Raw genomic sequence first — 139,045 nt, 5'->3', positions numbered from 1 at the left:
ACTTTCTTTCCGTCTCCTCCCCCTTTTTAAGCGCAAGTGGTGTAACTCATTCATTCATTTATACTGCCATTCCTCGCACACATTTTGATCACAGAGACCATCTCAGTGACGTATATCTCATATGTGCTTTTATAGAGAATTCATGAAGAGGCTGCATTAATTCATTGGGATGTAATCTAATTTCAGGAGAGCAATTTAGGAACTGAGTGAAATTTTGTCGTATCCCTGTGCATTTTTATTAACACTGTACCGTTTTTCTTTACAGTGAATTAGATATATCTCATCCATCCTTACATCAATAACATCAGCCCCTGTGTATTACATCAGAGCATAATTTTCTATGGACAATGAGAAATGACTTAATAAATTGTATAAATAAAGTGCACGAATAAAGAAATGAGATACAGACAGACATGCATAAATGAAGATATAAAGGTAACAAACAAGTAATTTTGACGTGCAGTTATTCCAACTCAAATCTGCTGAGAGGAGGGATCGAACCGACAATTAGTCTAACTTTGAACGAAAGTCTGATGTCCTACAGGTGTCTTATACACAATGACGTGTCATTTGCGTAACTAGAGTAAATCCTTTTTTTCTGTTGTTTCATTCATTTAATGATTAATTCATTTATCCATTTCTTAATTTAAAAGTTAGTCATTTTTAGAATATCACTAAAATATCCACTGTATGCAGAGCGGAAAGTGTGCATCACTCTCAAGTGCTTTCTGGGACCATGTTGCTTTTTTTGGTGCCGTTTCTATGGTGAATCATAATATCGGAGCTCCATTGATGATGGCTTTTTATAGTCGTGGTGTACGTGCTTAACCCAGGGTAAGCCTACTCAGAGTAAATTTAACTCAAATCAGCTGTTCTAAAACCAAAAACTCAAGGTTTCTAATTTCTAAGTAAACCAACTCTGAGTTCAAGGTTTAACCTAGAGTTGGTTGAAACTCCTTATTGAAACGGGTCCCAGATAAATCCATTTTACTGCACTGCAAAAAAAATTTGTCTGAGAAATTCTACACTCAAAATCTGAAAACCAAGAAACATCATGACAAAATGAATAGGAAACAGTCAGCACAATGCCAGGAATTTATCAAATATAGGCAAATTTGAGACAAGTCAAATGTCATTGCTTCCAGCTGAGCACTTTTTGAATGAGTCTCAAAACATGCAGAAAAATCATCCCGTTAATTTCATACGCAGTGCAGACAACTGGAATTAAATACAATAGAATAAAATATAATTTGTATTTACATTTTTATATACTATTAAACAATACAGAACATGTTCACTATGGGTCTAGGGCTTTCAGACTAAGTTAATTGGTGGAGCTGCACCTTACCTAAAACCAAATTTGTCCATGGACACTGAAAGGTGGCGCGGCTGGCTGGAGCACATGTATGTATTGCGGTCATCCATTGGGACGATGTCTACGTCACTGAAGACGAAACAGTTCCAATCGTATTCCTTTACTGCTTCTGCATATCCCACATTCAGCAGTTTCGCCCTGTTGAATGTGCTCTGCCCGTCCTGAATAAGCAGTACAACAAAACGTTTAATGGGTTGATATCATGAGTTGAATGGCTCACAGTTTCAATGCAAATAGATGTAATTTATTTCTACTATAAAAACAGTAATTTGCTATAAACAAATCAGTGTTAGTCTGTGATAGCTTTCAATGAACATTCAAATATTTAGTTTGAATACTTAAAAAAAGGTGCTATTAAAGAAATAGTTCAGCCAAAAATGAAAATTCTGTCATCATTTACTCACCCTTTTGTCATTTCATACCTGTATTACTTTCTTTCTTTGGCAAAACATAAAAGAAGATCTTTTGAAGAATGTTGATAACTGAAACATGCTGCTACCATTCACTTCTACTGTATGACAAAACCAATGCAAGTCAATGGGTGCAGCCGCTGTTTGTGTACCAACATTCTTCAGAAAAATCGTATTTTGTGTTCTCTGACGAAGAAACAAAGTCGTTCACAGCAATGCCATTGAAGAAATAATTTTGGTTTCGGTTTATGGTTCAACCGACGATGGCCATCAATCAGACAGGAACGAGAAATTGTGTAGGCGGATGAGGTGAAGTTTTATAAATGTTTGATTTACAAGTATTTGGATATTTACAAGTACTCAGCTGAGCAAATTATATAATACTAGCCTAGTGGTTTATGGATATTTTATTGCAAAATTGTTCAAACAGCACCTTTAAATGTGCCTTATGCAACCAAATGGTCCAACAAAAAACCTCAATTCAATTTTTAGGAATGCAAGTAAAAAATGAATAAAATGAAATCTATTTATTATAGGTTAAAGAGATGTCTCAGCGAAAATATTTTCTTTTGTGTTCTGCAGAAGCAAATCACTCACACAACACCCACAAAGAAAATAAACAAATATGCGACAGTCTACGTCTTGTTAGTCAAGAGAATTTGCATACAGATTCTACATACAACATGGTATACAAACAGTGAAAGCAGGGGTGAAGGGCGCAAGAGACAAGCAGAAAGATGGCTATCGACATGCAACAGAAATAGACACAGATTGAAAACTAAGCATAGGCATACATCAACATTTTTTTGATTAATCCTACATTAAGAGAGTAAATAGGTTCCACGAACAAAGAAACGGCACTGAAGATGATAGGCTACTAAAGTTAAAAAAACTCCAGTGTATCAAACTACATTACATAAATGGCTTTCAAAAACACACACACAAAAACAAACTTGAAGAAACGGGTGTTATATTATAAAGTATGTCCTTTATTTGGTGATGCATTTCTCCTTTTCTTTCTAAATGTCAGTTGGCTGCCAAATAGTGCCTATGCAAAGTGAAAGTGCATTTACATGTCACGTTTGTCTCGTCATGCTTACCATCTGATAAATCTTTCTCTCTAACTTTTGCTTTAGTTACGTATCTAGTTGCAAAGCATTCTGGGAACCAGAAATCCTCATCAACCTTTTTATGTTTTTTGATAATTTTGGTTCCTAGAATGCTTTGCATGCGGCTGTTATTCTATAGTTTTTGTCTTTAAAGATAAAGACTAGTTAATATTTAATGTTCATTTATCTTTGAACAAACTGTTGCAAGTAAATAACATAAATGTTAATCTACAGTAAATTACTGGCAAACTCCTGCCAGTAATACTGTAATTGCTACAGAATTTTTTAGTGTAATCTTAATCTGTATAGATCTACTGTTCGCGTGTGAATGCCGAATTGCTTTATGGGTCTGTATGTAAACTGTGTAACAGACGCTGTCATTTAATTACATGAGAAAATAGTAAATGAGTGTTTTACCTGTTGTATGATATAAATCCCATAATCGATTTGCTGTCTCTGTAGGATAGGATGGAGATAGTGGAGCCAATACTTTAGGTGTTCCTCTCTGTTTCTGAATGGGATGATTATGGCCACTTTTTGAACGGCCACACAGTTGCTCGGTGCATAACGGCCGCCCAAATCAAGTTGTGGATTTTCCGTACGCACCTGATCCAAAGTCATGGGTTGAGAAAATTCAACCTGCATGGGACCCACTGTGAGAGGAACGGGGAGAAGAAAACTGTGAGAGTTGTGGCTCACATGACAAAGACCCATTTCTCATCCGTTTCTTTTCTTTGATTTATTAGAATGCAAGATCTTAGTTATAATGATAATAAAAGTATTTTTAAATCCACCCCAGTCCAGCTCTGTCATCAGGCTCTCCAGTTATAAGCAGATGTGATGGCATTTGTTTGAAAAAAATCCCATGTAGTCATATTTTAAAGTTGACTTCTAAATATGTATGACGTCTTTTGATATCCGGTTATAAATATATAAAGACACAGTCAGTGACACGAAAAGAAAGACGGCTGAGTGACAGAAGGTCGTGCTCACTGACCCTTTATGTTTTTCTATGGCTTTTTTGTATATTTAAATAAGCTGTAGTTTGCCTATTTGTGTATTCGTCCAATGTGTAGTGGTTTGTCCATTACCACAAATATTGTACAAAAACATATCACATATGTGACCCTGGATCAAAAAACCAGTCTCAAGTAGATCGGTAACATTTTTAGTAAAAGACAAAAAGACATTGTGTGGGGTCAAAATTATTGATTTTTCTTAAGAGATCATGTTCCATGAAGATATTTTGTAAATATCCTTCCTTAAATATATAAAAAACTTTTGTGAGTGGATGGCCTGCCACAGTGCCTCCAATTAAAAACTTCAAAGGCAATTTTCTCAATATTTAGATTTTTTTGCACTCCCGAGTTTAAACGGTTGTATCTCAACCAAATATTGTCATATTCTAACAACTCATACATCCATAAAAGCTTATTTATTCAGCTTCCAGATTATGTAAAAATCTCAATAAAAAAATGACCCATAAGACTTGTTTTGTTGTCCAGGTTCACATATAAGACAATGTTAACAATACATTCAATTTAATCAATTTTACTACAATTACACTTCATATTTCAAGAAACAACACACTTTACAAACATGAACCATGGTTTTATTATGGTAAAAGTCACCTACTGGTAAGTTACAAATGTTAAACTACAAGAATATCATGTTTATGGGACTAAACTGAGACCATTGTGTATGAAACTGAGTGAATAAAGTACTGATAAATAGGTAAGAGGAAAAACTTACCTAAAAGTGGAGACGTCTGGGGACATGGCTCTAGAGCTTTGTGCGTAAATATGAGTTCACTTTTGTCTGCTGTTTCATCGCTGTAATATTGTAACAGGTCTAGTGCGGTTATTCCTTTCGTAAAATTTAATGTCAGTGAATTGTTTAAATCTAAAAACAAATGCTTGTGATGGTAGTTTAAGTACTCATTGGTTTCAGAGTCTGAAGTTAAGAATATTGTTATGGTTATGTACAGCCCGCAGATGAAAGTAGCCGCCGCGCACGCTTTAGAGAGAAATCCCACATGCCACACAGACTCCAGCATCCTTTCCAAGTTCTCACAATCTCTGAAAAAGGTATCCGTTTAAAACGACACACCAAGCTGTCGGTATGGCTTCTCGCTAACGTGTATCCCCTGTTTTTTTTTTGTCAGGTAGTGAGTAGCAGTGTGAGAGGGAAAGAGGTGGGCGTGGAACAGTGGAATAGTCGGTGTTTCTGAGAAACTTACGACAAGCGCGTCATTTTCAGTGTTGGCAGCGCGCCAGACAGCAGTTCATCCTGTTAGTGACTGAAAGAAACCCGCTGAAGCCGTCAGGTAACATAACATTTATCAAACTGCTCACGTTCAGTCAAAGATGCTTTAAAGTGGTCTTGCAGGAAGTGGCTTCTCTTCTTTCCCGGATCAAGAGAGATTGACACTGAGTTAACAGGTTCTCTTGCGCTGCTTTATCCCTTTATGATATTGCGATGCATTCACTAATCTTTAATATCTAACGTCACCACTACTTTTGAGTGTAGTGTGTATTCTGTACCAACTAAAAAATATTGTATTGTGATGAACATAGACCTGTTTTTTCCAATGAACTTGAGCAAAGAATTATGCAATTTGGGGATATTTAACTGCAATAAATGTCATGTTACTATAAAAAACACACACACTGACGTCTGTGCTTTTGGCTATTTTGGGTCGGGGGTAGTGAGTAAAGTAGACACCACTTTTTTTGTCAGGACTACACCACTGGCGTGGGAGTGCACGAGATACGTTTACGTGTGTTCGTTCACGTTTCGTCCCACAGCAAACTAAAAATGATCATGTTACATTAAAGAAAATATTGATGAATGTTAAATTATGGAATTAAATGAAAATCAACAGTAGGCCTACTGCCTATTGAAATAAGTGTTTTAGTGAAATTTGCGTTTGTTAACACAGCAAACAAACTTAAACAAACAGAGAAATATATTCTAAGTAATAAGATTCAAAATATGACAATTAGAAAGTATGTTTTGACAGATATTGAAAAAGTTATATATCATTTGAATATATTTTATACTTTCATATTATTTGTTCTGAACACAAAGCTTAATTTCTTTAAAACTAATATAATATAATTAATATAATTCGCACCTTTTGCTGTTCCCTGATCAATCCCTAAGAGGCTCTTCACATCTCGTCAACAGCGCCCCCGTGTGTTGGCTATAATGTTCAGCATGTATCATGCTGCCACGTACCAGTCTTCCATCTGCAGCCATTACAATCAGATACAATCAGATAAAACCAGATACGACAGATTTGCTGCAGTGCATGTGACCTGAGTTCATCCAAAGTAACTTCATATAGTGTTATTTGTTTCTTATGAATCAAACGTATGACATTGATGTTAGGACTGTGCTTTACAACTAACCCTTTAGAAAAACCCACAATCTGCTCTACCTAATCTTCTCTAGTTTAAGAGCAGATCTTATCTGTGTTTGGATTTAGAGTAACCGTTCAGTTAATAAAACAAACAGCCACATGTCACCGTGAGAGGGTTACACTAGTGTGTGGCCAAAATCAAAGGTTGTCCTGTCATGTGACCACATTTTCATATCCTCGTTCATGCAGTGAAAGCTTTAGCACATTGGAACAAGTGTATATTATAATGGAGAGCTACTTTAATGTTTAACTAGTTTTTGTCTATAAACGACAGAATCGGTGTGCTACACCTAAGGAAGATACACTGAACCTCAACGATGTAAGTTATTTCTGCTTATAAAACATATTTCAGAGCATATTTGACTCTTAAAGTAGGCCTACTTACAGTAGATGATGTGGCTGATGTTGTACTGGATATGCACGGATATACTAAATACTGTATCTTTTTGTTTTACAAAGAAAGAGATATTTGCTTAAAACATGAAAAAAATTCTAATGTTACCTAATGCCTTTACAAAAAATATATAGATAACTAAAAATTACACGAGAGAAAGACCGACGAATGTAAATTACATAAAACATTGAAATTCATTATGATTTTTATAATAACAATGAATAATAGATATTGATACAGACAAAGCTTTTATAGTAATGTTAAAACCTGATACGCCAAAATAAATTTGGACAATTTGATAAAGCAAATTGTTTTTAGGTCACTGCTGGGAATCTTATCTGTCATTTTTTTATAGATCATGTTTTTGGGACACTTAAAACAATTAACCAAACAGTGACTTGATCTGTGCTTGACACTATGTTTTCATCACACTAAATACAGAATTTCATTACCAAAGCGTCATATAATAATTTGTTTATGTTAACATTTATGCTATGATCTTGCCCCTCCTTTTTACTTTCTTATTTATCTTTCTTCTCTCAGGGATGAATGTGTGAATGGCTTTTCTGTGGATTTGTTTCTGCATTGTTCTCTCGTCCCCGCCGTGAGTAATGAGTTCTATACATTTATCCAAAGAAAACACTGTGACTCCACCCTGAATAAACAGTGCACTTCTCTTTAGAGGAAGGGACGCTCTTATATCAGATAATGTCTGACAGTTTGTCCACAACATTGTTGATATAATAGTTTAGATAAAGTAATGTTTACCTATGACAAAGCCTTTGTGGAGGCTTCCGATTTCCACAACAAACTTGGATTTAAAGGTAAGGTGGTTGATTTGGAAAAGTGCTAACCTTAGCCTGCTTAAACTGAAATTATAATCCCACCCTCTATGTTATTCGCCGTCCAAAGCCACTCCTCCTCCAAACAAATTTCGTAAATCCACGTAACGAATGACAATCTAAATCCATAAAATTCTTCTCAAAGCATGTACATACCTGTCAGAAAGAAACAGACCAACCTTGGTAACGTCTTTCAGACCCTTTGCCTGCCTGGGCTGTTTCCATCGTGTAAAACCTGAACCGATGTTAATTTGAGTTTATGAATTCCTTTTTCATGATCCAGACGTTTTTTCTGCACTGCTTTTACAAAAACAGACTTTTGTTTTGTAGATTTAAGTTACTTGTCGGTTTCGCAGGAAAGTTTGATCGTTGCTGATTGTCCGCCATTCTTTCTAGATTGACACAGCGTACGTGAGCGCGCTGCGACGCTGATGACGTATGACTTCTGCGTTAACAGGGTGCGCAGTGGTGTGTCAAATATTTTGGCTGAAAATGTACACATGACCAGTCACAGCGTTCGGCCAGAACGTTTTGATTGGGCGAACGTTTTTTGGTCCTACGCCTTTCACAGATGATATAAAACTATAAAAATATTATTTGACCACTATAATTCTTGATTGCTATCAGGATGTAAAGAGATTTCCAGCCAACATGGCAAAAATAATTCTGGACATTATCACCCACCCTGCTTTTAAAGGTGCAATGTGTGATGTTTAGGAGGATCTATTGACAGAAATGCACTATATCAGGGGTATTCAATTAAAGTTCCAAGAGGTCTGGTCTTTATATTTTCTTCCAAACGGAGGTCCGGACAATATGTTTTTTGAAAATAAATAAATATTTCATCTATTTAGCCCAGTTGGATAAAGTGTATAAAAAATATGATCTTTTCTCAGGCCATTATATTTTGATAAATGAATTATACCAAAATCTTAGTGAAATGAATGCTTAAAAATTCATCTTTGATGCCTTTTGTCTAATAATTAATTCGATTCTGAGACTTTAGCTTGGGTTTTCACCAATGTTTACATGCTGACCAATAATGCCAATGCTGAATGTAGATAAAAGCATTGTGGTTAATAAAATATCACAAATCTGGTTGAAAGGTTTGAGACATAGCAAACATTAAACATACTGACGGATACAAATGCTTAATATTTACTGCATTTTGTTTACTGTTGTGTGTCCATTTACCTGCTCTGCGTGTCCATAGTGCTTCGAAAGGGAGGGGTGAGGAGTGGAGTGAACCGTTAGTTGCAGTTCACAACCTCAACACTAAATGCTGCTAAATTTCAAAAACTGGACCTTTAAGTCTAAGCAAACACCTGTCTTATGTTGTAGTCTCCTCTTGCTTTGCTTGAAATGTGGATCTTTTCTGTGTTTCAGGTTTTCATTGTGCTTTTGCTGTCATTTGTGCAAATTCGATCAAAGGCCCAGCCTTTTGAGGAGCGCTTTCCATACCTTAGGGGTCGATTCGGCATTGTTGTGTAAGTGATCTCTCACTTTTGCACTATAGTTTCTTAGTATTCGGCTTTATTCAACACTCAAACAAATTGTCACTTAACGTTATTTATTTTGTGTCTGTCTTATTTTTTGTCAGGCCTTTGGACTTCATTGGCAATCTAAGTAATCGATGGTCTTTTGGCTTTGCATTTGGCGCTATTGCTCCCAGTGTGCTTCAGCTATTTTCAGAGTCTTACACACCAATGAAAGTTCCAAACTGGGCTAAAGGTAAACTTCATAGTAGAAATACTGGATTGCAGACTTTCCTATAGGGCAAATGATAGAATAGAGCCAAATTAATTTTATTCAGGTAATGCATCCATGTACTGCCTTAATAGTGCATTGCCTATATTCACTTTAGGGGATATGCATTGATGTCACTTTCCCACGTGAACACGTCGGGACACGACCCCTTGACTGCCAGGACACGTTCTGTTGAGTGGTAAAACACGCTGTAAAATCGCTTCTTTTAATAGGAGAAACAAAGGACTTAATAAGCAATTATTTGCTAAAATTAGAAGTTGGACTCGACGGTGATCTTTACGACTTCAAAGGAAAACCGGTGTGCTTGGACACTGATACCTTGCACAGAATTGCTTTCGTGATGTGGTAACTAGCTTGTTTTGCTGAGTGTTTTCCCACTCAAGGGAGCGTGTTTTGGCGTGTTCACGTGGGAAGGTGACGTCACGTGCACACCCTTTATAAGTCACTTTAGATACGCATCTGCCAATTTACACCGATGCATTATGAATATAGACACAAAAATGTAAAGTATGTGCGTTATAATAAAATAAATCTTACGGTGTGAATTGTCTTTCAGCCTTTGTGTACCTGCTAGGAGCTCTAGAAGTGGGCGTGGCTTATTTCCCCTTTTTTGCTTGCCTCTCAACTCCCCACCGAGCGCTTGGAGGGGTTTTAGGTCTTCTGTACACACTCATGTGGTACATATAGACAAAGAACATACTTGAAATACCATTCATTAACTACAGGTATTTGGACACTGTATATTGATTCTGTGTGTTGATTTCAGGCTCACTGCTAGACTGTATGACACAGCAAGCTGTCCATCTGGAAAGGTTTGTAATTATTAACCTTCATTTATTAATTTTTACCTTATGTTTTGAGGTTTATGTTTGCATGTTAAGATTAGATATGGCTCATTGTTTCAAAGGTGCGATCATTTTGCTAAATAAATATAATTTGCACACTGCAACAAAACACAGCATTCATTCATCTCAGGGCACGATCTGAGATGTATTGAAAGAATGTTTCTTCTGATGAATTTTAATAAAAGAAATGACCGTCTTCTGAGATAATGCAACATCTGAACATATACAGTAGTTCCTAATCAAATATTAGACTTAATCTGTGAATATATAAAATTATTACATCAATGCAAACAAGTGGACAAAAAAACATCACAATGCTGCAACAGTATTCCGGTCTTAAAAGATACTGTGGAAGTTTCTCTTTTCACTTTATAACATAACATAATTTATTTGCAGATTTTGGGCCATTATGAAAAATTGATCATCCTGTGGCCGTTCTTCTTATGTCTGTGTTTTCTGCTGGGTCGGTTTGTGTATATTATTGTGAAGGCAGTAAGAATCCACCTGCATTTCCAAGATGAGGAGGTAGACAATTTTCTTGAATTTGATGTAACTGTCGTTCTTTAAGTAATTCAAATTTCTGTATTGGCAGCTGCTGCAATTGACAAATAGTGTTTGTGACAAATAGAATGAAGAGGATTTACAATTCCATCAGTTCAGATATGTAAAGACTCTACTGAAACGCCCACCTGAGCCGTAAATACAGATTCAACATTAGCACGTATTTTGAATGTATTCTAGCCAATGAACGAAGACTTATTGTTCTATATTTATTTCAGGTCAGAACCGAAGAGTTGGTTTCGGAGAAAAGTGTATGACTGGGACCCGTATTTTAAATTCCCAAACAGAATGATTGGCACCTCCATTATTTCATTGATTGGCTTGTACACGGTAAATACGCACTTTATTGTCCCATACATATTTTTCGGTGTACTTTATTAAGTATACATACTATTATCAATGTACTATACTAGTTCCCTTTAGTTTCTGTAAAAAAATACATGTGAACTTGATTGTTCACCCAAAAATGAATATTCCTTTACTCACCCTCTTGTCATTTCAAACCTGTATGACTTTATTTCCTCCCCAGAACACAAAAGAAGATACTTTTATATTTTAAAAATGTTGTTTAACTGGCCCCCGTCCACTCCATACAATAGAAGTGAATGGGGGCCAGTGCTGTTCAGTTACCAACTTTCTGTTATGCTAACATTGTCAAATCCAAATCTGTCTATATGCTCAAATGCTTCCTTCACTTTTTAATGCAACATTCATACTGTGTCTTTATTCATGTAGATGACACTTGTAGACTACAGTTTAAGCGACTTCACCTTCGATAAGCTAGATGCATTGAAGGATTCAATTGCAGAGATAGCATCCACCTGTAACCATACAGACAACATGTTAACATCACTTGTGCCTGGGCTGAAGGAGTTCAGCTATGTTGCACGTAGTAAGATCACATTTCTTTACACAGATCAAAAGACAAACAGACATAGAAATGGATAGAATAAAGAATGCATGTGAATTTAAATCTCCTTTTTTCCAGTGTCTTGGTTGGCGACAACTATTTTTGCCACTCTGACATCTGTTACTTACACTTTTCACGTGCTGGTATGTTACAGGTACGAACACTTATATATTTACGTTCAATACTGTTGTCTGTCATGTCAGCAATTTGACAAGGCAGTGTATTTAAACACTTTTCTAAACCTGAGCTTCATTTTTGACTGTAGGAAACATATCAAACGATTGTGGAGAGGGGAGAAAAGCTTTCTTCCAGTGAAGTTTCATAAACCAAGCCCTGCTGTCAGTGTGGTGAGTAAAAATTGTAAAGGTTTGTCGATTTATCCACTTATATTTATGTCAAAGTTCATTCGCACTGGATTTTATGTGCAGATGCATGTATCCAAAAAGAAAATTCTTTAAGGTTAACAATAATAATCAAAGAAAATGTAAAAAAAGGAAATATTACTGATCATAAAAACGTATTTTCTTTGTCAGGCAGCTATAACAAGATACTCGGGATGGCAGATTGCCTTCACTCTTTGGGGTATGCAAAACTTTAATACTTTTTCAGCTGTTCCGTTCCATGTAATGGTTTTCACTGTGACTCATCATATCCTGCTCTCAGAAAACATGGCGAGGTCATTTTGCAAAGTACATTCTCAGTTCAGAGAGATCACTACCTTCACGTGCATTGATCCCTTGCATACTTTGCTCTAAAAACAGCATAGTGAATCTGAAAAATACACAGACATTTGATGACTCAATGATTTATTTGTTTTTCCGGCAGGTTTTGTGATAGTTCACTTCATACAGTTTCTTTTTGCCTTGATATTTGCCTATGGAGTTGTTCTGCCAATCCAGAACGGAAAGTTTCTACACTGGCTTTCTAGTGTATCCATCATTCTGTGAGTTCCATTAAAGACATCTCATAGCCAAAAGCACTTCGATTATGTGTATTTTTGGTGCTTGTATGCCATCATAAGATTAATATTTTATATTTCTGCATTTATTTTGAATTGCAGACTAACAGTGTTCATCGTGATAGCCATAGTAATAGTGCAGATTATTCTGGTTCAGATATTCTTCCTCCAGAGCAAACTCTCACCTGAGGACAAACAAAAACCTCTTGCACTCAACAACAGGTTCAGTAGCACAACATCAAAGCACCATTTAAGCTATATTGGACTAAGAATTTTTAGATTTCAAATAAAATACTGGTTGCAATACTGGTGTAAACAATTAAATATAAAAACACACACATTTTGACTCTACAGTAACCATGTCTCTCTCTTCTCCCACAGAAAAGCGTTCCACTGCTTTAACTATTTTTTCTTCTTCTATAATGTGATAATGGGGTTGAGCAACTGCATTTTGCGCCTGTTAGTAAGCTGCATTTTGGGAACGTGGTTGGTATCGCGCATTGATCGGACCATCATGCAGCGGGGCTATGAGTCCATGGATCCAGGTATACAATGGTGTAGTCATGTGCAGTGCTGTGCAGACAAACAGGAACATGATTATCAAGCTGTTTATAATTATGAAAATAAAATATGGCACAATGAGTCTAATTTGAATTTTGCATCTAAAATAGTGTGACTGTTTTGTGCAGGATATAGTACCTGGATAGGGATGATATTCGCTGACCATTATCATAGCAACCCAGTTATGCTGTCTTTCTGCCACCTACTGCTTGGAAATACACTGGATCTGAGACCCGCAGAACCTCCTTACGATACCTTTAGCAATACCACAGGTATACTAAACACACACACACACACACACACAATGTTTGTAACCAAATAGTTCTTCGCCACCATTTGCTACCATAATAGGAAAAATTGCGCTATATGTTTCTTTGTCCAGTTGAACACAAAATATGATATTTTGAAGAATGTAGGAAAGCAAACAGTTCTTGGGCACTTTTGACCACCATTGTTATTTTTCCTACTATGGTAGTCAATGGTGGCCAAGAACTGTTGGTTACAATCATTCTTCCAAATATTTTTCTTTATGTTCATCAGAACAAAGAAATGTATGCATATTTAGAATAACTCGAGGTCAGTGAAAGAGTTAGTAAATATTTTTGGGTGAACTGTCCCTTTAAATAAGTGTTCATCTCTTGCTCCTACCAGGATGTTCAGTAGGGGGCAGAGTACGTGTGCGCTGGCTGCTGCTCTACACTCTGCTGAGGAATCCCAAACTCATTTTGCTCAGAAAGAGAAAACCACAGGACTATCAAGACAACCAAGACCCGCTATTCGTAGCCCGAACAATCACCTCACAAGCTCAACAAGCAAACGGACTGGTCAGCAACTGATGAAACATGGACTGTGAAATAAGGACTGGATTTGATCAGGGATCTGAAAGGAGAGAAATGTGACTCAAATGAAGTGAATTAGAATTATTGGTGAAATAAGTATTATTGGTCAATCATTTTGTAATAAAAGCTGTTTAGGTGAACTCACCACACAGGTTCTTTGTCAAGAGAAAAACCCAGGGCTGGAAATGGGGGCAGTGCAAGAGGAGTGAAGAGTCAAGGAAGTGAATTTCACCCTCAAAGTGTAGAGGATTTCCATCTTCTATCCATGGAAAAGACTCCAAATGCTATGCATATTTCATACATGCTTAAAGTGGCATTGTCGGTGTCTGTGGTTTATAAATATAATGTCCCTACCTAGAGTCCCCCGGCCTCCATTGAATCAGCCATCATCAGCACTGGGAAAACTATTCCGTTACTAAAAAGTACTGTTGCGTTACCATGGTCCAGTAATGTCATTAGCTGCTTATATTCGGGTTCTTTAAATGTATGGTATTGTACCTTTGATATGTTTTACCATAATATGTATGTAAAATTCACGTTCAAATAATTTAACATGGTATTTTAGTCTATATAAAGTTTTAAACTACACTCTAAAAAAAGGCTGGATTAAACAAGCGTTGGGTTATTTTAACCCAGCCATTTGGGTTAAATCTTTGACCCAACATGCTGGGTTGTTTTATTTATCAACTATTACATTGCTGGTTTAAAACAAACCCAAAATGTTTGAAAATAATAATAATAAAATCACATAATTACTTGAGGCACTAGTAAGAATCAAAAGTTGAAGTTTTATTAAGGATCGAAATGCAAGACAACAGGAATTCATAAAAACTTGCAATATTTTAATGCTCAATGAACAAAAAAACGGCATATAAAACACTTTAATGCAATTTATGTTTATATGTATTACGAAAAATAAACATCAATAAATTACATAAGTTTAGATTTTAACATATAAATAAAGTCGCACAAGAAAATATAAATAGTTCGACAACTTTCCACTTCGAAACTCATAACTGTTTACAAAATAAAATTAACAAAGTTGCACAAGTAAAATACTTTAGGGCAATTCCAGCATTATGGATGTGACAAAAACACTCAAGAGAATGTATTTGTTAACAATATACTGAACCATTTATTTTTATTTTACTAAACCCTTGTCGATAGACCTGCACTAATATGATAAAATACCAGTCTATGCACAAGTTTTCTATTTTAAAGAAAGGAAATAAACAAGCGTTATGGATGCGAAAAAGGGGACAACGTATTCGGGAGGCAACAAACTTTGTAGGATTTCTGTGAACTAAAATGTACAAACCTGAAGCAATAATACGTTTACTTGAAGAGAGACCTCACACAGGTAATTGAACCACCAAATGTAGATAAGGTGCAGTTAGTGCAGTAAAACCTTTGGTAAAAACTATTTTCATGGTATTGGTTGACATTTGCCAGTAATGTAGTCCGAGAACTTTCCTCTTCATATAAACACACCATTTTTTAGCTTTAGTTCTTTTGGTTCCAGTACTGCTAAACTTGACATATCCACAGAGCAGTCTTACTGAAGAGGATTCTTTTCCTGGGAGTTTGTAGACAACAGTGTGGTGTGCACTTTTGGAAGTGGATGTCCAGCAGGAGGGTTTCTTTATCAATTTGTTCATCTATAAAGAGACAAGAAAAGAGACAAGAGAAGAATGTAAGGAAACTGTCCTACCCAGAGCACAATGGATTATAATAAACATTTAAAGAAGTACATTAACATTTTACCTAAATAAAGTTTACCTTTAAGTTTGGTATCAGGACATCCAAGTTCCAGTCCACTTTCGTCTGAATGGAATGATCCATTGATATTAGCTGTTATTCTGCAACCTGTCGGGGGGGGGGAGGGGGTGGGTAGGAGAAGAGTGGGATCTAGCACAGAAAGTGAAATACAGTCTTAAAAATTAATATTATAAACATTAACACAACTCTTAACTAATTCTAAACACTCGGGAATACATAGAAGAATAAAAAGACCAACAATTGTTCGTCTCATATCCAAAATTAATTATATCGCACTGTTAACCACTAACGTTATAAAAGCCAGCGACTATTCCGGAAGCAATAGAGCTGCTCTCAGCGGAGCCACGACCGCTGATAGCCGGAAGCTACCACCTCCGACAGCGTCTTAACAAAATCGCAAAGAGGCGTTATGTTTATATATAAATCACGTATTTGAGTTCTTAACAACTACATTCTTGTCTAAAAGACTCTTAAAAACACGTTCCGTGACCGAAAATTAGTGGTATTTAAAAAAAATGAGCTGTATGTTTGCTTTTTACACGACGCTCTCTCGTGTCGACTCTAAACTAATTTACGTTAATCTAAGTTGTGTAAATTACTGAAATAAATGACTCGCACGAATAAGAAATTTCAAAGGGAAATGTTGCCCAAAAAGGAAGTTTAAATTATTAAAAAGCTGTAAATTAGAACAACGTGGGCAGAACGTTACAGACTAGCTAACGAAGCTAGATTGTAACGTTACTTTTCAAACCTAATGCGAACAGCCAAATTGTGCATACTTTTACTTTTTTTTTGATGTACAGTAATAGTTTTATACATTAAAAACTCGTAAAACATAACTTTTATTCTCCGAATAACAGGTGGATCAAAATGCCCGCGAATGTAAGTTTGTCTGATGCGTCGAGGGGTGGGAGGGGTTTACTCACTCAACTGTCACTCATTTGGTCCCGATTGAAAAAATGACCCAACAAAATGACCCAACACTAAGAAAATAACCCAACAAAATGACCCAACACTAAGAAAATAATCCAACAAAATGACCCTACACTAAGAAAATAACCCAACAAAATGACCCAACACTAAGAAAATAACCCAACAAAATGACCCAACACTAAGAAAATAATCCAACAAAATGACCCTACACTAAGAAAATAACCCAACAAAATGACCCAACACTAAGAAAATAAAATAATCACAAAAAATAATCCCAAAATGACCCTACACTAAGAAAATAACCCAACAAAATGACCTAACAGGCTCAACCCAGCTGTTTAGTTAAACAAATAACCCAGCATTTTTTAGATTGTAACCTGTTTAGCAAAACAACACCATTATTTAAATTAGATCCTTTGTAAATTAAAAAAAATGGTATTTTTGTACAATTGTTAAAAAACTTATCATGGCATAGTGATGTAATTTTCACTGCTTAGACAATTTGCAATCTCCTTTCTAAGTTTTTTTGGATAAAAGTATTGTATGAATGAATAAAGGTATGTATCAGATTGTAATATCATTGTGTTTTGAAATAGCAGGGCTTCAAAATGAAAAGATTTTTGTTTCTGTGTCACAAGCCCAATCTCCTGAGAGACTAACTTTACATTAGTGCACATATAAGCTTTTAGTTATCAAAGACTATCAGTTTAGATGTTTGTTTAATGGGTGTTTGCCATTTGTCAAGTACAGTGGGGTTTAATGTGTGGGATCAATGTTATCAGGTTGGGTTTCACCTCATGGTCAAAGTAAGAATAAAAGAAAAAGAGATTCTGGGGCTTTTTTCCTCAGCTCTTCTTGGACTCTGTTTGCATCTTTACGTGAGATTGGTACATTCTATTAGGCTGTATTCCTCATTCATACTGGGTTTTGTAAATTGTCCCTGTAGCCTATAATTTTGCTTATTGGAAAAAACATGTTAACAAACAGTTTGTCTACCAGAAACGTACATTATCTGTCATAGAACTGTGAATATTTCATCCAAAAGTATTTCACCAAAAAAATGTCTTAAATGGGCGGATGTTTGATTTCTATGAGTTGTTCTGTAAATGAATATGTCATTCATTAGGTTCTCATATATCTTTTCTTTATTTAAACCCTTTTAGCAAGTTTAAGTTGTTATCGTTCATATTAATTGATCAAAAACATGACATTATACATAAATTCAACAAATAAATAGTATTTTACAACTGTCCCCATAACTAGAATGTGTGGAATATGGTTGGTTTTGAAATTACATCATTGAATGCAGGTGAAGGTGATACTGATCAAGTGTGAATTCTGTCATTGAATTGTATGATTTTAAGCTTGTTTTCCTATGTTTTTTTTTTTTGAGGAGGATGAGCAAAAGTGTCAGGCCCTGTCACAGTAAATGTACGTTTCTGGTAGAATGTCCCTGTTGTTAATTTTTTTAATAGGCCTAATGTTGTCATTTCTAAAGCAGTAGACAATAATGCACTCTTGCAATGTATAAATACCTCAAGGAATTTTATATTCATGTTCCACAGTATTTATACACCTATTCAAGGTTCTTCAAAAGAATATTATGTCTACAAGGACTTCATTTATTCCTGGTATCTGTTTTATAAGTGGTGTTTCTAGGCGTGACTTACAATGTAAGGTAAGGATAGCATAATTCAACATTTTCTCCAGGTCTTGCTTACTGAAAGGCTTAAATATTAAGTTTATATGAGTTTTGTGCAAGCGCATGACTGCCATCCACCCGGATTCTTGCAGCATAAGGAGGATCCATTTTTACGTCGTTTGCCCTTAGCAGCATCTTACCGGAGCAAGATCAGATTATTAATTTTTTTTTTTATAATTTCTTATTTATTGCTAGCCTATACATAATAATTTATTTGGTAAACATGACAGTCAACTACATGGATTCTGATTAATAAAGTTTTTATTAATTTTTCATTGTGCGACATTTGACCTTTAGGTGACGTATGACGTCGTTGGCGTGATAGCAGTACACGTGCGCACGCCCGATGTTCTTCGCGAATTAGTAAGATACAGAAAAAACAGGTGAGTTTTACAAACTAGTTTACACAAACTAATGTTTAACTGACAAATATGACGAGATATATTTTTGGTTTCTTAATTAAATGGTTATGAACCGTTTAAAGAAGTAATGATGAAGAATTTAAATGATGCGGATGTTTAACGGTAATGACATTACTGAGACCCTACCCACCTGTTAGACGGCCTTAGGTAATTTACTTATTTATTACAATATTTCACTATACAAGATTTTATAAGTGAATTGTTTAAACGTGTAACGTTATTTCTTCTTTTTTTGAAAACTGAACAGCATACATTGAAAATTATTAAACCATAATTAAACGTAAATGTTGGTTTAGCACACTTGTATCAAAACAAACATAATGTTCATATGAAGTTATTAAGTCTTTCTGTAAATTGGTTGTAATAGGTGGCATTAAATGACTTGCAATTTGGAGTGCACATTTTGGTTATTTTAAAATGTATTTGTAGTGGATCACTTTTGTAGCTGCATTTTGGGCATTGGCGGTCAACTATGATTGGTGCCTGTGATCCCCAAAATGCCATCTAGGTAGGCAGCACACTAGGAATGCATCAGTGGATTATAAAAAACTGTTCTCAAACACGTTTACATAAAACGTACAAACCGAATGTCTTGTAAATGCAGCCATAGTGTCTCCATTATACTAAATGTGGCTTTGCATGCAGGATGAGTGACCTTGAGTTGGTGAAGAAGATGCTGCGTGCTGTTCTTCAGAGCAGTAAACGCGGCGTGGCCATGGCCCGTCTCCAGGGAGATTACCGTGCGCTGACTGGCGAAGTGATTCCTCACTGGAAGTTTGGACATGCCTCTCTGGAAAGATTTCTATGCAGTATTCCCGGTGTGGTGCGACTGGAACGCTCTAATACTGGAGAGGTGATGCATTCAGTTCATCTGATTATAAAGCACTCATGCTACTGTAGGTCACACCTGACAACCCCCAATTTATAGGTGTTTGAATAGGAATAACTCTATAGATATGCTACATTTGTAATTTAACAAAAAAACGTAATATTTGGTTACGTTCATTGCATGTAAAAGTAATCTCTAAATGTTATAGAGTGTGTGTGTGTGTGTTTGTAGGTCATGTGCTTTGCTGGTGTGTGTGAGGAGACCGCACATATCGCACAGCTGGTTGCCAGGCAGAAAGATGCAAAGAAGTCCAGCTGTTCTAAATTACTGAACTACCAAATAAGAACAAAGTCTTCCTCTCTGTTTTCACATAATGGTACATGCATATATATAAAGAAAACAACTGTAGACAGAGAGAAATGTTTTGATGATGTGATTCGGTTTTAACTGTTTGTGTCTTCGTAGTTAAACCTCGCTCATCTCTGCGGCAGCCGAGCAACACGAGTCATCCCTATCGTTGCCCCGCCTCCAAATCTAATTTTTACTCTAACCAGCGGCAGGTTTACAGTACCAACCTACCCTCCACCCGAGTTGCTCCTCGCCACCAGCTGAGCCGGAAGTCACCTGGGTGAGCGACATGAGGCTTAACTCGTAAAATTACTTTCATTTAACCAACTGTTTGCCCAAAAATTTAAATTCTATCTTTATTTTCTCACCCTCAAGTTGTTCCAAATCTGTGTGAATTTCTTTGTTCTGATGAACACAGAGAAAGATATTTGGAAGAATGCTTGTAGCCAAATAGGTATTGGCCACTATTGACTACCAAAGTAGGAAAAATTGCTTTATAAAGTTCTTAAGAAGATATTTTGATGAATGTAGGAAAGCAAACCGTTCTGGGGCACTTTTGACTACTACCATTGTCTTTTTCTTACTAGTAGTCAATTGTGGACCAGAAACGGTTAAGTTACAAGTATTATTCCAAATACCCTTTTCTGTGTTAATCAGAACATACAATAATTCAATCTTTATTGGAACTCTGTTGATATAGGTCAATGGGCACTGGGACTGTATCCAACAGGTTTCAAACAGATATGAAAATTCATCAGTATCAACCCAGTCGGACACCAGGTTAGGCTTGCATCTTATACTAGAAAATCTACTTAACATATGGGTTTAACTTTGGTTTGAGAAATGGGGGAAAATGTTTTTGATTTGAATCCCATTTCCTGCATTAACATAGGTTTAGGCGCTATGGTAATGGTATGCACTAAGTAATGGCTTTTCTGCATGAAGTGAGCGAAGTACGGATGGAGGGCAGCACGTGATTTTCACATTCACTATCACAAACTCAAAATACCTATGTTTTGCATCGTTTTTGATTGTTTAAATGGATTAAACCATGAAACAACACTGTGTTTGTATTGTGTAGCAAAAGTTGATGTTTATGGAGGGGTAAAACGTGAGAATTGACAGAGAATCGGAGGACAAAATGGTTTGTAAACCTAATTCTGCGGTCGGGAGGAGACGAACCGGATGACTTTCTAAAATGCTTAACGAGGTTTAACGTACCATAACAACAACAAGGGACGCCAACATTTCTGACACGCCTTGTCATAAACACTAGGTGCTGTTAAAGAAAGAGTCCTATCGTCCATTATAAGAAAACGGCTTCATTAACATAGCCTACCGAAACTCAACTACGCAAAACCAAATTACTATCAAACTTTAATTGTAATAAACACTAGCTACTGTTAAAAGGACAAGCACTTATTCCAGGGTTGACAATAGTCTCACATTAAGATTGGTCATTTTGAAGAAACTACATAACTAGGCTCAAGGCAGCGACTAACTGAGAACATAAAACTTTTATTTTATCATGTTTATGTTTGATATCAGTGATAAACAAAATGTATTTAATTTGGTTTTCCGTGGTTGTTGTTTTGGTACGTTGAGCTGTTTGCTTATAATGGATTTTGGGAAATAAATGCTTAGTGTGAGATTTTCTTTTACTTTACCTGTTTAAATAGGGTTCATTCTTTAACAGAAGCTATTGTTTATTACAGGTAAGGTTTGACAGAAATTTGGGCTTAGCTGGTCCTTGTTCAGGTCGTTAAGCATTAAGTACTTTGAGTTTGTCATAGTGAATACCTCTAGAGAAAATCACTTAAAAACCATAACAAACTTATTTGATAGTGATGGGAAGACAACCAGGATTTTGTAAAGTAGAGGGGACTTGTCCCCAGTGGAAATTACGTCCCTGACTTAAAATAATATTTGAATGTTTGCATACTGAATTGCATTTGTTGCAATTTCAATAAATTCAAGCATTGTAAGTGATTTTGTTCCTACGCTGTTTTATTCAGCTCAGAATAAGCCTGTAAACCTTGTTGAGGTTGAGATGGTTCAGAGTCGCATCAAACAGCTCTTGCTGAAATACCCTAGTGGGGTCTGGCTGTCAAAAATCTCTCAGCTTTACAAAGAGATGTTCAAGGAAGAGCTGCACATGCTCCAAGATCTGGAGACCTGGACCCACATCTGCACTGTGAGAAAACTGAAAAATACACACAAACCCGTGTCCCTAAACCACTTACCGCTAACTGAAATATTGTTAGTAATGGTGCTTTCAAAGAGTGATAATTTTTCGTTTTCTTTCTCTTTGCTGTTCTTAGGTTGAGAAACCGGGCAGCAATAACATAGTTGACCGGCTGGTGTATCCTGTCCTGAAACCTCTCCCAAAAGCCAGCGCTCCGCTTAAAGTAAAAAATCTGACACCTGCACAGCAAACAACTCGCAGGCTTAAGACTCTTTCCATTGACATTCCTCCATTAGCTCAGAAACCCCACCCTCCCTTGAGCCCAACATCTCCCAACTCCAGCAGGCTTGAAATTTCTCTTCTTGAAACATCTTGCACTTCCATGCACTCGCTCATAACTCCTCCCACGACCCCGCCACCTCACCAACCTCTTGCTCCAGAGATCAAGCAAAAACTACGACAGCTGCTCATAAAATACAGCCAGGGCTTGTGGGCTCATGGAGTACCTCAGCTGTTCCTGGATGCATTTGGGTAAGAATGGAGTATTGAAATGGAGCAGCTTTTATTTGCATTATATATTAGAACAGCACAGTAAATCTTTAATCTCTCAGGTGTGAGTTTCCACAGTACGCTTTGGAGAATCTGTCTTTGGTGGCAGATACATGCATGGTTGAATACCCCATGCCAGATAATCGGAAAAGAGCAATACTGTATGCGCTGCCATCTTGTGTTGACACGCAGCCCCGCCCACGGCCACGCCCTCTGCTTCTAACACGCTCCGGCAACCCACACGTGCCTCCTCTGACCATGCCAACAGGAGAGTTTCTGTCAGTTTTGGTGATGGAGATCAATAGCACTGACAATGTTGTTTTCCGGTAATGGTCACACAAGCAGCACACAAATGCCTTCTTCTGTTTAAAATGTGACTTTATTCATTAAATGATTTGGTCATTCATTCATTGATCCTTTATCCAAAAGTATCAATATTCAACGTCTTGTTGTACACATTTTGTGATATTCTGTGTTGCTTTAAGATTACAGTTGTGGATTGAATATGTGTGTTTTTATTAAGGTTTGTGGGCGAGGGCTACTCCAAAGCTCTGGAAAAGTTGGAAGAGGCCATGCTACAGTTTTACAATAGCATCGGTGCCTGGACTTTGTATCCTTTCTCCTGAAATTGGACAACTGGTGGCAGTTGCTGTAGAGGAGGATGCAATACTGAGAGCTCAGATCCACCAAGTCACAGAAGACAGCGTGAAGGTACTCTCTGTTCTTTTGGGTAATCTTCTTATGGTACAAATCTGGGACTAGATACAAATGAGGCAAAATGTATGATAAGCTTGTGTTTAATTGAACCCTTGAAAGGCAAGTGGCCAAATGTGGAGTTTAATTATTATTGATAAAAAATCACAAACTCAATCTTGTTTGTTCATCATAGGTGTACTGTCTGGATCACGGGTTCTCTGAGGTGGTCAGCCGTAAAAAGCTACTACAGCCAAGAGACCAGTTTCTCACTCTTCCCTTCCAGGCAACCATTTGCCAACTTGCTGGTAAAGTTCGCCTTTGTGCATTTGTTTGGTTGTTTAAAAGTGATGTTAATACATTTTTGGAGCATTTATTTACAGAAGTACAATGTATTAAACATAACTTTGTCTTCAGAGGAGTATAAAGACCTTACACAATAAAGCGTTACATTTTTATTACCTTAGAACCGGCTATTTCTATCCACATACACCCCAGGTCCACTTACATGGACTTACATTTCGCTATGTTGTTTCTACAGTAGCCATAAACGGACAAACTGCTCTACAGAGCATGTTTCTTAAATAAAATCTCCTTCAGCGAAAAAGCGAAAATGTGACTACATCTAAGTTCTGTGTCAGTCTCAGTAGTGATTCGAAAGGGAGGGGAAGGGGTGGAGTGAGCCGTTGGTTGCAATTTGTAGCCTCATGGCTAGATGCCGCTAAATTTCATACCTGCCCTTAAATGTCAAAACCAAAGAGAAGTGCATTTATGTTTGTTAGGTCTGGAGCCATTTAGTACTGATGTGGTCGTTCTGAAGACTCTGGAGTCAACAGCTGTCGGTCGTACACTTTTAGCCGAGATTGTGGAGCGGGAGGACACGCCCCTCATTGTGCTGTATGACACGTCTGAAAATGAAGATATAAATGTGAATGCTGTCTGTTTGAAGGCTCTGCATGATAAATCGATGGAGAATCCTCTACAGGTTGGTGCCCCAGTGCCATCTTGTTACTACAGCACTCTTTTCAATTGAAAGTACCAATTTATTGCTCTACATCTTACTGGAGCTGTTAAAAAATGGTGGTTATACATCCACAGAGTGAATGAATAAATGTAAAGTGAAATGAGTTTCCTGTATGTTTCTAGGTAAACAGCGTGTACACAAATGTGTGTGTGACAAACGTGTGCTCGGACGGCAGTATTTATTGTCAGTTGCCGTCGCGGGGTCAGGCCAAACTCAAAGACATCATGGACAAGATTGAGGCGCATTTCATCTCTCAGGTAACAAATTAATTCACATTAAAGTATTCAGTCTTTTAATTTGTGTGTATTGTGAGTGGATGAAAGACCCTTATTACTGTGTTTAAGCTTACATGGGAGCTGCTGGTGTCAAAGCCGTTTTGCGGGAAGGTGTGTTTGGCTAAAAACAAAGGCAAATGGGCGAGAGCAGAGGTGAGCAGAGCTTGATCCTATTGTCGTGTCACATTAACTCTCTGCATGGTTTTAAAATGACATTGAGTTGAATGAGTAAATCTGTTTAATTTATGTGTAGATCACTAACCTTCATGGGAGTCAAGTGTTGGACATCATTTTCTTGGACTTGGGACTTCCTGCTTCGCTGGAGGTTAGCGAACTTCGAGAGATCCCGCCCATCTTCCTCAGAGAGCTCATCACCATACCACCACAGGTACTCACAGTTTGCACACTAAGGCTGTGTTCACATTTTTACTTTTTTTACAAGAAAAGTTGACAATGGCTCTCACAGCATTATGGGTAACAGCAGCCGGCAATGTTCAAAGATAGCATTTGTGCACGAAGGCACCATAGAGAGACAGGCTTCATAGTAGGGCTGTAGCTTTCAATTATTTTAGTAATAGAGTATTCTACCAATCTATGAAAACTAAACCAATTTAGTACATTCCATTTCCATATTAAATAAAAATGCAATGTAATTTAAATATAGAAATAAAAAGAATAAATTAAACTGTAAACAACTAACTTCAGTGTATACATGATGCATTTAGTTTACCTAAATTAGTTTTCATTCTTTTTTACTATTAAAAAGCAATATATTTGTCCACATAAAACTACTGTAGTTAACCAGACTTTTATATTGGCAGGTCAGATGTAAACATTATGGAACGTGCACTACTCAGAAAGGATAAACTTTGCCGGCTGAAGTTCTAAAAGTTTGGTTTAAAGATAAGGAATGTACCAATCACAATGTTCTCTCACCATTCACAAACACGCACAGTTTGTCTCAGTCTCGGGGTTGTCAGAGCAAAAATGAAAACCACTGCACTATATTTTTCTGTAATTTATACTGCAACGGAATTATATTTGAATTATTAACGGAGAACGTCTTTGCAATAACCAATCACATATTTAAATACTACAACACTATTTTCTTGCTTGAAATGCAATCATAACTTATAGAACGTTTATACAAAACAATGCTCCAAAGGGCGTTTCGGCGGCCATTTTATTTTTCTATCTTGAGCCTTCTTCGCATGTTGTTATCAAAATGACAGGTCTCGTCATTCGTTAGCTGTGAAAATGGAGCTTGACGTAGGTTGTTAAACTTTTTTCGACCTCAAAAGACGCTCTGAGCTGCAGAAAAAGACGCTGGAATTTAAAAAAGCTCTCAGGTCGGAGCCAATGGTCGAGATGTTCGTGCTCCGAGATATGACACCTGTGCGTCCCGGGCGACCCGAGTTCGAATCCTGGCTCGTGGTCCTTTTCCCAACCCCACCCCCTCTCTCTCATCCACTTCGCTTCCTGTCCTCTCTAAAATAACTGTCTATCCAATAAAGGCCAAATCGCCCAAAATAAATCTTTTAAAAAACACTCCAAACTTTTTTTAAACAGGGTTTACTCGGAAGGACTATAATGTAAAACAGACACTAGAAGCTTCAAAAAAGAAGTCAAGTCTGAAGATGGCCTAAGGTTACACTGGATGTATTTCTGTCTCTGTAGGCCATCAAGTGTTTTCTGGCAGATCTGAACGCAGATGGGAATGTCTGGCCTCCTGAAGCTGTTTTGTGGTTGAGAGAGACGGTCCTCAACAAAGCCCCCTGCTGCATGAAGGTCAGATGCATAATTTTATAAGTTAAGGAGCTTATAACATTATTTTGCTTGGTGAATGTGTTAGCCACCTCTGAGCAGCATAAGTATATGTAAATACGCATTTTAATCTAATATGACTTTGTGTGTTTATGATTGACTCAAAGCTGATGTGCATTGTGAAAAGTGCTATACAAGTTTCCTTTATTATTTACTTGTATTCTTTAATCGTGGTTTTGTTACTCTAAATCTGTTTAGTTTGTTAAGCTTGATGAGAGCAGAACAGTGCACATCTACCTGTTCAGTGGTGACGGAGCCCATGACCTTCCAAGCAGCATTAACCGTCAGCTGGCCTCCTGTCCATTCTGGCATCAGAATTTCTACCTTAACCGGTTCTCTAAGGCTCCTGAGCCTTCCTTGGTTGAGATGTGGGATCCACCCTGTTTGCCGTCTAAGGCCCTCACAATGCCCTCTAAGCTGGAGCTACCCCAGGTGGGGCAAAACATGGATGTGTTTGTGTCGGTCGCTTGCCATCCCGGACACTTTGTGCTGCAGCCGTGGCAGGATCTGTACAAGCTGGTGGTGCTTATGGGAGAGATGATCCTGTACTACAACAAACAGGAAGTGACCAAAATCAACATCCAGAAAAACTGTGTCTATGCTGCCAAGATCGACAACAAGTGAGGGGAAGAATGGGTCATGAGCCAAATTTATTGTGTGTGAATGTTGCTTCCTTCTGTACAATGTGAAAGGGTCTGTTTTCTCAGATTCAAACTCTTTTTCTTGTTGTCTGTAGTTGGCATCGTGTTTTGGTAAAGGGCATCCTAGCCAATGGCTTGGTGTCTGTGTACGAGCTGGATTATGGGAAGTACGAGTTGATAAACTATTCTCATATCCAGCCACTCATCGATGAGTTTAGACAACTTCCATTCCAGGGCATATGTGCTCAGCTGGCAGGTAAGACATTTCATCCTCATTCAAGCTTTTCCCTAAAAGGTGCTCATCCCCTGCACCCTTATCAATACTTTTTCCCTGAGGTTTAAATTTAAGGTGCTATTAAAATATCTCTCACAATTTTATACTCTTTGCAAGGAGCAAGTGCAAAGCTTAAATACTTGGTGATTATTTCAGGTGTGAAGCAGGGGGTCTGGTGCGAGGAAGCTGCTATGGTGTTCCGAAACCATGTGGAGAAGAAACCGCTGGTGGCCCAGATAGAGTCGGTCGAACAGGGCGAGTGGCCCTGGGAGTGCAAAATCTCTGTGTTCCTTGTCGACACCACACAGGAAAATAATGACGTCTGGATCCATAATATCATGGTGGAGTTTGTAGAAGAGCTCATCAGATCTCCTTGACTCACTTCCTTGAGATGAGTGCTGTAGAGCAAAAGACTAAAGAAATCACTACATCTCGAAATGTTTTATGTTTATTTGCGATAAAGGTATTTCTAAATTGCCTTTTCTGAATACGTGCATTTGTTTTTTATGTTTGTTCAAAAAAACTGATTTCAATTTCATATATTGTTCCAAGTGCCATCGGAAAGGATTGTTTTACCATTTTTCTGTTATGATCAGATTAATATCAATATTACAGTGCTCGGATTAACTCCATAATGCCCGAACAACTTTTGGGTCTTTGCAATAAGGTCATTTGTCTTACGTTTATATTTTGGGGATTTGTTTGGTTTTTATGTGTTTGTGAAACACTTTTTTGCATATCTTATTTTGCACCTTAGTTTGTTTGCGTTGTGTGTTTTTTACAAGAGGAAATGACCAAATTGCACAGGAACATTTGTGTTTAAATGTTCAGGTTTGTTTTATTTTGTTAAGATTGTTTCAGACTATTAAAACAGAAAAGACAACAGGACACGCTGTGTGGTTGTCATTTGTCTCTGCCGACAACGAAAACCGCTAGTTGGTGGGCTTTCAGCGTGACGTAATTTGACAGGCAGGTCGTCGATGGAGGCGGGGCGAAGCTCACAGCTGCTCCGCGTTTGTGGAAACTCTTTGATCGCGACCGACAGCTGGACTTCACAAGTTGAAAGAAGGAGAGAGAAGTTAAGAGTTTTAATGTCTGGGCTTTCCTCTGCCGTGTCAAGCGTCGATCGTATATGAACCGTGAACTCGACGATTCATTGTCTGAAGCTGAGGCACTTTTGTGTGAATTACCGACTCCGAAAAGAAACCATATCTGGTCAAAGTATTCAGCTGTCACATGCGCTATAAATAGTCCGGGATAAGCGCTGACTGAAGTAAGTGAGAATTATGTCCCACCAGTAGGCTACTAACACGCTTTATTTTCCTCATCACTATATAGACCCGCACCAAATGCAAAGATTGTGTTTTAACTGCACTGAAAACTTTAGATAAAGTTATATGAGTAGTTTTCACAGTATAACGTTAATGGTATTTTAATGTTGTTTTAAATAAATTTTACTGATTTCTCTGATCTTGGTCTGAAGAGCTTTGTAACAAAACTTGCAAGATTTCCAAAATGCAAAATAAGTTCTTAGGTTTAAAGTTTGCTGGTCCTTATCTGAAGTCGTCGTCAAGGACAATAGAAATCATCACTGATCTCAGGCTTCAGTTTGTCCATCTGTCAGGGTTTTGATATTTTCTTTCTTTGTTATATGGTTGTATATTGTAGAATTAAACCTCTTAACAAAAAGTTGTCAAAAGTTATTTGTTGGCTATAGTAAAAAAAGCTCTTAGCAAAGTTTTTTACGTTACATCTTTTACAAAGGCTACATTTTAATAGTAATGATAAAAAAAATGCAATAACAAAGCAATTGAATTTCAATCTAATGAAATGCTAAGCAAATGTTTCATGTCTTCAAATAGGTCCTGTGAACAGGGGCTCATCTGTTCCTGCCGGTCAGTCCTTTGTTTCTTTTCGTCTGTCCCCTCCCTTTTATCTCGGTCATCATGTACCGTAAGGAGATGGAGAAGTATCGGGATGTGGATGAGGACGAGCTCTTGCAGAATCTCAGTGAGGAAGAACTCCGAAGACTTGAAGATGAACTCGAAGAACTTGATCCTGATGCAAGTATCCTTAAAATATAAAGCGTTTTATATTGTATAGTCTCAAACAAACCCTAAAGTCATAAGTTTGCTCCAGGTTCCACTTAAATTCTGTGTAATTTGGAAATATTTTTACATTCCTCATGAAAGCTATGATTAACTTATTTGAATTTAATATTTATTTACTTTAGTCTGTAAGTGTTCATTGACACCAAAATAGGCTTGTAAATGCAATTTACAGTTTTATGTGTCATTAAAAAATGATAGAAGTTGACAAGCACTTTTTTTATTTAATATGGTGCTTGACTGGATTTTGTTCGTTTGCTTTCAGGATAATATTTTTACCAATAATAAAGTAAACAAAATAAAGTTATTTCCAAAGCAATTTCCAGTTACATTTTTGCTGTACAAAAAACTTAATCATTCAATGTACAATTGATCTATATGTATGCAAATTAATACAATTTTAACATTTAAAACTAAAACTGAATGTTGACATACAATTAAAATGATCAAAGCTAAAGAAAAAAAAAAAAAAATTGGATAAAACCAGGCACTCGTCCTATCATAATAAACACTATAGATGCACCTAGTTTGATACACCTAGTTTGTTTATGGATGGTGATATATTGTGTCATGCTGTACCATTACATACACCTTTATTTGTTTATGTGACTGGACTGTGTTGTTTAGCATTGTGGTATTTGTTTCATTGGGATATTTTATATTATTGTTTGTTTGAGTGGATTGTGTTGTATTGTGTATGGTGTTTGTTTAGTCTTGAGCTGCTTATCAGTTTTGTTTGTTTGACTGTATTCTGTCCTGGTGGAGTCCATTCAAGAAGGTTTTGTTGTTTTACACTTATGTTTCTTCAGTGTTGTATCTTAAGGCAATAGCACAAGCTGTTTTTGCACGTACGTTCAGTATTTGTTTCAAGGAATCTGTTTAGCTCCAGCTCCAAGCACTTCTTGACAGATTCAAGACCACAAGCAGAATAAATGTCCAGAAACAGACAGGAGAGGAGAGAGAATTTCCAGAATTCCTGCTCCCAAACTGAGATGTTGTGCCAGAGGTGCAGATGGAGTTTACCATGAATAAAGATCTTTACCCAAACGTTAATCAAACGAATTTTTCCTGAAAGACTAAGCGTTGCTGAATATTTAGCTGAATACATTCTCTGTTTAAATGTGACTTACGAATCCGAGTGTCCTTTAACTCTGTGTTATCTGCACTAAGAATAAACGTTACTCAGGTGTCTGATAATGTGCTATTTGAAGTGCTGTGTGTTCTGGATTCTGTCACCATAAACAATGTAATGTATATGGCCTATATGCATAAAAGAAAGTTAATATTGTATATTTTTCATAATGATCCATGTACACAGTTCATTATAAAAGCGTGGTTATGGTATCAAAGTAACACAACATTGTGGTTAAAATATTATAAAGTTAACAAACATTATATACATAGTTGTCAGTGTTATTTCTTATTTATTTATTTTACAACTTATTTTAATTTATTTCATGATTATATTAAAATAAAATCTTATTTGGGAAAACGGCCGTTATAACAAATTAAATATTCTATTGCTTGATTTGATGCTGTAGTAAAATAATGATTTGGTTTCCAGAACGCCCTGTTGCCTGCAGGATTCAGACAGAAAGATCAAACAAAGAAAGCTCCAACCGGAATGTTCCAGAGAGATAACCTGGTCGCACACCTGGAGAAACAGGCCAAAGAACATCCAGACCGCGATGATCTTGTTCCCTACACTGGCGAGAAGAGAGGTGAGGGTGAATCTCTCTAATGACAAAGATTATATTTTGTTAGGGAAAAGTTGAATGGATATGATTTTACAAAGTTGTTTTCTCTTTCTCTCACTCCGTGTATATGTGAGTATAGGAAAAACATGGGTGCCTAAGACAAAAGTTGTTGATCCTATCCTGGAAGATGTCACACTGGAGCCTGAACTAGAAGAGGCGTTATCTAATGCTACTGACGCAGAACTTTGTGATATAGCAGGTACAATACAAACAACCACTCATCACCAATAAACAAGGTGTTTATGATGTACAGTACTGTTACTTTGAATGTTGTATGTAATGCAATTTTAAGATATCTTTTGACCCTGATACTTGTTCCTTCCCTCATAACCTCACTTTTTTTAATGCAAAATACAGCACCCTTCCTAATTTTAATAATACTTCATATTAAGCGAATCATAATTTCATTTATAATACCAATGACTAAAACATTCTTCTCGCTTTGTGTGTTTATGTGTGTCTCACTGTATGTCTGTCTCTTTAGTCATTTCCACTCAGTTTTTACACCCTTCATACTTCATTCTGTCTCTCCATCCTTTCTAAGCCACGGATCAATCCAGTAGGTTTACTCTGTTTGCAACATTGCATGCATTGCATTCAGTATTGACGGGGTTTGTTCGCCATGTTCTGTTTATTATGTTCAGTATGTCTGCATGATGGTTTAAAGGGCTAGTTCACCTAAATATTAAAACACATTTGGAACAACACAGGGGTGTCCCAAAGCAGTTTTATTTTTGGGTGAACTGTCCCTTTAAATGTAAACTGCCTGTGCGAGTTGTTGAGTCTCATTTTACAACAATGACTCATCATCATGTACTTTAAAGACGCATGGCTACCAAAAAAGGGGAACCAAGGGGCTAAAAAAAACATTCAGCCCTCAGCCACTTACATACGCTCATTTAGCATGATTGAAAGATTTCTTTAAAAATGAGGTCAGTTGTTTTTTTGTCTTCTGGATCATGTTGCAAGATTATCGGAGTCGGATCTGAACAGTCCGTGCTTTAGCACACAGGCTGATGGGAATGAGGTTACTTAAGTTGTCGTTGGTCCCAGGTCAACAATCAGATACAGCAAACGAGCAAGACCCATAAATTGAGCTGTTAGCTCCTGCATATGTTTGGTGTCCTTTTTCATCTTTTAAAAAGATTTTCTTCTTTTTTCCCAAGTTTGCAATTCTTGGAAGTTCACAACACCTTACTTTGCCAAAAATTTGCCTTTGACATTTTATTAGAACTCAACCATTAAGACAAGTTGTTCAAAAGCTATCATACAGGGTTTAGTCACATAAATAAATGTCTAACTTACATTATGCATGGACCTCAGGGAAAAATTGAATGCTATAGAAGTCTTGAAGATGGCTTTTCTCTAATTACGTTTTTATACAAATTCTTCTTATTCTCTGTCTAATTATTCAAATATGTTTCTCATTTTGTAGCTATTTTGGGCATGCATACATTGATGAGTAATCAGCAGTATTATGAAGCATTGGCCAGCAGCAACATTGTCAACAAACAAGGCTTAAACAGTAAGTAAAAACTCTTTACATTCATACTAGGGGTGTCGCAATATACCAGTAGTGACAATAACCGAATATTAAGGACAATGATTATCGATGTTGTGTTAATGCTACATATACGGTTTGGTAATATGGTAATTAGTCAGGCACAACTTTTGTTTTAGGAGCCACAATGGTCTACAATCTCTCACTGTACTGTTATACCTAGGTATAAAGTCCACGGTTCGGTATTTGTTGTTGTATTTAAAGTGACAAATGATGACATGGAAACATGCCATAAGCATCCTCTTTTCTTTATCCTTTAATCATAAATGTTCCTTAGTGGTATGAGTTATGAGATAGGTGAAATGACCTAAAAATCCTTTTATAAAAGAAAATAATTGCACCAGATGGACCTTGGCAAATGTAATATACATTATTCTTTCTAACATTCTCTGTTAGGCCCGAAAGTCCTATGGTTTCATATAGTCATATGACCCCGATAATATTGAGACAACTTTGCTATTGCGATAACATGATATCGATAATATTGTTACATCCCTGATATTAGGCCATGCAAAAAGGGCAATTTAAACAGCAAGAAAATAAAAAATATCATAGGGTCTGCAATGATTTAAAGACGGTGTTCTGTATTTGTTAAATCTAGAATTTTGATCAAATCGAATTTGAGCAAATCCAGCAGATACCGTCAAATATTGTCAAATATTTGGGCACGATAACCTTGTAGTGAAAACCGGATATTGTGACGGCCTAAATTCCATCACAACTGTTGGTCTTTTTATATTCATGCTTTAATTTCAATGTATTTTTTCAATGTGTTATATTATAATATGATGTAGTTATATTGTGTAATCCATATTAATTTGTTTATGGTCAGCCTGATTCTTGATATTATTCTATTATATTAGATGTATACACTGAGGTGGATTCTCTGCTGCAATTCAGTGTTGTGTTATATACACAGGTGTAATTCAGTGTGCTCAGTATAAACCAGTTCCAGATGAACAGCCCAATGACACAGATGTGGAGGAAACACTGCAGAGGATCAAGAGCAATGATCCAGATCTGACAGAGGTCAACTTAAACAACATTAAGGTGCTCTCTCTCTCTCTCTCTCTCTCTCTCTCTCTCTCATTCGTATTCACCCTCCTTTTATTGATTTCATTGCCTGGCCAGAAGTCCCACTCGAATGTATGTGTCTTTTTCGGATGATCTACAGAATATTCCAATCCCAACTTTGAAAGCGTATGCTGAAGCTCTTAAAGGCAACATAGTCGTGGAGCGCCTGAGCATCGTTGGTACCAGAAGTAATGATCCTGTTGCCTATGTGAGTTGTGCAGACTGACTCCTTCTTAAAATGCTTATGCAAATGTTCACATTTCATGTAAGTGTTATTGGGTGGGTAATTCTAGCAAAGCTTTTAGAGAACATGTGAAGGTTAGATTTCACTACAATTAAAGGAAAAGAAATGTGAAATATTGTTCTGTAAGAAGAAAATGAAGCCTATTTGAAGAACATCTGCATCGTTGCGTTATGCTCATGGCAACAAAGTATGTTTCCTCCCAATTGTTATTACAGTAATGTGAAAGAATCGGTTTATAAATAGCACGCTTGTCATACTTTGATTTGATTTATTACATCATTACAGTAACGACAGTCATCATTGAGAATGAGAATCGCAAACAAATAAAACATCCGGGCACATTACAGTAATGACAGTCATCGTAAGAATGAAAATAGCAAACAAATAAACCCTCCGAGCACATTACGGTAATGACAGTCATCATCGAGAATGAGAATTACAAACAAATAAAACATCCAGGCACATTACGGTAATGACAGTTGGTGGGAGAGAACGTGCAAAAATTGTGCCAAAAGAAGCTTATGTTACTATATGAAAAGTATATATATTCAACCAACATTTTTTTTGTTTATGATTGATCATTTTAATTATTTTTTCCTAATATTCATTTGATTTTGGGGTGATGAGCTGGACATAATCAGGGATTAATTACCATGTGATGTTGTCCTGTTCTCCAGGCCCTTGCAGACATGTTGAAAGTGAACGCCACTCTGAAGAGCCTTAACGTTGAGTCAAACTTCATCACCGGAGCTGGAATCTTGGCGCTCGTAGAATCCTTAAAAAGCAACTCTACACTACAGGAACTCAAGATCGACAATCAGGTAAAGTCACACACTGGGGTGTGAGTTGATAGCCGTGAGGTTGTGGGTGCTATCTGAAGGTGCAAACAAGGCTGTTTGATATCTAGGGTTCACACTGGTTCTCTCAGACATCTGTCGGAATAGAATGGTTTAAAATAATGAGTAAATGCAAGAAATAAACCAGCAGCTGTCACCCTGTAGGTCTCGACAGTTTCGCACCGCAGCATTTCTTTGGACCCTCCAATAATGTCTGCTGACAATTAAAGGAGTAGTTCACTTTAAAATTAGACGCCATTGACTTCCCATAGTAATTTTTATTCTGAAGTGAACTACTCCTTTAAATACTTCTTATTTCTATTAAATTATGATTTGTCAATTTAATCACAGAATGTAAAATTTGTGCAAAGTGCAAAGAATTGCTTGATTTATATCTTTATATTGGCTTGTGTATGTGTTACAGAGCCAGCCTCTGGGTAACAAGGTGGAAATGGAGATAGCTAACATGTTGGAGAAGAACAGTACGCTGCTAAAGTTCGGGTACCACTTCACCCAACAGGGCCCACGCTTGCGCGGATCCAATGCCATGATGAACAACAACGACCTGGGTAAGAACTGCAAAAACACACAATAAGACACCGAGAGTTGTCATGTGATGGTTGGGTGTTTATTAAAAAGTGTGTGTCTGTGTGCATGAGTTCAGAGTGATTCTGAAACAAACAAATTGTGTGTTGATGGCATGTATGATTTTACAGCGCGCGTAGTTCGGTCGGACTCAGATGGCGCGATCATGTTTACTCTGTCAGTTCCCGAGCTGGAAAGAGCCTTCTGTAGAAAGTTCAAGTTCTCGACAAAACCCAAGTAAACCCAAACCTTGCCATCCATCTGTCACTCTTAGTTCCTCCTGCTGGCTTTTCAGTCTAATTCAAGTCTCACGCAGCACTTGACGCCTAAATGAGATATGATCATTTGCTTTTTGCAACAGCTTTGGATATTTTTGAGCTTGTAGAATGCTCCACCTTGCTATTTCTCCACTCCAGCATTTTCCTCTTTCTTGGTTGTCAGTCTGTTGTTTCTTTCGAATGGCTGTTGGATGTGTTGTCTCCTGGTTTTATGTTTCTTCACTAAGAACTCTTCTATGCATTTCCAAATTATTTTCAGACAATAAACACACAAAAAAGTGGATAGTGTGACTCATGCACTTTATTCTCATTATCCTGAATGCTTTCAGACTTTGTAGTTTCAACTTGATGAACTATTCCTTTTAATGCATTTTTCTTGTGTTCAAATATTGAATTACTTTATAAACGTTTCATTCTGTTTAAAAAAAATAAGCATCTTCTATTGTACTTTATATAGTGATAGATTTTTTGTTTTTGTGTGTAGTAAGAAAGAGAAGGCTTGAAGGAGGACCCATCTTCCCTAAGTGTCGGACAAACATGTAGCCGCAGCAGCAGGAAGCCCTCTATGGCATGGGACCTGCGCCAGCCTACATCCCATCCCATCACATCTCATCCCATATCCTCCACCCGTTTCTGTCTCTTTCAGGGATACAGTAAAACAGGGCTTCACTGTTTCTCCGCTGACATCTATCCCACATAGTCAAATACACTGTCTTAGACCTTCTTCACCAATCTATAGGAACCTTTAACCATTGGAAACATGTAAGGTACCACCATATGGTCACCGTTCACACAGTTACTCATGGTGGAGTGCTTTTAAAAAAAATCAACCACCTGCCATAACATTAGCAGAGAAAAATCACTTACCAGTATCGACGAAAATGAATCTCCATTATTCAAATGGTACCCGGCTAACCAGTTTTTCTTACTGTAAACAGTTTGATCCCAAAGCCAGGTGATGTCTTTGTGTGTTGGTTTTTACAGCATTGTCTAGCCATAGACCTGACCGAACTGCCTTTTCTGGGGTAGTTTGAATTCACCTAAGTGGTTGTACTCACACAAACACACACCTTGCATAGAAGCATGTTGTTTATGTGTGATTTTACGTTATTAAGTATCTGTGACATGTTCTGGTGTGTAACTTTTATAAGTACAAACTACATTTTGTTACAGTGATGCCTAAAGGTTGCATTTACGTGTTTTGATTAGGCGTTTATACCGATCACTTGACCTTCACTGTCTGCACTCCCATTGGTAGTTGCACATTTGGATGAAGAACCGTTTCCTCACTTGGGGTCTCGGTTGTCTCACCAGTTCTCATCAAAAATAAATAACTTTCAGTTGCAGGTCGAGTTTTTTTTAAACACACAGTCCTATTCATTTGCACCACTACCATATATTTATTCGATAATTTATTATAGTTCATTTGTTGTTGTTTGTTTTAGGAGGAATAGCATTTTTTTTAAAGTGAGGTCAAGCTCATGTCTTTCAGTTCGCACAGTTAGCCATAACTATTTCTGTGTGTCTGATGTTTTGTGTACTAACTGTCTTGCAGTTTAATGGCTTATAAAAAAATGAATGTAATAGATGTACTGTACAACATCTTCACCATGGACTCCAACCCCCCCCATACAAATGTTCTATTTTGGAGTGCTAATCAAAACACATCAAATCAGAAAACTGAATGCATTGTATGCCAATTCTCACAAAGATGTCTCTGACTTGGATGCTTATAGAAAATCACAGCAATTTAGTTTGTTGTCCAAGATTTTTGATCAGACCTTGCACTTCCAGCTCAGTTAGGAATAGTGAGTATGTTTGATGGATGACAATACAACATTCTGCTGGCGAGAGTAAAGGACGTTTTTAGATGTTTTTCCATCTAAAACCAAAAAGGGAAAATTGTTGATTGTCTTTCTCTGTGGATTGGAAGCAGGCCCATAGAGTGCCGAGGCGTATATTTTGCAACTTACTGTGTTTCATGGAGTAAATAAAGATTGAAACGTTTGTGTGGAAACTGCTGCGTTACCACATTGATACACACTGATACAATTCGAGTATTCATACATCATATTCATGCATTGTATTATGAGATGCTTAACTATATATTTTAATTTTGTGCAAAATGTTCATTTTTTTTACAGTTTAATTTTATAATAGTCCTTATTAAAAACATATTTGTTTTAAATGTTTATAAAACCACTATGATTACAAGCATAGTAAAATGCTGTTTGAAATTGTTTAAGATTGACTACACCAACTAGACGTTTTCAGCGGCAACAACATAAAAGTTATGTGGTCCAAACCTAGTTTCCAGTAGACCTCCGTAATAATAAATAACTGTTGAGCATTTTCAACTTAATGTATTACAATTATAATCGTTCAAATTAATTATTGAGATAAATGTAATATACATTTATATATGTTAATTATAATTAAAACATTTAATTAATTAATATAATTGTAATAAATGAAAAGTTCAGATTTTTTATTTATTTAATATGAAGGTAAATTATGCTGTATTATCATCATTCCGGAAAACAGGAAGTTAACTTCAGGCAAGGCACGTGTGTCGGCTGAAACCATCAAAACATTTCTTTTTAATTACTACACATTCACTTTGGCATACAATAGTGTATATAAACTGTTGCATTAGAAACATTCTGTCCTCAACAGATTCTGTTAGTTTTAACCTTGAGTTGTACATTTTATTTATTTAATGCACAATTAACATAAAATGACACATTAGGGATTAGTTTAAACCAGGACTAGGCCTTAGTTAAATTAGGACCTTTAAGTAATTTTTTACAAACATGCTTTACAAAATATAACATTTTAAAACAAAACAATCGTACCAATGTATTTTAAAAATGTCAGAGCAAGCTTTTTTCAATTTAGACAGCACTATCCTTTATTTTGGCCTTGTACTAGTTTTAAACCCTTTATGGGAAGCCCACCCATAGTGTACTATTAATGACATATGTGTTAAAACTTCATAACACAAAAGGTGTTGAAAAGGAACAGAGAGTGTACTGTATTTACAATAAAAAAGCACAGATTTTAGATGTGAGATTGGTTTATTACAGTGCCATACTCATCAGCTCTTGAGACAGATCACATTTCATCCCTTCTTAAACCATCCCATCCATTCATACGCTAATGATTTTATTTCTGGTTTTACTGCAAGCCAAGCAAACAGAATGTGTTTTTATTGCTGAATGTTCTGGATCACTCACAATTCCCCATGAGTCTAGCCCAAAGAAATGACAGTCCCGTCAAACGCGCCAAGCGCCTCCGTCCCTGTGAAACTGAGCTTGATCTTCAAATTGAAAATTGCACGTTCCCTCTTTATACTTCCGATAAATTCAGAATCGGTTTTAAAGCACAAAAACAGAGGCGTGAGAATGCGTCTCTCTCAGCGACACTGTTAAACTGAATTGAGGCATTAAATGTTCCAGGCTGACGCTATTATAGTGCATGAAACGTGACAAGAGTCGCCCAGAATCAACTAAGAAATGTACAAAGGTAGCTGTCAGTTAGCTTACAGCATGGGAAAATGTTATTGCCTTCTTTTAAATGATTGCAATCTTTCCAACGACGAAACACGATGAGCACATAAACACTATGGAGACATGCAATGTGTTCAACAAGGTTAACAGTGCATTTTTTCTTCACATCGAATGCAGAATGAACGTGGAAAACCGTATCGACCAATGATACAAAACAGTGGAATAGACACACGACAGACACAATTCATGCATATATATTGCTGTTTAAGTATTGATTAAGAAACTGCAGATGATGTGATTCAGGTTTCCCAGTAAAGTTAAAATATGGCTTATATTCTGATATTTAACCCCTCTCACTTGATTGATCTGTCACTAATATCTAAAGCTCTCCACGAATCAAAATGTGTGAAAGGTGAATGGACTAGTCAGGTGTACCGTAATTTGCTCCCTTTCTCTCGGTCGGTACACACTAAAATAATATCTAGCGACATGTGCTCAAGATCGGAGTATTACTTCCTCAGCATGTCCTGCAATGGGCCGGGTAGATACTTCATCACCGTATCCATAATGTTTTCTTCCTCGTCCTCGTCGCCGCAGCCGGACGGTACCGCCTTCTTTGGACGAGTCAGACTGCCTTCGCTGGCTTGCTCCATAGCTGCCTGTGCCTCGGCTTCTGCCTCCTCTCGTTTCTTAATGCCGTACTGATGCGAGAGACCAAAACATAGAGAACACCATCAATAACTGAAAAAGCCATACAAATTCGAATGGTTTCAACAGAAGCCATCAGCTGTTTTCAGTACAACCATTACAAATTTTCTTTATGTGTTTTGGGCCTTATTTCCATTAAGATTTAACGGTGTTCCATTAGTTCCCATCCACCAGATAACAAACCGCTCAAAGAAATCCAACACATTATCCGAGACCCACAGAGACCAGTAGGCTGTAGTTTCCATAAAAAACAATACAATTACCATTATAATGTGAGCGTTGCTGTAGTTTAAGCAGTGCAATAGCAATAGTATCATGTTTATGTGCTCTAACTTTTTTGTACATACCACAAGAATTTAAACTGTTGCTTAAAGAAATTGGTAATGTTTGTCAGGTCACGTTTACAAACGTGATGCAAACCATGTTTCAATGACGATGACTTACCTTATCTCTGATGCCCTGTCTTATGTTTTCCCGCTCTGCCTCCATCTTGGCGTGTTTGGCCTTCCTCTCATCCTCCTCCTGTCGCAAAGCTTCCTGCCTCTGTTCTTCTTTCTCTTTTTCTGCTTCAGGGTCTTTGTCATCTTTATCATCTCCCCCCATCATTTTACCGACGTCGGGGGGACCTCCTTCGGACAGAAAAGACACATACATTATACATTACAAACAAATATGTTCCTTAAACTGGAAATGAGAAATTCAGGGCACATCCACCTACGCAGTGTTGTGTTTGGTTTTGAAATTATATAGATATTAAATTTAGACATAAAATACTCATTGTTTTAAAATTGCATTTCAATTGTTCATTTTTGCATTAGTTATAGTAAACAAGCAATAATGTGTATATTCCTTTTTTTAATTATTTAAGAATAGTGACTTATTGGGCCTGTAGCACAGTCTGGAAAATCTATGTAAAACCAGTTTCTGAATGTTTATGGTTTAATAAGGTTTATTCCGAGCATAGTGATTCGCTGGTCCAGACTGGTCAAAGTTATTGAAACATCAGCTATGAGGTCAACATAACCTGGCAGAATGTCTTTGTCAAACATGATGTTCTAATCAAACATGACCACCTTAAAAAATTAACAATTTTAAACATGCGTACAATAATATAATAAATCTCACACCGTGTCTACACCGGGCGGGGCGCGATGCGACACACGGCTTTGTTCTAATCAGATTATGGCGTTGGGCCGCATAAAGTGTGGACAAAATGTAAAATGATAATGGGTTCTAATACGTTCTTTTGTCTCCTTTCGCATCATGCCGTGTCCGGTGTGGACACGGTGTGAATGATGTATTTGTTGGGTAGTACTTTTAAATATTGGTCCAAATATTTGCAAGAAAGTGACCAAAAAACAAGAGAAGTCTGATAATATTAGAAAATGCACAACCGACTCATAAAATTGTAGAAATAATACATTCAGGGCCAGACTGGCAGCTTCAACTGAGCAGATCAAGTGACCTAGAGGCATACAGACAAATCCCAGAACATCAGCGGAAAATGGGTAAAAATGTCAGTGAAGAATTTATCCAACCGCAGCAAGAAATCCAAACCCAGGGATTAAGAATCTTCGCAGGAACAGGCATACGTTACTGACTGGTCAAAAAGCTTTTTCTGGAAAGACGCGCCTTAACTGGCTTCCGATAAGACACAAGGGTGAATTTTTGGCATTCTGTCGCCAAAAGCATCAACCTTTGGATAATACAAACTCACAAATGTCATGAAGAAGGTTACATTCTAAAACCTCTTTCTGTGAAAAGTGAAGTGAAAAGAGAATGTGGATGATAGGTAAATGTGATTTCACCATCATGTTCCTAGATCAACACTGGTCGTGGAACAACATTTGTGCCAGAACCATTGTAGGATTAGAAAAACAATACATTTTCTATAGACCTATTGAGAGGGGGGAAACCTGTTTATTTTGTATACCTGAGACCTTCATGTTTTTGATTCCAGAGAGTGAATCTTATTTAACACCAGCACAATAAACAAAGTAAGTCTATTTTATATTTATCCTATTCTGTCCTTGACTTTAAACATTTTTTGCTTAAATTTCAGTACCACGGACAGCGCTATGAAAAAAGCACCATATTCAAACAACAGTGACAGTGACGGACAAAATTTGCCAGTGTAGTTTACTTCAAAACGGGAACATATGGCGCTAACTTCATTTCATTTCTGGTATCGAATATCTACCCAGATGGCATCAAGAGGTTTTCTTTTAAAAGGTTAAAACAAAGCTGCCATTTCACATAATGTTTTCACATAATGTTTTTTCCCATAAAAGTCTTTGATCATTGACTATTGATCTGCTCTGAGGTTTGTGTGTAAAATATTTAATCTGAGGAAGGTCAGGGCAGATGGTGCTCTTAATGCTGCTCTCTGCTGCAGTCAGCTGCTTTGTGGTGCTGCTCCACAGCCAAAAACACTCTGACTTGAGTATGAAAGCACATATATGAACAGCACAGCTTTTGGGTTACAGTATTAACCCCAGATCACTTCGCACACAGAAGATGAATAAAATAAAATAATATCACACAAAAGTACTACTATTTATAGGTATGGGTTTAGGTAAAATAATCTTTTTTCATTCATTCTGTGAACTACTAACGATATTTTTACCAAATTTCAAATATAAATAATGTTTGTATAAATAACGGATAACTGGAGAAACAGGCCAAAATAACAGAAAAGATGCACTGTTTTTTCGGACGTCAAAGTTCAAAGAAAACAAGTTCATGTACACTTTTAAGCAACACAACACATATATTAGTACTTGAATTAAGGGAAAGTTCAAAAATATTTTTTTATGTGATAACCTTGATTTTCATTACATGTTTCCATGTGTCTTGTCATGCTGTCAGTCTTTCACATTGCTGTTTGATGACATTTACTTGAAATTCAATAAACACTGGACTGGAATGACCACAATATATCTAACAAATGTGATTTGACATGAAAATGTGGAAAGGTCTCTTAATTTTTTCTCTGGCTGTTTGTATAATATATTATCACTAAATGATGACTAAACAGTGAAAAAAAGGTCTAAAAAGTTGTATTCCTAAACTTGCGTGTTTTTGGTGATACCAAAACCACTTAAAGGAAGGTCAACTGGTAGCAGCCCTATGGTACTACCACCAAGGTTACCAGTGAATGCACATAATTTTTTTTGCATTTCTTAAATACACTACACATTACGTTGGATTATAGACTCTGCGTAATGCATCAATGTAAATAAATGTCCTAAAAAAAACCACTTCCCTAATTCTGTGAAAAATTACACTTGTCTGTGCAGCCAATCCGAAAACTCGCCAATGGCAATTGGTCTGTGGTGTTTTAAATTGGTTTCTTTTTTCTTTAGTTCTGCTAGTGGCGCAGAAATCACTCAAACAGATTTAATGACTTTAATGTGAACATCATCGTTCGGTAGCCTATAGAGCGCCTTTGATGAATAACGTGGATGAATGTCATAAAACATTCGGGGCAGCAGCAGCACTGCGCTGAGAGCGCCTTCCTCAGATGAATAATAATGTCTCCGGTACGATCTGCTGCACACTGGAGTTGCCAAACGCCGTCTAGTGTTGCTTTTAGACAGTAGCAAGCCGTTCTCTTCGGTGCATAAAGTTTAACACCCAACGATCCCAGAGAGCGCGCACACGTGACCGCTGCTGCAGCACTGGAGCTGCCTCTGGCTCAAGTCTTTCATTGTAACTTCTATTCCGTATATACTGTATATGCACTTACCTCCCATAGCTGCCTTTAGCAAGAAATTCATGATGGCTTTTCAAAGGTTCTCCTCTTTATACTCTGAACTTCCGATTTATGCGAGCAGAGATCTTCTACAGCCAGATCTGTAAAGAAATAAACCTTAGTTAATGAAAATGTACTGACTTTATATCTAAATGATAAACATACAATAAATATAAAGCAACGATGATAAAAAAACGGATTAGATTAGCTTCGTAGACCATGCATAACTTCATCATAACGCTTTGTCCTTCAACGCTCACAAGGTCCAATGTGAAAGCACGTTTTGCATATGCAATGCCCTTCAACGTTCTTCCCCTTCGCGATCGAGAATAACGAGACAAAATGCACATCTTACACAGCGACAATTTCACCAAATCCTTCCGTGCAACTGATATCGACCATCAGCTCTCTCACTAGCAATCGAAATGTGCTGATCTCATTCGTTTGCTTTGCGTAACTGCCCGTCACCGTAGTAAGACGCGTATTGTACATTGAAAATATACCTTTCAACTTCCGGAGGTCAGAGATCCGAACTTTGCACCGTTGACTTCTCTATTAATGGGTCTGTTTGACCTACCCTCTCCCGTCGGTCCAAGCTTGCTACAAGGGTCCCTAAAAAATGTTTTTATGAGAGAAATCGTTCGACCCCGGTAGTCTTGGTGCATTACCTTAGTTGAACCCCCGTCGCAAAAGGCTCGTCAGTACGCAAGCCAATTTCAGCACCACCTTCAACGGACAGCGGCGTAAAACGAAATGATGTTCACGTACCTGCTCGAGCGAGCCGGATGAGCGAACGTGGCGAGGAATCGTGCGGATATGGAAGTTGACGTGGGCCGGTTGTTACGGATATTTGTTAGTAGCCCGCTACGAGCATCCCCGAATCTCCGAGTGTCTCTTCCTGCTCGCCCAGCGCCTGTCAGTGTGTCGATCTGGGGAACTGCAACCGGAACGCAAGACGCTCAAAGTCCAGCGCATAACACGCAACCTTTTTCCATCAAAAACATCCCACGTATACAGCCAAAGAGAGCAGCGATTGATTGGAGGCGCCGGTGGCTCTTTCAGGTCTTACCAGGGGATCGCTACACGATTCTGTTGTAGGCTTCATGTAACAGATGCTGTCAGACCTGGAGAATGAAGGATGGAAGGACCTTCACCCTCACGTGTCATGGTATTTTAATGAAAGTGCTAAATCAGGATTTATGACTCAGACTGGGTTTGCCATCGACAGGTACAACTCATGCACAATAGCAATGACCACAAATAGGGTCCGAAAATGTTTCTGTTTAAAATATTAAACACGTTTTTTAAGGTATAGCATATTCTTCTAAATTAATGTGTTCATGAATATGTTATGTTTCTGTTCAAAATGAAGACAGCTTGCTTATCGAACTTAATTCGATTTTAAGGGTAACTATACCTGGTTATTCTTACCTGTGGGCTTTCTGAATTATTGTTAGACTAGTCAGCATAATGTGATTGAAACAAATGGCAAAAAAGCGAAAGTTATTTTGCAGATACAACCTAGTGTGACATTTTGTTGGTCTACTCAATGAAACACAGAAACACTGTATATGGTCATATAAAAATAAAGATTTTCATTGTTTATTTCAATTTGTTTGAGAAATGTCGATTATTGAACTCTGTAAGTGATTTAAGTTGGTCACAGAAATATAAGTCATATTTTACATCCGTAAAATCTAAGTAGAAACATACATTTTCATAAAATCAGATTTTTATTAATTTATTGTCCAAATACTTTTCAGAGCCACTCCCTTGCCTTACCTTTTTCAATGTGACAGTGCAGAAAAACACATTTCCAGTTTTATAATCAAATGTTTTCACTACATAATGATTATAATTTGTTACATTTATATAGTGCTTTTCTGGACACTCAAATCACTTTACATGGAAAGTGGGGATCTCCTCAACCAACACCAATTACCCATATTCTAAAATGGCCAAAAACAATAAGTGTCCAGCATTGACAAATTAAATTACCCTTCCACCCACAAAAAAATAGAAAAAGGACACAATGAGGTGATATTTGGCAAGTGCTTTTTTCACCGGATACTTCACCCAAAAATAAAATTTCTGACATAATTTACTCACCCTCAAGTTGTTCCAAACCTTAATAAATTATTTTCTTCTGATGAACACAAAGAAAGATATAGGGTATTTGGAAAAATGTTAGCAATTTTCAGTTCTGTGACATCATCCACTACCATTAAAGTATGTGTATTGCCTATTTTTTATCTATTGAACACAAAATAAGATATTTGAAAGAATTTAGGAAAACAAACAGTTGGGGCACCTTTGACGAGATGGTTCTTTAAAGAACGTGTGACTAAATGGTTCTTTGTGGAACCAAAGTGGTTCTTCTATGGCATCGGTTTGAAGAACCTTTCAAGAACCTTTATTTTTAAAGTCCCAGTAAATCGGTAGTTGCGATAGTTTTTACTTCCGTTTTTAAAAGAGAATGACATTATTTCATGAAAAATAGGCATTGTTATTTTTTATTTCACTGGGACTTTAAGAGTGTATTCAATTTTTTTCACTATGGTAGTCAATGATGTCCCAGAACTGAAGATTGCTAACATTCTTCCAAATATCTTCCAAAATATCAAATTTATACAGGTATGAAATTAATTTTAATTTCTGGGTAAACTATCTCTTTAAAGTGCTGACATTCACAGTTAAAAACATGACCAGCATTTTCAGTTCAGCACTGGTTGCATTTCCTGGCAGAATGAGATTAAGAATTGTACATAAATGGCATAATTAGAGCATATTGAAACAAATGTTATAAATTTATGCTGAAATCTGACTAGTAAGAATCAACACTCAGTGGCATTCTGAAGACATGGCCACTGAGGACACATCACATGATTCACATGCTCTCTCACGCTCAGGGTAACGCTGCACTGCGCCAAGGTTCTCTTCCCACAGACATAACACCTTCCTGTTGATGTAGTGCCTTTAAAAACAGGGCGGATGCAACTGGAGTCCACTGAGACATAAAACAGGATTGATCTTCCCCTACTCTCTCTCTCTCTCTCTTAGAGAAAATGCTGAAGAAATGTTTTGCAGAATAATATATACAAAGTAGTGTTTTATTTTTTGATAAGCACCCCTCCTCATCTCTTCAATTCCATATTCACCAACTATATTCATCTCTCTTTATTTTCATTACATCATCCATGAACAGAAAGGCCCTTAGAAATGATCACTTGTATTGATTATGAGAGCAGATCAATATCGGAGGACCACGAGGAGAGAGAGTGAGCAATAGCGAGTAAGAAGGAGAGAAAATGTTTTATGACCCATCTGTTTCTGCTGAACTTTTGTTCTGCGAGCATTTATCTTTCATGGACCGCAGCCAAATGGGAAACACTGATTTATTCCCTCTCAGCACTGTGAGAGAGCTGAGTAGACGAAAAGTGTGGAGGGGGAGAGCAGAGCAGAGCTTAAGAGAAGAGAAAAGCAGAGAAAAGAGAAGACGGGAGGAGATATGAAAAAATGAAACAAAAATGAAACCTTTAAATAACTAAAAAAATGAAACCGCATTTTTACTTTTTTAAGACATGTTTGACTTGCTTTCTTTCATAAAAAACAATCAGATTCTAGTCACTGCTATCTGTATCTGACAGCCTCAGTACCATTCATTTTCATTGTTTGAAAAAGGATCATCGTCATTCCACATAATTTCTCCTCTTTAGTTCCACAGAGGAAAGAACGTCACTTGACTTTGGAGCAAGATGAGGGTGAGAAAATGACAACAGAATTTATGAGTTCATTAAATGAAGGCCACAAATATGAAACCACGAGAGTGTGTATTTAAACAGAATTGAAGAGTCGTGAGAAGTCGTGTCCTTCTCCTTTGCACTGTATAGAAGATCTCTTAAAAGCTTCAACTGGCATTTCTCATGCGCACTTGTCAGAACAGTTTTAACAGGTTGTGACTGCAACAGATCTCAGCAAAGGAAGGAGGGGTGACAGACATTTTGCAGCACTGTGAACTCTAGCACCGAAACGTGATAAAGCGGAAAAAAACAGCAGACAGCCTGTTCTGGTTTCTTCAAACCTAGTTGGGGTGCACCTAGGGGACAACTTCCCTAGCCATCTATTGTGTTGTGAGTAGTATAGCATAGTAAGTGATGGGTATTGCAAGTCTGTTAGATGAAAAGGCTGAAAGTTTCCACATGGTTCTCTCTAGTGGAAAAAGGTTCTACCCTGGTGCCCACCAAAAGTGCAAATGTGAAACCGCCCTTAGGTTCCAAAATGCTTCTTACATCCCTGCATACAACGCTTTATAGCACCTATTTGTATAGCCTGTGTGCGTTGGCTTGTTTGGAATAAATAAATTGCTCCTTCTCTCATGTTTCACTGCGACGGGTTGGGTCCAAATCCTCCGATATACCCCCACCACACCCCTCCCATTCTTTCCCATCGACGCATCGGGTTTCACAAGCCGCAGTTTGCGGACCGAGGCGCAGCAGTCCCGCATCGCTTATGCAATCTGGTCCACTTTTCACGCACATCATGTCAGTGCCACTGCAATGCAGTATCGAGCGAGCACGCGGCCACCAGCCGCACTGCTGCTGTAGTATTAGCACGCGACGCGCGCGGGATATTGATAAGGCGCGATGCCCTGTTATAATCCCCCGCTCGACAAAACCATTTCTCTCAGGTCTGTTAGGGATAGGAAAAGACAAACTGTCACAATGCGTTTGTTGGTATGAGCGTTTGTGTGATTTATATGATAGAAAGTCCCATTTGCCATGTTTGGATCGATAACAGAGAGCGTGTCCTTGACACAAAGCAGGGGGGCATTTCGATCTACTTTAATTAAAACATTTTCATCCCACATTTTTCTCCTCGAGTTATTTCACCCCAGTATATAAATAAATACAAACAATACAACCCCACAGTATAAGGATCAATGACAAATAAGATTTTCAAGAAGAAAAAAAAATGTTTTAAGCAAAACAGTTTGAAAATGTATTTTTATGTCCAAAAAAATGTATTGTGTTGATTTATATTGGTTTTACAGCATTTTAGGGAGCATTAATTCATTATTAAACAAGATTTCTGATTTTACCACCCAGAAAATGTCAGGTGGTGCGACCATATATTAATTTAAAATAATATACATTAAATGTATTTAGCACTGAGTGTTTTTCCCCTCATATATAAGAAATTTAACATAAAATCATGCCAAAATATTTTATTAAGAATTTTATTGAGAAAATTAACATTTATTTCTCAGTTTTGTTCTCTGTTTGTATGTTCGGACGGTCGCACCACCTGACATTTTTGGTCTTTCAAACACCAAAACTCAAAAAATCTATTGAATTTCAATAAAATGAAAAGGGTTTCTTATAAAGGACATATTGTAGATCCATTTGATATATGACATGTATTTATTCAAATTCTTTTTAGGAAAATAATTAATTTGGACACAAAAAATACATGTCACGTCATTGACCCATAAACAGCATACATAGATAATGCAATTAATACATTCACATCCCAGTATATCAATAACATAGGTGAGATGTACAGAAATAACAAAAGGTTGAAATTGTAGTTTATAGTTGAGAAAGTTTAGATTGAATTACTTTATTTTTTCTTTGTGATTTATAAACTTCCATACAAAGATTTAAAATCTCCCTCAATGCAGATTGACAGTAGATGGCAGCAGCGAGCTTTCACGCATCCTATATTCCATGATTAAACACAGAAGAAGAAGAGTCTCAGATGCAATGTTGCCAAGTCCTGAAAATGTTGCTGCATATTTTTCTTTCTTTCATGGCATAAATGTAGAATAGTTTGATCATCAGCTGTAGTATTTAATTTATTTATGAAAAAACGGTGTTTATGATTACAACATTATAGACTAATTTTATTTGCTATTGCGCTCGTTTTGTTATGACTATCTGGCAACACGGTTTCTCAAAAGCGCTGGGCTCGAGTTGGATTGATACCTGGCTAATCTTTGACCGTCTTTGATCTGTTAAGGATTTCAACAAATCAACATTGGGTGGTTTGGAGTCTATTTGCTTTAGTTTGTTATCAACTAAGGTAATTTACTACAGATAACGTGTCAAACGTAAGTGATTTGATAATTCTCTTTGGGCCATGACACACACACACACCGCTAGCATAACTTTTGGTCAACTTGTCATTCCTCAGTAAATTAAGTTCATTTCTAAGCACTCATTTCGGTTTCATTACAGTCAATGTTACAATAAAAGTGTTGAATTTGTTGTATGTTTAAGTATATAAGCTAGTTCAAAGAATACAATGATATTATCGCGCGGCATGCACAAAATGTCATGATGATGATAATATCACGCAGCCGTGTTTTATTTACCTTTCTACGGTTTACTATTAATAAACAAGTTGTTTCCTAAGTAATAATCTCCTTAACTGAACTCTTTACTATGTATATATTTAACATTATGTCGTTGGTTTAAACCAGCAGTGATATGTTATTATGAAATCAACATGTTAAATTTAAACTTTGCCTTGAAAAGACATCGTTGATAAGACAAAATGTTTTTAAGAGGAGTGTCAGGCAGAAATGTACATTGCTTATAAGTACTCGGTCTCATTCATCCACTGTGTCTCTTTGTACTTACGTGTCCTTGCTCTTTTGTTTTTCTCTCGTTCTACCAGTAGATGGCGCCACTTGTCTTTTCACACAGCGTAAAGATGTGCTTGTTTCAAATTCTCTCTAAATTATTTTTATTTCTCACACTATAAGTGATACATTAGAGAATAGAGCACTTATGTCGTGGAAGAATATTTAGTCAAAGATAGCAGAAGAAGATCCAAACCACTAATATGGACTTTCTTTATATACACTACATTTTTTATTAGTATGTAATAAAGCAATCATATAATGCATATCGCTGTCAACATTTCCTTAATCACACTTGTCATTTGCTTTGAAATGCTAACAGTGACAAATCCTATCCTATCCTGTTTGTCTTGCCACGTAAGTCTCTGCACACAACAAGCAACACGCCCTTGCATATTAAAATGACATGCATGATGGAGAGTTGCATGTTTTACCTGTTGCTAGCAAGTATCAGGTTTTGCATACGTGGCTCTTTTTGACCTTTTTTTGGCAAAAAAGAAAAAGATAATCACATCACAGACAAATTTGTTATATTGTTGGATTGTGGACAGTGATGTTGGATTGTTTCACATTTTTTAGATATTGAAAGGTTTTATAGTCTGGAATAAAATGTGTGAACACTTAATTATTTAGTTGTTTGATGGGGTTATTTTGTTTATTCAGAATTAGTTTTAATTCAGTGGCAGAACTATTCAGAACTCAGAATTATAAAGTGTTTTGCAGTTTTATAGTATTATAAAGCAAACAGAAAAATGCTAATGTATAACCACTTCCTTCTCATTAATTTACCATAAGGAACTTAAAGCATTAACGCAAGTTAGTTCTTACATACACACAACGGTGTGTCCCCCTCCACTCATCCGTCCATTACATCCATCTCATTCAGCCAACCGGTACTGTTTTGACCCCGCCCCCTGGGCGGCCCTTTCAGAGCTGCTTTGTGTGAAGCTTTTGGTTATGGCTGTCAGAGACACAGAAAAGAGGGAGAGCAGTGAAAAAGGAGCTTCCTTTGAATCAGAGAACGATAGAAACAGACAGCGCTGCGCGAACTATGCTACCCGAACAGGCTAGGAACCCACACGTGAGTCTGGTGCCATTTTGAGGTTTTCTTTTCCTCCTTCACTATGGCTCTTTCATTCCCTCCCCCTGTTGTAGTCATGAGGGATGTTTCATGAGTCTTGTGATGCTGTAGAGATGATGTGTCTGTGTGTTGGAAACATTGAGGTTTTCTCAGTCTGTATATGTTTGGAGTGTATATGTAGTCAGCATGACATGTTGATTTCTGGTATTTTTAATCCAAGGTAGAGAAAGAAGAAAAAATGTCAGGTTGGACAGATACACAGCACAGTAACAGTGAGAAAGGTGGAGGTTATCCCAAATTCTGCCGTATCTTGTCCTAACCTTGATTCTTGTGGGCCTGTAGGAATCGTCCCTGATGGTGTTCAGTAGACATCGCAAGCTCAGATGTATTGTCGGAGAACAATCATGTCATATAAAGGAATAGCAGCGGTGTGGGTGTAATCTTGAGGTTTGTCAACTTTTCGTTGAATGCCCTTAAGATGTAATGCTCTTAACCAATACAATAGCAAAGCTATATGCATTGCAAACATGCCAGAGCTTCTGTAAACCTGTTTAACCAGCTTGCTCCACCTTGATAATCAGTGTGACACGTCAAACACGAAAATGAGACGTATTGTTGGAAAAATTTGCCACAGTGGCACATGCATATTGATAATTTAACTGAAAGTATCATCTGCATGTGCTTTTCCAGACTTGCTAAAAACAGATAAAAAAAATGAGAAAATGTAAAATTATGCACACCAATATTAAGTTTTCTAGTTTTCTTAGAGTTTTTAGAAAATTATGAGTGCATATTTTTAGATAATTGTAACACACCTAGTACAAAACCTTGTTCAGCAGGATTTCATTTATTTAAAGGTACCCTTGTGTCATATTATTTTATCATATTTTAATTAGCGCTGTAAAACGATTAATCAAATTCCAGAATAAAAGTTTGTATTTGATTCTGCACTGTACTGTGCATATTCATTTTGTATTTATTAATACAATTGAACATATTTAAGGAAAATACAGGACATAACTAGACATGTGCCTGGTTAACCGCGATTACCACTAAATCCTGCTGAAACTGAGCTGGCTGCGATAATGCATGGTTTTGATTATTTTATTGATGCGAAGCTTGTCTGTGAAGCACGGCTCTTGGATCAGTAGGAAATACAGTTTGATCTAAAAGCAGTGCGAGTTTGAGTCGCTTATAACGTACATTTAAAAATGCAACACCCGTCAAATATGATCATTATAAATTTACTTTATTATCATGAAAATACCCGAGGGGGCTTGAGGAACAGTGATAAAAACATGGCATTAGGCATTTCCTAGATTCTTGAACATGTTATGGTCTTCTTCTGCTGTGCGTGTTTGGAGTTTCTGTACGAGAGTGCCCTCTGGATTTCTGATGCAGCTGCATTTTAGCGTACTTCACTCACAAGTTGTGCATATATCACGTGATGTATACTTTCGGTTAACCGGGCAGATGACTAGACATAACAATTAATAAATGTTTATATATAATTCAATCATAAATACATTTCTCAAAATAAATGCATCAAAATAATTAAAGCATGTGCGCACCAGTTACGCAGTAAGTGAAGCTGAGTCATATGTCTGTTTTATTGGTGGTTCTTGTCCGGCATCTTTTAGCGCTGGGACTGTTCCATCTTATCAGTTTCAAACGATATCCAAATCCAGCGTTATATACACCGTTTATATAACATTCCTCTATAAGTCAAACTAAGTCATACGTCTGTGTTTTGTTGGCAATCAACGTGTACGTGCATAATGTACAAAACAGGAAGGGATTAATGTGATGATGTGTAGTTTGGTCCCACCTCTAGCAGCTCGTGTTTTTCTGTGAAGAATCATATAGCGGTTTATCTCTTTTATGAATTTGATCAAACTAAATACTCTTCGAAGATATGATGTACGCAATACTACTGTATAAGCACTCAAGATTAATATGAGATTGGCAGAAACTGCCTGTGATACGCAATCTTTAAATGTTTGATCGCACAGATTTTAATTTTAACATAAATTAAGAAGAAATTAAAAATGTACTAAACTGTATATGCTAGATTTTACAGAATTTCCAGTTCCAGATGAAGAAATGTGCATGTAATGCGACACAACATGTTTCAAGTGTATTTGCAAATGTCACGCCACTGGCAGTATACATTTGTGTAGTAAATCTCATTGAAATCGCCTTACACTCTGTCCATTATTTTCCGTCAGGTCAGTTTAGAAAATAAGTTTTGTAGTAATTTAAAAAAATATATTTTCTGTGCAAAGTCACTGTTGCATAATTGACATTTAAGTAAAAGATTTTAATCAAGTCGGAACAATGATTATTATTTCCAACTGTAGGAGAAAAGTCTTTTGAATCCTTCTGAACCCATCCAAATAACTCCGCATTTTGGCCTAAAACAATGCAGCATAGGTTAATTTCTAACCCAATGATTGAGTTTGTCCCTTTTTGGCTCAACTATGGGTTAAAAATATATAGTGCTGTAAATCATTAAAAAAATTATCTAATTAATTGCACATAACATTGATGTTTTGGTAGCACAATCTCATATTGTTTTCCGAGCTAAAATAATTGTTAGATTTAAAGCTCCAAGTTCAGTTCAGTTCCACTCTAGGTGTTTTTTGCTGATTTAACTTTGACAAGCTTTAGTCGGTGTCTGCTTATGCTGTTTGCTCTTCTTTATAAACAGACTCTGAGTATTTGAGTAGTCAATGATTGTCCAAATAATCCACAGCAACAAGTGTCCTGTGGCTGTCAAAGAGCTTTTTTCCAAATGTGTGCCATGATAATGAACTAGCCAGAGACGTTGCTGTTTGATGGTATATATAGTTTTATTGTACTGTTTTAAGTGAAGTAGCTCTGTCTACCCCTTCTTCTCCTCTTTATTCTGTTCATGCCTCAGAGTGTTCAGTTCAGGAATATTCATGTAAGTACAATTCCTTTTAATCTGGCAATCCTGGCATGAAAGTCTTGCTCTGATTTACCGCAGTTCTAGTTATTTATATATATATATATATATATATATATATATATATATATATATATATAGTTTTTTTTATTAAAAAGGAATAGGTCTGCAAAATTTTGGTCTCGAAAACTTATTGGTCATTGGAGGATTTCAGCCATGATTAAATGCGCTATTGGTCAATCAAAGCTTTGAAATAAATATTTATTCACCTATCTAGTAACGTCTGTGTATATCACTGCATAGCATAGGTCATCTGTTACGTGCCAGGGACTATATTGTAGGAAAAGTGCTTCTTTATTCGCATACAACAGAATTTTTTTGATAGAAAATTGCTTCCTTAATGTTAGAATCATAATTTTATACATAATTGTCATGCTTAAGGTTAACTCAATAATCAAAATGTACTCACCATAGGACTTTTTTAAATGATTATTCGCATCCAGAATAAACGTGTTTATATAATATTTGTATGTGCACTCACTGTGCATATTTCTGTTGTAACTATAAACACATACACATACTTATATACATATACATTTTTTGCTTTTTCTTTCTTAAATATATACATGTATTACTATGTTTTTATAAATACAAAATTAATATGCACAGTTTACAGACGTATATTATGTAAGCACAAACGTTTATTCTGGATGCGATTAATCGCGAGTAATAGTTAAACAGCCTGTTTTGTCTTCCCAAGTATTTACATAATTTATGAAGATGAAATTTTAAGTGAGAATGAGTAAGCTATGGTTGACTTTTCTTTTTTTTAGGTGATCTAGTTTCTTACTTTAACAGCAGCGTTTACTTGTCCTGTGATAGTATAGGTTTTTTATTGCTAAAGTAGATTGTCAGCAGACAGTCGTATTGCAACATCATCAAATATTACTATGATATATTGTTTTATATAAATGGCACATTTTATTGATTAAGTCTCATTTCCTGATTGGATATGTAAGCTTTGACATATTCTGACCTTGGACTTCACGATAATTTATCGCGATACCACTAAATCCTATTGAAATCAAGCTGGCTGCGATATGCAATGTGTTTATATATTTTTTTATGCTTCGCTTCTCTGTGAAGCACGGCTCTGGGATCAATAAGAAATGCTATTCGATCTAAAAGCAGTGCGAGTTTGAGTTGCTTACGATGTGCATTTGAAAAAGCAACACCAATTAAACAGGATCATAATAAATATTCTTTATTATCATTAAAATACCTGATGAGGCTTGAGTAACAGTGATAAAAAGATGTCCATAGGTCTTTCCTAGATTCTTGAACGTGTTATGGAGTTCTTCTGCAGTGCGTATTTGGAGATTCCGCACGAGAGCGCCCTAATGCAGCAGCATTTTCCCGTACTTCACTGCATAAATCACTTGATATTTATCGTTGGTTTATCGCGACAGCCCTATTCTGACCTCTCCTAAAGAATGTTGTTTTTTGTATGTGTGAGAAATAAGAGGCAAGCAGGAGGCGACACAATAAATGCTAGAAAGAAAGTCTGTTCTATAAAAGTTCCAAATTCAATAAAAGTATGTTCTTTGTGTAGGAACTGTATTATTTGAAGACCCAGCAAGCGAAAGTGCAAATGGACCACCCGGAGAAGGAAATGGAGCATCGCCTTCGCGTTTGCGTGGCAACCTGTAACAGAGCGGACTACTCCAAACTCGCTCCCATCATGTTTGGGATAAAAGCTCTTCCTGACATCTTTGACCTAGAGGTGGTGGTGCTGGGTTCACATCTCATTGACGATTATGGGTAAGAAATTAACTCGAATTCTCTGAAATGTAGTCATAAAGGAAGAGTTCTCCCAGAAATGAAAATTCTGTCAATTAATCACCCTCATGTTGTTTCAATTCTGTATAAATGTTTTTGTTCTGATGAACACAGAGAAAGATATTTGGAAGAATGCTTGTAACCAAACAATTTTTGGCCACCATTGACTATCATAGTAGGCAAAAATTATTTGTTCTGTTGAACACAAAATATGTATTTTGTTATTAGATATTTTGGAGAATGTAGAAAAGAAAACGATTCCGGGGCAATGTTGACTACCATTGTCATTTTTTCCTACTATGGTAGTCAGTGGTGGACAAGAACTTGTTTCTAGTAACAATAAATCTTCATCTGGACTTGAGAGGTCGAGCACATGAACCAGCACTGTATCTAGCTGTTACCATGGGTATGTTGGAATGTAGCTCTTGCCCCTGGGAGTTTGACCCTCACAGTGGGCTGCAGGTGCTGGCTGGAAGCCATTGGCTGCTATCAAGAAGCCAAGCCAGAGTTGGCTTTGCTATAGCTCGTTCACACATGACTTAGCCAACAGGAAGCAAAGAGATCTTGCGTTTTTAAGTTGACATCTTTTATGCCAAACACACTCCTTATCTTTCCCAAGGGATCTGGTGACACTAAATAACTGATACAGCAAATAATCCTATTGCTCAATTGGTAGAGCACTGCGTCAGATCATGGGTTCAATCTTAAAGGGATACTTCACCCAAAAATGAAATTCTGTTTCCATTCACTCACCCTCAGTGTGTTCCTAACCTGTATAAATACTTCTGAACACACAGGAAGGTTTTCGGAAGAATGTCAGATCTCCTCCTCCATTTACCGCCATGGTAGGGAAAATAAATACTATGGGAGTCAATGGGGTATAAGATCTGACATTCTTCCAAATATCTTGCCGTGTGTTCAGCAGAACAAAGTAATTTATACAGGTTGAGAACATGCTGAGGTGAGTACATGAAGAAAGGATTCTCTTTTTTGGGTGAAGTATACCTGTAAGGAACAGGAACACACAAATTGATATGAATAAAAAACGACATATTAAAAGCAAAAGCATCTTTTAAATGTAATCATTTATAAACGTAAATATGTCTTTCTCTGCAGAAACACCTTCCGTATGATCGAGCAGGATGAGTTTGATATTGGCTCTAAACTGCACACCATCGTTCGTGGTGAAGACGAAGCCGCCATGGTGGAGTCTGTTGGTCTGGCGCTTGTAAAGCTCCCTGACGTGCTCCAGCGTCTCGCTCCCGACATTCTGCTGGTCCACGGCGACCGTTTCGATGCCCTCGCCTTGGCCACAGCAGCCGCTCTCATGAACATTCGCATTTTGCACCTGGAGGGCGGAGAAGTCAGTGGGACGATCGACGATTCCATCCGCCACGCCATCTCCAAACTGGCGCACTACCACGCTGTCTGCACGCTCTCGGCCGAGAGACACCTCATCTCAATGTGCGAAGATCACTCTCACATCTTATTGGCTGGCTGCCCATCGTACGACAAGCTGCTGACCGCCCACCAGCGAGACGATTACCCCGATATCATCAAGTCCTGGCTCGGTGAGTATTTCTGTAGTAGTTTTAACTCTGAACATTACATTGAAGCATCCAAAATGCAAGTCATTTACTGTTTTTGTGAATGTGATTCTTTCCCGAACAGGCGATGTGCAGGAGCAGGATTATATCGTAGCTTTACAGCATCCTGTGACCACAGACATCAAGAATTCCGTTAAGATCTATGAGTTAATGCTGGACGCTCTCATCTCATTCAACAAGAAGGCTCTCATACTCTTCCCCAATATAGACGCAGGTCAGGTCTTTCTGTCATCGTTTCTGTTCTTCTTTATCAGACCACGATTACACCTGGTATTGAAGGGATAGTTTACTCATTTACTCACGCTCTATTCAATTTAAACCTGAAAAGAAGGAATTTTAAAGAATTTTGGTAACCAAACCCATTAACTTAAATGGGTTTTGTGTTCATGCAATAGAAGCGAATGGTTACCGCCATTGTTTGGTTACCAACATTCATTCATATCTTCTTTTGTGTTAGAGTGTGGTTGGAACACCCTATTATTGCTTTCTGAAGAATCCCATTTACAATAAAGGCATTTGTGACCATTAATGGCTTCATCGGCATTGAATGAAATCTTGGAAGGACACCTAGCACAGACAGAACAGTCAGGGTTTGTTTTGTACATGATATCAATGAAAAGCAGATACTACTTTTCTATAGTCAAAACAGAAATGCTTTTGCGTGGAACATAAAACTTGTTTACAGAAACTCAAGGAGTCTGAACAGTAGAAAGGACACAAAACAGCAAATCACAGAAAAGAGTATCAAGGAGGTCAAGAACTCTTCTCTTTAAAGCTACAGTAGCAACAGCAGCCTGTTTTATTCTTGTTTAGGATTTGGTGCAGAAAAATAACTTCATAAGTGGAAAAAACTGTAGAACATTGTCCCTATAATTCCATACCGTTGTGTTTGTCTCCTGTAGGAAGTAAAGAAATGGTTCGTGTCATGAGGAAGAAAGGAGTCGAACAGCACCCAAACTTCAAAGCGGTCAAGCACGTTCCATTCGATCAGTTCATCCAACTGGTGGCTCACGCTGGCTGTATGATCGGGAACAGCAGCTGCGGTGTACGAGAGGCTGGAGCATTCGGGACACCTGTAATTAACCTGGGAACTCGCCAGACTGGTCGAGAGACAGGTGGGATGAGAAACAAACGCAACTTGTCCGTTGGCGTCATATGATGAAAGTTTCGCAGCTCTCTGTTGTTTGTTTATTGATGTGGATACTTTTATAAATAGTGGAGGGGGGAGGGCATGTGCTTAGAACTAGCTGTTTGAAAACCAGTTTTAAAAATTCTTCTAATATTGCTGAAAGTTACACACCTTAAATTACCTAACATTACACATAATTGCTGACTAGACTTTTATTGTAGTTTTGATGGGATCATAGACTTTTTCTGGAAAGGATGCACAGTAGATACATTTGTGTCCCGTGGAATAGACATTACACATTTATTGTTCTGATTGTTATTTGTCGTTTATTGTTATTGTTTTGATGAACCAGTTTTGCTAATTTATGGTATTGTGACAACAGGCGAAAATGTTCTTCATGTACGAGACGCAGACACGCATAACAAAATCTTCCATGCCCTGGAACTACAGTTTGGAAAGCGCTACCCATGGTAATGAGCTCTCTTTGTTCAAGGATTAGTTCAGGCTTAAATTTCCTGTTCTCATGTTGTTTGACAGAAGTAGTTTTTTCCTTTGCGTTTTAAAAAAAATTCACGTACACAAGACCGTGTTATCAAAACGATCTGCATTTCAATGGATCTGGGAAAAGCGAATAAAAATGAACTATCAAAACGGATCATAAGTTATTTGGTTTTTAACGGTTTAAAACGTTCTAGTGTAAACCGCGTCTAAGAAATTATTATTAAAAAATTGTTATTAACAAAAACAATGTGAAATTTTAGTAGATTATTACTCTGTATCTTCCACAGAAGAATGTCAGTCATACTTTATTTTTTATAGTGGTGTTTCGATTGAATTTTAGGGCTGTCAACGTTAATATATTTAACGCAATTAACGCAGCACTTCATGTTAAAGCCTTATTCCAAAATGGATTAAAAAAATGTTTTCCTTAAAATTCCAAAAACAATACCTCAAGACAACGTGAAAGAATTTTTGTTTGAAATCTTTGCAAATTTATTAAAAATTTAAAAAAAGAATATGTACATAAGTATTCACAGCCTTTGGTCAATACTTTGTTGAAACACCTTAGGAACCAATTTCAGCCTCACGTCTTTTTGAGTATGATGCTACAAGTTTGTCATACCTATTTGTGGGCAGTTTCTCACATTCTACTTTGCAGGACCTCTCAAGCTCCATCAGGTTTAATGGGGAGCATCGGTGCGCAATTCAGATCTTTCCAGAGATGTTAAATCGGGTTTAAGTCTGGGCTCTGGCTGGGCCAGTCAAGTACAGTCACAGAGTTGTCCTGTAGCCACTCCTTTGTTATCTTTGCTGTGCTTAAGGTCATTGTTCTGTTTCAAGATGAACCTTTGCCCCAGTCGGAGTTCCAGAGCGCTCTGGAGCAGGTTTTCATCGAGAATGTTTCTGTACATTGCTGCATTCATCTTTCCCTCGATCCTGACTAGTCTCCCAGTTCCTGCTGCTGAAAAACATCCCCACAGCATGATGCTGCCTCCACCACGTTTCACTGTAGGGGTGGTATTGGCCAGGTGATGAGCGGTGCCAGGTTTCCTACAGACAAAGAGTTCAATCTTTGTTTCATCAGACCAGAGAATTTTGTTTCTCATGGTCTAAGATTTCTTCCGTTGCCTTTTGGCAAACTCCAGACGGGCTGTCATGTGCCTTTTACTGAGGAGTGTCTTCCGTCTGGCCACTCTGCGATACAGGCCTGATTGGTGGAGTGCTGCAGAGATGGTTATTCTTCTGGAAGGTTCTCCTCTCGCCACAATGACATGCTGGAGCTCTGTCAGAGTGACCATCGGGTTCTTGGTCACCTCCCTGACTAGGGCCCTTCTCCCCTGATCGTTCAGTTTGGCCGGACAGCCAGCTCTAGGAAGAGTCCTGGTGGTTCCAAACTTCTTCCATTTTCGGATAATGGAGGCCACTGAGCTCATTGGGACCTTAAATGCTGCAGAATTTTTTCTGTACCCTTCCACAGATATGTGCCTCGATACAATCCTGTCTCGGCCGTCTACAGACAGTTTCTTGGACTTCATGGGTTGGTTTGTGCTCTGACAAGCACTGTTAGCTGTGGGACCTTATATAGACAGGTGTGAGCCTTTCCAAATCATGTCCAATCAACTGAATTTACCACAGGTGGACTCCAATCAAGTTGTAGAAACATCTCAAGGAAGATCAGTGGAAACAGGATGCTCCTGAGCTCAATTTTAGAGTGTCATGGCAAAGGCTGTGAATACTTGAGTACATGTGCATTTTTTGTTTTTTTATTTTGAACAAATTTGCAAAGATCTCAAACAAACTTCTTTCATGTTGTCATTATGGCGTATTGTTTGTAGAATGTTGAGGAAAATAATGAATTTAGGCTGTAAAATAACAAAATGTGGAAAAAGTGAAGCGCTGTGAATACTTTACGGATGCACTGTATTAATGATAATAATTAATGATATAACACGACAGAATTGTACAATAACTATAAAAAGATCAGGCGAAACTAAAAACTGTTACTCTGTGACATTAACATGACCCATTGAGGCAATATCTGGACAAATGGTATGTAACGTGTACTCTGTGTTCTGTCAACTAGCTCCAAGATCTACGGTGATGGAAATGCAGTCCAACGCATTTTGAAGTTCATGCAGGCTATTAACCTCTCTGAGCCGCTTCAGAAGAAGTTTTGTTTCCCGCCAGTGAAGGACTGCATCTCTCAAGACATCGACCACATTCTGGAGACTCAAAGCGCTCTTGCTGTCGACCTAGGTGGAACCAACCTGCGTGTGGCGATCGTTAGTATGAAGGTACACTGAGGCTTCTTTAGGACATGACGTTAGCCATGAAGTGCATTGTGAGATTATAAAACCGGAAGATTTCATTTTACACCTGTATTTAGTTGCAACACTGTGTGTGTAGGTGTGTGTGCTTGTTGAATGATTTACTTTATGATGTAGGATATGCCATTTTGTCTGTCATTTTGTTTAATCTAAAATAAAACTCAGTTTGTTAATCAAACAGAAGTAGGTTTGATCAGAAGGGGTGTGTAATCTGTTCTGGAAGTTAGTTCACTTTACACTTTTGTTATGTAACAACAACACTTTGTAATGTCTAATTTTAAGGTTGATAGAATTGGTTTTTGAACACACAATTTATAAATTAAAAAAATTAAATGTGTTTATTCATGTATGTCTGACTGTGTTGGTTTCTCCAGGGTAAATTGGTCAAGAAGTATATCCAGTTGAATCCAAAGACATTTGAGGAGAGGATAGAGCTCATTCTCACCATGTGCAAGCAGGCCTTGGCTGACGCTGTTCACCTCAACTGCAGGATTCTGGGAGTCGGTGCGTCTGCGTTTCTCTTCGTTACTACTGTTTTACCTCCTAATATATTTGTTTATTCATTTTATCGTGTTTGTTTCAGGCGTGAGCACAGGTGGCCGTGTCAACCCGCAGGACGGCGTGGTCCTTCACTCCACCAAGCTGATAAATGAGTGGACTTCTGTGAACATCCGTACACCGCTCTCCAGCGCCCTCCACCTGCCCGTATGGGTCGACAATGACGGGAACTGCGCAGCCCTGGCTGAGAGGAAATTTGGTCACGGGAATGGTGTGGAGAACTTTGTCACCATTATTACTGGAACCGGTCAGTTTCCTTTTTTAAAAGAATTGTACTATTTCTAAGGTGACAATGAAGTGGGATGTGCCTTTATTTTAAAAAGAGCTGTATGACAGGAAATACCGGTAAAGCGGGTTAGTGCATAGTCTTTAACTTGTTATACAGCTGCCTTACGTAGGAGGGTTTTTTAAGGAAAGTTTTGGTTTAAAACACGTACTTCCGGCAAATGACTCCTTTAATATAAGAAGTACATTGCAGAAGTTTATGGAAAATACTTTTAATTCTGAGACCATAGCTTGTATAACCAGAGTGCAGGTTAGGAATTCAATTCACCAAATTCACTTCTTTTTTTCTTGTTACTAAACCTTTAACTATTTCTCCAATCCTATATGTGTAGTAAGCGCTTTATAACAGAGTTTTTATAGTTTTGTTGTAGTTTTACTAATATTTTGAATTAGTTTTTTTTTCTTCATATTTTCATGTTCATTTTAGTTTTATTCCTTACAATTTTGTATAGGGCTCTTATTTTATTATTTTATTTGATTGTTTTATAGAGACAGACGATATGTGGCCCAAACTTAATTTCCTGGAGAACTGTTGAATAGTTTTCATTTTATTTAATACAATTTATATACTATAAACTGTGAGAATGAATTATAATAATATATAAATACGTATATATATATATATGTAAATATAATTCCGAATGAAATTGTCATATTATAACAAAACTCAGAGCGGAAGTTAACTTCGAGCCAAGCACTTGCTTCCGATGAAATGGTCTTTAAGTTACATTTATTTTTTATATAAATATTATGTAATAAATATTTTAATAAACAGAAATATATAAAATTATACACTAATGGAAAGATTCTACATTCCTTTTAGATGAGACACATCGAATGTGTAGCAGTATGCTACAACATTCATTTATGATATTTGAAAAACCTGTTTGTAATTAAGTTTATAATTATTTTCTATCTCTGTGTGAGTAGGAATCGGAGGTGGCATTATCCAGCACAACGAACTGATTCACGGCAGCACGTTTTGCGCGGCAGAACTGGGGCACATTGTGGTCTCTCTTGAAGGACCTGAATGCACATGTGGCAGCCACGGCTGTATAGAAGCCTATTCGTCAGGTCATGCCCTGCAGAGAGAGGCTAAGAAACTGCACGACGGTAAGACAAGCAGACGCATTCTCATACAATAAACCTTGCCAACCCTGACATTCCTGTTTCGCAAACGTTTTATTACAGCTGATACCAAATAAGCTCAGAAAGTCGTTTGTAAAAGGTCATGTTTAACAATGAAGTAAAACACTTGTGGAATTTTCCATGTGCTTGCTTAATCTCTGTCATTGTTAACATACCAAACCTCAAAATTAAAAAACTTGAAAATTCTCTGAAATCTCATATTTAACACAAGCGTTTATCTATTCAGTCTTTAAATGCCAAACACACCTTACCCTGAGGAAGGGATCAGATGGCATACTTGTTAGATGAGTTGTAGTTTTAATTACACAACAACCCTAAGCCACATTTTTCAATAGGATAGCTTGCAAATAGTATTGCTATTTTTTAGAAACTATGTTTGTTAACACTTTTACTTGTTATAAAAAAAGTATTTTCAGCCCTTAGGAGAAGCAGTCAAGTTCTATAATGAACAAAAAAAGTTGTCGTAGTGTAGCTTTGTGTTTAACTTTCTTCTCAAAGAACACTGGATCTCTATCAGAATCGTTTTACAATAGAAATGTCTTGGTGTATCTGAAGAAATGTGTTTTTTAAAAGCTTGTGTTGTATTTACAAGTTTCTTGCGTGTTTAATGACAGAGGACCTGCTGTTGGTGGAGGGAATGTCTTTGAACAACAAAGAACAGGTGAACGCTAGTCATCTTATTAATGCTGCCCAAAACGGCAACTCCGAAGCTGAGAGCATCCTTCGCACAGGTACGAAAGACTGTTTCGATTAAAACAAGCACATATTTGACAAGATATATTTAGTTACTTTGACCCAGAAACCTACTTTAGATTTGGTTTACTAAAGGAAAAATGTACTTAATTGTTTGTCCTCCTGACTGTTACTGGAGATTGTGTAAATGTTGCCTCTCTTAAACATTTCCTTTAGAGAAATGGACTCTAAAGCAGAGTTATTATAGTTTTGTTTTCAGATTTAAAATACTTTTATAAATATTTAAATTTTTTGATTAGTCTTTTTTTTACTTTTTAAGAATATTGTAAAGTCTTTTTTATTTTTACGATAAAAAATATTTTTTCGAAACTTATCTCAGTTTATTCCTGAGGCAACATTTCTTATTTTCATTTGGGTTTAAAAATTTTAGCACAATATTTACTTTTAAATAAACAGTACTATTTTAATAGTTTTGGTTGTAGTGAACTATAATAGCCTTGCTACAAACGATTTTTTTGACGATTTTTTGACGGACAATTGCTACATTTAATGGCATTATATAATTTTTGGTTTCAATAATTTCTTATAATTTTATTATAACACTACATTGTGTAATAGCCAAATGCACTGATAGTCCTTCTCTTCTTTTCCATATCAGCTGGAACTGCCCTTGGTCTGGGCATTGTAAACATCCTGCACATGGTCAACCCATCTCTGGTGGTCCTGTCTGGCGTTTTGGCAAAGCACTACGAAAATCAAGTTCGACAAGTCATTAGTCAACGCTCCCTTCTCTCGGTGAAGGAGACAAAGGTTATGGTATCCAGCCTTGAGGACCCCGCTCTACTTGGTGCTGCAAGCATGGTGCTGGACTACACCACTCGCCGTACCTGCTGAGAGAAACCAAGAACCAAGACTTTTGACTTTTGGGACTGAGGGCCAATCACATGTTGTGTCATTTGTTACGCCCGTTATGACTTTTTAAAGGCTAATGTTGGTTTTTATTTGTCTTGTTTCATGTTTGTGATAGAACTGAGTTGTCTGTCTTCCTACAGTGACAAGCAGGTGGTGTTATATATTCTATTTTTGGGATCAGACACCTAATGAAAGGTGTGTCGTTTTAAAGATTTAATTATGAAGAATTGGTAAAGAAAGGTTGGATTTAGTATTTGTATTTAATGTGGACTTTACCATAGGTACTTGGTACTGGGGTGATCTCTTTATTGCTTTCAGTCTTGTTTATTTCTCCCCCACACAGATGCAGTGCATGTCTTCTTTCTTTGCGCCTTATGCTGTCGCCAAATCTGTCTTTTGTCAGCATCATGTTTTGAAAATGTTTACTTGTTTATCCAGCTGAAGGAATGAAAACACATTGCTGTTTGTTCAGTATGTTTACTCTAATTTAATATTAAATTTTCGTCTCAAGAAAGCTTCAAAATGAAACCCTTATTAAAGACTGTGGTCTTATAACTTTAAATGCTGCTAGGGTCCCTCATATAAGATCTAAGCTTTATATCTCCTATAGAAGAGGGACTGTAGGATGGTTGCATTCGGTCTTGCCATAAGTGGAAGTATAAACTTATGTTTAAGTTGATCTATAAAACAATTACTGACTGTTTTGCTTTACCTGTACATTGTGTACATTATGAAATAACCACTACAAGCATTCATAGATATTAATATAAAAAGGTTTTGTTGCACGTTTTTATTTGTTTATTGGTCATTTCTTTATAACATTTTTTTCTGTTTCTCTGAATTTTTTTTATTTTTAAATAAACTCATTTAGATACTATAAAGTTAAGTTGTATTGATTAAAACGATTACACGATATACTTCCTCCAAATGAACATATACTCACCTTCGTGTTGTTCCAAATCTGTATAAATTTCTTTGTTCTGATGAACACAGAGAACGATATTTGGAAGAATGCTTATAACCAAACAGATCTTGTCTCCCCATTGACTCCCATAGTAGGAGTTGAACACAAAAGAAGATATTTTGAAGAATGTAGGACAGCAAACATTTCTGGTGCACGTTTGACTACCATTGTATTTTTTCCTTCTATTGTATTCAATGGGGGACAAAATCTGTCTGGTTATAAGAATTCTTCCAAATATCTTTCTCTGTGTTCATCAGAGAAAGAACAAATGAATTTATGCAGATTTGGAACAACTCGAAGGTGAGTAAAAGATGACAGAATTTTCATTTTTGGGTGAAGTTTACCATTAAGCATGTAGAAATTACACCTGTTCGTTTTTGTGTATTGTAATAGAGCCATCTAGAGGCCAAAGTTGTCCACACAGCTGTTTGTAGGTGTTAAATTGGCCATGGTGACAATACACGTAAAAAATATCTTACTTTTAAAGGTACCTATGCGTTAAATGTTTTATGCAGACGTTTTTTGATCAAGAAATAGACACTTTAACCACATACCGGGATGCCATAAAACACAGTAAACTCCAAATTTGAGAAAATGTCTGAAGGTATGTTAAAATAAATGCTGAAATATTTTTTACTTGTACCCTTAAGCTTCGTTAATGAACCCCAGTAAAAAATCAACCTCCATTAAAAGGCAGACTTCAAAAATAAATCAAGCCTTTTATTTTGAAGCGCATGGGCGTGTAGGCAGAATTAAACCCGGAAGTCCTCTGCGCTCTTACGTCTCTGCATTTGACGCGTGTAACCAAAGCAGTGAGAACTTGTGCGGGACAAACTCACTACCTGTCATAGTCTCTCAACACGTCTGTCTGTTACCCTGCACTCGAAGTAAATATGCCTCTTGAATTTGAGTTGTGTCCCGGTCGAAAGATCGGCGGGAACAACCCGTGTTTCATTATCGCAGAAATCGGACAGAATCATCAGGGAGACATCGAAATTGCCAAGAAAATGATCAAGATGACAAAGGTAAGATTTCATCTAATTTGATCAACATTGATTAGAATTGAATCATGGTTGTAAACCTACATATTAAAAAACAAAACATTTAAGTAGAGCTTTTAGCGTGTAAAATAGTTAATCTGGTTTTCAAGTACTAGTTTATTATGTAACGTTAGTGGGTTTTAAAAGGTTTTTCACAGCAGTCAGTGGAGCAGAAGACGACAGGTGTCATGGACTGCTTAATATGAAACTGGACACAAAATAGTTCATTCATAACTCTCAAATCACTTCCTTCCTTGTGCACATAAAATGTTTATATAGAGTGAAGAATAACATGGAATAATCTCTCTCTCTTATTATATCTTATTTTAAGCATGTGAATTCGTATGCAATAATTCAGCATCTCTCTGAACGATAAATGAAATACCATAAGCACCTTATTTTCAGAGTGACGTCAGATAGTCTTGTTGTCATTTAATTTAAAATAAGATACAGTAGCCAAAATTATTGTGTTTTAAAATGATGTACATTTCCCCATTTTTTACTTGAAATCTTGCTGTTAAACGCAAAACGTCATTTAAATCCACGTTTGACGTCATCCATCCACAGTTCTAAAAGTTGAACCGGTTCCAGTATGTGAATGTTCTTTGTAATCCACTCTTTTGTTTGTAGTGTCGTCATTCGACATTCTTTCAGTTAGTGTTTATAGAATGTGTAACGTCTTTGTAGGACTGCGGGGCGGACTGCGCGAAGTTTCAGAAGAGCGAGCTGGAATATAAATTCAATAAGAAAGCGCTGGAGAGGCCGTACACCTCCAAACAGTCGTGGGGAAAAACTTACGGAGAGCACAAGCGCCATCTAGAGTTCAGCCATGAGCAGTACAAGGAGCTGCAGCAGTACGCCAAAGAAGTTGGCATCTTCTTTACTGCGTCAGGAATGGATGAGGTGAGCAGGTTACTGTCTAACAGATTTAACTTTTATGCAGCTGACTTTAATATATAATTAGATGTTAATATGTTGTTTCAATATTTTTTGGCATTTTGTACTGTTCCCTGCAAAAAGTTAGTTCAAAGTTCATTTTAAACAATTATGTGATTGCTTTTCAAGATGGCTTATATATTTTTATTTTGTCATACTTTTATGCATCACATTTTTTTTAAATTGCAACAGCAATAATAATAAAAATTATAATAATAAATACAGCATAATGTGCACTTCTAATACAAATAGAATATTAAAAGGATTTACCTGGCTGTTTGTATGAAAATGTAATGTGTATCAAAACTTTTTGTATGTACAAAACAACCTATAATGGTGCTGTTGTACAGTAAAAAAAGTTTAAATGTTGCTTTTCTCTTATAACTCTGCTTAAAGATGGCTGTGGAATTCCTTCATGAACTCAATGTGCCTTTCTTCAAAGTTGGATCAGGAGACACTAACAACTTTCCCTACCTCAAGAAAACTGCCCAAAAAGGTTTCTGTAAAGCTTATATGTTGATTATACAAAGCTAATAAAAGCTATTTGTACTTTGAGTGCATTTTGCTAGCATGTCTTAAGTACAATAAGATATTCCAATTAAACTCCATTATAAAAAGGCAAAACTCTGTAAACTCTTGTGTGTAACAGGACGTCCCATGGTGGTGTCCAGCGGCATGCAGTCCATGGAGACCATGCGCCGTGTTTACGCGACTGTTAAAGAGCACAACCAAAACTTTTGCATTCTGCAGTGCACGAGTGCATACCCACTGGAACCCGAGAACGTAAACCTGCGCGTCATCGCGGTAAATCCACAAGAGAAAAATGTATTCTGTATTATTAAACAACAGTTAGAATTCTCTTTACACATCTCTTTGCCCATGCCCCAAATGACAGGAATACCAAAAGGAATTCCCAGACATTCCCATTGGGTATTCAGGCCATGAGAGCGGCATCAGCATCACTGTAGGGGCAGTTGCACTTGGGGCGAAGGTTGTGGAGCGCCACGTAACCCTGGACAAGACCTGGAAGGGCAGCGATCACTCAGCATCCCTGGTGCCCGAGGAACTGAAGGAATTGGTGCAATCTATCCGCACGGTCGAGAGAGCTTTGGGCACCGGGGTAAAACTCATGCTGCCCTGCGAGGTGCCGTGCCACGATAAGGTTAGAACAAACCATTCTCTTACATTTCTATCTTCATCCACATTTCCTTCTAAAACTTTCTTACCTTAATTAAGAGTCTAAATGTATGTTTTTATCTGCCCGTTACTTATGTAAGGACTGCTTTCTCCAGCATGCTTTTTTCTCAGTGGGTTGTTATCTTTTCGACCTTGTCTTTTAAGAAATCTGCTTAGTCGGAACATTCCTGAAAGTATTTTCCTGTCTTTCACTTCTCTAAAGCTGGGGAAGTCTGTAGTCGCAAAGACGGCCATCCCAAAAGATACAAAACTAACCCTTGACATGCTGACCGTGAAAGTAGCAGAACCAATGGGTGTAGCTCCAGAAGACATCTTCCAGCTGGTGGGGAAGAAAGTGACGATAGACATCGAGGAAGATGAGAGCGTCACTGCGGAAGCCGTCGAAAACTATAGCAAGAAAGTAAAAGCCTAGGGAATGCTAAATGTCTCTTCATTGCAGTCAGACTGGCAAGAAGTCTTCACACATTTGTGCATTTATGCCAAATATGCATTATGGTTGAACAGCTGTTAAAAAAGGCACTGAATTATTGTCTGTCTGGCAGAAAAACACACCTTGAACAATACAATAATGCATTTTATTATTTTACCCCTATTCATGATGTTGTATGGGTCATAATTTGCCAAATACTTTTGAATAAATTAAGGGAAACAAATCTCTATGATTTCTTTGACTACTGTGTGGTCCAATTTTTGATTCCGAATAAATAAACACAATTCTAGATGATTTTTTTTCTATAACCGTAACTTTACTTAAAATGTAATGGCTAAACATGGTTACTATAGTAAAACCATTGTAAAATTTTGGAAGGTAAACCTTAAAAATGAATGTAAATAGAGATTCAATTCAGTTTCGTTGCATTGTTTACTTTTTATTAGGTTATTAAAGTATGGATAATTTTATGCAGTATATAGTATGCATACTTTTTGAAGTACCAATTTAATGCCATGGTTCATAAAGGGAGCATCAGTATCTTTTAATACTAGTATTGTTACTAATGTGTAAGTCCTAATATTTTCACGTAAAAAACGACCTTGAGGTATAAAGTATGTTTTGGGCAGTTCACAATTTATTAAAAAGCTTGTTTATATTCATAATGATACGTATGCGGTCGCGTTTAACTGCTGCAACGCCCTATCAGGGCACGCTGGGGATCACGGGACTCGCTCAGCCACGGTTCAGTCATTTCATTGGCCGACGACTCAACTCTCGCTCGTATGTATGGAAAATATAACGGTCCTTCAAAAATACACTCAACTGATTGGCCGAGCGTCGTTTTTCTCTCAATTGAGCTTGCTTAAGCACCTCCCCCACTGACATTGTACAGGAGCCGTCGACGAGTAAGACACCAGGACGATTTGTGTTTTCAACCGTTCCCATTCTCGACACAGTTAGCTAGCCATGGACGATTTTGATATGCTCGGTGGCCCCCAGGTTAGCGCGGGGAACGGCGTGGGAGCGGACGAGGACCCGGCGGCGGCGTTCCTGGCCCAGCAAGAGAGCGAGATCGCGGGCATCGAGAATGACGAGGGCTTCAGCATCCTGGACAGCGGAGATGTGCCTTCATCCCTGATCCAAGACCAAGACGGTGGGTTTACACCGCCGATCGGAGCCTTTTTAGGCGGAATCGTCGGCGAATAAACGCTTTTTAATGTCGCTGTCGGTTTGCTAAATGAGCGAGAGGTCAAAGCTCTGTGTTATTCGGTGGTTAGCCGTTAGCCTTCATCTGTCCTGTATGAATCAACGCAGTGTTTGCGGTTGTGTTGTACGCACATCAGATCGTTTATGCAGATCACGAAAAGGTCTTCAGCTGTCCGGATAGACAGTTTAGATGTCTCGATGGTTAACGAACTAACAGTAAAAGGAAACAGGAAACCCGATGTTATCTTTAACGTTAGTCGACTCCGCTATTTGGGTAGATCTGTTGTTTAACTGTCTAATCCCCAAAATATTCGTTTGAAAGAAATGAATTCCTGTGTTGAACCACTTTTTGACGATTGTAATACTATAGATCATTGGAGTGGAATGCTTTTATTATATAGTGACCTTTGGACTGGAGGCTGTATGTACTGTAGGTGTTTGTATGTGCAGTTCCCTTACTGGAGATACTAGAGACTTGTTTATGAGCAACCTATGATTCGCAAAATATTTGATTCGCGTAAAATTCCTAAAATATTTGACTAGAACGCAACGCACAGATGATGCCCAAATTGTTTAATTCAAACACACTTAACGTGACCATTCCCAAAATATTCCGACTGATATATTTGATTCGAGTGCTCTTGTGACTCCCATTCTGTTTCCATCTATTCAACCATCTATTCTAGTTTGGTTCTTTCCAATGTATTGAGAACCATCGTATCCGGTCCCAGCAAAATGAACAGTTTCAAACGCAAATGTGACCTCTACTGCTTTCCTTTCTGTTATTAATGCACAATGCAGATTACTTCAAATGCTGACATCGACAAAGGTGTATTTTGGTGACCTTTACTGTAAAAATTACATTCTGGTTTGATAACATGGTTAAATATTCTCCTGTGATGTCAATGATTATATAGTTTAATGCCACCCATGAATGTCGCCAAGGCGTCCTCTCGTTGGGGGCTATTGGCTCGAATGCTCGTCTGACCGAATGGGTTTGAATAAATAATGGAGGAGATTTTGTTTCAGGAGCACAAAGGCATACTCCGATTTAGGAGGACACGTTAGATCTAGGGAGGTGAGAGACAATGGTCTTGCATGCATTGCATGTAGTCGAATGAATACTGTGCATTAGTGAAGGCGAAATAATTATTCGTTGGGTTTCGGTGAAAATCCTTTAGTCGACTGAAAATCTTAAAATGTTGCTGATGACAACATCTCTACAAAAGATGTTGCGTAAGGTTTCCACTTATCCAGGAAGAAAGTCAGCAGAACCGTGGACGGGGGGGAAAGACCCTATATCCTGTTCACCAGTAACCGCACAGCCTTTGTCCGACACGAATTTATGTTAACATCAACTGACCCGAGGACTGTTTATGATGCTGAGTGACAGAACAGTTGGAGAATTTGACCATAAATGCAGTTTTTACACTTCTGTTTCTTTTGTCTTTTCAGGAGCGATTAATGGAGATCTGCATGGGGTAAGACCTTAAAGGCTATTTGCCTCTATTCCATCATGCACAAAATATATTTTTATTGGTTCACGCATATCACACATTAGCTGCCTGTGATGTGTATTTTGCTGAAGGAACGTTTGGTATAACCCTTAAGGACTCACTAAACAACTGAATTAAATTATTTTGTATTTTTGCTTGAATCAGTCCGAAAGATAATTTGTATGTTCTGTAAATAATAGGTAAAGAGTGATGATGTTAGAGTTGGTGCAAATAATGTTTTAAATCTGCTTGTCAGCAGTTGATGTTTAGTTTTTAGAACATGGCTTTAGAAAGCCATTTCAAGCCTATATTTCAAACTGATGAAAAATAGGTTGATCATTTATTTCTGAGTGCTTTTGCTTAGTCCTGGCAGTAGCATTGTTCGGCGCCTTGACTTTTTTGCCCTTCTGTAGGAGAGTAACGGGCCTTCAGATGTGTACGCGGCCATCTCCAGTGTAGACCGATTACAGGCCGAGCCGGAGAGCTTGAGGAAGTGGAGAGAGGAGCAGCGCGAGAGACTTGAGGAACTCGGTGAGGAACCACGAACTTGACAAATCCGTCGTGATCATTGAAGCTTAAATGCAGATATGCCAAACCATGAAAAAACGGACACATTTTCTCTTTGTTTGCAGATGCCAACTCGCGAATGCAGGAGGTGGAGTGGAAAGAGAAGGCAATGTTGGAGCTGGAAGAGTGGCACACCAGGCAGAACGAACAGCTGGAGAAAACCAAAGTCAACAACAGGTACACGACACAAACGATTTAGTTTTAATCTATAGGAGGAGATTAAAACTGGGAAGATGGAATCTTATAGGAGAAGCTAAAATCTACAGGAGTTTTTTTTTCTTTTATATGAGAATAGACACGCAATGGTTCTTCTATAGATGCTGGAATATATAGAATCTCTTATCAGCTTTTTATTTCAGTTCTCTCAATTATACTCCGTCAAAGTATCTGTTATGGCTAAAGAGTAATCCAAAGGTAAAAAACGTGTTTGTGTTTTAATTAAATGATGTATAATTAGTCATTTTTGGGTGCATGAAATTCAAATCGTTATTGTAAAAGGATTACAAGTGTTACTTATTCAGAGAGGAAACCGATTAGAAGCTTAACAGATTTGACACACTGACCTTGGAATGGTCATGTGATCTTCCCCCAGACGCCTGCTGTTTTGTAGTCACATGTCCTGAAGCAATTACGCTCTAGTAAGATGTTTTGGTTGCACTTTGTTTTACAGTACGTGTACTTACAGTGTACTTTCCTTATAAAGTACTGGGTAGAATAAGGTAACTACATGGTGTACGTTTATGTTTAGGGTTAATACCTAGTTATTCTATTTACTGTAATAAGTACACGGTATGTACGTGAGAAACAGGACTTCCGATGTTTTTTGCTATAAGAAACACATTAAAAGCTTTTTTCAATCCAGTGAATGGACAGAGTAGTCCGATATCGTATGACATCAACTTACAATCGCAGTAAACATTACATCACACTCTGAAATGTATTGATTCTTTTGCACTGCCGATAGAAAATCGGATTCCAGCTGACATTGTATCTGCAGTGTTTAATACACCTCTGCATTTTGCAAAGATCCAAAACCTTTCGAGCGCCTCAGACTGTCTCAAATCTCTCTGAGTGTCTAAATTGTTTCAATTCCTTATGTCTCGTCTGTCTCTCGCGTTCTGTGCGCGTGTGTATATCCATCTGTCAGCTCGTTCACTTTAATGTACTTTGCTTGGATGCTAACTGCGCTACGGTAACAGCGTGTTTTGCCTCTGTATGAGTGTTTTCTCCATTTTACCTCTCTCTGTTCTCTCCTGCTTCACTGCTCTCCTCTGGGACTCCCAGGGTGCTGGATGAGGATTTCTACAAACAACCCTTCGCTGATCTGATTGGTTATGTGTATGTTGCTAAACTAACATCCCTTCTTTTCTCATGCATTTCTCATTAACACTCATTCCCCTGCATCTTTTTCATCAACCGTCACACATTTGTAACCAAACTCTTGATTAAACTCATCCTTAAAATACAAGTGGTTATCATAATAAAAATACAAGCCTTCACATTCATGATAAATGAGTGTTCACACTTTGCATGCCTTCCATTTACTCCCTTATATGTTCAAAAAAATACATAGCAGACCTTACATCAGTCTTACTCATGCCAGTTATATATTTTTCTTAACCCTTTTTTCATTTTTTGAATTCCAAATTGCCATCTGTTTAACCCATTATTGGTCATACGGTCATGTTGTGCATTTGTCACAATGTCTGAATTTTGTTTAAGATGATTGACATCTAAAAGATTGTGTAAATTGTGAGATAAGTCAATGTTACTTATTGTCTAGGATTGATATTAGAGATTTTTAATATTTTAGTGATATTTAGTGCAGTAGTTAACTTCAAAGCAACTATGTGTCTACATTTGGTGTTGAAGCCAGTCAAAATGTAGTCAAGCATATATAATACATTTCAACTGCTAAATTTATTACCAATTTTACCTTAAAATTTTTTAAAGCATGTAGATTAATGTCAAATTTGTTTATACTCAAAGGTGCATTAAGTCACTTGTTTTCAGGCTAATTCAACAGCGGTCGTTGGCTAAATATCAGTTCATAATGGTGTGAATGTTGCATCGAGAGTTTCTTTCTCAAAATACCCTATTTTCAACTGTATTTGTCACTCAATAAATGTTCTACCCCAAAGTGGCCGAAATTAAGTAAGTGGTATCTGAGCAGCCATGTGATCTCAACTTGGGAGCCACCATGAGGGCCGACCCAAAAGAACTCTGTTTCTTTACATGTAAAACTTAGCTACTTGGTGCACCTTTAACCCCCGGCTGGCCATTTTGCCGGACACCTAGTTGCTTCTAATGCCGGTGTTAGATTTGAGGTATTTATAAAGTATTGTGTGAGCAAAGTCCCAGACTAGAACTGTCCTCTTAGTTCTGCAGCCCTCATGTTGACCATGGAGCTCTTAGCGCTTCTGCCTATTCCGCAGAACTATTGTAAACGTTAGCCGCTTTCTTTTGCTTGGTCTCTCAACTGAAGCGCCGGTTGAGACCGCCGAACTTCAATGACGGCTGCAAGCTAAGCGCACTTAGAACCTCTCCTAAGATGACTTGGGTTTTTGAAAAAGTGCATGCCTGCTTTGGTCATCTGCATAAATCTCATTTCTTTTGGTTTTCTATATATCTGACTTGTGATCTGTTTCTCCTTGTTTTTTCTTTTCTCTACGCACCTTAAGCACTCACATTAACCATCCTTGCTACCGCCTAGACCAGTTAAGTAAAAAAAGACAAGAAAATCAAATATGCTCAGGGAACAAATAACACATTTTGCAAATCATTACACCAATGAATTTCTGTCTTTATCAACATGTTTCTGCTATAAAAAAAGAAAGCAAAACATAAGATTCTGGATGTCCTTTTGTGGTGATGTGTTGGTGCACTAGTCTTGTGCGTTGATGTAGTTGACTGTGACAGTGATTACCTCATTGGCTTTTCATACCCATTTTGCTGTGTATATTGTGTTATTAGTGGAGCGTTTCGCAAAGTCCACGGCAGAGGAAAGATTTTTTTTTAGAGGGCCCGGGTGAAACGGGGATAGTTTACAATTTCCTTACTGGACGTCAAGAGCTAAATCAAATATTTGTATTTTTATCATGTTTGGCTGGTTTAGGGCCCCGCTTTTGGTCACTGCCAGCGCATGGCACGTTCAGCCTCTGCACGATGATTCGGTGGTTAAAATAAGCTAATTTGCCTGTCAATCGCTACATTGAAGGCTCATTAGCGTAAAACAAATTATTTTAACCAATTGAATCGCTGCGAAATTGGATTGACTCTCCTGGAACCTTTTCCTGCCTTCAAGGTCAAGTCACTAGTTCTGATAATGGTGGGGCATGATGCTACCATCTGTTTTGGATGTGGTCACCTAAAGAATGTCTCTTTATGAATGTATTATCGTTGGATGGAAAAACCCATTGTTTTCCACCCTGACGCAATGCTGCTTTGGTACGTTTGCCTCTTTCCTCCTGACAAAACCCTCACAAACCATTTCAACCTTTGTAGATCAAAATGAATAACACGCATTTGTAAAAGCATCATTTGATCAGTAAGTCAAATTCAGTCAAGACTTTTTGTGTGGCGTGAAGGAGGTCAGCGGTTGTGTACTTCAGTGCAAAGCGTCCGAGCGCGTTTCCTGTTATTGTGCGATGCTGATTGTTCTCTGTTGTCGACAGGGCGGCCGAGGAAGCCATGGTGTCGGAGCTGGATGAGAACAGCCCTGGCACGGAATGGGAGCGCGTGGCACGTCTCTGCGACTTCAACCCCAAGTCTAGCAAGCAGGCCAAGGACGTCTCCCGCATGCGCTCCGTCCTCATCTCTCTCAAACAGTCCCCCCTCGTCCGCTAAGCTCCGCCTCTCATCAAACCACAGCTCCTGGCAGCCATAGTGGTCTCGCGACATCTACTTGTCTGTGGATTCCTTTGGCTGTAGTTCCATCCCCATGGTTTTGAGATCCAATTCCATATATAAATAATCTATATTATATTATTACATAATATGAAATAGGTGTATCTATATATGTTTATATTCCATCTATAAATATATACATATATGACCATGTTTTATTTTTGCCGTCTGTTTTATGGACCAAACTCCACAATGTGTTCAGTTTTTCATTTAGAGACAGTGTGTGGTATTGTGACACCATCAATCTATGCATTTCCCTTCTACAGTGTTGGGGAATAAAGTACTAACCGTCTTATGTTGTATACAGATGGTGGATATATCCTATGTGTGTGTGAGTATGTACATAAAGACCTGTCCTCTGTACACTTCGGTGTGTGAGATAATGGCACAAGTTTTCAAAGAACAGCTGTATTGCAGTAAACGTGGCCCCGTGTTGTCCATTCTGTTTCAATATGATTAAACACATGTGAAGTGTAAGCCGTGTTTGCGTGTCAATCCCAGTACAATAAAAAATACACCTGCAGTAAATTTGAGTTCTATAGTGTTTTAAAAATAAAAGGACATTCAAATACAGCAAAGATAGTCGAATGACCAATTTAACATTCAGCATAATTGTAATTGCTATCTGATTACAAAAAGTAATCAATTCATTTTATATGTAAAAGTGACATCCATCCAAAACTTTTTAAATTGCTTTCACACTAAATGAAATCATTCACTCATGTAATTTATATTCTGACCAAAACTACAAAGATCACACACAAAAAATAAGACAGCAACTGAGTTTCGTTGGGATTCTACTGATTTAAAAATGTGTGAAAGAAGTGCTCACACGGGACATTTTGTGTTGTTTTTTAAACAATTTTTAAAGCAGTTTGTGATATTTTTTGAGACATTTTATGTTGATATTAAACACATTTCGTGTTAATATTTTTTTTGTTATTATTATTATTAACACCTTTTGTGTTTACTTATTTTAAACATTTTTTTATTTTTAACACGTGTTTTTTTGTCATTTTTTTAACACATCTTGTGTTGAATTCCAACACTTATTGTCTTGATTTTTTTTTGCAAAGGTTGTGTTAAAAAATTTGTGAAGGTCTTCAGAGCATTTGATTCTTGGCACTTGTACTCAACAGTACGAAATGTATTACAATTTCTCCTTACACAATCATTTTTTATTGATGGCTGGTGGTGATCTCATCAAAAGTCTTCAGAGCAACAATACAACTCTTCTATAAATTCATGAAAAATCATTTAAAGTAACAAACTCATGAGTCTGACAATGAACAAAATGGAAACCTCACAGAATCTTGAAGTATAACCATCAGATAACAAACAGCTTATCAGACAGCTTGTTCTTTATGTCACTAGTAAGACGACAAAGATGTGGTTTTGGTCTATGACAAAGTATCAAGATCCATCATGGACACCGCTTTTCTCCGCTGTGACATCACACTCAGCTGAAAAAAAGCAGAAAAATATAAGATTCAGTACAACCTCAGTGCAGTTGCTATGGTCAGTAGTGTATAAGATTATTATTCTTATATAATTCTCATTCTTACCTGCTGTGATGCGCTGGCTGCCCGTTGCTCCGCCTGTGTGAGACGCCTTTGTAGACGTGTGTTTTTCTCCTGGTGCTCTGAAACCTGCCTCTCGTACTTAGGGAAGCAATTGCATAACATAACAATTATTACATAATAATTATGACCAACAAAGCTTAATAGCTGCAGATGCACTTTGTGTACACACCTCCAATATCTTCTGATGGTCGGCTTCCAGCTGGATCTCCAGTTCCTGAGCACGCTGCTTCTGTCTGTTTAACTCTGACCTGCAGCCACCACACGTGTTAGCTAAACCTTTATTTTTATTTATTGGCACAAAGGTCATGGGTGTTCACCTTAGGCTGCTCAGCTTCTGCTGGAATGCCTCCGTGTGCTGCTTGACCTCATCTTTATACCGGCTGATGGTTTTCTGTTGAGCGAGGAGCAGTCTGCTCAAACCGGCGCTGGAGTTTTTACTGCTCTCCTCCATCTCCCGTAGCCTGGACTCTAAACCCAGCTCCTTCACGCACAGCTCCTGTTGCATCGATGATACCTGCACACATGAGAAAAATCATTATTTTACTCTTACCTAGCATTTGAAAATATGAATCTAAAAAATGTAAAAGCGTCTGCCAATTGTGTGAAGATTTGTGTTGTTGTAAACCTGTTGTTTGGCACGTCTCTGAGCCTGCGAGCACTCTTTCCGCAGCGTCTCCATGTCTCTGAGAAGGTTCTGGTTCTCCTGCTGCAGTGTGACTCTCTCCTCGCTGATGGACGTGCTCTCCTGTCTCACGCTGGTCAGGGCCGACTGCAGCCTCCGCACCTCCTCCTGACAGCGCGACAGCTCCTCCGAATACCTGCATTATAGGAAGTAGATGACTACTGTGGACATGTCCCAATGTTTGTTTTCTTCAATTCATGAGGTTGCGTATTCTTACTCCATCTCCATCTTCTTCATCTTGTTTATCGTGCTGTTGAGCGTGAGTTGCGCTTCATCCTTCAATCGTTCGCTATTCAGACATCTCTGGTGAAGAGCCTCCATCTTCCTCAGCTCAGGCTCTCCAACACGGCCCTCTTTATACAACTACACCACACACACAATTTAACAGATTTAACAGTGTGTACTTAATCCAGATCATCTATATGTTTGTATGGAAATTGTTTTGTCTGAAATTCAAAAATCCTTTTAGAAAATACAGCCATGGAAGGAAATAACTATTTTGCCTCTTTTGGCTACTTGCTAAATTGAATTCAGTGTAAGTGTGAATGTGCATTTATTTTCACTTTTTCCAACTCCTCCTCAACGGCTTTTCTCTCCCGATGGGCTCGTTCAATCTGCATCTCTTTATCGGCACATTCCTACAGACACAAGCAGATGACACATTCAAGTCACACACTTGTAGTAAGCATATGCTAAGTGTGCTAAGATGCCCACCAATTGCAAGCCAGACAGCTCCTCAGCCATGTGTTGAATCTGAACATTGCACTGCTTACGGACATTATCCACCTATAGAGAAATACAAAACCAATGGGCCATTTACATTTGACACAAATGTTTTAATAGGGCATTTATGGATGTTAAAGGGATTCTCTGAAAATTCTGTCATGAATTATTCACCCTCAAGTTGTTCTAATATTGTTTATAATTTTGTATTCCTTTTAACACAAATGAAAGGTGTTAGGAAGAGTGTCAGCAATTGACAGTTCTGGGACACTATTGACTACATAGTAGGAAAAATTAAAATGGTAATCCAAATGGTACCCTTTTCTTTCCTAAATTTCTCAAAATATCTTCATTTGTTTTCAACAGAATAAAAAACATTCAATAATGGTTCCACTATGATAGTCAATGATGACCCAGAACTGTCAGTTGCAAACATTCTTTTAAATATCTTTCTTTGTGTTCAACAGAACAAAACAATTTATACAGATTTGGAACATCTTGAGGGTAAGTAGAATTTTTTATTTCTCGTGGAGGTTCCCTTTAAAATCACATGAACATTTATCTCCAAGTTATCTTACCTTACCTATTAATGTTCGTTTCTAGATTTTATATTGCACAAATGATGCCCTGATAATTTTTTTAATACAAAAATACTTCCAACGTTTAATTAAGATAAAAAGATTTGTAAGGATATGAGAAACATTTCAATCAAGTGATACTAAACGTTGGAGCCGTAGTGTATCTTGTGGTTTTCAATAAGTTCCTTGTCAGACTAGACTTAAATAAAGACATCAAATCAAATAACAGGGCTAAAAATAGCCATGCTGTGCTTTTCTGGTTCTAACAGTCAAGTTATTTCTAGCTGTGGAACTTCATAGCAGAACTACATTACATTCATCATCAGTGACAATAAACACATGCCTCTTTCCTAGTGCGCACAACAGCGTCCTGTACGAGCTGTTTCATGGCGTTCTTCATCTTTCCAGTTCTTCTGCTCTCTGCTTTTCTCTGAGCTGAGCCTACAGTACCACACAAACACGTATACAGGAGTCAGAACAGGCAGGTTAAAACATCTCAGAGTTTGGGTTGGGTTTGTATGATGAGTTTAATGGAAGGAGTGAGACCTGCTCTTTCTGAAGCGAGGCCTCCTCGGCTAACTGGATGGAGCTCCTGAGGCGGCTGAGTGCTTCAAATTTCTCCTCCTCTAGAGAAGCACAGCGACCCTGCAGTTCTCCCACCTGCCTCTCCCACTCGGTCTGTTTCCTGCGTACTGACTCAGAATCCTGTGTCGCAGCTTTAAGCCTGACAACAAAACATGAAATATAAGTAATAGTAGTAGTATATAAACACAGACACTGTAACTGTTAATGAGCACCTGGCCTCCAGCTGTGTCAGTGCAGTCTGCATTTGCTGTAGTCTTCGGTCAGATGATTCTTCTCTGCCCTGAGCTTCCGCTGCGTCTTCTTCCTTTACAATTACACACAAAACAACATTATAAAAACACTTTTTAATCGTGGGTTTACAAGAACATGCATGCAAGTATAACAATGGCAGCGTCCAAGGCATGTGTGTGGCCCGTATCTCACCGTTCTCTGCATTTGATCCTGGACGTTCTGGAGGAGTTTGGTCATCTCTTCTACTTTAGCTGCGGCTGATCTCTGCTCAAGCTTGGCTTGTCTAAAAAGATTTCTGTTTTTGAATTTTTGACACTTTTTGTACTGATAGTAATAGAGAGAGGCTAAAAGCTGGGCAACAGCGTTAAAGACTGGAATATGTTGCGAGCCAAAATCAAACGCATACTGACCACATGAGCACCATGGCTTAATGTGTCAAAATGTGCTAAGGTCACAGCTTAGAGAAAAATAGACATCGCTTTAAATAACAAGAAAAAGTAGCCATAGTTTGCTGTTAAACACACTTTAAAGAGATAGTTTACCCCAAAATATTTTTTTGTCATCATCTATTCACCCTCCTATTCACCCAGGTCATTTTAAACCTGTATGACTTTCTTCAGGAGAACACGAAAGAAGATATTTTGAAAAATGTAGGTAAAACGGAAGTTCCAATTCACTTCCTCTGGTTTTTTGTCTATACAGTAAAAGTCAATGGGTACTGCCTTTGTTCGGTTACCAACATTCTTCCAAATATCTTCTTTTGTGTTCTGCAGAAGACAGAAAGTCATACAGATTTTGAAATGACAAGAGGGCGAGTAAATAATTACACACTTTTCATTATTGGAGGAACTATCCCTTTAAATAAACAAAGGAAATGTGACTGTGCCACAGTTAAACAAGGAATAAAACACTAAAAGTGACTGAAGGTCAGATAGACAGTTGACCATCTGGAACACTACCTGAGTTGGCTACGTAATTCTTCTAGTTCGCTGCTCTGTTCCGCCACTGTCTTCAGGAACTGCTGGTTTGTCTGAGTGTGACAGGAGAGACATGAACGCCGGCCGGGCATAATACCATACACACATGCGTCCAAAAAACCCACCGGTCAAAGTGAAAGATAGAGATGACGGAAGAGTGTTTGGAGGTAGAGATGAGACAGGTGTGAAAAAGGTGGGTGTGCTGTACTGCTCATTAAAAATGCAACAATAGAATAGTATTTCTCTACAAGCGCTACAGTGTAGAGCACACACACACACACAGATACAGTGCTGAACAATGAACAACACTCACTCAAAGAGGTGGCGTTCTGACTACTGAGAGACTAAGAAAAGCACAAAGATTATACATTTAAAGCCATTATGTAACAACTGACACCACAAAGAGTCCTCTAACAGCACCAATATCAACTTAAATTAATATTAAAGTGATAGTTCATGCAAAAATGAAAATTCTGTCATCATTTACTCAACATCTCGTCATTTCAATCCTGTATGACTTTCTTTTTTTCCACAGAACACTAAACAGATATTTTCAAGAAACAGGCCCCATTGACTTATATTGTATGGGCACAAAACCAATGCAAGTGAATGGGGGCTGGTTAACAACATTTCTCAAAATATCTTCTTTTGTGTCTTACAGAAAGAAATACAGATTTAACTGAAGACAGAATTTTAATTTTGGGTGAAGTATTTCTTCAATCACTTCCGAAGTGTAACATATTAATAAATGGGACTTCATCCATATGCATTGACATTTGATTGGATCATAAAATTAGGTCTGTGTCTATTTTAATGGTTGATATATTTCCAATTCCACATCAAATATTTGGTTTTAAAAAATCTAAAAACAAACATGACGAACATAGACATTTTATTTTTACAATGTCATATATTTAACGTTCCATACAGAATTGTATTGTGAAAAGTGGGCATTTCATAATACAATGGATCCGGATATCTTACCGATTCCACCTTCTGATTGGTCAGCTGGAGTTTTTGAGCGTGTTGTTGAACCTGTGCCAGCTGATTCTAAGACACAAAACAAACAGTTTTAAGTTAGATCTGACAGAAGACAATTTGTTTCAATTATTTATAAGTATTGTATTTTATAATGAGGCACTAGTATGTCAAAGCCAAATACTAATACTGAATTCCAAAAATAATTTATAAACAGCCTGGCATGCCTTGTGATATATAAGTATTTGTATGGCAGTGCTTGGGGTCTGTTTGTTCAGCTGTGCATGCATGAATATATAAAGCTAAATACTGTCCTCTAGTGTTCAATAGTATTTACTAACATTTTAGAAACAGGCCTTGAAAAAATGTGAAAAAAGTATTAAAATATTAATAAAACAAAATAAAACTATAAAGAATATACTATAATTACTTTTTTCATTATTCAAAATAAAAAATATATATATACATGTGTGGAGAAAATTTAAATTATTTTATTAAGATGGTAATAAACCCTTCAAATAAACATGTTTGTTAAGTCACCTGAATGTGTTGTCGTTCAACTGCGTATATCTGTCTGTCACTCACAGTGCTCTGGTATTCATTCTGCAGTCGATCTAACTCCTGCGCAGCCGCATGACACATCTTCAGTGCCTGTTCTTTTTCCTGAAGAGACACAAACAGAACAAAGTGTGGTTTTTAGGTATAATCATTTTACAATCATCTTGGAATAATTATCAGATCAATGGGATTGGCAGCTCAAATCTATAAAAAAATTATAAAGTGTCATCTTACATAGTAGAGGAGGAGAGAATAATTTATTAAAAGAACCATGTCCGAAATAAATGCATGCTACTTATAGCTTATTTTCAGGGCGTATGCTAGCAGACAAACATACATTTTCTGTAAAGCAGCTTGCACTTTGAAAAGCGCCATACAAACATATGAATTGAATCAAAATGATAAAAATATCACAAATTTACATATCACAATATAAATATTGCAATGGTTTGCAAAACATGCATGTTGGTTATATAATTTTCAAATTGTTTATATTTTAATATAGGGCAAATTGATTCAATATGATGCAGCCCTACTATCGGTACAGCTCCCTCTATGGCCAGAAACAGGACCTCATTCTATTTCTCAATATGTTCAATTTACAACAAAATTTTTCATTCTCCTGTCATAAATTAGGACCCTTTGCTTTGAGAACACCATTATTGATACAGCGAGAAGTCACTGAACTTTCAAATAATTCACTTGAGCCGTGTCTTCACCTGACACAGGGGTAGAAAAACATCCCTCGCCAGCTCTAGAGGTTTAAATGTGATTTGCGACATAACATTCTGGTGATCTGTTCCGTAAAAGAGGGCATAGGCGGGCTGAAAGTGGAACGCTTGATGAGTGATGCACTAATATCTCATTACTCCGTAATGTCAAGTGTTGATATGTAATTCACAGGAGCACCTGGAGCTACTCCTCACTGATTAAAACCAGTTCCCTCACCCCACAGAGACCTGCACCGTCTCATCATGTATTAACTAAAGAACATCACTTTAAATCCCGAATAACCCCAGACCCCCTCTCTGTCCCTCTTGTGTGTCAAAGGACACTCGGGATACAGTGGCCGGTAAACACCTGCGGCCACACAGATCCACTTGTGGGGGTTTAGAGCTGGTTTCGGTGTGGGTCGGGATATTCACCTCCACGGCGCACTTGACCTGTTCCTCCAGGTTGCTGATGGCGATTGTGTCAGCTGCCGCACTTCCTTCTGCTCCAGTGGAGAAAGACTGCAGCTGCTTCTCAATAGATATTCTCTGCTCTGCATGAAGCCTGAAAAGAAGAATATACGTTTGAGAATTCTCTATGGACTTCTTTATTTGTTTTGAAATATTTGCTTAGCTATTTCATTCATTAACAAAGTTAATTTAGTTTACTAAAATTATAACTTTTAATACATTTCGGTTTATAGAAATCAAATCAAATACTATCCTTAAAATTATTGGAAAAACCTACACTAAATGCAAAATTGAAATGTTGCCTCAGAAAAAAAACTAAATAACTTTAATTCACAAAAATGATCATAAAGCACTAAAATTATCATTATAAACAAAAACTAAAATAAATTAATCTTACATAACAACATAAAAAATTACAAAGAAACATTAAAATCACAAAAGCATTTAACAAAATTGCTAAAAATGTTAAAAAAAATCTAAGAAAATAAGCTTATTTTAAATATTAATAAAACTATAATAAATATATTATAAGAAGTTTTTTCTTTATTCAAAAGAATATAATATATATATATATATATATATATATATATTTATATAGATGTGTGAAGAAAATTTAAATTCTCCTATTAAGATGTTTATGCCGATCTGTCTTAAAAACATAAAGGTGTATGAATCGTGTCGTTATTATTTTCTTATCATAAAATGTACTGAAATAATACAGTATATTACTAAAAAGGCCATCCTTGCAGGCCAAACAAAGCAACGCTTACAAGTTTTCTCCCAGCATCCAAATGAGTTCTTGTGAAAGATGTGAATGACTCCGATAATAACCGAGCGACAGGGTGCAGAGATCAGCAGGAGATGCATTCAAAAGCTCTTACCTCTCGTTCTCTTTTACCACCTGCTCCAGACTGGCTTTGACGTCTGTCATCTGCCTCTGCAAATGGGAAAGACAAACAAGTGTGAGTGCGTGTTTGAGTTGGGATAATTGACAGAAAATGCTCTCTTAACTGCAAATTTATTACATCACAAATTTACCTAAACTCTAATTAAATTTTAATTTACAGCTGACAGCATGAAATCTGTTTCCTCAAATTTTAGCAGCATTGTGTAGTACAGTGTGTGCATTTATGCATATTGTGTACCTGATAGAACTTTAGCTGCATCTCCATCTGTTGTATATGTCTGTCGTACTCTTCTATTAGAGGAGCCATTAGACTGAACATCAGGCACAGGATTATTACATTAGTTTATTATAACATTATTTTGGATTATAGTTTATTAACATATTGAATCAGTGTAAGGTCAGTCACAACAACATAAAATATATTTATGCAGTATTATGTCAAAGGCTGTTATGGAGTGAAGCTCTCTGCTTGGCTTGACGGACTCACCCTCTATCTGACAGCCAGGGGGCTGCAGACTCCAGAACGACATCTTCAGCCTAAACAGAACAAAAAAGGATGGGGTCAAATTATTCAAGCTTTTACGTCTCTAGGTTTAAACAGTTCTATGTATGGATATTTCTTTGGTAAATAATAATTCAAAGCAATATAACATGACACATAAACACAAAACATCGAATCAAACAACTAACCTGTGACACTGAGGAAGGAGGAGGAAACTCATCCTGATATCGACCCAGGAAGGAGTTTAACCGGTTCACTGATAAGATGCAAAACAATGTGAGGATACACATAAATGACTGAACATCTACCTGCACATCATTCTTTTTCAATTTAGCACCAGCTTGTTTCTCACCTTGGTCTCTAAGAAACTCGACCTCTGTTGTCATTTTGCTATCTGTAATAAAGAATGACGAACCATTCGGTTTAAAAAAATGACACCACTTAACAAGTGTCGCTTATAATAAAACAGTTATAAAGAACTGAGTCTGAATCAACCAGCATGTTCACAACCGCCGCAAATAATCCCTGGAGACTGTCTTTGTGTAGCAACATGAATTTGCCACATAATTTACTTGACGTTACTCTATAACGCATTATTTTACGAGTAAACCTTCATTATGAAAGTTCACTTGTGTGTTGGATCACCTTAAAGAGACGAAAAATAAAAAAGCTTATTCGGCACCGGTGTGAAATCTCAGCAAAGCATCAAGCTTCACTGGAAACCAGGGGGCGATTTTAAGTGCATACACAATAAAATCCTAACGGACGGAGATATTTACATTTGCTAAATTGTAATAACGCGTATTATAAATGTTTAGTATTGCACCGCTTGATATGTAAAACATTGAAGAATCGTGAATCAAATCAAATAAATATAATACTGTACTTCTGCAAATCCTTCCGCCTTGTGGTTTGAAGAACCTTTAAACCAATCAGATTTATTTTTGAGGACGCGGTGCAACTTACTAAAACGCTCCCGGGAAACTTCAAGTTATTTTCGTTCCGGTCACTTTTTTAGTTCCGATTTGTCAGAGTTCCTCCCTCCCTCCCTGTTCGTGAGAGTTTAGGGACTTTAAAATGATTGGGACCCTCGGTCGGGTAAGACCTTTGATCCCTTTTATTACACTTTTTGATTTGCCGCCGAGTATCTGCGTTTCTAGACTATAAAACTGATATGGGGTGTTTGGGAGATATGTTCCATCCAGGAAGTGTCATAGATCAGTTGTTATATTTATGATATGTCTCTGTATTACTTATCTATGATTGTTGAAAGCTATCACATATCAGACAGACTTGAGCCTTCAGTTGTGCATTTCAAAGGTAAGATAGGGAACAAGTGATATTTGCAAGTTTATAAGTAGACTTAAAGGTGTAAGCAGCGTAACATCAAAAACTGAGAGTTAATAGGTTTTTTTTATCGCTTCAGGTCCTCCTTGAAGTTCAGAAGAGTATTCAGAATGCTTAACATTTTCTGTGTCGGCTGTATACTTTTAACGGCAATGGAGTTTTGCATCAAAACCACCTGGGACAGCTTACCCGTGGATCATAAACCGGTCAAAATACGGTTTTCGCCAGGTGAGGGTGGCTTGATAATGCAGGTAACTGCTCCTTTCTTCAATGACCCCCCAGCACCAGCTGGACCCCCTGGACAACCATTTCCTGGTCTCTGGGATTATGAAGGTTTGTTCATCTGCACCTCCTACCATACCTATTATTTATTTTAGGACATTTATTTTAATTTAATGTTTTTAAAGTTTTAATGACAAGTTTTAAAGAGTGAGGTCAGTTGATCTTTCATAGACACATGCAACCCTTGATCCATGGATTATCTAGATGATAGATAACTGATTCAATGTCTTTGGGAATTAAAATTAGATTGGTTTACATCACTCAGTCTATAAATAAATTTTTTGATTTTAACTGATTGTCTGATGTTCATTTTTGATTGATTTGCAGTGGTTGAATCCTTCTTCCTGAACAGCAACACTGAGCAGTATCTGGAGGTCGAACTTTGCCCGTAAATTAAGCCTACAGTTATTTTCAGACACAGATTTTCAAACATTATTATGAATGTTATTACATTTGTCTTGGTTTTGCAGACATGGACAACACCTTGTTCTGCTGCTGAATGGAAAGCATAACGCTTTTATGGTAAGTTTATTTAAACATTTAAAAAGTTATTTATTAGATATTATGTGTGTGTCATAAAAATACATAATAAAATGACAATTTACAAGTGCCACTGCACCACTACCGTTTTTATGTGCAAAAATGATAAAAAAAAACGTCAAACAACATAGACAAGGCATGCAACATAGACAAGATCTTAACATTGAAACACGAGACTCCAGCTTTAACGCAAATAAATAAACATTATTGACATAATAATCTATATGAAATATTCCTTGATGTGACTTGACCATTCATTTAAGGACTATCCTTTCTAACCTATTATAGCAACAGCTTCCTCTTTCATTCATGGCCAGTATAGAGGACCAGACCTGGAAGGGAGAAGCCCTGTTGCCTTGGAGGTTTTTCCCTCCGGGCGTTAACAAGATGAACTCCTACGCCATCCATGGTTCTGGTGCTGGAAGGACATACGAGGCCCTTTATCCTGTGCCAAGAGAAGACCTTCAGGAAGGACAAGGACCAGATTTGTAAGTTTAGATCTCAATGTACTATATGAGTTCTTTCCTAAAACACCACCAGTCTTAGAATGTGAGTATCTTTTCATTTCATGTCTCTTCTCCCAACAGCCATCGTCTTGAGTATTTCCAGAACTTCAAGTTGCAAGGCATCATGGGAGAAGGCTGGGTCCAGCCAGAGTCCGATTTGTGGGAAAATGCAACCCAATATGTGCGAAAAAGCACAAATTAATTCAAACCTGTTTCATAATCGGCTTTTTTGAAATCTTTTTAACACCGTAATGACTCGTAATTTGCTTTCATGGCTATGTAGGAGCACAAAGTCCACAGCCGCCTAATCAGAGTTAATGATGTGGCTTTTTTTAATGTGGGTATAATGGCATTATAATGGGTTTTATTATCACAATTTAATAAATCTTGAATCAGTAATGCAGCACTAATCTCAGCTCCAAGTAGTACGACAAGCACCAAATATCTCTTGAATCGATGGGCAACAAATGGAAACTGTGTTAATTTTCACTGAAATAAAATTAACCATTTAAATATGGAGATGTAAATGAGTTCCAAGCACATTAAGTAAAATAAACAAAAAAAATGTAAACGTATAATCAGATATTTCCCCAAGCCTTACAACTGATTTCTTAAATCCTTAAAGTTTATTGAATGTGTAAATGAGACATTCCAAAATGTATAATAAACTGTGTGAGTATTATCTCTCAACAAAAGCTTGCATAATCAATAGACGCTACTTAAACTACAAATTAGCATCTAATAAGATGGAACACAAGTTTATAATTACGGCCGCTGTCCTTTAAATGAGAATTAACAGATACTAATTACTGAGCGGTTGCTCTTTAGCTGCTGAAAATCTGACACAAGTGACAAAAGACTGGAACGTGCTCTGCTAGGTGCAAGAGTCACAGCTAACAAGACAAAGGCTCCAATATACGTATGGAAGATGAAAAATGACATCATTATAAACAAATACAAGAATAAATAAAATAATGCAGACATAAATAAACATTGAAATGTCGAAATAAACATATAAACACATATAGGCTTTCCAAATAGTTCCATACATTGCCAGTTATTTGTACGATTTCTACCTGCATTTATTTACTTGTAGTATTGAGTCCAGTTTTTGCACAAGTTTGCTGTTTTAAAAGAGAGAAAAATTCATGCGTTATGAGTGTGACAAAAAAGGATGCACGTTTTTGAGAAACAACATACTTTTATAGAATTTCTGTGAATTCAAATGTGCAAACCTAATAAATCCCAACAAATGGAGAAGGGATGGCTCTTTATAGAACAGAAAAAGATTAGAAATATAGACCACTATGGATGTGACAATTCACTGATCTGACTATTGAAAATGATGCTTAAAACAACAACAACAACAACAACAAAAAACCTTTCAAAACTTGCGACGCTTCACATTTAAACCACCAAACATTGATCAGTATGGTGATTAGTTTTACAGCAAAAATGTGACCATTTATCAATTATATTTTATATGTCTTATATATATTCATGTCACGTTGACCATGGTACCCAAAAATAAGTGTTGTAAATCGAATAACGCATGCTAGGACACTAAAATACACTGATACCTTTAGGCTAAATAAAAAGAAACCGAAAGAAATACCCACATCCAGACCGTCACTCAAATTACACAGAGACTCACAGTAATCACATTTGTTCTCTCCACATGTAATCTATTCACTTGGGAAATAGCCGAGTACAAATTGCTTCTTGTTAGGAGCGGAGCGAAGTCAATCAGATGGCCTTCCACTCATGTTTTTTAAATCAGGGATAATTTATGCACTGACATTTGGTAATTGATAGGACGCCTGTTCAAAAACGACTGGGTGGACTGGACACTGATATGTTTTCAATTGTACCTCTGCTAGTTGTACACACAAAAACACAATTGATTTCATTGACTTTGCATTAGCAACAAACCTGAAAGCTGATGGGGGCTGGGGAGATTATTGTCACTGCTTTTCAAAACAACAACAACAACAAAGAACAGAGAATGAATCATGTTTGATATTTAATTCCATTATGTACCTAATGGACCTGTTTGCTTGTCTCTTTTGCCCATTTTATCTATTTGTCACAGGCAGGTAATATCTGTACTAAAATACAGATTTTCATCTGTTGAAAAACACATTAACAATCAAATGTTTCGAACACTGAGACATGCAAAAGTGTTAAGTGACAGTTTACAAAGCATCGTATATCACGATTATTTTGATATTTTTAGAGCTGTTTGCGAGGGCAAATATCATGGTGATGGGAATGGGCTCTTTTGACGCCATAGTTTTGCACCAGCAAGCATCACCATGTAGTGTTTAATGCTGTTTATCATAAAAATCTCAATAATTTTGCTCTGAGCTCCAACGATGTCTTTAAAGGGGTTTCCATGGCAACACAAGCTTTTTGACTAAAAAGAGCTCTCAGGGAGAATATTTTCCTTCATAACTTTGTCATCATCATAAACATTAGTATTATACACTCTTGTGCGCACGCACAGACACATCAGTGGAGCCCATTAAAGACAGCTATAAGAGACGGGGCCTAACGGTAAAGGATGATAAAAACCTCCCTCACAAAGCGGAGGTTATTTTTACAGATTTTAAAGGGAGGGGAGATGATAAATCTGAGTTGGGAGGCAGTAATAAGAGACTGTGGCAGGCAACACAACATTATCGGGCTGTTTGTGCTGTGTGGAAGTGCTAGAGGGAGCGGGGTTACCGAGCAGAGCCTTTAACCGCGCGACACTCTCTGATTGATAGCAGAATAAAGGTCGTTCCGTGTGATGAATGAATATTTCGATATAACCCAATCACGGCGCACGGGAAAACAGATGACTGGGTGAGACTGAGATGAGAGGGTCCACCCGGGGCACGGCACGCGGGGCCGACAGAAACACTAAATCACCAAGTAACAGAATTGAACTTATTGTGGGCATAAAGGTGGACAGACGGGGTTGAAAATGTTAGCTGGATACTCTCAGATGTCCTGTCAATACTAAGCCTATTAGAAAGATAGGGAGGCTGGGAGAAGCTTGAGATGGTGCCAATGGTCTTTATACGAGACATTTAGAGGTCATGTTCAAAAGTGAACTAAGGTCATGTTGGAGTTTGTTGTTTGTGAACATGATGAAATATTGTGTGCGTCCAAACGCTATATAAGCTCAAGTTGACAAATAGAGCCAAATCTTTTATTTAGCTTAACTGGAAGAATGCTGGAAACGCTAAGGTCCTGTCCCACAGGGAAAGCACATTCTTGTAAAATGTATTAAATGCCTAAAACTTTGAGGTTAAAATTTTCACATTTATTTCTATGACATAAATCACAAGACTTTTAAAACTGCTCGTGATTTTTGTTTGCTTTATCGCGTCTTAAAAACAGTTGTTGGGTGGGGACATTTAACGTCATCACACAAATAATGCAACATGGCCTCAAATCTCAAAAAATATTGTCGGGGATTAATTCACAGAGTAAATACTTACCAGGTAACATGTTGATAAAGTTGAAAAGGTTGTCGGAAGCTTGGTGGTGGTGACATTGTTATCGAGCGATCATAGTGTAGTCTGTTTATAGCATCATGTTAGCTTTTAACCTGTGGTGATTGTATGTAGGCTTTGAAAATATGAAATGTTTTGTCAATCCGTAAGATTATCTTGATAGGCAAAATGTTCAAAACATAATGAACCGTTGGTAATCACAGATCTTATTTATCTCCAAAAAGATTTAGACTGTGGGAAAAATCCATAGGCTTTCGATCGAAGGAACCAGTGGGGCACTAACTTGTGGGTCGGCCTTCAAAAATATGTCATCTCTGTGGTGCTTTTCAATTTTTCATAATTTTTTCCAAATAATCGTTTGTTTTTGTACAATTTAAAATAAGTTACAAAATGGATGTACTCATTTTCATCCATTGACAAGACTATTTTCACTGTTATACAGAGTAGGGGGTGCTGCCTTCTGAAAGAGAACCGCATTTAGGGATCCAAAAACAATCTGGATGAAGTATTTGACAAAAACAATTCTAAACTTTTTTGTTCAGAATGTTGGATTTTTTTAAGAAAACTTCCCAGGTTCAGGAAGAGAAAAGAACATACGAAACCAGAATAATATGTTTGTGCGTGTGTATTTAAAAGCAGAGGCTGTGTTTTCTGATTTCTGTCCTATCACGACTCCTGTACCCCTCTCTCTCTCATATCATCATTTCCTGTCTCTAAACTCTCCTCTCTAGAAAACTGTAAAAATACCAAAAAACGCTGTCAAGAGTTAAGTAAGCCAGTAAATTGTCTAAAGGGGCTTTATTTATTTAATCTGTTTTACGTAAGAGGTTTTTCACAATATCTGATAAGCTTTCAGATTCTATTACTCAATATCTGATGAGCTGATACATTATTTTACAAAATTGCTCTGTTACAAAATGTAACAAGTTGCTTTGTTGTCCTTCTAGCCTACACAGACTGCTGCTTGTCAACAGCGTGACTAATTCTCAGCAGGATACTCCTCGACTATTATGCCTTCATGATAATAAAAACAAAACAGCTGCAGAAAAAGATGGATTTTGCGAGTCCCTTTATAACATCCCTTATATCAAACATACTGAAGATGTGCACTTATTCGCTTCATCACGAATTGCATTCTGACGCATTCTGCAACACAACGATGTGTGAAATTAAGCTTTTGCAATTTGGGTAGTTTGTTTCTGAGCTTCATATGTATGGCAGTCGATAGGCTGTTAAATTCTATTACACATGTTCTCGTTCGGTAAAATGCATACAAAACTCATATTTCACTGCAGGAGAGTCTCTGGTTTCTAATGTATGTCTATAGCCATTTAAAAAGACTTAGGAGAAATTGCAAAGGCTTAATTGATTCTACTACACACTAATTACCACACAAAACATCAAATAGCCATTTAGTAAAACATCACAGAAGTCAATGGAAAATCATCAATTGGTTAATCAAGTCGTCTTGGTTAATGAAGAGAAAATGGCAGATGCATCATGGCCTCTTCTCAATTAAAGAGCTCCACGCACACATTAAAGGCCTGCCATCGTATTAACCATCGTTGCATTTCATAAGCCATTATAATGCATGAACCTGAATGAGAATTTTATTATTGCTTCGGCTGACTCATTTGATCCTTTATCGCTACGGCTGCGGCAATATATGGGATGCCACAGCGCACATGTAGAAGACAACAGATAAAACTGACACGTCTCACTCCAGTTAACTGTGTTTCTCTTTCTGCCCACGGAAACGTTCATCTGCATGTCCAATAGGATCAAGTCTCGCACTCAGATTAAAGTCTAAGAAGCTCAGTCCTATCCATTTTTATTTCTCTTGCCTTCTTATATGACTTTCTCCTTTTGGAACCTCCTAGAACCATCTCATGTTTTTTTTATATTATTTATTAGGTGAGGCATGCTCAGGTTGCAACCTTGACAAAGCTGATAAAACTCATAACGTCTGCTGACTGGTGAATGTATTCTGGTAAGTCGAACAAAACTGTTGTCTTATCACACTTTAAGGTCCGTTTGGCACATCCTGTGGGATGCTTTTTATTCCGGCGCCAACGTTAACAGGTTACAGCATCCGCACCGCACGAGTTTGCAGGCCCAGAAGAGCCGCTGAAAGCAGTTTCCGCGCCGTGCCTATTTTTGCCACGTCACATGCTGAACTCTGCAGAAATGTTTAGAAAATGCTTTGTTAACCTTTTCATGAAGTATAACTTTTGCAATAAAGGCTTTTATGAAGGGACATAAAATAATGCAAACTAGTCAACTGTTGTTTTAAAGACTATATGCCCGTACAAGGTGCAGGAATGATCCAGATGTTTTTGTAGCAATGTATTTGGAGTTTCGAGTACATTCTGTTTCCTTTGGAATTGAAACGTGATCCTGCTCCTCCTGTAAATTGGATTTCATAATATTAAAATGTGTATTAATCCTCATAAATTAAAGGGACAGTTCACCCTAAAAAGAAAATTCTGTCATGCAATACTCACCTTTATACTACTGGGCTGTTGAATGCTTCAATCTGATTGGTTGAGAAACGTTTTTTGGGTATGCATTAAGTTCCACATCACTTCGGCAAGTTTAAATAACTGAAAGATTATAGTCTTGCCTATAGACCATCACCTCACGCATAACCCTGGTCTTGATCTGACATTTATAATGTCAAACTTTACTGTTAATGAAACCGTGTGCAGAGTTTTGTTTCAATAAACAAAGCATTTCAAACGCAATATAGAAATACATACACTGAAATCGAATAAACAAAATAACAAAATAGAAAAATGTAATTAATAAATAAACACGGATAGCTTACTGGTTCATTTTCCCCTTCATGCTGCTTATAACTGATGAGAAATATATTTTGATAGACCTACTCTTTCAAAAGTTGGCGTGATCTTTTTTACTGCTGTGATACAAAAAATATGAGGAATAAATAATATTATTATCACTGTCTTTTCTGTCACATTACTGCAAACACGCAGATGTGCTTGTGGTCTCTCGCTGGCTCTCAATCACTAACTCACCACGTGGCTCAAACTTCCGAGTCTGTTCGCACTAATGGATGCTTGAAATGAGATGCGCAAGGAAGCAATGCTACCATGAGCAGCATTTAAAAGACGATAACATGACAAACATTGAACATTTAAACAATGTCCTGTGGTGCGGTAACGTGGTATATGCGGAACATTTGACTCCAGTCCATTTAATTATTCAAAAGTTAATGCACATCCCGAGGTGGATATGCGGCCACAGCGTGAAGAGTCGTCGTCAATTATTTCTTACGTATACATTTCTGTGTTCGGATGAACACAAAGATATTTGGAAGAATGTTACAGTAGCATTTCTGGGGCACCATTGACAACCATGTTGGAAATATTTAAATGGCAGTCAAAGGTGCCCCAAACTGTTTGCTTTCCTATATTTCTCAAAATATCTTCTTTTGTGTACATTTAAACGGGTTATTAAAGGAAATGTAGTGACCCAGAAGTCACACTTTCCTTTAAAAGCGTGACATAAAATACAGAAGATTGCAGTGCTGGACAGAAAGGACAAATGAAAACAGAGAATCTCTGGACCACGGAGTGGAATTGTGTTCAGTGAATCAAAGCAAACAAGGTTAGCTTCCATATAGTACACTGCAATGGATCAGTCCTACGAACACAAAAGACAGAAAACAGGAAGTATAGGGGTATCACAGGAAGCAGTGTCCATTTTTTAGGGCCTGTACAGAGGGTGGAAAACAAGTTTTGACTTATATAATTTACACACACACACAAGTTATGAACAAAAGCTCTGATTCCTAAATTCCAAGAAACAAGCTGAAATGTGATGAGAGGTATCCTTTGATGCCTCCACTGCTATCATGCAGTGTAAAATCTTATTTTCATATTTATCTGTCTGAATTCTGGATCCTCTCTCTTTGCTCTGTCTTATCCACCCTGATTTTCTCTCATCGTTCCTACGCTTCATTCGCCTCGGGGAAATATTTCCTCCCACACCGTAATTCTGACTGTTGCTCATGTATTTATTTATTTTATTTACTTGTTTATTTATAAAACTCATCTAGCTTCTGAAGTTCCTGACTTTAAATGCTAGATTCCAAACTATTAAACTGGAGCCCCTGGAGTTGGCAACATTTCTGAAAGCAATACAACTGTGAGACTCAATCAACAAAAGTCTCATTTGACCAAACAGCTATAGTAAGATATTTAATTTAAAAGCCTGCAAAAATATATATATCATATACCGTAGTGTACCGTACCGTATCACATATCGTATCATTTCACACAGCAGCATATCATATCCTATCAGACCGTATACCATATCCTTTAATATATAATATTATATCATATATCGTATAATTTGGCCATGGATAAAGCTGAAATTTTCCAAAATTGTCAAAATATAGTTTTTAAATTAAATTCCCTTCAGATTTCGAACTCTTTCAATTTCCAAACATGACATTCTGAAAACATGAGCTTTAGAATAGACCCTGCCTTTACAACTACTTCATAAGGAAACATAGGCCTACACGTTTTTAAAGGAATTAAAACCTCTAGCTTTATAACAGACTTTATAAGGATCATCATTCGCTCATTGGTTCAGGGCATTTACCTGATTTTGATATATTCCAGCGGCCATGAGACATCTAGATGCATGTGATGTCATTCGGAATTAATTACAATTAATTTTACTTTGACAGTGCAGAGTGCAACAGCTAATCAGGACTTCAAGTGCTTGTACGTCTCACAGAAATTACACTAAAAATAAAGACACACGTGCCAAGATCAGAGGGCCATCACCACTGAGAATCATCTAATGTGTCATTTAATATCAAGAGCCCTCCATTTGGGATCATCAGGACTTCAACAAGAATTTAAAATACTTCTGGATCTCACTCCAGGAGAAGGAATTTATTGGCAGAAAATTCCCAAGGGGTGAATCTGCGAATCCGTATACCAGTGTGACAAATGATTTTAAACATCTCATGTGAGGCAGTAGAAACACCTCTCTAATATATATTAATGTATGTAAAATGGTTTCATCGGATGCACACGCGTGTCCCGAAGTCAACTTTCGGTCTATGTTTGGTTATAATGTTACAATTGATTTTATATTTGATTTATCATATTGTTAATTGTTTATTTGTATATGAATTGTATTAAAATACATTAAAATTACGAAACAGTGATTCTTTGATGAGGTCTACCGGAAGTAAAGACAGATTTATAGATAGGCCTAGTCGGTTTTTATTTTCCAAGTTATGTACATCAACATTTATGTATTGTGTTCAAAACATGATTTGTGAAAATGACATTTTTGGAATAAAATGTGTTTCTTATCATTTTCTTAGTTAGTGTGCCCGAAATAAATATGAAATGGAATAAATAATATGTTTACGTTAAATATATACCTTGATTTTTCTTATCAAGAAGGCTCAAGCAATGCATTGGAAATAGATGCCACGATATCAGATTTTCACAACATGATTATCGTGGCCAAATAAATAATGATGACGATATTATCACAATATCTGTTGGAAAATAATTGGTACTATCAGTCACCTTTAATTTGTTTTATTTTGTTTAATTTAAGCCAATGAATTACACAGAAAATATGAGTGTGGTGATGTGAAAAGAAAGAGTGTGTAACCTTTGTGTCTCTTAAGGCAAAAGTTTAAACATGTGCTGAATCATTTATATTATTTTATGTGTAAAATAAGAACGGTATCTATAACCGTGGTTTAAATATCATGGTTACTGGTATCACTGGAATATTGTGACACCTTGAAGTGTATGATTATTTTTATATTTGAATGATATATTTTATAATTAAAGATACATAGAAATACACACTGTATATTAAATATAATGTACAGAAAAAATGGGTTTTCAATACAGGATTTTTGGTACTGAAGATCCTCAGACCTTTACCCTCTGTAACATAAACAAACACATAAAGATATGAAGATATGATAAGAGTATAAGAAAGTGAAGTGCAAAGTCTTTCCCCACAGACATTTCGAATCAAGGCAGAATGGAAAATGGCAAATCCACAGAGGGGGTTAGATTTAGAGCGAGGAGATCCTCTGTGTGTGTGTTTGTCCGGGTGAAGTGGTCTCTCTGAGGTACACTCTAGACTTCTGTCATGGGTAGATAAGAAGGGGTGAATGGAGTAAGCACTTGGGGTTTGAAGGAAAAAGGACATGATAGAACCCGACAGCAGTAAGGATGACCACACACTGAACATTACTAGCCACTAAACGGACGGCAATCCTTAGCAGCTACTTCATCTCTGCGGTGACAGCTCAGGGCCTTTAAATCACACGGACCATGGACGTGACCTTCATGCTCTCATTTAAGGGACTCTTCCTTTCTAATGCCACCATCATAAAAATTAGGAATTTAAATAAATATGTATAGCTGTATGTGACTTTTATGTAGTGGCCTAGATTGAGTGCACATCTTGTGTATCCCGTTTTCAAATTTACGGTTTCTTTTTCACAGGAAACCAAAAATATTGAAGACTCATTTTGCACTACATATTTTTGTGCAATGAAATATGTGAATTAATCTCCTACTTTTATATCCATTCACTACGGTCACTATAACGTCTATTCGATCTGGATTGGAAGGATCCATATGGCAACCATTTGGAGATCCGTTCTGCTGAGCCCACACATTAAGGACATTAAGTCTTCAGGGTATTATTACACGCCATTAGATGGTGTGACGTGTATGGCATGATGTAGGACCCTAAAGTGGACTGGCTGTGGTAAACGGTCATCTTTCTTTTTCCCATCTCTGCCTATCCATCTCTCGAATCATCTCTCTCTTGGGTGCAGGCATGGCTATATAAAAGGCTAAATGGATCCACTCACGGTTCTGATGGTCTCTCGATAACCAAAATGGATAAGGGGCCTAACCTTGACTTGGTTATCTACGGTTGCCTTGGGAGCATCCTAGTGTTAAAACATGAGTGTGCATTAACTGGGGGAAAAGAATCTGTTTTTGTACAGAGTGATTTTTGGAGTCTGTACAGCACTTGCTAGATTCTTTTATGGCAAGATGTGAATAAGAATGTTGAGGGTTTCTTTTGGCTGATGCCCCCGATCTTGACCTCTGACAGCAGCAACTATAGAACTGTCTGTGTTCCCTAGAACATGTGTTATGTTTATTTAAAACGGACGAGTCATTCCTCCTACACTTCCTCCTATTTTTAAATAAAAAACTGTGCACGTATCACCACTAGTTCAAATCTATGCATATATACAGTAACGTTATGTATGGAATCTTCCATTCTTAATAACACAACAGTTTGTTCTAGGCCATTATTTGGATCAAAGGGTGATGATATACATCAAATAACAGCACATTCTGGTTTCTTTTTCGACTATTTAAGCAAAATAAATAAATTACTCAATTATTAGCTTGCCCAACCAGTCTCACGGGAATTCACACAATTAATTCACGAATTCGCACAATGTAAATCATACAAAAATGTACAGTTACTAGAACAATATTAAAGCCCCACTCCTAACCTTACTGCAACTGGCGCAAAAGTAAACATACAAATTTGTACGAATCTTAAAATAGTTAAGAATTCTATGAGATTGGGTTGGCTTGCCATGTTGTGTCTAAAAAATAGCTTTAACAAAAAAGCTGTAATACATACTTTTCTTCATTAAATGTAACGAATATTAATTAACCAAGGACATAAAAAATCACTTACCGTACCTTCAATTTGAAACGCTAAGCTTATAATAACATCTTTAAAATTAGAGCGTGTCTGGTACAATTTTATGTTTCAAACAGAGATAGTGATATAAAAGCTAAAGTTATGAAATGCAAATTTAGCTTCTTATTGAAAGATCTGTCATATAAAGAAAACGTCAAACATGTATGCTTATGTTTCTTAAAGGGATGGTTCTGTCATAATTTACTCGCCCTCTTGTCATTTCAAAACTGTGTAAATATCTTTGTTCTATTGAACACAAAAGAAGATATTTTACAGAATGTGGGAAACTAAATAGTTCTGGAGCACCATTGACTACCATAGTAGTTGTCACTACTATGGAAGTCTATAGTACCCCAAAACTATTTCAAACCTTCTTCCAAATATCTCACCAGAACAACAAAATTTGCACAGGTTTGGAAAAACTAAACAGTGAGTCAATGAGGACAGAATTAATTGTTTTGCGGAGGAACTATCCCTTTAAAGGTGGAGTGGTTGATTTGTAAAGGCGCTAATTTTAGCCTGCTAGCACTGAAATTATAATTCCCCCCATCTATGCGATTCACCATCCAAAGCTACGCCTCCTCCAAACACATGAATGTATTTCGTAAATCCACGTAAAGAATGACAATCTAAATCCATTAAATTCTTCTCGAAGCATGTACATACCTGTCCAAAAGAAAGAGAGCAACCATGGTATCGTCTTTCAGACGCTTTACCTGCCGAAGCTGTTTCAATTGTGTAAAAGCTTAACTGATGTTATTGTGTTTTTCCTCTTTCATGATCCATATGTTATTTCGCTTTTTTTGGTCCTACACCTTTCACAGACGATATATAATTATACAAATATGATTTGACCACTATACTTCTTGATTGCTATCAGGATGTAAAGAGATTTCCAACCAGCATGACAAAAAACATGGACATGATCACCTATTCTGCCTTTAAGTAGCTCATTTAAAGTCAATTTAAACATACCTTTCTGTTGAAGTAAATGGGATAACAAAGAAATGCATTAATTTTACTGCTGCTGAAGCCTAACCTCAGGCTCATCTGACTGGTTCTTTGTTACCGAACACTCTGCAGCTTAAACAATCTTAGCGTAGACAGCCCGAAAATGTTGAGAATCTAAGAGTTAGAAAGAAAAGAAGACAGAGAGAGGGTATTTTGTCCCGTCTATCTTCCAAAATTTATCCAGCGTGACACATCCAAACATATTTATTTGAGATATTTGAGAAGTCCGGGGCCTCTGCTTCCAAAATGCTGAAACATTCACTCACTCACTTTCTCAGTGTTTTCCCAGCCATATGCCCTCTTGTCTCCACACACACATAGACTCACAACAACACAAACAAGCTCCCTCTGCAAAGTAGCACTGCTTTGTCTCCCCGTTATTGATACGAAAGGAACATGATGGAAGAGCCTGTCTCTGCACCCTACACCCAGAGAGAGAGAGAGAGAGAGAGAGCACAGGCTGTCTGATCAATAGATGGCACTGTGGCTCTTTCTTGCCTAAGCGCATGTGCATATATGTGTGCGTGCATATGCATGGAGCAAGGACCCGGGCTGCACTTAATTATACTGAAGCAAAATCATCAAGATATAATGAAGCTCAGGGGTTTAAACATGAGCACCTTACTCACGTACGCACACACAACCTGCCCTGACACTTTTGCTACTTCTTCACGAACTCTCGTTTTGTATTTCGTCTTGTCCAAAGTGGCCATTTTCAATAAATCATAAGCGCAACAGAAACGTTGCAATTAAAGCTCAAAGCTCAATAACACAGCACATAAATTCGATTAAGCTTGCCCGGCCTCATGAAAGACTGCACTGGAAAAAAACAAATTTGGGGCTTTTTATTAACAATTATCTCAACATTCTTAAAACGAAATCACCTGAAGTAATTATTAAATATGTTTATTTATTGAATAATTACATAACCATTAACACAGGTTATGTAGTAGGCACAGAGTACATCTCATTTAAACATCCGTCTTAGTTGCCAACATAGCATTTGAATAACAGTCAAATATGCAATAAGAACAAAAACCCAAAATTATCCTAGAAATGTTTTGCCTCCCAACACACAGCATATTGATAAACTGCCTTTGATCAAAACGTCTTAAAGGGATGGTTAACTCAAAAATGAATATTCTCACCCTCGTGTCAATCCAAGCCTATATTTTTTTTCTAGTGTGTATGGGCACAAAACCACTGAGACATTTCTCAAAATATCTTCTTTTGTGTCTCACAGAATAGAGACATGTATAGGTTTTGCTGACATCATTTTATTTTTGTGTCGACCATCCCTTTATGTGTGCATGAATGTTTGTTGACATCGAACTCTGGGCGGGTTTCACCTCGCGTGTCTCGAACTCAGACAGAGACCAAGTTTAGTGTGTGTCCCAGTGAGACAGTAAGATGGAGCGTTTATTGCACCATAACCATCTAATGACCGGGCAACAGAGTGACAGGAGAACATGGGCACGGGCCTTTGTTAAGCTTTTGGGATTGATAGGGGACGCGTTCTGTTGGTGAATTTCACACGTATGCCTCGGATTGTAATGACACTGCCGTTGACAGGCTCATGACCGGCATGCCAACACCTCCCACAGACACGACATGCTCACGGTTCATTTTGCCGCCACGGGAGACCATATCTAATGGGTAAACAAACGCAGCTATTACCAGGTCAGAGTCGGAAAGTAAATATATAAATAGCTGCGTCGAAAAGGCACCAAAAATACAAACACAAGCAATTTTGCATTAGACACAATACGTGAGAGACCAAAGGCGCTTATTCTCAGGTAATTAATTACAAAGAGAAAAGGTCGGCAAGTGCGTGTTTGCGGGTGTAAAGAGGGAGATAGTGTTGGGATCTGTGAATGACAGAGGATTTGAAGGGAGGAACTTTGTGCTGAATTCAATTCGGGTTGCGGCGCCTGGGAAACAATTAAGAGTGACGCACACAGGACGGCAGAGGTAAGGAATAATTACAAGACACACGCACGCACGCGCACACACACACACACACACACACACTTACAGTCACACAGAGAAAGAGGGAAGTTGAAACATAGAAGGTGGGATGGACTCATGTGGCGAGACAGAGGGGGAAGCACCGATGTGTGACGGCCTCTTGCACACACCTGTCAGTAACACACACACACACATACGCACACACTCAGCCAGATTCCACACACAAGGGTTAGACAAAAAAAATTTGCATGACCATTTCAAACAAAATTATTTAAGGTTTTTTAGATTTTAAACTTCTACTGAAATAAGAGCTCACGAATATTAAAGTAAAAAGTCACTTTAAGGACTTTGTAGACAATACATCCTACAATACTCCCAAAGCAAAATCCCTTCCCAGGTCACCTAACTGTAGATTGTTCATGAAAACAAACTGTGTTCGAAACAAGCGCTATGTGACGAAGGATTTGACATGTATGAGACACGTAATTTGTTCAACGTAGAAATTCAGCGAGACACAACACATTCACAGCCAATCAAAACATATTTGATGTTCATGCAACAATTCATTTCTGTCTTCTAATCTGATTGGACAAGAAGTTTACAAGATGATGTTTCAGACAGGCTGTCAGTACGTGTGATGTTTTGTGACACATTATGATTGATCTGTCTTTTGTTTGGTTGAAAAGTATTTCTTTCAGCGCCGCAAAAAGAGACAAATTAACTTGCTGTTTTGTGTCTGAAGGTATTTATAAATAGTCTTTAAGGTCCAATGTGTCATTTTTTGGAGGATCTATTGACAGAAATGTAATATAATATACATAACTATGTCTTCAGAGGTGTATAAAGACCTTACATAATGAAGCGCTAGGTTTTTATTACCTTAGAATGAGCTATTTCTGTCCACATACACCTCGGGTTCCCTATTGTGGCTAGAAGGGATACAGCTACGGCCGGAAGTGATGCAAAATCTCGCCATAAAATTACAATAAAATTGTATTAGCTAACGCAGGGCTGTACGTTTACTTTTTTTGCACATTGCACTGGTGCTGCAGAGGTTTAAAATGTTGTCGCACAGGCCAAACAGTTGTAGCACAAGTACAACTACTGTTGTCATCTTTAAAAAAACACAGTGCAGTTTATCACACAAATAGTGCAGGTAACTGACAAGTGAAATTAACGTTACATACAGATGGATAAATAAGGGCCGTTAAATTTTTATAAGTTCTATCTATAATATACAAAAGTATAAAATAATATATTATTTAAAAAGAAAAAATGTATACATTAGTATACAATACTATAGTATTTAACATAGAAACTGCTGTAAACTGAAGTCCTAGATACTATAGTATTTTTTTTATTTACCACAGTTAATCAATTGACTACAAGGGCACTACAATTATCTATAGCAAATACCATAGTATACTAAAGATTTTTTAAATCTGAGTGTTCAGGTTAGCGGGACTTTTCTTTTGACCGGTCCCCACAAAGACGTTTGAGTTACAGTGTGGTTCACTGTAGTTTTACTCAAAATGTGAGTCCTGGGGAGTAAATCAGGACAATTCTGTCCTGATTTACTCCCTCTTGAGTTGTTCAAAATCCAAATAAATGTCTTTGTTCTGATGAACACAGAGAACGATATTTGGAAGAATGCTTGTAACCACACAGTTCTTGGGCACTATAGTAGGAGAAATGACAATAGTCAAAGGTGCTTTGACACATTCTTCAAAATATCTTCTTTTGTGCTCAACAGGACATTTTCCATGTTTTTCATCAAAACAAATAAACTTCAGGGTGATTGAATGATGACATAATATTCATTTTTCAGTAAACTGTTCCGTTACGTATAAAAATATTTTAAGGTCTATGTATATGGAAACAAATTATGCTACAAAAATGTATAAAACAGCCTTTTTTTTGCCAGATGGAAGTTTACAGAAAAACAAATATATTACACATCTGCACCTCAACAACCTCCAAGAATTAGTTGGATTTTTTGCATTCCAGATGTCTGTTTGTAAATCCTCCTGCTTTTATTCCAGATAGACTGACGCAAAGATGAATTAATGAACAGACACATTAGACTAAGAGTTTAGATGACAACTGGACTGTGCAAATCAGATTCACACACATACACCAGACGCACACTTTCTTCATTTCTTGCAGTCAGACGGGGTTGCAGACAGTCAGACAGCCAAACTTGGAAAGTCTCTGGGGTTTCAGGGGTTGAAAGGAGGTGTGTGTGTGTGTGTGTGCGCGAGCGTAGTCCAGCTGTGATCCCTCAGTCCTTGTCCAGTCAGCCATAGACAGCTGCACCACTATGCTTGGAATTGTGACAGCCTGTCCAAAGAGATAGTGATCCCACACTGTGTGTGTGTGTGTGTGTGTATTTCTGGAAGTGTGTGATCATGCTCCCACATGTGGATAACCACCACTGGACTGACTACCATCTGCCTTATCAGATAATTATGATTTCTGTGTGTCTAAGAAAAACAGTTGTGTCAACAGACTGTACTAGACTGAATATTTTGCGTGTTTATTTTGGAGCAAACTATTGTGTCCTTTAAATAGCCATTCAGATCATTAAGTTTATATCGCCAAAGGGCAACCAGAACATAGCAGATGTTGTCAAACACTCAGGCCACTGAGAGGAATATTTACACTAATTGCGACGCTAATTAGATTTGTAGTTTTTAAACTTGTTGCATAACACTATTAGAGCTGTCAATATACAGGGATTATTATAGAAGTTTGTTTGGGAGATAATGAATGGGATTGTCTTGCCCCCTATGTGACTATTTAGCAAATACATTGAAATACAATATTTTGTTCTTAAATTATTCAAATATAGAATTTTTTTATTTTACACCAATATTTTAATTATTAATTGGTATCAATTCATTATTTATATTATTAATTATTATATACTTATTAGTTTTTATAATAATTGTGTGATCATAGTTTCTCTTACGCAGTGGTAGAGCATTCCCAGGGAACACACTTACTGATAGATTTACCGTCAGTCACTTTATAAAAGCAGTTTTTTTAATATAGGGTGAGCTCGGGGGATCTGGGACAACCCAAAGGCATTAGGGACCCTGTAAGAGGTTAAAAATAGACTTGGGGGAATCCCTCAGAAAATACAAAATTTGTGTCGATAAGATATTGTAAATATTACTCCATGTGCCACTGTGTGAGTTAATGTAAATTCCCTCTGCCAACCAGGAGTGTAAATGGTTACTCAGAAGATAATATATATTGTTAAATAACATTTTCTATTAAAAACTATTTTATGATAAGTTTTAAGATTTTTTATCCCACATAGGAAAAATCATCCCATGGTGTAGACCCCTAAAAAGACATGATTTAGTTCAAGCACTGGATAAAAGCATCTGCTCATTGCATAAATGTTAACGTAAGTGTGACAAAAGTTTATGAAACGTTTTGATGGCACTTTCAATTGAAACTTTGAATTTGGTTATTTTAAGAAAATAACACAATATAATATATAACAAACCCTTTCATTACAAGCCTCCAGCGGTCCACCGCTGAGCTTCTAATGCATGGTTGTACAGTAGGTGATATTTCAAACTTGTTGAACTCAGTGATACTGATAAAAAAAAATACGCCATACAAAAACTGCAAATGACATTGAATCCTATTTGAATGATATTTAAAAATGCATTTGCACAATCAGTTTACTTAGGTTTTTAATCTGTATATCATGGTACAAGCTATGTTTCCTAAAATCTGCAATGTTCATCCCTCTGGTTAAAAATCTGACTCTATGAGTGGTTTCCGAGGGAGTAAGACAGAGGCGTGTAATTGACACAGACCTGCACTTATGAATGTAGACCACATTTTAGAAAACACTACAATCGTCTGGTCTGTGTGATTTCCCTATGGTTCAAATTTTCACACGCGAGACAGAATGAGAGAGAAAGAGATAAATTGGGGTATGCGGTATCAGGGTCATGTTTTGCATTTGTTATGTCAAAATACTCTCTCTCTCACTCAAACGTAGATTTATTGGCATTGAAAAAATATGCTTTACATTGCTACATGAATTCTCAGAAACTGCAACCTGTTAACGGATCTGTCAGCATTATTTCCCCACCATGACACCGTGGAACACAAAATATGATATTTTGAGAAATGTCTCAGTGGTTTTGTATCATGGAGGTCACTGTGTGCAGAACACAAAAGAAGATGTTTTGAAAAATGTTGGTAACCTAACAATGGCGGTACCGTTATATACAGATGTAAAACCTATGCAAATCAATGGCTACAGCCATTGTTCGGTTACCAACAATCTTCAAAATATCTTCTCTTGTATTCTGCAGAAGAAGAAAATTCATACACTTTTGAAAAGACAAGAATGTGAGTAAATTATTTTAGGAAAAAAAAGACACCCTGAAATGTTCCACAAGATCAGAAACAGGGGCATGCAAGTTGCGTTCGGCACATTTATTTCATTTTTTGCATCACTAAGCGTACTGGGCATTGAACACAACAAAACAGAAAGTATGTGTAATAAAACCCTAGTATCTGTGGACGCAATTTATTCTTCATGAATTCCCTATTCGGTCTTTGTTCTAGGAGGTATAAACAATAGGTGTATGCCTCATCAAGTCTTTACTCGAGTGTACAGCTGTCATCCTATTGGAGAGTACTGAATTACTCGAGGATATGGTGAAATGTGTTTAGTGTACGGTACATTACAGAGGTCTGTTATCCAGAAAAACGGCCCTACTTCAGCTAATAGCCGCTTATTGGGCTGTTCAGTACAGGCCTGAGGGCCAACATCATGCCCGTGTGTGTATGTGGGTGTGTGTTTGACTAGAAATGAAATCACAAAGCACAGCACATGTATTCTTTTATAACCCAAGGAACTATTTCTCTCTTATCTCATGAATATTCTCTCTTATCGCAGCTTAATGTGCATTTATATGTGAGTCATCTGTGAGTAAGCCGTCATTTCACCAAAAAGTATAAACATTTGGTGCCATCAAAACCACAAGACCTGCTGCGATGTGTCAATGAGGGTACCATATTAGACTATAAACACTAATAAATGGGAGATCTGCTTATTTCTGGATATGAAACACAATATTATTTACATTTTTCAACCAATTTAGATAGTTTATGATAGGGATGCACCGATATGTACATTGTTGGCCGATAACCGATAATTCTTCAACACTGGAAGCCGATAACCGATATATAGCCGATATACAGTATCTAGATATTAATATAAAATTCCCTAAGACCGAAACAAAAGGGAAAAAGTAGACATATGCTTTTATTTGAAAACAAGACTGCAGAAAACAAAGTGACCATTTGTTCTCTTTTTTTTCCCCTAAAAAAAGCCTACTTTACACTAGTTAATGATTCTTTAACCTTCAAACTTTTCTGGTATATTTTTATGTAGTGAATAAATTATAGATGTTCTTCCAGAGCAACCCAGAAAACGTTCTTTATAGGCACATATCTAAGAGTTCTAGAAAACGACAGCATTCTGACAACAGTTTGATTCAAACAATATGCTTCTGTTCCTATAATTTACACATTTATAAATACTTTATATACATTCTGTACCTACATTTTGCTTATAGTAGTAAGGGAATGATCACAACAGAAAGACATTACTATACTATATTTAAACTGTGAGCAGCGTAAAGCTGAAGAAGTTTAACCAGAGGAATGGATTTATTTTTGTCATATCGGCTATAACATATCGGCATACGTTTCATTATTGGCCGATACCATTAAAAATCACTATTTATCGTCCGATACCGATATGGCCGATAATTTATCGTGCATCCCTAGTTTATGAGCTATGTGACACTCCAGTTATTTGAATCCTGATTTTTTTCTGAAAATGGTTTACTTATCCATGTTTATAAGACCGTCTTGCCAGTCTAATAGGGAGCTGATGTTGGCTTGGTAAATGTGCCATCTGTGCATGTCTATAACTAAAACACGGCTCTGTGTAAAACATGAATGTTTTGGAGGAAAAATATTAGTTTTGTCCATAGCCTAACTTTTCAAATGAATCTGTGGTAATATTTTGATTCGTATAGCTCATCTTTAAGCTAATAGTGTAATTAAGTAACTTGGATCTCTCACAAATTTATATGCGGCTGAATTTTAGAAATGTCAGTGTATATTAAAACTCATCCTGAGGGACCAAAATTAATGTCATGGAAGTGCAGCAAATTGCATTAATCGTGAATTTTGCTGGTCAAGTCTGCACCTGCTTTCAAACAATTTACACCAAAATCCATACTTGCTACTTCTTAGCTCATCCCTGAGTTTTTGCTCCGGGAATAATATTTTTATAGAACACTGAATGTGGGTTGGGTCTTCTGCAAAGAAGTCAAGTAAAAAGTAAAATATTATTCAAAAAGAAAGATATATCAATTAGTTCTTCAACACTTGTAACGGTGATGCTTGCCGTAGCAAATATCCCTAATAAATTAACAAATGATTCATGCGCACTGTAAAAAATAAAGGTTTCTTAAAGATTCTACCCTTTCAAAATTCACAGATTCTTTAAAGAACAATTTCTTAACTTTTTATAAGTTGTAAAATCTTTTTACATTTAAATAGCTTTTTGTGCGTCAGAAAAGTTATTAAGAAGTCAGAAATGTGTCTTCTATGGCATTTTGTAGCTTTATTTCTAACACTGTGTCTACAACCGACGCGGCTTGGCATGATGCGACATGACACATGTTTTGTTCTAATGGGATTGTCGCACCTCACCGCGCCACGTCCGGTGTGGACAAAATGTAAGGGTTCGAATACATTCTATTGTCTCTTTTTGCTTGGCATCCGGCTTAGACTGGGTGTAAGAATGTGGGTCTTCTGGATTTTATAATTCACAAAGAACTGAAATCTTTTCATCTCTCAGCACTACAGAAACGGCGAAGTGAGGAGCTCTGAAGGAGACGAATGAGAAGAAGAGTGAGACAAAGACGAGAGCCAGAAAAAACGGAGCTAGAAAAGCAGTCCATCCATCATACAGCGTATGGAGCGTCGAGAAGGAACAGATTTAACTCGCCGAGTGGCGTGACGGTCACACACTCGTATTCACACACGGTGAGAAGCAGGACTGTCCGCACACACAAACGCATATACACACCTTCAACAGCCCCACTGGGAGGGGAAGGAGGCCTTGCCAGAAACCGAGACAAGGACACACACCAGCGCCTGCCCTCCACATGATGGTCACGGGTGAATTGTGAACGTGTGTGTACGTGTGTTTGCATGGCCCTGAAGGTGTCAAAGCGTGCTGAGCTCACAGTGGATTGGTTTCCCATTGGGATTGTGGTGAGGAAGAGTCCCACTGGGGTTGTGGTGTTTAATAACTTGAATGGAACACAAACCACACATAGACACACACGCCGACACACAAAACAGATACACGCAACAGCAGATTTTTTACAGAACAGTTCATGAACAGTTTGCAAAACTCTTCACTGTAAAACTGATCTAGTCTTAATATCACATTCTTTTTATATATACACACACGTTTTTTATCAATTTTATTGCTGTTTTATTGCTTCTTAAAATCGAAAGTATTTGTGATCTATAATAATAAGCATTTTAAAGATACGTCTTATTTCTATCCGTCAATCATTTAACGTAAAGCACTTTGAATCGCCTTGTGTATGAAATGTGTTATAAAAAATAAACTTGCCTTGCCTATACAGCCACAATTAATAAGACACTACTCCAAATATTCATTAAATCAGCATTTCTAGATGCATCGTGTCAATTCCAGTCCATTGTCTGTTAAATTTCAACAAAATCAAAAATCAGGAGTGACAAAGTCATCCAACAGCAATGTGAAAAACTGACAGGATGACAAGACGCATGAAAAATGTGCTAAAAATCGTGGTTATCACATAATAAAATATTCTTGAACTTTTCTAAATACAGGTACAAATATTATTGTTGTTTTGCTTAAGAGTGAACGTGAACTTGTTTTCATTACAGTTTTTGAGGTTTGAAAAAAAACAGCATTTCATTGTTTGCAAATAAGTGCAAACAGAAACTATATTTTTCTTTGAAATTTTGCTAGATCAGAGAATGAAACAAACATGTTTTACCTAAACACAAACCTATAAATAGTGAATTCTGAAAAACTGAAAATTAATATGTTCCCTGGCTGTATTAAATAATACATCTTCAATAATACATTAATAAAACAAGTATTTTTCAATATATGAAAAGTGACAATTCCTTATGTACTTTTCAATGTATTGCAATGTATTATAATCGTATTATTCTGGATGTTCCGTATATTAATATTATGTTAGTATTAATTATGTTGATATATGTCAAAATATATTAAATGATATAAAATATTGATACACAGACCACATCAGAAAACGTAAACAACGTTGGTCCAGAAGAATTCCCTCTTTCAGTATTTTAAACACTTCAAAGAATGTTTGAAAAGAATACTGAACTGAAAAGATATATATATATATATATACCTGTATATATATACACACACACGTAATTATATACATGTATATTATATATATATATATATATATATATATATATATATATATATATATATATTATATACATAACCAAATCAAAATGTTAAACAAATATCTTTGAAATGTATTAATTTATACAATAATTTTTTTTTTTATAAAAATGAAACTGGAAGTGCTTGTGGACCAGTGTTTACATGCGATAAAAAGTGTTCTATCAACATAGACAGGAAATATATTTTCTTGAATAAGGATATTATCTCTTTATACATTTTGCAATAACCCTAACACTGCTATTCATTTTTTCTATTTTAGGTTCTGTATCGAAATAGCAGTTCAGGGCCAGACCCGAACCTTTCACAGATTTTACCTTCTGTCAGAAACACACATACAGAGCGGACATTGTTATACTAAAGACTTTAAAGCACACAGCCTTAAAAACACAAGCACAGTACTCTGAAACGGACACAGTGGGAACTGTAATTAGTGCTGTCTCTACTTCAGTGCACCTCATCACATGCTTCCTCCCTCACACGTACACACACACACACACGCATGCACGTACGCGCGCACACACATATAAACAGTACAATGTGCAATTAGAGGTGTCCTGCTAAGATCTATAGTTGCACTCCATTGCAGCAGAGTAACACTGTCACACACAGAGCGGCTTCTCTCTATTCATCTTCCTTTAGTTTCTTCTTCTTTTAGTCCACATCGCCTTTTCTCTAAGCTTAATTTGTCTCATTCCCTGTTATCTTCGTGAAACTTTCACAACCGTTTGCATGAAAACTTGTTGACATTAGTGTGAAACGCAAACAGAGGAAATACACTGTGTGTGTGTGTCTTTTTGAACTCTGGCAATGTGTTTTAGCTTCTTCTGTGTGCCTCACACATTGTGTCGGGTTGTGTCCTTGCTGTGTATGCTAGAATGAACCATTGGAATTCAAAAGCTCTTTCAAACACTAGGAGGACACACCGTCGCTCTGTTTCAAAACAAAATTCCTAAACTGAATCACAATAGCCACACAAACAGTACTCTGAGTCATAATGGAGTTTAATAGAGTTTGATGTTAGCCTTGCTATGTACAATATCGTCTAAAATGTACGTCAAACAATCAATTTTGTGTGCGTATGATACGCCAATGTTGCGTGCACCTCGGTGGCGAGCAGCCATTTACAAACGTACATGAAGAGGAAACAGATATAATTAAATAATACTGTTAGGTTAATAAGACAAATTGCCGTTTAATATGCACGTACGCTAAAATTGGCGAATCATATGTATGCAAAATAGGCGTATTGTATGGACGCAAAATTAAAGTTAGCGTACGTATTAGATGATATTGCAACAGCACGTGTTATATATACGCAATTGAATGGGTTGCTCCAGACAAGTTAACATGTACACCATCTTCCCAGATAGCACTGGTATGTCTGTCAGATGTCTGCTAAAGATCTGGACATCTGCTGTTGAAAAAACAGCTGAGAAACGTCTGAGATACGTCTTGAACATCTTACAGACATCTTCTTAATGTCTATATGACATCTGACAGGAGACATCTCAGAGACACAATGCAGATGAGCAAACAATAAAAAAATACGTCTTGCAGATGTAATTGCAGACATCAATCCAAGATGTGGCTCTTTTACCAAGGATGATGCCTCCTTAGCACTTGTCCACAATCTTAGAAGCCAGCATAATGATGCCGCCCAGTCCTTGGACCAGCTCTCAGATGAAGAGCATGCCTGCCTTAAATTGCTGCTTGGGTAGGTGGCTCGCTAGGTTTGGAAACAGAGCTTCTGTTTCCATTTTAAAGGCATTCTAGGAAACAAGAGAGGAAATGTGAGAAGCCAAAACGGTGAGGATTGAGGCAGCGCCAGCGGAGTTGCCTCATTTCGTTTCTCACCGAATCTCTCCCGCTTTCTTTCTCACCCCATGCTTTCTCCTGTCTGTGTTGGGTGCAGTCATTGTGTGTATTAGTGTATTCACTGGTCTCTGTGCTCCTAATTGGCTGTTAGCACTAAACTGCAGGCATGTCCCTGGGAAGCCAATCTGCCTCAGAAAGAAGTAAACACAAATACATAAACACAAACAAACACATAAGAAAAGGTCTGCCAAGCACAGAGGCACAGTGGGACCGCACTTTCTTGTCCAAACGTCACGTAGCAGCAGGCTATACATCATTACATCTGATCAAGGGACCTGGAATGGCGACGGCCTGGGTTCCAAATGACACGCCGTTGTGTTGCCCTCTGCATGCATACCGCGTAGTATCGCTTATTCCCTACTTATTTTAACAATAGCATGCGGACATCATGTGAGGCTAGCGACAATAAACATTTCATTACTGTCGGAGGGCCCAACTGGGTGGCATGTTAATTCTGTGACTGGCATCAAGACATCATGATTATCATAACACAAAAAAATATATATTTTTAATCTAATTCTATGCATCTTTTGTCTGATGAGAAACAATGAGAAAATTCATGAACATTGTTAACGATTTTAATGCCGTTTTTATTTGCCGTTTTTATTTGTTAAAGATGTTCCTGGGTCAGACTCAAAGATATGATGGCTCCTAAACATTAATGAAAAAAATATTTATGTGTCAACCTATTTTCGTAAATAAGTTATTTAAAATAGTTTGTTAAGTATACATTTTTTTTTGATTATTTACTTAAAAATGCTGCAAAATGTTATGGGACATTATACAATTACATTAATTGGAACATTTAAAAAAATAACTTTCCTGAAGTTTCCTTACAAAAACTCGCCATCACGATTTCATATCATGGTTGCCAGGGAGTTTCCATGCGTTTGCTGATGCTTTCTGGAGTAGACAAATGTTAAATATAAACAAATGTTATGTGGAGCAAACATAACTTCAGGTAGACCTCCCCAAATAATCAATAACTGTTGAGTATTAAATTAAATTTGATTTAACATTAAAACATACAATAAAACATTAATATATAAGGTTGCACTTTAGATTACAGCCCACAATGGTATATTATATAGACAAATAAACAAACACTGTACGAAAGTTAACTTGGGGCCAGGTGCGTGCGCCCAATGAAACCGTCAGTGGCAACAGTGCAATAAAGAAATTTGTGTGGCCCAAATTTAACTTCGGGTAAAACCTTCACAAATTATCTGTAACTCTTTTAGTTTAGCTTCAATCTAATTTTGTACAATACAATATTAATAAATTAAAGATTAATATACATTTTATTTAAAATAAATTGTTAAAACCTAACACGGACCTGAAGTTAACTTCGGGTCAGGAGCGATGAAACTGTCTGTTGCTATGTGGTTGCTTAGATATTTTGGTAGTTGCTAGGGTTCTTTGCATCATAGTTTCATTAAATAAGCCAACCCACTTCTCTATGATATTATGATCTCTATGGCTCAAAACTTTTCTTCAATGCAATTTGAAGAATTGTATCTTGCCAATTTTATAATCCGCCAGGGGGAAATCGTAAGACTATAAACAATGGCTCAGCTATCACCAAGCATTATTAGTATTGTGCCGCTTCTAACATCCAAAATCTCAGTTTTGCCACAGCAAGCACGTCTCCTCTCCTTTGTCTTTGAAAGTGCAGGTACAGTACAATATTCATGTGACCCAGGTATGGTTTAGACCTTCTCTAAGTTCTCATTAAACTACAGTCACTGTCTCGAAACTCCCTGCCTGAAATCACATCCATTTTTTAACAAGAGCCACCCACTGGCACGTCTGTATTTTAACTACTGTGTGAACATGCACGAATAAGGTTTTAAGCATTACTTAAAATACCTAAATAAATTACAGCACATCACGGAGACGAGAAATACACACAGAGGGAAAAAAACAGGGACAAATGAACATCCATTGACAGCGTTACACACACCCGCTTGTGCGCCCACACACGCCAGCAAACACACACACACACAGACACACACACACACAGACACCAAATTCTGTCTGCCTACACTGGGGACTTAATTATTGGTTCAGACTTGACTGAAGACAGACTTTTTATATTATTAACATCACTTCATTTCCATATTAATACCAGAGAACTTTCTTATTAAAGAGAAAAGAGCTTGTCTTCAAACGTGGAGAAAAAAGGCACCTGTTAAAAAATACATCACCTTGTAGGACGCGAGTTAAACCGGGTGCGGGGATGAGAAGCAGAAGGGCTCGTTTTTCTAGAAACAGAAGATTTTTCTGAAAAGAAGCTGATAAATTTTTATGTTTTGATGAATCCATTTGTACGCTAGTCTATCTATTTCACACTATATCCCTTGGGTCTTTTGGTTTGATTTATAACCTCTTTTCTGGGTTTCTTTACTTTGTCTTCTTTCGCGTGTAATATCTACAATGTAGCAGCCCTTTATGAAGGTGTGCGCCTTTGAGATGTCGACAGAGGACAAATCAGTTGACTATGTCTACTCTTCATTGCGTGAATCTCTTGCCATGAATGTGCTCTGAAAGGGAATTTTGTTGGAAAAAAATATTTTGTGCCGTTTGAAGTGGTCAATGGTTGTTAACATTGCACGTCATAAGGTGTTTCAAAAACTGTCAAGCCACTTCTTAAGAGTTTTTCAGAGAAAACCCAATGATGAAATGTGGGTTAAGGTTTTTTAGAGCTGTTTCGGAGTTTAATAATTGTGGTGAATAAAGAAAGTCCTGTTCCTTTGTAAAAATGTATAAATAGTATAAATCAATGTTAAACTTACTTTATTTATACTAGTGAGTTCCTCAAATAATAAAACTGCAATGCAGACATTGCAAAAAATCTTATCTCGAAGTTTGCAAAAAAATCTTCTGTCTGATTTCTCTTTTCATAGCCATGCTGAATAATACATTACATTGAAACAATCCATTACAAGATTATTCAGTAAGTGTTAGATTATAATCGTATTTTTTTGGCGTCGCTGTGAATCATAAATAATAATAATACGGGATTCGTCTGCCATCTCAATTATAACTTATCATACAAATTTGTCTCATTTGTGACACTTCTCATTCAGTGAAACATTTGGTATTTGTTTGCCGGCAGATTTGCACCTCATCACGACAAGACGAGTCGTGACACGTTCACGCAGAGACATATGTAGTGCATTAGAAAGCTCATCAGAATTCGATGAACTCCCGGAGCATGTGTTTAAGCGATCATGTACTCACAAACCTAAAGGGGATTCGCCTGATGACAACTCCACATGTTATGGTGATGCACTGCATGCGGCTGTCAGAAAAGCCGAGTGAACGCAAACAAACACACACTTACCCGTAATCCCGTACTCATGCGAGACTGGCATGAAATCCAATGTCAAGACATAATTAATGAGCCCGATTCACTGTCTGTCTGTTCGCTTACATGTGTAATGGCTGTGACGGTGTGTTGGTTTTTGATTGCAGGAGTTGAGTGTATCGGATCATTGAAGTCTACGTTAGTCAGCTGAATGACTTGCACTCTTAAAATGTGATTCAATGATTGTTTGACATTTGGGAAACTATAGGGGATGAAAACTGCTACACAAATAGACAATTCTGGACCTGGATGCTGATTGGTCAATACAGCGTTTTAAAACAATCACATGGCAATTTGTACATCCTCAATAGGCTTTAGTATAATCTAGTTTTGGCCCAGTGACCGTATGTTTAAGGGTGGGGTTAGGGCCGGGGCTTCATACATGCTTTTTCTGATTCTTACTGTATAAATTAAAACACAAACAATTTCAAATTTAACAGCTTTTGCGCATGTTTATATGGCATTTCTAATAGTATTGCCAACCTATGATGAATCAATTTGTGTTTCTCACTGTTGTAAGTCGCTTTAGATAAAGCTTGTGGTAAATGCCTAAAAGTACAGCAAAAGTAAAATTCAAACAGACATATTTAAAAGTAAGAATAACAGTTGATACTAGTGATGCACCGATACCAATTCGCTTTGAAAGTATGTGGAAAGCACATACAATTGTTTTTTATTCATAATGTGTTTGTGGTGGCATTGTATTTAACTATGAAGCTATTCTAATTTTATTAGTCTCACTGTGTTTTGAAAAGGTTCAAGCATCGGTATCGGGAAGTACCAGAAACAAATATCGGTACTCGTACTCGCTCTTTAAAAAATGGTTTCTTTGCATCCCTAGTTGATACATTTGCTATCATTTCTATGAAAATGTGTGTGGTATCCTACTATCCTTTTAAAGTTTTATAATGTAGATTTTTTACAGAAGCACTTTTTATTGAGTCACATAAATTACTGCTTAAGAAATGTGTTACGTTCTTGTTCTAATGATCCATACGTCCAATGTCCGGTTGTAGAATGTCTAATGTAGTTTGAAGGCGCTCCCTAGAGTCAACAATTCAGATCTTCTGTTCTAATTTGACATGGAGATCCTCTCCACAGACCAATTACAATCAACCAGATCTTCCCTTTCATTTAATTTGTCAATTGTTATCCCTCCTGGCATTTCAGTAATTGATACTTTTTAGGTTTATATGGTGGTAGGGGTTTTCAACATCCGGTCCTAAGGACACCAGAAATGAAAACCCACTATTTACATTTGTGCATTTGACAGATGGATTTATTCGTAAGAGAAAGTCAGAAAGAGATGTGTTTTCAGCCGATTCTTAAAGATGGCTACAGAATCTGCTGGTCTTGTGCTGGTCATCATTCCAAGAGCTTTGAATTTGATGTAAGCTTTTTTCAAGAGCTCTGAATTTGATGTAAGTGATTATACGTAGCCAATATAACGTAATGAAGAGAGGAGTGACTCTTCGGTTCATTGAAGACCACTCTTGCCGCTGCATTCTGGATCATCTGTAGAGGTTTGGTTGTGCAAGCTGGGAGTCCAGTCAGTAGCCAATTGCAATAGTCCAGTCTGGACAGGACAAGAGCCTGGACTAGGACTTTGCGTAGCATGCTCGGACAAGAGAGGTCTAATTTTCCTAACGTTGTAGAGGATGAATCTACAGGACCGGGTGGTGCTGGCAAGATGATCCGTGAAGTGTAGCTGATCATCGATTACCACTCCCAGGTTTCTGGCCGTTCTGGAAGGTGTGATGGTTGATGTACTAGTTGAATGGAGAGGTTGTCATGAATCTTTGGGTCGGCCGGGATTACAAGCAGTTCTGTTTTTGCAAGGTTCAGCTGCAGTTGATGGACCTTCATCCAGAGCGAAACGTCAATCATGCATGCTGAAATGCATGCAGAGACAGTCGGATCGTCAGGCTGAAATGACAGGTGGAGTTGTGTATCATCCGCATAGCAGTGATAGGAAAAGCCATGTTTCCGAATGACAGAACCTAGGCATTTTCACATTTTCACTGATAATGCAATGCTCTTCAGCTACAGACAAAAATTCATGTATTTTCTACTACAAAAAGTAGTACTTAGTAAATTATGAGTAGCAAAGTAGAAATTTTTACTACCAAATTACACTTGACATCAACACTGATGCTGTGCAGTGGCAATTTCATTAGTTAAAATCTAATTTCGATATTAAATAACCAAATAAAATTCAATCATCATATGGTGTACAGCAATAAAATTAAAATATTGCAATTTAATTAAATCATGAATCAAATACTCTAACTTCAAACTTAACTGCACTGAATTTTCCATAAAGATTTATTTATGAAATATCGTTCTTTTAGGACTAAGAGGCAGGGAATTTAAGGAAGACAGTTATAACGTCCTGGGATTTGAAACAACAACTGAACTATGACATTTCTTATCAACTGTGCTCTCGAATCAATAAATGATTATGACGTTGGAAACACAACGTTGACATGCTTCACACTTCCTACACACACATTTGTTTACACTGTTACAGTGTACAGTGACAGGCCTCACATTGGAAAATGTTGGAATTAAATTTCGTTCTCTTTACACACACATGCCCACATAGATGGTCCTTGAACATCTTGATGTCTATAGCCTATCACGGTTGAAGTGTTGAAAAGCTTGTGATGGCTTTACATTAACATTGAACTCTACAACACCCACACGTGCTTCTCAAATAATCAGCTCTAATCTGTTTTACCCAGTAGGCCATGGGGTAATCCACTTAGAACGCATGCAGCGCTATCATGTGATGTCTTTCAAGCCCAGCTATTGGCTGGAGGGTAGTAGTTCACCGTGCCAGGTTGGCTGCCAATCAAAAACCACCGGAGGCTCATTGTACTGCATTTTAAAGGTTACCATTTAATACAGTGAATCGGCTGCTCTCTAATATGTGCGCGCACATGTGTTTTTCTGCGGGGGAGAAACTGGATTATTTTGTTATGACCTTACGCACTTCCTTTTCTTTAAAATATCACATCCCCAACAGATCCACTCATGTGTTTTACAGTGATAAATGAAGTGTATAAGATATGATAACCTATGCTGGAGGCAAAAACACAGGTTTAAAGCAAAAGCCCTCACTTCACATAGAAAACTCTCAGAGGTAAGTTTTATTGTTCAGAGGTTGCACTTTCACAGTTTACAAGACTTAATAGAGTTCTTGGATGTATCTGAGCGTCAACTATATCTCTGATGTTTCTTCCTTGGGAGTAATAAAAATAGAAAGCGGATGGGTACATTTCCTAAAGAAAATTTGTTTTCTCAACAAACAAGAAAGTTTGCAGGTACGAAACTAAAATAACCCATCTTTATCACTCAGAAGGATACACTAGTGCTGAGCTGGGGTCCTCAGGGGGCTACAGAGAGTTTCAGTATACTGGCCAAATAAAACAATACTCTATTGTATTTGGGAGTGGAGAAAAAAAGATCCTGTAAAGAACTGTATTTTTCCGGCCGTTGGGGCACCAGTAAAAAAAGTTTTAAAAAGTTTAATGTAGAGTTAACATGTTTTTCATGATTTTCTTGTAAATTTATTTGTAAAAATGTAATTTTTTAGCAGCTGGGGTAACTGTAAAAAACACTTTCCCCCATAAAGTTACGTTTTCATGTTTTCTTGAGAATGTGCAGGATTTTTATATAATTTGATGTTTTTTAACCATATTTCAAAAAGGATTTTATTGTAAAATTATTATTTTTACAGTGCATGATTGATATGATTAATAGGAATTTATGGGTCCAATACAGGGTGACTGTATTTTACTTTATAAAAAGTCAAACGACTAAATTACAAGAAGAACATTTTTGGGTTCCCCTAAGAACCATTTAGTCAAAATTTCGAAAGAACCACGTCCGTCTTTTTTTAAATTGAAAGAAATTACAATGAAAATGTTCTTTGCCTCTTTAAAAGAGTGTAGTCATTTATCATTATGTAATTTTAATCTAATGTGATATATTTCTGCTTTATTTGAATTGACCTGCATTTGTTAAAGATGTTTCTGCTTTTTGGAATAGATGGTATTAACGTTAATACCACACGACTAGTGCAGAAAATTTCATACACCGATAATCTATCCTCAGGACATCACTAAGCCATCACAGAGAATGCTGGGTAATTAATCAACTGCCCTTGACTCTGTCACAGCATACTAATCACCATTCGGAAGGCTGACTTAAGCCTGACATTGAAATTTTATCAGAGATCGCACAGGACTGATAAAATGGTACAGTTTGAGTCATATCAGCATAGACAGCAAACAAAATAACACACACAAACACACACACACACACACACACACAACAATGAGCCTCCCATAGACTGTTATATAAAAAACAAAAAATATTTATTTGAAATTTGTTAGTGAAAATGTACATTATAGCTATGTATATATAACATTGCAGCATATATATATATATATATATATATATATATATATATATATATAAATTATATAATAATTAATATAGTGGACTAATTACTATCCTATAGACTAGTGGTTCTCAACAGGGGGACCCTGGCACACAAGGGGGCCCCAGCTGACTTTTAAGGGGGCCTCAAGATGATTAATATTTTAAAATTAGCGTTGAAATACATAAAAACATGATATTACTTATGATTTGGCCATTTTTATAATGAATAAATGCTCTTCCACTTAATGTCAAACTCCAAAATATTATTTTAGGGTAGAAATCTTCAGGGAGGGGACCCTTTGAGTATTGTTGAATACAATGATGGGCCTTGGATTAAAAAAGATTGAGCACCTCTGCTATAGAAAATAACTATTAAAGTAAGCATCACTAATATACAGGTTTGGTGATGTTTGATATTTTGGGATATTTTTATATCATTAAATGCATTAACTATCATGAGCTAAAAACGAGCAATAAAGTTTTCGATGTTTAATAGTGATGTTGCATAATGGTAAAATTTTTGGTTTTAAAAATGTATTTGTAAATGTTGAAATTAACATGAACTTAGATTTAAAAAATGCATAGAAGTATTGGTCATTGTTAGTTCATGTTAGCTTATGCCCATAATGTTAACAAATACAAATTGCAAGGTGTTAACGATATTTTGACTGTTTTTAAGTTGTACAGCCAAAGTACTACATATATATTTCATACACCATCTTTATTTCTTGCCTTACTTGGTTCTCTGTATTTACTTTAAAGCTGCATCAATATATAATAAAAATAAAAAATAAATTTGAACCGAACTGAAAATCAACTAAAATGTAATCATTTCATACAAAGATCAAACATTTGCATCTTTATAATACATGAAAAATCAGATAAACTTCTGTTTGTTCAGAGGGAAAAGTGGGCTTTTAAAAATGAACTACACACACTAGCACTAATGTGCATGGCTCAAAGAAAACAATTCTAGTAAGTTGATGTATTTGCCCTGATTGGGACCTTGCCAGATCTTTGATGTGTAGTTACTCTGTGTCTGTCTGCCAAAACACGTCATCTCTTCTTTATATGCTTTTCTTTTATGCTCTTCTCATCTTTTCCTTTGTTCAGGGACAACATACACACACAAACGAATACACACAGCATCCCAGGCAGGAGTCTGACAGCATGTAAGGTGAATGGAAGAAGGGCACAGCCAGGAAGCCTTTTGATCAGGAAACAATCATTGTTTTAGTTAATCAGTCAATTTTCCATGCTCTAATATTCAAATGCCTGTACAACAGCAAACAACGACCCAGCAAATGAGATGAGACAGACATAGAAAGAGAGAAAGAGAGAGAGAGAGAGCAGTAAGCCAAGGAGATGCTCTACTGGAGGTTAAATTGCATTAGATGAAAGAAGAGTTAACGGTATAGATTGCTAAAACATACATCATAGAGCTCTTGGACGGCAACATTGTGTCAAGTTTACTACGGCATATTGATTTTCAGACTTGAGGCCTCTTTGAAGGATCTAAGACCAAAAATGTTTTAGATTCTGATCGCGTTGGAGCATGGAATGCAATTGTGTCGAAATTCAACACTTTAATGTGGCACAAGGCAATAATAAACCAAATAAATACATTTGAGGAGCAGTAAACTTTATAGACGTAACAGAATCCCGAATGCCCTGACACTCTGAAATCTAACAAACTATAATCGCTCATTTATAATGAGAGTGAAAGAAACTGCCAGAAAGAATCACCAGCAAAGATTTGCATTAAAACGATTAAGCGAGTGAGAAACAGAAAATAAGTTAGGAATACGCTACTTAGAAAAACACAAAAGTAAATTGCTTCGTATAGGTTGACTTTATGTTTTTCTTAACAATAAAGCTTTGATGTTTCTATTGTAGCATCTTCAAAGCTATTCTGCACCTCTAGCGACACCCCATGGAATTTTCATACATAATAAATTATAATCTGTTTCCAAACAGGTTTCCCAAACAGCTTCTCATCTGACTTCGTTTGATTTGAAAACACGTCCCACCCCAAGCTCTCAACTCTCATCCCATTGTCAGAGAGACACCTTGACATTTTCTGATTGGCTAATAGATGCAGGCCCCTGTCTCAGGATTTTAGAGCCAGGGTTGATTTCTCAGAACAACATTTTTGTTATCTGTCAGACAGTAGTATCGCTCTGTGTGGTACTAAAAAAGCCTTTCCAGCAGACCAAAGATCTTCTCATTTTAGTCAGAAACAACCTCATACAGCAACTGTGCGCTGACATCACTTGAAATTCTAACAGTGACAACATTATTTACAGGTTTCAAACTCCATCTGAATCATAGACTGAGTGACAAGCCATTTCAGGGACTTCATTGAAAGACCATGCCAAGAGCCGACATCATTTAGAAGCTCAGAAACGGCAGAAGACAAGCTGGTTTATAGCAAACCTAGCTCAGAGCGAGGACCATAGACTAATACTGCAAAATACACCACACTCGGAAATGGAAAAGGTTTGATGTTTGCACACAAATTGGTCACAAAAAAAAAATGCTGGAGAAAATGAATACGCTAAGACAAAAAGCGACCTAAGCAGTATCTTTAGGAATACATTCTTCACACAGCACTAACACAAGCGCATTCAAAGGCATTCATATTTCCTTTGATAAAAACAGCTTTGGTTACACGGTGACTGGTAAAATGCTTAAAAAACTGTTAATAATGTCGGTGGGGTTTTGATTACACATCAGAAGCAAGGAAAAGAGAAGAATTCTGAGGGAATTTCAGAATGGCGAGTGACATTTACACATATTATAAATAAACAAATGCAAATCTTTTCCACGGGTGAAAGAAGGTACATGTTAAACAATGACTTTCCCTGTTATTTTCTTTCCTTTTGAAAGCACTGAGAGGATGTGTTTCTGTTTGTAGGTTCACGAACGCTTGTGATTTCTAATGTGTTAGCATGTCTGTGCCATCGGTGGGCAAGGCCCCATCGGACCGAACTGTGTATGAGTGATATGTACGGTCCCTTAGCTCAAATTAATTTGGGCTCAGTTCTACAGCTGTGTTTCTATCATATTTAAACACAGGTGAGATTAGCATGGCATTGTTTTTATTTGCAGCTAAAAAGCCTCCGGGTATCGAGTCTGAAGTGCTTTCTTGTTTTTTTGTTGCCTTTTTCTTCCATCGCTTCATTCGCTTCCTTCATCTGTCATTCTCAGAGGTCCCTCTCTCTCCTTCTGTCTCTGTCTTTAATTCCTGGGCTCTTGTGGGTCTCACAGCATCTAAAGTCCTGCAGGAAAATCTAACAGAATTCTGCCCAATATTCATCACAGCAGCTGATCAACTCTGTTGTCGAACCTTGACAACAGGAAAATTAAAGCATGTTTACAGTGCACTCACCGTCAACTATTCTATGTTTAATGCATTTGGCACTGTATACACACCTAGATACATTTTATGTTATGTTAAATAAGACTGGTCATACAGTAGTTGTACAAGTTAAAATAAAACATTCTGCCCTTTCCAAAAGTTCATTTAATCAGTATTTCTAAATGTATTGTGGTCATTTCAGTCCAGTGTCTGTTGAATAAAAAAAATCTAACCTCAGGAGTGGCATAAAGTCACCCGACAGCAATGTGAAAGACATGCAAAAACTAGGATAAAAATAGAGGTTATCACATAAAAAAACGATTAACTTTTTCTAAATACATGTACAAATATTACTGTTGTATTTCTTAAACGTGAATATGAACTCGGAACTCTCTTTGAAATCGGAAAAAATACAGAGCATCTCTTCTGTTATTTTGACCGGTTTCTCCAGCTTTAATTTCTGCAAATAAATGGAAACAGAAACAATGTTTTTATTTGAAATATGGGAGAAATATTGTTAGTAGTTTACAGAATGAAACAAAAACAATCATTTTACCTAAACACATACATGTAAATAGTAAATTCTTAACATGGTGTTTGAAAGTCTCTTTATTTTCCTGTTGCCTATAGGTGAACAAAATGTGTGTAAGTGATCTTACTGTGTTCGCATGTTTACAAATATTGCGATACTGTAACTTTAGATGGACAGAATTGACTAGTTTCAAAAGCAACATAAATTCACTCCTAGAAAAAGCACATTCGTTTACATTTATGTCCAAATTATTCACAAAGATACATCTTTTGTGACAGCGCCCCTGTGTGACAACCTGGTCTCTCCTATACTGACAAAGAACGAAATCTATTGCAGTGTGCACACATAAACATACACAGATGGCAAAACAAAACATATGGATGGTTTGAAATTGATAGACGGAGTGAATGGCAGACAGAAATCCACTTTCTATCAGATCTGTCGGAGCCCAGGGCCTAATTAAACATCAAACCCTATCACTCCTGTGAGCGGGAGCTGCTCTCCATCAACCTGATGCAAAAGTGTGCAACCTCCATAGTGAGCACAAGCATTCCCTAACTCGAACCTGACACCCAGTCACGCATGCATTCCTTCAAAACCCTGCTTCAAAGCACGTCACTTCTCACTCCTCACAAATAAATATGCAGGGAGAGCTTCAGGAAACCATCACGTCAACAGTAGAGGCTTGGAGAAAGTGAAAGAGAGCAGCATCCGATGAGGGGGTTTAAACCGAGATCATTGTGCGTGTGCGGGTTGACTGTGGTGCGATAGCGCAGACGTCCTTCGGATCTGAAGGGCAGGCTTTGTGCACGCGAGTTTGTAATTCAGACAACATCAAGGCCGAAATAAAATATATTTTTAATTAAGGTTCGATGCGTGACTAATTTTAAAAGGTAGCCTAAAGCTGAAATTAAGGAAAAGCAAAAGTCTAGTGATATCATATCACATGGTAATTAGAAAAGGACACGTTTCCTGTGGCTATGCCAATGTCATGAATACAATTCCCAGGACTACGATGCAATAACTTGCACAGATACGATACAAACTACTAACAAAGGGGCAAATTTCTATTGAAAGCCGTTCCTCAACTTTTGGGTCTCTATCGCCATCTCTGTTTGACATAAAATTGCAACTCATTTTTTTGCACGGGCTGAAGTCAAATGAAGTCTTACATTACTTGCAAATTCAGACCTGACAACTTAAATTAATAAATCAAATCTGACAGATTTGATTTCAAATTCAATCCTTGTGTTGCAAAAGCAGGAAAGGAGATTATTAATGTTCTTGCTCAGGGATTAACATTTATTTATTTTTACAAAGAAGCTACAAATTTCTATAATCGTAACTGTCTAAATATATTATTTCGCTCGTACCAAAACAATTAGAGCTTTGAAACTCAGTTAGAGATTTTACACAAAAAACGCAACTTGGAAAAGTAACTTACTGGATAGGTGACACTATTTTAAGACAACCAAAGTATTGCAAACTGCTGAAATATGCAGTTGATTTATGTTTAGTTTGTTACTCTCCAACACTGGATCACAGATGGTGAGAGAGAGGGTAGAATGAAGAGTGACAGAGCTGGAGATGAGGAGAGATATGGAGGGAGAGGCGGGACGAGCGAGCCAGACGAGGCGAATGATGCAACAAATAATTGATTGACGGAGAAGAGTTCAGATTATGGCTGTTCATTGAAACAAACACAATGACACCCACAGACAAACAAAAGAGTTTTGTTAAAGGGACGATATCATGGAAAAAGGATTTGTCTTGAACTGTTCTAAGAAAAGAGCCTGATGTCCAGAAAACACATCTGCGAATGCTTATAAACATGACCATACAATGTTGTGCTAGTATGAGTTTGACAAAATTTAATTTGTGCGTGTGTTACAGTGCATCACCATGACTCCTGTCAGATGATTCCTTAGAGCCACGCAGGATAGATGAAAGTGTCGTATTTATAGACCAAAGGTAAATCACAATAATTTTTGTTTGCCACAGACTGCCAAACACATTTAATTATGCAATCCCTTCTTTCTCTTTTATGCCTTCTGTCGCACGTTCACTTACTTTCTTCACCTCTGATTATAGCTCTCTTCCAACTCCTCAGAGAACACATTCATTCGCTTGGCTTTCAACATGAAAGGCAAAAGAGAGAAACGCTAAAAACACCGCAGAAATTAAAGAAAGACTAAGAGCATGTGTGTCTGAGGTTAAATAAGGTTGATGTTGGTTACCTTGAAATATAATTATAGTCAAGCTGCAAGTTAGCTTTACTTATCAACAGACAAAAAGTAGACGTATTTCAAAGTAAGTACTATCAGAAATAATATAGAAGATAATAACATCGCTTAATATGGCTGCTCAAGGGCAGGAAGTCCCGCCTTCCAGTAAAAAGAGCCAATCGGCAGTCATTTACTCACCCAGATTGTTCCAAGCCTGTATAAATTTCTTTCTTCTGCTAAACACAAAGGAAGATATTTAGAAGAATGTCAGTAACCGAGCAGATTGTCTCTCTTTAATTGCCATACTAAGGGAGGGACGAGATCTGCCTGGTTACTGACATTTTTCCAAATATCTTATTCTAATTTGAGGGTTTTTTTGCCAAAGATTTTAGAAATATCTGTCTTCCCCCATTCAAGTACATAGGTATGTGGTCATGCTATGACTGAAATAGCTGCCCCGAGGCGTTGCAAACATAGCCGACAAGTGTCACGACTTCCCTAAATGGACAATGTTGGAACTATTTCATGAGAAAGTAACGCTACAACGTGACAAAAATACAGTTTCAAATCTCTGTCAGCTGTCTTTGACCTTTGGTAATTAGTCACATAGCGATTGTTAAGAAAACAATTCAACCGATTTCTAATGAGCACAGATATCAGAATGCAAACCACGTACTTCTATGGGTCCTGTAGTAGCCATACCAAGCAACTGCCATTGAGATGAATGGGATTACTAACATAACAGCTTTCTCCAGGTACTAAATACTTTCTTGGATTTTCAATCAGAAGCAGAATGCACACTTATACTGCGTGTAGTTTGCGAATTGGAACGCAGCCGGATTGAGCATTAGCACACTCCAATCTGATTTCACTTTAAGCAAGAGGGTTACAATGTGGCTCAATTGCTACGGTGGCCCCAGAGGGCCCCTTCTTTTTCTGGACATCAATCTGTGCTCTGTCAGAAAGCTTTCAATGAGAACTAAACCAGAATATGTGCCGAAACACCCATCAATCAAACACAGGAAGCACAACTGGTATAAATCTCGGTTTTCAAAGACAAACAGGTTATAAGATAGAGCCACAACAGCAACATAAACCCTCATCAGATATGATAAGTTGCAGCCATTATTCACAGCAATTCACTCTGCATTGGTTATTCAGACCGAGTGATGGCTATATTAGCTCTTACATTGGAAATCTTATTTGTGTATATCATCGTTTATCCGTTCTAATGAGGGTATTGATTTAGTTGAGGTGTTTTAGCAACACGATGCGGAAGAAAGGCTCAAATGAAGACTTGACAAATCAGAAAAAAGATTAAGTAATAGAACTATCCCTAAACTCTGTAATTTACATTTGATTTGTGTTTGACTGACATATCACTTTAGAAACCAATAATCCACCGCCTCTTGCTCCCGTCTGAATAACATTCATTATGGTGCAACAGAGGCCAGAACAGACCATCGGAAAACTTTAGTTTTTTCGCCCCTCACATTTTCAATAATTACAGCTAACACTCATTCAGCGGCAGCCGCCTTACGGTCCGTGCACATCGCTAACAAGGCTGCTATCCAGATGAATAGCAATTAGCGCCTATTATATTAAGTCTGCTTAAAGGGTAAATGTACAGTATATTAAAAACACATAGACACATGTCGGGAAATCAGACAATGAGGTCAAACATCTTTGTTTAATGCCTCACCGGTTACATACATCACCTGTCATGTGTTTGAAAAACAAAATAAGTGCCTAGCATATGTGTGAAGGACAATGCATAATGTAAATGCATAATGCATTTTTCAAAAGTGGTTAAATGACTCTTTAAAAAGCATGTACATTTTCCTGACTAAATGACAGATCAAATGGTGAAATGTTCAAATAGTAAATCAAATTCTGAAAACGGATGCTGAATGTTAAATCAAACGCAGTTTCATTTCCCCATTTGAGTAGCATTAACTGTAACAAAAAAAAAGATTCATCAAATGCTCAAACTGACAGCGCAAATGATGAATCGAATGCTCTGTCTAACAACTTAAATGATAAATCAAGATGTGTGTGAGAAACAAGGTAGCCGGACGTGATAAAATGAGAGTACCGTATGTCAGACTTGTCAATTAAAGGAATAATTCACCAGAAAATAAAAATTCTATCATCATTTACTAACCTTCGAGTTCTTCCAAATATGTATAAATGTCACTGCAAGAAAAATATAGTCAAGTTAGTAGCATCCCTGCTTTCAGTTAGTTACTCCACTGATAGTTTACACAATAGAAAACACACAATGGCTGAACTTTTGCCTCACTGTCCATGCCAAAAAGCCAGCAGAATTGTCTAAAAAATAACTTTATTTCGTATTCCATTTGCACACTCTCACTTCTCACAGTTTATTTCCTCAGCCACTCCAAAGCGAGCTTTCTCTAAACATTCAATCACATTTTTAAGCATTTAGCAGGTTTTTATCTAAAGCTCCTTACAGTGTCAAGATATGCATTGTATCTGAGAGTGTTAGCTGGGATTGAACCCATGACCGTAAACTCTGCTTTACCAGTTGAGCTACAGGAACACGAGAATAAAAAGACATTCTAGTTGGCTGAGATCTCAAACTGTGCATTTACATAAATCAATGGCGCTGTCTTATTTTACACCTGCATGTAATTCTTTCACCAGCTCCTTCATTAAAGAGAGAGGCAGAGAGACAGAGAGAGAGAGAGAGAGCTCTGTTATTTTTAAGCACACGGTGATGTGTGTTCAAGCACTTGTGTGTGTGACACGGTGGAGTTAATGCTTGAAGACAGGGCCAACAACTGTCTCTTTCATGTGCCAACTCAATCCTATTAACACAAGTATGCATCTCGCTGTCTCTCCCGTTTTGTCTCTCTTCTTCTGCTTTCAAACTGAGTGATCAAGGTTAAACACATGCCTGATATTGTTATGCTACACACATCAATTAGGAAACGTTTACACAACACTTTGATTCCTCTCTTAGTTACATTTCATGGCCCACACTTTGGAAAATGTGCACACATATTAGGATGGACCGCCTGATAAGATCCATTTACTTGTGAAAAATTCATCAGATTGTTGCTTTTATTGAGGTGGTATGTGAACATGGTAATTCGATTTTGCATGGTTCCATAGTTTATGTCAAAGCGCTGTGGTATACAATATGATGCCACTATACACATCCTTTGTAGGTGTCAGCATATGTGTAGCATTCAGAATATAAACATACACAGAGTACAAGCTGGATTTATATTCAAATGACATTCCATAGAAATATATTGGTTATTCTTGAAATACCATGTAAACGTAGCAGTATACGAGTACTGTATATCATTCATATGAATGTAATAAATCAGTACCATGGGATATACATTTAACATTTATGCATTTGGCAGACACTTCTATCCAAAGCGACTTGCATTATACTATACAATTTGTTTCTATGTGCAATAACTGGGATGGAACCCATGGCCTTGGCATTGCTGGCACAATGCTCAAACCACTGAGCCACAGGAAAGCATATTTAAAAAATAAGGTATTTTTATTAACACTATACCATGGAACATCACGTTTCTGTGAATAGTAGCATTGGGAAGTAGGGAGGAGGGTACACACATGCACACACACAGCTCTCTCTGGACTTATCTTCCACTCCTCTCTCCTTTCTCGGCTACACATGGTCACCTGTTCTGCTCCAAAACCCTCACAGCTCACAAAAAGTCTCCACCAACTTCTCGAACTCTGTTTTTCTGCTCCGTCTCTCACACATCTAATTTCATGACATAAAATTTGCATGACATATTTTTTTAACCTTAGAATAAGCAATTTTTATCTACATACACCCCGGCTCCTCTTACATGGAATTCTCAATGTTGTTTTTACAGTAGCTCTAAACGGACAAACCGCTCTACAGAGTGTTCAGTAAATACGTTATCTCCTTTGGCAAAGAAGCGAAAACTTTACGAGATCTTTGTCCTGTGTCGACCGCCGTAGTGCTTGAAAAGGGAGGGGTGGAGTGGAGAGAGCCATTTGTTGCAAATCGCAACCTCACCACTAGATTTCATACACTTGGTTTCAGACGTCACTTCCGCACTTTCAAAGTCTTAATCTGATTGGTTGAATTTCACAGGATTTCCGCGAGACGTTCGTGTCGCGTTCTTTAACGGTCCGCCTGGAAACAACAGGAAGCCGTCTGATCTAAGAAGTAAGCTGTGGTGTTTATAACGGTTGCTATAAGAATTCATCATGATCGACTAAACGCTGAAAGTATGCGAGGTTCATTGCATAAACTTATAGTCATTGTTGTTTCTGTTAACTTTTGACACGTTATGTGAATGTACACCGCTCTGTCACTGCGGGGACATTTCCACACCTCTAATCATGACGCAGCACAAAACGAAACGTGATTGGTTGATTTTCCTGTCAGTCATATGCCTTCTTGGGTGGTCCTTGGCCAAAGAAGGCGGGGATAAGTTCTGGCTACGCAAGACTAGACTTACATAGTAAACCATTTCCTGTGTCACAGACTTCACTATAGCACTTCACTATCAAAGGCTGGGGAGAGAATTTTGTGGCGATTCTCAGAAAATAAGAAAAAAAGAGGAGGTCCCACCCTCAAAGAGATCTCTCGCTTTAGAAACATACACAGATCTTGTTAAATTGCCACGGATCTCTCAATCCTTTTAACGGCAAGTGTGGTCAACTAGGTTGTGATGCTTTATTGTAGAGAAATGCCAGTACAGCGCTACAGCACAATCTGCTCGTCTTGGAAAATCACTCATGCACACTTAACCTCTGCATCAACCCATGCAGCAGCGCATACAGATGTGAGCATGCCTGCACAAACATATATTGCCGCTTGTATTTTGACCGAGCTTATCCAAAGATACAGCACAGTTCAGGTACATAAAAAGTGCTTCAAGTGGTAACATCTTGTAGGAGATTCAATGAGGAACAGTGTTATTTGAACACTATTCTTCACCAAATTTGTAAGAATTATCATGAGCTTTGATCACAATTATAAGTAATATATTCACCACCACCCTTTGTAAGGGAAACACATATCAACCCAAATTGGGATGAATTTAATTGATTATGAATTGACTATCTGGATCAAATTCATGATTTGAGGAAATCACAAGAATCTGCATGTTCAGGGACTCCGGATTATGAGCATGAACTTCAAACAACGTCACGTGTGAAATAATGCAGGACTTTATAACCTAGACTACACATACTAATCTAACATACACATACAGTTTAGCATTGGAAGAAGGTTGAAGTTGAAGCAGAGAGAAGAACAGAGCATGGATTTATGGCAGTATATGATATTCAGAAGATCAATAGCCTGAACAAAACATCAGTTTCATCCTGTAAAGCACCTTTGTCAAAAAAGAAGTAATGATGCTCTTCTAAGTATGATACTTTAGGAGTAACCAAAACACAACAAACATTAACATTCAGGAAATCATAAATGCAGCTCATAGACACCAAACATGATCTACATATCATCTTGGTTAAATTAGTTAATGAGCTGCTAAAAACCTAATAATTCTATTAGTTATACACGCATCCATTCAAACTACTTGGGATTAATGTTTAAGACAGGGATAACAACAAGAACATCAATACATGGAAAGGTTACAAATGAATATATGTACATTTCTATATAGATGTATTTATGATCGTATGTTTGTCCCCAAAGTGATCAAAGAGAGTTCATCGCCCCACATTCCATTCGGTCGTAAAATACTCTTATCTTGATGTTTGGGTTGCTATGGTCACCAGAGATCTGGTCCTGCCTAGGTGTTAGTTACAGATTGGGGGTAGACCCCCTGGCGAGTAGCTTGCAGGTTGGGTGAGGGGTGTTGTTGTTATATTTAAGAAATATAACTAGTTATTGCGTGTTTGATCGGTCTCAGGCATTACAATCTACTGTAAATGTTTCTATTCAGTGTAAGTCATGCAAATTTCGATTTTGTTTATTCCTTGAATCAATCTGAATTCTAAATAATTCATCCTCATACTAAACCTACTAATATATTTATCCTTTGGAACACAGCAAAAGATGTTTTTGAGAATGTCTCAGTGGTTCTGTGTTTATGGAAGTCAATGGAGACAAATGTTGTGTGGTTACCAACGTTCTTTAAAATATTATGTTGGACTGAACTATTCCTTTAGGATACACATATCTCATGGCAATATGTAACTATTTAATCAAATTGTGCAACTTGATTTCTCCCCTTTAGTACAATCTGCTTGCGTCCCATTGACATTAGATTTAGATCATTAGATCATACTTGCTTTTATTCTAATAATAATCATCGTTTCGATCAACGTTTTCGTTTCGTATGATGCACATCGTACAAATTCACACCAAACCACAACCTTGTAAAATAGCTACGTTTTAGTTTGAGATTAGGTTTCAAAAATTTACAAATTTCTTGGGTTATATGATCACATTATATTGTATGATTAGAATTAAAGTTCCAATTAGTAATTTTTTGTAGGCTCTTCGTTCAGAAATGCAATGTAATATATGCAACTATGTATTCAGAGGTGTTTAAAGTCCTTACATTATGAAGTGTTATGTTTTTGCAGGTAACTATGCTTTACTATAGATGTCTCACACAACAAAAACTAATTACATTGTAGCACATTCTGAAGTCAGGCATAAAACATACATTATTATCTCCCATAACTGACCAACTCTTGACACTAAACGCCAAAAAGTGGCAAAAAATATTTCCTGTAATGAAATTTCTATTTATTGTTCTTAAATACCAACATGCTTCAAAATATCTTCTTTTGTGTTCCGCAGAAGAAAGAAAGTCATGTAGGTTCGAAATGACAAGAGGGTGAGTGTGTCATTAGTAGTCATTTTTGGTGCACTATCCCTTTTAATGTTGTGTGAAACAATCATTCATTTGCTTTCAGCAATCTTGCGTATATCATCAGATTATGCCAACATTAAAATGTATTCTAAATATAGGCATTCCAATAGCTATCTGCGATTGGCACCCTGCTTGCAATTCATCGGCCTAGGTTTTTGAAAAGTCTTATCGGATGACCCATATAGTGCTAGTCGATGATAATTATGTCATTTTTCTTCAGCGAACTTCAGAGCAAATACCTTAGCTTACCTTACGGAGTCTTTCAACACTGACATTGATTGTCAAATGAAACGATTACATGCTTTTTGTGTTAATGAGGCAACTAAATCAAATCTCAGTACGTCACATGTTATCATTTCTGAGCTTTGGAATGCATTTAACCTTTTTTCTCTGCTCTCTGAATATCATTTGCTTCTTTCGACCTTGTGTTTTTCCCGGTGTGTGACTGGTCCTTTATTAAAGCGGATGTCCCACTGTAATTTGTGTTTTTTTATATCATATAATTAGTGACAAATTATCATTAATAACGTAATTTAAAAAAAACGTTTCCAAGGTCAGGCTTGTGGTTATGTGGGCCGACGGAGGGCATTAAAAGCTCTTCACACACACACAAACGCTGTGAAAAGCGTAATTATGGCTCAGTTAATTGATGTCCAGAGAGAGGCTTTGATCTCAAATAGTCCCCAATGGACAATTGAGAGGCAAGTGATGTTGTTATAAAGATACATCAATCCTGACCCAGCACTCCGAAGAAAATGCTTGATATTTTAAAAATGAATATCTCCCATGCAATCGCCATAAGAAGCAATTTTATATTAAATACTCTTCTAAAAACACATTATGCAAGACGCTGCAAAAACATTTTTGAAGAGTGTCTTGATTTTGGTTGTTTGAATATTTAATGCATTTTCAGAACAGTTTGTAGCACTTTAAAAGTCTAAATTGCCACAGCGGGTGCGAATTAAAATATATTACATTTTTCTACTTGAAGTGTTGTAACAATAAGTGTTGTTACAATTCAGGCCTTTGACATGCAAGTGGTGCAGTGAAACTTAATAACATTGACATAGAGATCCATTTTGACTTGGTTATCTGTTCACTTACTTTGGAAGTCTATGGGCGAAGGAATTTTAGAAGGTTTAAAGCATCTTGTGCTGATCAGTTCTTTCCCACAAATAAAAAAGAGGCATGTTTTTAATTCTCATGGGTGTATGTATGGGGGTCTTAATGTATAACAAGTTTAAGAACCACTGCCTTAACCTATTTTTTTGCCATTTAGCAAAAACAGGAACATTTTTAAATGTATCTAAACTCTTGTGTGTAAAGTTTTGCTGATTTTTTAACTCTTTTACTACAGAAGTCCTGACAGAAATCTGGAGACATGGCCCATCTACCACCTCAGGAAATATCGTCCTACCCTAAGTGATTCATAGTCCTACTACAGGATATTCTTTACATATTTGAATTGAACGTCACGAGCTGCTTTAAAAATGGCTTTCTATAACTGACATGACATTAAACTTTAAAATTCAGAAATGTACAGAGTAAACCAACAGTCAAGACGAAGCTTAAAACACCTCCAATAATTGTATTTGTGGGAGCTACTTTAATATAGAGCCTACTAGCACCTCTGTCTGTTAGATTTAGTTACAAGTGAGAACCTGAGAAGTCCAGTATGGTTGTTAAGGCCCAAGCGACAGCTCCTCATCACTTTATCAGTGTGCCATCTGTACAGCAAAAACACAATGGTTTATTATGCTAACATAAATAGCTGGCCTCTCTGAAGCTTTCGCTATCTTTTCCTATCGATTTTATTCCCTTCCTCTCTTTCTCTCTTTAAATTCCCCTCAGACTTGATTAAGACCCATTCTTCCGGAGCCTGTAAACTTGACTGAGATCCCTGTGCTTTGCATATGTTAAGCCCAGCTCTACTAGCGCTGGTATGACTTAGCGCATTAGCTTTGAAGCTGCTCTTATTGCTGCTGTAATACCCCATCCAAGGCTTGCTAATACTGTTCGCTAGCCCCAGAAGACTGACTGACAGATGCCCTGATTAGCGGGGCCGGATAGAAGCGAGCTTGGAAGACTGTGCACTCCGGGCGTGAGTGGAGGGCACCATGTGATCCCTCCAATGTTCTTAAGAGATGAACAGTTAATCACTTCCCTGATTACCTAAAGTTACACATAGTCGATGGCGAATGGTGAAATGTAGTAACCTGCTAGAGTGAAAACTTGGGCTCTCAAAAACAAAATGGGTGGAGGGAGTTGAATTTACGAGTGCAAATGAGCGCGATCACGAAGTCGCATTTATGTGTGGAAGATTCCGAGTTACATGTGGAAACTTCTGAGTTCATAACGGTTTTACGAGGTGGCTAATTTCTATGAAAACGTATAATCTTATTTGTACAGTTTGCTTTCATGAAAGTGACGTTAAGTTTTGATGTGGGGTTAAGGAAGGGGCTGCGGTACTACTTTTTTCTAATAAAATAATTGTACGTTTTGTGAATAAGCCATCTCGTAAAGTAGTTCTGAATTCCTTTGAGAAAAGTTAATTATGAACGTTTACTCACCTCAAAAGATATACTCTTTGAGTTAAACATGAAGACGTTATTAAAAAGTTAATTGGCCTTTAAACATCTCTATATAAGAAATTGTTTGATTTGAAACTTCCTTTCTGTTTATACATTTTTATGTTTTAATGTAAGGTCCGTTGTGGAAACTAAATTGACTTGAATGCACCTGATGTCTTAATTCCAAACTTCCCAGAATAACTGTGATGCACCATAACCTCCATCTCTCCATGGAATTCTTGGTAGCGCAATGTTATGGCCCTACATGGTTTGCATCTTTTAACAGCATGTGCACAGACTTTACCCAAGAAACTTTTGAGCAAAACACAGAAATGGAAACTGCTGAGAAAGTATGGAGACCCTAATTAGTCTAAAATAGTTCTAGGAGGCTCAAGGGAATTAACGGATTGAGGAAGACATATTTTGAGCATGAGAGCAGCCAATTGTCTGAAAGCTAGATGGCTCCTCCTCTAAAAGAAGCTAATGGAGGTGTGGGAGTTGAGAACGTCTGACTGGCAGCAAACATTGAGAAGTTTATACATAGGTCCGCTGACCTCAAAGTAACCTCAAATTAGCTCAGAAACCATTTTCCCCTACTAGAGGATTCAAATCTGTCTTTAGATTTGAAACCCGTAACGTGTCAAACACATGTAATCGCTGGTATAAATATATCCCTGGGTTACAAAACAGAAGATTCCCGCAAGTTAATAAGAAAAATCTCTGCATTATGTCTTCTTCATACACAACATCTCACAGACATATTCGGCAATCAAAAGTTAGATTCCTGACACGCTGCCTAATTGCCTCCAAACCTGGCACACATGCAGCGCTCCACAGTTAGCTGCTCTGTTAGCGTGTGGCTAACAGTGTCTGGCCGTCAGAGTTTCCTGCAGGGCTCACTGCTCCCACCCTTTAGCGACCGCCAGTCTCTCGCAGATGCTACATTAATAGTGAATCGACAGGCAGGCTCGGGGTGCGCGCAGACTGCTAATGAAGCAGCTTGCAGACATCGCAAGGCCTCACGCTATCGCGCCACTTGCACAGACCCGAACTAGCGCGAGCCATTGCAGCTGCTTTGACAGGGAGAGGTGTAAATTTAGCCCGCTGTGAACGTGTCATTCTCGACTGTGATCTCGCCGTGCCCTCTGGGTCCCGGCACGAAGCAGGAAGACGCTTTTCTTCTCTTTAGCCCACACTCAGGGCACCTAGCATCTCCATATCACTACAGGTAATAACCCCTTCTGCTGTTTGGCATTTCAGCACGGGTTCCCATCGGGCTAAGTCGGCGGAACAGTCTGGAGGCTAAATAGAAAGAAAGCGGGTGAGAAAAAAGAAAGAGGGCCGGGAGGAGGAGGGTTGGGGGGGTTCCTGGCGATGAAAGAGAAGAGTGAAGGAATGGAGAGAAGATCAAAGCAGACTCCTCCACTGAGCGTCTGCATAAAGCAATCTCTTTATGAGCAGCCAAGAGAGGGGACGAGATAGCCAATAAACACACACCACAGTATGGCGGTGGAACATG

The 139,045-nt window shown here is 37.3% G+C and overlaps 10 protein-coding genes across 21 annotated transcripts in view; 7 read left to right on the top strand and 3 right to left on the bottom strand.

The window, feature by feature from the left end:
• b4galt1 (UDP-Gal:betaGlcNAc beta 1,4- galactosyltransferase, polypeptide 1) overlaps window positions 1-5,167 on the bottom strand; it is an 8,472-nt gene extending 3,305 nt beyond the window's left edge. The window contains exons 1-3 of the mRNA XM_056730298.1: window positions 4,647-5,167; window positions 3,312-3,547; window positions 1,349-1,536 (exon numbers count right to left, since the gene is read on the bottom strand). Coding sequence (XP_056586276.1) covers window positions 1,349-1,536; window positions 3,312-3,547; window positions 4,647-4,950 — 728 coding nt within the window. The 5' untranslated portion in view covers window positions 4,951-5,167. The remainder of the gene's footprint in view (window positions 1-1,348; window positions 1,537-3,311; window positions 3,548-4,646) is intronic.
• Window positions 5,168-6,487: 1,320 nt separating this feature from the next.
• On the top strand, window positions 6,488-14,735 carry stra6l (STRA6-like). Its single transcript, XM_056740614.1, has 18 exons — window positions 6,488-6,637; window positions 7,256-7,316; window positions 8,941-9,041; window positions 9,155-9,285; window positions 9,878-9,998; window positions 10,088-10,133; window positions 10,563-10,691; window positions 10,795-10,862; window positions 10,946-11,057; window positions 11,463-11,619; window positions 11,716-11,791; window positions 11,903-11,984; window positions 12,171-12,219; window positions 12,463-12,580; window positions 12,698-12,817; window positions 12,977-13,140; window positions 13,285-13,428; window positions 13,808-14,735. Coding segments are annotated over exons 1-18 (1,866 nt in total). The 5' UTR covers window positions 6,488-6,635; the 3' UTR covers window positions 13,993-14,735.
• Window positions 14,736-18,706: 3,971 nt separating this feature from the next.
• Window positions 18,707-28,361, top strand: tdrd7a (tudor domain containing 7 a). The gene is given in 19 exon segments (XM_056732830.1): window positions 18,707-18,792; window positions 19,477-19,684; window positions 19,892-20,036; window positions 20,126-20,288; window positions 20,709-20,788; window positions 22,024-22,202; window positions 22,330-22,724; window positions 22,805-23,068; window positions 23,266-23,344; window positions 23,346-23,453; window positions 23,632-23,743; window positions 24,218-24,420; window positions 24,582-24,716; window positions 24,804-24,887; window positions 24,988-25,122; window positions 26,412-26,522; window positions 26,757-27,178; window positions 27,295-27,455; window positions 27,630-28,361. Coding segments are annotated over 18 exon segments (3,204 nt in total). The 5' UTR covers window positions 18,707-18,792; window position 19,477; the 3' UTR covers window positions 27,851-28,361.
• Window positions 28,362-28,464: 103 nt separating this feature from the next.
• tmod1 (tropomodulin 1) lies at window positions 28,465-37,954 on the top strand. 2 transcript variants are annotated; one of them, XM_056732843.1, is made up of 11 exons: window positions 28,465-28,746; window positions 29,336-29,536; window positions 31,146-31,302; window positions 31,418-31,537; window positions 32,774-32,863; window positions 33,819-33,949; window positions 34,074-34,181; window positions 34,895-35,038; window positions 35,478-35,622; window positions 35,770-35,875; window positions 36,401-37,954. In XM_056732843.1, the coding sequence occupies exons 2-11, from the start codon at window positions 29,420-29,422 to the stop codon at window positions 36,417-36,419; spliced, it is 1,137 nt and encodes a 378-aa protein (XP_056588821.1). In that variant the 5' UTR covers window positions 28,465-28,746; window positions 29,336-29,419; the 3' UTR covers window positions 36,420-37,954. The 2 variants fall into 2 exon arrangements, with proteins under 2 accessions (XP_056588821.1, XP_056588829.1); XM_056732851.1 differs by lacking the exon at window positions 35,770-35,875 and having other exon boundaries at window positions 36,401-37,953.
• Window positions 37,955-38,389: 435 nt separating this feature from the next.
• Window positions 38,390-45,020, bottom strand: cplx2a (complexin 2a). 4 transcript variants are annotated; one of them, XM_056762710.1, is made up of 4 exons: window positions 44,556-45,020; window positions 43,882-43,988; window positions 40,578-40,762; window positions 38,390-40,126 (listed from the first exon to the last, which is right to left on the bottom strand). In XM_056762710.1, the coding sequence occupies exons 2-4, from the start codon at window positions 43,910-43,912 to the stop codon at window positions 39,935-39,937; spliced, it is 408 nt and encodes a 135-aa protein (XP_056618688.1). In that variant the 5' UTR covers window positions 43,913-43,988; window positions 44,556-45,020; the 3' UTR covers window positions 38,390-39,934. The 4 variants fall into 4 exon arrangements, with proteins under 4 accessions (XP_056618688.1, XP_056618670.1, XP_056618697.1 ...); XM_056762692.1 differs by having other exon boundaries at window positions 44,656-45,016; XM_056762719.1 differs by lacking the exon at window positions 44,556-45,020 and adding an exon at window positions 44,391-44,519.
• Window positions 45,021-49,645: 4,625 nt separating this feature from the next.
• gne (glucosamine (UDP-N-acetyl)-2-epimerase/N-acetylmannosamine kinase) lies at window positions 49,646-66,421 on the top strand. Of its 5 annotated transcripts, XM_056731397.1 has the most exons (13): window positions 50,042-51,611; window positions 51,954-52,058; window positions 56,153-56,361; window positions 57,496-57,950; window positions 58,051-58,200; window positions 58,889-59,101; window positions 59,498-59,585; window positions 61,700-61,910; window positions 62,318-62,447; window positions 62,527-62,748; window positions 63,717-63,899; window positions 64,550-64,666; window positions 65,287-66,421. In XM_056731397.1, exons 3-13 carry the CDS (start codon window positions 56,192-56,194, stop codon window positions 65,520-65,522), a joined length of 2,175 nt encoding a protein of 724 aa, XP_056587375.1. In that variant the 5' UTR covers window positions 50,042-51,611; window positions 51,954-52,058; window positions 56,153-56,191; the 3' UTR covers window positions 65,523-66,421. The 5 variants fall into 5 exon arrangements, with proteins under 5 accessions (XP_056587367.1, XP_056587359.1, XP_056587351.1 ...); XM_056731389.1 differs by lacking the exons at window positions 50,042-51,611; window positions 51,954-52,058 and adding an exon at window positions 49,646-49,968; XM_056731381.1 differs by lacking the exons at window positions 50,042-51,611; window positions 51,954-52,058 and adding an exon at window positions 49,646-49,996.
• Window positions 66,422-67,281: 860 nt separating this feature from the next.
• nansa (N-acetylneuraminic acid synthase a) lies at window positions 67,282-70,348 on the top strand. The gene is made up of 6 exons (XM_056731240.1): window positions 67,282-67,529; window positions 68,232-68,447; window positions 68,877-68,976; window positions 69,130-69,284; window positions 69,376-69,642; window positions 69,880-70,348. Exons 1-6 carry the CDS (start codon window positions 67,398-67,400, stop codon window positions 70,087-70,089), a joined length of 1,080 nt encoding a protein of 359 aa, XP_056587218.1. The 5' UTR covers window positions 67,282-67,397; the 3' UTR covers window positions 70,090-70,348.
• A 565-nt stretch (window positions 70,349-70,913) lies between these two features.
• Window positions 70,914-77,762, top strand: clta (clathrin, light chain A). Of its 3 annotated transcripts, XM_056736912.1 has the most exons (7): window positions 70,914-71,263; window positions 72,772-72,797; window positions 73,226-73,343; window positions 73,445-73,556; window positions 74,664-74,717; window positions 76,061-76,096; window positions 77,054-77,762. In XM_056736912.1, the coding sequence occupies exons 1-7, from the start codon at window positions 71,077-71,079 to the stop codon at window positions 77,223-77,225; spliced, it is 705 nt and encodes a 234-aa protein (XP_056592890.1). In that variant the 5' UTR covers window positions 70,914-71,076; the 3' UTR covers window positions 77,226-77,762. The 3 variants fall into 3 exon arrangements, with proteins under 3 accessions (XP_056592890.1, XP_056592898.1, XP_056592908.1); XM_056736920.1 differs by lacking the exon at window positions 76,061-76,096 and having other exon boundaries at window positions 70,915-71,263; XM_056736930.1 differs by lacking the exons at window positions 74,664-74,717; window positions 76,061-76,096 and having other exon boundaries at window positions 70,929-71,263.
• Window positions 77,763-78,448: 686 nt separating this feature from the next.
• On the bottom strand, window positions 78,449-87,729 carry sclt1 (sodium channel and clathrin linker 1). Its single transcript, XM_056730306.1, is given in 23 exon segments — window positions 78,449-78,748; window positions 78,851-78,946; window positions 79,038-79,116; window positions 79,186-79,382; window positions 79,494-79,686; window positions 79,768-79,913; window positions 80,114-80,188; window positions 80,265-80,336; window positions 81,195-81,250; window positions 81,253-81,292; window positions 81,398-81,575; window positions 81,649-81,740; window positions 81,860-81,950; window positions 82,627-82,697; window positions 83,629-83,694; window positions 84,163-84,285; window positions 85,326-85,455; window positions 86,243-86,298; window positions 86,507-86,579; window positions 86,756-86,805; window positions 86,959-87,026; window positions 87,123-87,164; window positions 87,657-87,729. Coding segments are annotated over 22 exon segments (2,049 nt in total). The 5' UTR covers window positions 87,157-87,164; window positions 87,657-87,729; the 3' UTR covers window positions 78,449-78,685.
• Window positions 87,730-87,764: 35 nt separating this feature from the next.
• On the top strand, window positions 87,765-89,958 carry c2h4orf33 (chromosome 2 C4orf33 homolog). 2 transcript variants are annotated; one of them, XM_056732381.1, is made up of 6 exons: window positions 87,765-87,868; window positions 88,197-88,450; window positions 88,727-88,787; window positions 88,870-88,921; window positions 89,228-89,427; window positions 89,527-89,958. In XM_056732381.1, the coding sequence occupies exons 2-6, from the start codon at window positions 88,228-88,230 to the stop codon at window positions 89,645-89,647; spliced, it is 657 nt and encodes a 218-aa protein (XP_056588359.1). In that variant the 5' UTR covers window positions 87,765-87,868; window positions 88,197-88,227; the 3' UTR covers window positions 89,648-89,958. The 2 variants fall into 2 exon arrangements, with proteins under 2 accessions (XP_056588359.1, XP_056588351.1); XM_056732373.1 differs by lacking the exon at window positions 87,765-87,868 and adding an exon at window positions 87,886-88,090.
• The last annotated feature ends 49,087 nt before the right edge of the window (window positions 89,959-139,045 follow it).

The sequence above is a fragment of the Triplophysa dalaica genome, chromosome 2 (assembly GCF_015846415.1).
Source record: "Triplophysa dalaica isolate WHDGS20190420 chromosome 2, ASM1584641v1, whole genome shotgun sequence".
Taxonomy (NCBI): Eukaryota; Metazoa; Chordata; class Actinopteri; order Cypriniformes; family Nemacheilidae; genus Triplophysa; species Triplophysa dalaica.
The sequence above is the reverse complement of the archived record's forward strand: the minus strand, read 5'-3'. Positions and strand labels throughout refer to the sequence as shown.

What these genes read in the sequence shown, in the direction of transcription:
- stra6l (XM_056740614.1), top strand. An exon ending in ATTGTTCTCTCGTCCCCGCC is followed by an intron (nt 7,317 to 8,940) that starts GTGAGTAATGAG and finishes TCTGTGTTTCAG; the next exon opens with GTTTTCATTGTGCTTTTGCT. An exon ending in CCTCTTGCACTCAACAACAG is followed by an intron (nt 12,818 to 12,976) that starts GTTCAGTAGCAC and finishes CTTCTCCCACAG; the next exon opens with AAAAGCGTTCCACTGCTTTA.
- tmod1 (XM_056732843.1), top strand. Translation starts at nt 29,420, where the DNA reads ATGTACCGTAAGGAGATGGAGAAGTATCGGGATGTGGATGAGGACGAG. An exon ending in TCGAAGAACTTGATCCTGAT is followed by an intron (nt 29,537 to 31,145) that starts GCAAGTATCCTT and finishes TTTGGTTTCCAG; the next exon opens with AACGCCCTGTTGCCTGCAGG. An exon ending in CAACAAACAAGGCTTAAACA is followed by an intron (nt 32,864 to 33,818) that starts GTAAGTAAAAAC and finishes TTATATACACAG; the next exon opens with GTGTAATTCAGTGTGCTCAG.
- cplx2a (XM_056762710.1), bottom strand. Translation starts at nt 43,912, where the DNA reads ATGAATTTCTTGCTAAAGGCAGCTATGGGAG. An exon ending in GCTAAAGGCAGCTATGGGAG is followed by an intron (nt 40,763 to 43,881) that starts GTAAGTGCATAT and finishes TTCTGTCCGAAG; the next exon opens with GAGGTCCCCCCGACGTCGGT. An exon ending in GACAGGGCATCAGAGATAAG is followed by an intron (nt 40,127 to 40,577) that starts GTAAGTCATCGT and finishes CTCTCGCATCAG; the next exon opens with TACGGCATTAAGAAACGAGA.
- gne (XM_056731365.1), top strand. Translation starts at nt 54,526, where the DNA reads ATGCCTCAGAGTGTTCAGTTCAGGAATATTCAT. An exon ending in TTTGGAAAGCGCTACCCATG is followed by an intron (nt 59,586 to 61,699) that starts GTAATGAGCTCT and finishes TCTGTCAACTAG; the next exon opens with CTCCAAGATCTACGGTGATG. An exon ending in TGAGAGCATCCTTCGCACAG is followed by an intron (nt 64,667 to 65,286) that starts GTACGAAAGACT and finishes TTTCCATATCAG; the next exon opens with CTGGAACTGCCCTTGGTCTG.
- nansa (XM_056731240.1), top strand. Translation starts at nt 67,398, where the DNA reads ATGCCTCTTGAATTTGAGTTGTGTCCCGGTCGAAAGATCGGCGGGAAC. An exon ending in AAATGATCAAGATGACAAAG is followed by an intron (nt 67,530 to 68,231) that starts GTAAGATTTCAT and finishes ACGTCTTTGTAG; the next exon opens with GACTGCGGGGCGGACTGCGC. An exon ending in CTGCGTCAGGAATGGATGAG is followed by an intron (nt 68,448 to 68,876) that starts GTGAGCAGGTTA and finishes CTCTGCTTAAAG; the next exon opens with ATGGCTGTGGAATTCCTTCA.
- clta (XM_056736912.1), top strand. Translation starts at nt 71,077, where the DNA reads ATGGACGATTTTGATATGCTCGGTGGCCCCCAGGTTAGCGCGGGGAAC. An exon ending in CGAGAGACTTGAGGAACTCG is followed by an intron (nt 73,344 to 73,444) that starts GTGAGGAACCAC and finishes CTTTGTTTGCAG; the next exon opens with ATGCCAACTCGCGAATGCAG. An exon ending in CCTTGCTACCGCCTAGACCA is followed by an intron (nt 76,097 to 77,053) that starts GTTAAGTAAAAA and finishes TGTTGTCGACAG; the next exon opens with GGCGGCCGAGGAAGCCATGG.
- c2h4orf33 (XM_056732381.1), top strand. Translation starts at nt 88,228, where the DNA reads ATGCTTAACATTTTCTGTGTCGGCTGTATACTTTTAACGGCAATGGAG. An exon ending in TGGTCTCTGGGATTATGAAG is followed by an intron (nt 88,451 to 88,726) that starts GTTTGTTCATCT and finishes ATTGATTTGCAG; the next exon opens with TGGTTGAATCCTTCTTCCTG. An exon ending in GAAAGCATAACGCTTTTATG is followed by an intron (nt 88,922 to 89,227) that starts GTAAGTTTATTT and finishes AACCTATTATAG; the next exon opens with CAACAGCTTCCTCTTTCATT.